Raw genomic sequence first — 144,179 nt, 5'->3', positions numbered from 1 at the left:
GCCGAGCTGCAGAATACGAAGACCACCTGTAGAATGGTGGAAGTGCCCAGCTGGGTATATGGAGACCATCTATAGGATGGTTGAAGTGGCCAAGCTGCAGAATATGGAAACCACCTATAAGACGGTAGAGGTGGCCCAACTGAAGAATGTGGAGACCACCTGTAGGACAGTAGAGATGACCAAGCTGCAGAGTATGGAGAACGCCTAAACGATGTTGGAGGTGACAGCTGTAGAAAATGGGGACCACCTATAGGACAGAGGTAGCCAAGCTGGGATTATGGAGACAATTTATAGGACAGTAGAAGTGGCCAAGCTGCAGAACACGGAGACCACTTGTAGAATGGTAGAAGTGCCCAGCTGGGTATATGGAGACCATCTATGAAATGGTTGGAGTGGCCAAACTGCAGAATATGAAAAACACCTGTAGGACAGTAGAGGTGGCCCAGCTGGAGAATATGGAGACCACCTGTAGGACAGTATAGATGAGAGCTGCAGAGTATGGAGATTGCCTATAAAATGGTAGAGGTGACTGAGCTGGTAATATGGAAACCACCTATAGGACAGTAGGGGTGGCCAAGCTGCGAATATGGAAACCACCTATAGGACAGTAGAGATGACAGAGCTGCGAATATGGAAACCACCTATAGGACAGTAGAGATGAGAGCTGCAGAGTATGGAGATTGCCTATAAAATGGTAGAGGTGACTGAGCTGGTAATATGGAAACCACCTATAGGACAGTAGAGATGACAGAGCTGCGAATATGGAAACCACCTATAGGACAGTAGAGATGACAGAGCTACGAATATGGAAACCACCTATAGGACAGTAGAGGTGACGGAGCTGCAATCTCGTCTGATGAAGATAAGAACACTGCTATGGTAGAAGATGATCACTTACTGCAGACTGCCCTGGACCTTCTGTCATTCCTATCCTCCGGGATCCCTCTATCACATACTGTTCCACCCTTCTCCCTGGAGGGACACAATATAATGTCCCCCTCATATGAAGACTTTCCACCCCTCTCCTGGACCCTCCATGAGCATTGTCATTCATGTTCTCCCTGGAGGGACAATATAATGTCCCTCTCCTAGACTCATATGAAGATTGTTCCACCCATCTCCTCCCTTGAGAAACAATATAATGTCCCTCTCCTGGACCCACCATCATATGAAGCTTGTCCCTTCCTCTTCTCCCTGGAGATACAATATAGTGTACCTCTCCTGGACCTTCTGTCATTCATCTCCTCCAGGACCCTCTGTCACATGACACTACCACCACTAAATGTCCCTCTCATATGAAGACTTTCCACCCCTCTCTTGGACCCACCTTGAACCTTCAGTCATTCCTCTTCTCCCTGGAGAGACAATATAATGTCCTTCTCCTGGATCTTCTGTTCATCTCCTCTGTGGTGGGACATCATAATGGACTTTGTTCTCTCTACAGGACTTCTGAGGATCTCCCCGGGTGCAGAAGCCGCATGTTGCCTACAGGAGGATGGAGTCTTTGGGGACGTCACCTCTTCATGGGGTACATCGGGAAGGAGGAGGTGACCAGAGACATGATGGATGAAGATGGCTGGTTCATCAATGAGGACCAGGAGGATGAGGGATCCCAACGTGGAGGTGAGAAGGTTGTGTACAACACTGCAGTATATGTCAGCGATATACTGTAAAAGTGCGTGACCATACTGTGAGCTCCTCTGATATGATTGGCTGTTGTGTACAGCGCTGTGGTATGTGTCAGAGCTATATACTGCAATTTTACTAGTGTGTGTGACCGTGGAGGGACATTAGAGTGTAAGCTCCTCTGATCTGATTGGCTTAGTGTCTTGTACTGCACTATGGTATATGTGGTTGTATATTAACGATTGGTATTTGTCTCCTCAGGCTGTGGTGCCAGACGGGGGACGGTGCGGAGGAGGGGGGACGATGACCTTTATATGGAGCTGTGATCTCTGCGGTTTAGGGCGGAGCTGTGCAGATGAGGGTGGAGCTATGCATCTCCTGGTCCATGTTATGTCATGGATCGGTTCGGTTCGTCTTTTTATCAATTGAAGTATTTTTGTATTGGTTCCTCTTGTCTGAGGCACATTGTGATGTATCTGGGGGGGTGTTGGTGATATTTGGGGATTGGTGCTCCCTGGAAGGAGCATCACTGTACATTATCCCCTCCCCCTCTGTACATTATCCCCTCCCCCTCTGTACATTATCCCCTCCCCCTCTCAGTGATTAAATTGGGTTTAAAAAAAAAAACAACTCATCTTTGCTTCCCCCAGTGTTGGTGCTGCAGATAATGGTCATCTGTCATGCATTCTTCTTCCAGCAGATGGCAGCATTGTACCAGAGATTTGTTCAGTGGAGGTGAAGACTGCGCTATGTAAGGGGATCACAGTGATCTGTCACGTCTGTCCCTCTGCTTCTCTATCATTCTGTGTAATCTCTGCGGGGGGGGGCTGGGAGATCATTGAGCTCATTGTATTGTCATAACTGGAGGTGAAGTCTCTACCAATAAATATTTATTTATAATAGGAATTTGTCTTTCATTGATGGTGATGGGACATATACTGTGTGTGTAATTTTTTTTCGATCATAAAACTGAAAGGACGACTTTGTAATCAGTCCAGCATCGAGTCCCTGAACCTCCTGGGATATGGATCTGGTCAGGGAAGTCGCAGAGGGTCTGGTCAGGGAAGTCGCAGAGGGTCTGGTCAGGGAAGTCGCAGAGGGTCTGGTCAGGGAAGTCGCAGAGGGTCTGGTCAGGGAAGTCGCAGAGGGTCTGGTCAGGGAAGTCGCAGAGGGTCTGGTCAGGGAAGTCGCAGAGGGTGTTCATGAAATTAACAGGGGAACTAGATGGGCAACAATAAGACAACCCCCAAAACAGGAAGGGTTATTCAGGCGGAGGCCACTGACATTGTTTCCCTCCTCATTTTTCTGTTTTTCTCTAGTTTTGCATTTGGCTCGGGTCAGTGTCACTCCTGGTGTCATGAGGCCATACCTGGACCCTACAGAGGTTGTACAGGCAGTCCAACTCCTCCAGGATGGCCCATCAATACGTACCATTGCCAGGTTTGCTGTGTCTCCCAGCAGTCTGAGTCCTACAAAAGACCTCCAGCAGGCCACTGGTGTGAATGTCTCTGACCAAACAATCAGAAACAGACTTCATGAGGGTGGCCTGAGGGCCCGACGTCCTCTAGGGGGCCCTGTGCTCACTGCCCGGTACCATAGAGCTGGATTGGCATTGGCCATTGAACCCCAGAATTGGCAGGTCCACCACTGGCACCCTGTGCTTTCCACAGATGAGAGCAGGTTCCCCCTGAGCACATGTGACAGACGTGAACAGGGGCGGACTGACAACTCATGGGGCCCCCTGTGTCCTCACCCACACTCAAACCACACCCAAAAAAGCCTATGAAAAGGTACCAGGGGCATCTCATGAAGCCCCCTACTGATCCTGGGCCCTTGGGCAGTGCCCGAGTGCCCAAATGGTCAGTCCGCCCCTGGACGTGAAAGGGTCTGGAGAAGCCGTGGACAATGTTCTGCTGCCTGTAACATGGTTCAGCATGACTGTGGTGGTGGTCTGGGGCAGGGGTGGACTGACCATTTGGGAACTTGGGAACTTTCCGAGGGACCGGGGTCAGTAGGGGGCCCCCATGAGATGCCTCTGATACCTTTCATAGGCTTTTTTGGGTGTGGTTTGTGTGGGTGAGGACACAGGGGCCCCATGATCCCCTATTGCCCAGGGGCCCCATGAGTTGTCAGTCCGCCCCTGGACTGGGGAGCATATCCATGGAGGGACACACAGACCTCTACAGGCTAGACAATGGCACCCTGACTGCATTAGGTATGGGGATGAAATCCATGGACCCATTGTCAGACCCTACACTGGTGCAGGGGGTCCTGGGTTCCTCCTGGTGCAGGGGGTCCTGGGTTCCTCCTGGTGCGGTGGGTCCTGGGTTCCTCCTGGTACATGACAATGCCCGGCCTCATGTGGGGAGAGTATGCAGACAGTTCCTGGAGGATGAAGGAATTGATACCATTGAATGGCCCCCACGCTCCCCTGACCTAAATCCAATAGAACCCCTCTGGGATGTCATGTTTCGGTCCATCCGATGCCTCCAGGTTGCACCTCAGACTGTCCAGGAGCTCAGTGATGTCCTGGTCCAGATCTGGGAGGGAATCCCCCAGGACACCATCCGTGGTCTCATTAGGCCCCTCCCCCGACGTTGTCAGGCATGCATACAAGAACATGGGGGCCACACAGACTACTGAGGGCCATTCTGAGTTGCTGCAATGACATTTCACCAACATGGACTCGCCTGCTGCATCATTTCTTAACTCTGATTTTCGGGGTGTCTGTGAATTCAGTCCTCTGTAGGTCGATCATTTCCATCCAATCATGGGGCGTCCTTACGTTCCTCACCCATCCCCCGTCCATGTCACTATAGAGATCCAGCAGGAGATTCCTCCCCATTGGGATCTGATGGGTTCTCAGAGTCTTCCTCTCATTGGTGGAGCCGTGTATATATATATATATATATTTTGGGTGGAGGGGTGAGGAGCCCCCGTTGGGAGGTCTGTGCCCCCCTGGGGAAGGTTCCCCCCCTCTTATGGTAGAGGTGACACCGCTCTCAGATTTTCTCTCACTTCCTGTTGTGTCCCCAAGATGGGAAGTGAAGGGGAATCCAGACTCTGAAGGTTGCTCTATGTACAGGTTTCCTGTGAGGCTCATGTGCTCCGTCATGCGTGGTGAAGGGGTTCCTCCCAGCTGTAGGTATCGTATTGTGGAGCACTTTGAGGCGTTAGAACCCACCGCACAAATCTGCGCCACGTCAGTGATTGTATCTGTGGCCCCAGCGCAGCGCTGGAAGTACCAGGTCAGGTGATGTGAATGAGCCCCCAGATCCGGGAAGGACACAGCGCCCGCCCGAAGCTGGTTTTATGACACCTTGTTGGGTTGAATTATATAGGTGACCGGTCCTCTTGGAACATGGAATTGTACGCCTGTGGACAGAACATTGGATGCACATCCGCCATCTCAGAATCCACAGCCCCTGGCAGGAGGATCGTACTGTGTGTGGGGTGGGGTGGGGTGGAGGGGGGGTTGTCTGTGGACAGGACATTGGATGCACATCCGCCGTCTCAGAATCCACAGCCCCCGGCAGGAGGATCGTACTGTGTGTGTGTGTGGGGGGGGGGGGGGTTGTCTGTGGACAGAGCATTGGACACACATCCGCCGTCTCAGAATCCACAGCCCCCGGCAGGAGGATTGTACTGTGTGTGTGTGTGTGTGTGTGTGTGTGTGTGTGTGTGTGGGGGGGGGGGGGGGGGGGTTTCTGTGGACAGAACATTGGACGCACATCCGCCATCTCAGAATCCACAGCCCCCGGCAGGAGGATTGTACTGTGTGTGTGTGGGGGGGGTTGTCTGTGGACAGAACATTGGACACACATCCGCCGTCTCAGAATCCACAGCCCCCGGCAGGAGGATTGTACTGTGTGTGTGTGTGTGTGTGGGGGGGGGGGGGGGGGTTGTCTGTGGACAGAACATTGGACACACATCCGTCGTCTCAGAATCCACAGCCCCCGGCAGGAGGATTGTACTGTGTGTGTGTGTGTGTGTGGGGGGGGGGGGGGTTGTCTGTGGACAGAACATTGGACACACATCCGCCGTCTCAGAATCCACAGCCCCCGGCAGGAGGATTGTACTGTGTGTGTGTGGGGGGGGGGGGGGGTTGTCTGTGGACAGAACATTGGACGCACATCTGCCATCTCAGAATTCCACAGCCCCCGGCAGGAGGATCGTACTGTGTGTGTGTGTGGGGGGGGGGTTGTCTGTGGACAGAACATTGGACGCACATCTGCCATCTCAGAATCCACAGCCCCCGGCAGGAGGATTGTACTGTGTGTGTGTGTGGGGGGGGGGGGGGGGGGGGGTTGTCTGTGGACAGAACATTGGACGCACATCTGCCATCTCAGAATCCACAGCCCCCGGCAGGAGGATTGTACTGTGTGTGTGTGGGGGGGGGGGGGTTGTCTGTGGACAGAACATTGGACACACATCCGCCGTCTCAGAATCCACAGCCCCCGGCAGGAGGATTGTACTGTGTGTGTGTGTGTGGGGGGGGGGGGGGGGGTTGTCTGTGGACAGAACATTCGACGCACATCCGCCATCTCAGAATCCACAGCCCCCGGCAGGAGGATTGTACTGTGTGTGTGTGGGGGGGGTTGTCTGTGGACAGAACATTGGACACACATCCGCCGTCTCAGAATCCACAGCCCCCGGCAGGAGGATTGTACTGTGTGTGTGTGTGGGGGGGGGGGTTGTCTGTGGACAGAACATTGGACGCACATCTGCCATCTCAGAATCCACAGCCCCCGGCAGGAGGATTGTACTGTGTGTGTGTGGGGGGGGTTGTCTGTGGACAGAACATTGGACACACATCCGCCGTCTCAGAATCCACAGCCCCCGGCAGGAGGATTGTACTGTGTGTGTGTGGGGGGGGGGGGGTTGTCTGTGGACAGAACATTGGACGCACATCTGCCATCTCAGAATCCACAGCCCCCCGGCAGGAGGATTGTACTGTGTGTGTGTGTGTGTGGGGGGGGGGGGGGGGTTGTCTGTGGACAGAACATTGGACGCACATCTGCCATCTCAGAATCCACAGCCCCCGGCAGGAGGATTGTACTGTGTGTGTGTGTGGGGGGGGGGGGTTGTCTGTGGACAGAACATTGGACACACATCCGCCGTCTCAGAATCCACAGCCCCCGGCAGGAGGATTGTACTGTGTGTGTGTGTGTGTGTGGGGGGGGGGTTGTCTGTGGACAGAACATTGGACGCACATCCGCCATCTCAGAATCCACAGCCCCCGGCAGGAGGATTGTACTGTGTGTGTGTGGGGGGGGTTGTCTGTGGACAGAACATTGGACACACATCCGCCGTCTCAGAATCCACAGCCCCCGGCAGGAGGATTGTAACTGTGTGTGTGTGTGGGGGGGGGTTGTCTGTGGACAGAACATTGGACGCACATCTGCCATCTCAGAATCCACAGCCCCCGGCAGGAGGATTGTACTGTGTGTGTGTGGGGGGGGTTGTCTGTGGACAGAACATTGGACACACATCCGCCGTCTCAGAATCCACAGCCCCCGGCAGGAGGATTGTACTGTGTGTGTGTGGGGGGGGGGGGTTGTCTGTGGACAGAACATTGGACGCACATCTGCCATCTCAGAATCCACAGCCCCCGGCAGGAGGATTGTACTGTGTGTGTGTGGGGGGGGTTGTCTGTGGACAGAACATTGGACACACATCCGCCGTCTCAGAATCCACAGCCCCCGGCAGGAGGATTGTACTGTGTGTGTGTGTGGGGGGGGGGGGTGGGGTTGTCTGTGGACAGAACATTGGACGCACATCCGCCGTCTCAGAATCCACAGCCCCCGGCAGGAGGATTGTACTATGTGTGTGTGTGTGTGGGGGGGGGGGGGGGTCAGACCATGGAATCAGGTGAACAGTTGGTTCCCATGGGTGGGGGGGGGTCTGACCATAGAATACCTGTTTCTCAGGGTGGGGGGAGGGGAGGGGGTGTGGTCATCTCGGGGGGGGGGGGGGTGAGGAATTTGGCAGACAGTTGTGACATTGTTGCAGATTGTTGTGTCTGAGGATGTGAGAGGAGTCATTGTCCTCCTATATCACCAACCTATACCGAGTCCATGTACAAGGCAGAGTGCGGACACTGCGGATTAGGATGATGGGGGGTGCTCTGCGGATTAGGATGATGGGGGGTGCTCTGCGGATTAGGATGATGGGGTAATGCTCTGCGGATTAGGATGATGGGGTAATGCTCTGCGGATTAGGATGATGGGGGGTGCTCTGCGGATTAGGATGATGGGGGGTGCTCTGCGGATTAGGATGATGGGGGTGCTCTGCGAATTAGGATGATGGGGGGCGCTCTGCGGATTAGGATGATGGGGTAATGCTCTGCGGATTAGGATGATGGGGTAATGCTCTGCGGATTAGGATGATGGGGGGGTGCTCTGCGGATTAGGATGATGGGGTAATGCTCTGCGGATTAAGATGATGGGGGGGTGCTCTGCGGATTAGGATGATGGGGGGATGCTCTGCGGATTAGGATGATGGGTAATGCTCTGCGGATTAGGATGATGGGGGGGCGCTCTGCGGATTAGGGTGATGGGGTAATGCTCTGCGGATTAGGATGATGGGGTAATGCTCTGCGGATTAGGATGATGGTGGGATCATGTAGAAGGTGGGGGAGGGGGGATGCTGAGCGCACAGATGGGATACAGATGTGTTATATATACATCCCCTGAGAGGGCGGAGCTCACCATTAACCCCTCCCCTGCCATACAGACGTGTTATATATACATCCCCTGAGAGGGCGGAGCTCACCATTAACCCCTCCCCTGCCATACAGACGTGTTATATATACATCCCCTGAGAGGGCGGAGCTCACCATTAACCCCTCCCCTGCCATACAGATGACCTCACCACTGAGAATGGACCATCTGATGTCATATTAACCCCCTCAGTGCCGCCCTCTGTGATGTCATCTGAGAGTGGGCTCCTCCCACCCCGCACTGTCATGGTTCTGGTTTTTTAATCCCCATTACTGGGACCTCGGGGGAGGAATCAGGACTTAGCACCTCCCTGTGTCCTCACCCCGCCAGGAGAACTCTTCTCTGATTGGTCATAGAACAGACTGCTCCAGAGTGACTGCTTGACAGGTCCTCTTTATATTGAACTCAGCACAGGGATGGTGGGAACCCCTCATAATGGGCACAGCGGGTGTACAGACCTGGGACTCGGCACAGGGATGGTGGGAATCCCTCATAATAAACACAGTGAGGGTACAGACCCGGGAACTCGGTAGAGGGATGGTGGGAACCCCTCATAATGGGCACAGCAGGTGTACAGACCTGGGAATTCAGCACAGGGATGGTGGGAACCCCTCATAATGGGAAGAGATATGCCCTCTGGTATAGGATCTGGGCACAGTGGCCCTCTCTGGTCTATGCTCTGGGTGTAGTGGCCCTCTCTGGAGTAGGATCTGGGCGGAGTGGCCCTCTCTGGTGTAGGATCTGGGCGGAGTGGCCCTCTCTGGTGTAGGATCTGGGCAGAGTGGCCCTCTCTGGTGTAGGATCTGGGCAGAGTGGCCCTCTCTGGTGTAGGATCTGGGCAGAGTGGCCCTCTCTGGTCTATGATCTGGGCGGAGTGGCCCTCTCTGGTCTACGCTCTGGGCGGAGTGGCCCTCTCTGGTCTACGATCTGGGTGTAGTGGCCCTCTCTGGTCTACGCTCTGGGCGGAGTGGCCCTCTATGGTCTACGCTCTGGGCGGAGTGGCCCTCTATGGTCTAAGCTCTGGGTGTAGTGGCCCTCTCTGGTCTACGATCTGGGCGGAGTGGCCCTCTCTGGTCTGCGCTCTGGGCGGAGTGGCCCTCTCTGGTGTAGGATCTGGGTGTAGTGGCCCTCTCTGGTCTGCGGTCTGGGCAGAGTGGCCCTCTCTGGTGTAGGATCTGGGCGGAGGGGCCCTCTCTGGTGTAGGATCTGGGCGGAGTGGCCCTCTCTGGTGTAGGATCTGGGCGGAGGGGCCCTCTCTGGTGTAGGATCTGGGCGGAGGGGCCCTCTCTGGTGTAGGATCTGGGCAGAGTGGCCCTCTCTGGTGTAGGATCTGGGCGGAGGGGCCCTCTCTGGTGTAGGATCTGGGCGGAGGGGCCCTCTGGTCTAAGCTCTGGGTGTAGTGGCCCTCTCTGGTGTAGGATCTGGGCGGAGTGGCCCTCTCTGGTGTAGGATCTGGGCGGAGGGGCCCTCTCTGGTGTAGGATCTGGGCGGAGGGGCCCTCTCTAGTGTAGGATCTGGGCGGAGGGGCCCTCTCTGGTGTAGGATCTGGGCGGAGGGGCCCTCTCTGGTGTAGGATCTGGGCGGAGGGGCCCTCTCTGGTGTAGGATCTGGGCGGAGGGGCCCTCTCTGGTGTAGGATCTGGGCGGAGGGGCCCTCTCTGTTGTAGGATCTGGGCAGAGTGGCCCTCTCTGGTGTAGGATCTGGGCGGAGTGGCCCTCTCTGGTCTATGATCTGGGCGGAGTGGCCCTCTCTGGTCTATGATCTGGGTGGAGTGGCCCTCTCTGGTCTACGCTCTGGGCGGAGTGGCCCTCTCTGGTGTAGGATCTGGGTGTAGTGGCCCTCTCTGGTGTAGGATCTGGGCAGAGTGGCCCTCTCTGGTGTAGGATCTGGGCGGAGGGGCCCTCTCTGGTGTAGGATCTGGGCGGAGGGGCCCTCTGGTCTAAGGTCTGGGTGTAGTGGCCCTCTCTGGTGTAGGATCTGGGCGGAGTGGCCCTCTCTGGTGTAGGATCTGGGCGGAGGGGCCCTCTCTGGTGTAGGATCTGGGCGGAGGGGCCCTCTCTGGTGTAGGATCTGGGCAGAGTGGCCCTCTCTGGTGTAGGATCTGGGCGGAGGGGCCCTCTCTGGTGTAGGATCTGGGCGGAGGGGCCCTCTGGTCTAAGCTCTGGGTGTAGTGGCCCTCTCTGGTGTAGGATCTGGGCGGAGTGGCCCTCTCTGGTGTAGGATCTGGGCGGAGGGGCCCTCTCTGGTGTAGGATCTGGGCGGAGGGGCCCTCTCTGGTGTAGGATCTGGGCGGAGGGGCCCTCTCTGGTGTAGGATCTGGGCGGAGGGGCCCTCTCTGTTGTAGGATCTGGGCGGAGTGGCCCTCTCTGGTGTAGGATCTGGGCAGAGTGGCCCTCTCTGGTCTATGATCTGGGTGGAGTGGCCCTCTCTGGTCTACGCTCTGGGCGGAGTGGCCCTCTCTGGTCTACGATCTGGGTGTAGTGGCCCTCTCTGGTCTACGCTCTGGGTGGAGTGGCCCTCTCTGGTCTACGCTCTGGGCGGAGTAGCCCTCTATGGTCTAAGCTCTGGGTGTAGTGGCCCTCTCTGGTCTACGATCTGGGCGGAGTGGCCCTCTCTGGTCTGCGGTCTGGGTGGAGTGGCCCTCTCTGCTCTGCGGTCTGGGCGGAGTGGCCCTCTCTGGTCTGCGGTCTGGGCGGAGTGGCCCTCTCTGGTCTGCGGTCTGGGCGGAGTGGCCCTCTCTGGTCTGCGGTCTGGGCGGAGTGGCCCTCTCTGGTCTGCGGTCTGGGCGGAGTGGCCCTCTCTGGTCTGCGGTCTGGGCGGAGTGGCCCTCTCTGGTCTGCGGTCTGGGCGGAGTGGCCCTCTCTGGTCTGCGGTCTGGGCGGAGTGGCCCTCTCTGGTCTACGCTCTGGGCGGAGTGGCCCTCTCTGGTCTACGATCTGGGTGTAGTGGCCCTCTCTGGTCTACGCTCTGGGTGGAGTGGCCCTCTCTGGTCTACGCTCTGGGCGGAGTGGCCCTCTATGGTCTAAGCTCTGGGTGTAGTGGCCCTCTCTGGTCTACGATCTGGGCGGAGTGGCCCTCTCTGGTCTGCGGTCTGGGCGGAGTGGCCCTCTCTGGTCTGCGGTCTGGGCGGAGTGGCCCTCTCTGGTCTGCGGTCTGGGCGGAGTGGCCCTCTCTGGTCTGCGGTCTGGGCGGAGTGGCCCTCTCTGGTCTGCGGTCTGGGCGGAGTGGCCCTCTCTGGTCTGCGGTCTGGGCGGAGTGGCCCTCTCTGGTCTGCGGTCTGGGCGGAGTGGCCCTCTCTGGTCTGCGGTCTGGGCGGAGTGGCCCTCTCTGGTCTACGCTCTAGGCGGAGTGGCCCTCTCTGGTCTACGATCTGGGTGTAGTGGCCCTCTCTGGTCTACGCTCTGGGTGGAGTGGCCCTCTCTGGTCTACGCTCTGGGCGGAGTGGCCCTCTATGGTCTAAGCTCTGGGTGTAGTGGCCCTCTCTGGTCTACGATCTGGGCGGAGTGGCCCTCTCTGGTCTGCGGTCTGGGTGGAGTGGCCCTCTCTGCTCTGCGGTCTGGGCGGAGTGGCCCTCTCTGGTCTGCGGTCTGGGCGGAGTGGCCCTCTCTGGTCTGCGGTCTGGGCGGAGTGGCCCTCTCTGGTCTGCGGTCTGGGCGGAGTGGCCCTCTCTGGTCTGCGGTCTGGGCGGAGTGGCCCTCTCTGGTCTGCGGGATGGGCGGAGTGGCCCTCTCTGGTCTGCGGCATGGGCGGAGTGGCCCTCTCTGGTGTAGGATCTGGGCGGAGGGGCGGAGTGGCGCTCTCTGGTCTACGCTCTGGGCGGAGTGGCCCTCTCTGGTCTACGCTCTGGGCGGAGTGGCCCTCTCTGGTCTACGCTTTGGGCGGAGTGGCGCTCTCTGGTCTACGCTCCGGGCGGAGTGGCCCTCTCTGGTGTAGGATCTGGGCGGAGGGGCGGAGTGGCGCTCTCTGGTCTACGCTCTGGGCGGAGTGGCCCTCTCTGGTGTAGGATCTGGGTGGAGGGGCCCTCTCTGGTGTAGGATCTGGGTGGAGGGGCCCTCTCTGGTCTACGCTCCTTCCTGGAGGTTTGCTCGCTGTCTCCTCAGGCAGGGTTCCAGGAAGCAGTGAGGGATTAATGTCTCGTTGTTTATATTCGGTGTGAATGATGATGGAGGCGGCAGAGAGGAATGTCATTAGCTGCGTTCTTCATCTAAGAAGCTCTTCACATGATGAGGATCCTCCGTCCTGAGAGACGCTTCTAAAAGGAGACGTCTATCCCGAGAGAAGCTACTAGAAGGAGACGTCCGTCCCGAGTACTAGAGACGCTTCTAGAAGGAGACGTCCGTCCCGAGTACTAGAGAAGCTTCTAGAAGGAGACGTCCGTCCCGAGTACTAGAGACGCTTCTAGAAGGAGACGTCCGTCCCGAGTACTAGAGAAGCTAATAGGAGATGTCCGTCCCGAGTACTAGAGAAGCTTCTACAAGGAGACGTCCGTCCCGAGTACTAGAGACGCTTCTAGAAGGAGACGTCCGTCCCGAGTACTAGAGAAGCTTCTAGAAGGAGACGTCCGTCCCGAGTACTAGAGACGCTTCTAGAAGGAGACGTCCGTCCCGAGTACTAGAGACGCTTCTAGAAGGAGACGTCCGTCCCGAGTACTAGAGAAGCTTCTAGAAGGAGACGTCCATCCCGAGTACTAGAGACGCTTCTAGAAGGAGACGTCTATCCCGAGAGAAGCTACTAGAAGGAGATGTCCGTCCCGAGTACTAGAGAAGCTTCTAGAAGGAGACGTCCGTCCCGAGTACTAGAGAAGCTTCTAGAAGGAGACGTCCGTCCCGAGTACTAGAGACGCTTCTAGAAGGAGACGTCCGTCCCGAGTACTAGAGAAGCTTCTAGAAGGAGACGTCCGTCCCGAGTACTAGAGAAGCTTCTAGAAGGAGACGTCCGTCCCGAGTACTAGAGACGCTTCTAGAAGGAGACGTCCGTCCCGAGTACTAGAGACGCTTCTAGAAGGAGACGTCCGTCCCGAGTACTAGAGAAGCTTCTAGAAGGAGACGTCCGTCCCGAGTACTAGAGAAGCTTCTAGAAGGAGACGTCCGTCCCGAGTACTAGAGACGCTTCTAGAAGGAGACGTCCGTCCCGAGTACTAGAGACGCTTCTAAAAGGAGACGTCTATCCCGAGAGAAGCTACTAGAAGGAGACGTCCGTCCCGAGTACTAGAGACGCTTCTAGAAGGAGACGTCCGTCCCGAGTACTAGAGAAGCTTCTAGAAGGAGACGTCCGTCCCGAGTACTAGAGACGCTTCTAGAAGGAGACGTCCGTCCCGAGTACTAGAGAAGCTAATAGGAGATGTCCGTCCCGAGTACTAGAGAAGCTTCTACAAGGAGACGTCCGTCCCGAGTACTAGAGACGCTTCTAGAAGGAGACGTCCGTCCCGAGTACTAGAGAAGCTTCTAGAAGGAGACGTCCGTCCCGAGTACTAGAGACGCTTCTAGAAGGAGACGTCCGTCCCGAGTACTAGAGACGCTTCTAGAAGGAGACGTCCGTCCCGAGTACTAGAGAAGCTTCTAGAAGGAGACGTCCATCCCGAGTACTAGAGACGCTTCTAGAAGGAGACATCTATCCCGAGAGAAGCTACTAGAAGGAGATGTCCGTCCCGAGTACTAGAGAAGCTTCTAGAAGGAGACGTCCGTCCCGAGTACTAGAGAAGCTTCTAGAAGGAGACGTCCGTCCCGAGTACTAGAGACGCTTCTAGAAGGAGACGTCCGTCCCGAGTACTAGAGAAGCTTCTAGAAGGAGACGTCCGTCCCGAGTACTAGAGAAGCTTCTAGAAGGAGACGTCCGTCCCGAGTACTAGAGACGCTTCTAGAAGGAGACGTCCGTCCCGAGTACTAGAGACGCTTCTAGAAGGAGACGTCCGTCCCGAGTACTAGAGAAGCTTCTAGAAGGAGACGTCCGTCCCGAGTACTAGAGAAGCTTCTAGAAGGAGACGTCCGTCCCGAGTACTAGAGACGCTTCTAGAAGGAGACGTCCGTCCCGAGTACTAGAGACGCTTCTAGAAGGAGACGTCCGTCCCGAGTACTAGAGAAGCTTCTAGAAGGAGACGTCCGTCCCGAGAGAAGCTACTAGAAGGAGACGTCCGTCCCGAGTACTAGAGAAGCTTCTAGAAGGAGACGTCGGTCCCGGGTACTAGAGACGCTTCTAGAAGGAGACGTCCGTCCCGAGTACTAGAGAAGCTTCTAGAAGGAGACGTCGGTCCCGGGTACTAGAGACGCTTCTAAAAGGAGACGTCCGTCCCGAGTACTAGAGAAGCTTCTAGAAGGAGACGTCCGTCCCGAGTACTAGAGACGCTTCTAGAAGGAGACGTCCGTCCCGAGTACTAGAGACGCTTCTAGAAGGAGACGTCCGTCCCGAGTACTAGAGAAGCTTCTAGAAGGAGACGTCCGTCCCGAGTACTAGAGAAGCTTCTAGAAGGAGACGTCCGTCCCGAGTACTAGAGAAGCTTCTAGAAGGAGACGTCCGTCCCGAGTACTAGAGACGCTTCTAGAAGGAGACGTCCGTCCCGAGTACTAGAGACGCTTCTAGAAGGAGACGTCCGTCCCGAGTACTAGAGACGCTTCTAGAAGGAGACGTCCGTCCCGAGTACTAGAGACGCTTCTAGAAGGAGACGTCCGTCCCGAGTACTAGAGACGCTTCTAGAAGGAGACGTCCGTCCCGGGTACTAGAGAAGCTTCTAGAAGGAGACGTCGGTCCCGGGTACTAGAGACGCTTCTAGAAGGAGACGTCCGTCCCGAGTACTAGAGACGCTTCTAGAAGGAGACGTCCGTCCCGAGTACTAGAGAAGCTTCTAGAAGGAGACGTCCGTCCCGAGTACTAGAGACGCTTCTAGAAGGAGACGTCCGTCCCGAGTACTAGAGACGCTTCTAGAAGGAGACGTCCGTCCCGAGTACTAGAGACGCTTCTAGAAGGAGACGTCCGTCCCGAGTACTAGAGACGCTTCTAGAAGGAGACGTCCGTCCCGAGTACTAGAGACGCTTCTAGAAGGAGACGTCCGTCCCGAGTACTAGAGACGCTTCTAGAAGGAGACGTCCGTCCCGAGTACTAGAGACGCTTCTAGAAGGAGACGTCCGTCCCGAGTACTAGAGAAGCTTCTAGAAGGAGACGTCGGTCCCGGGTACTAGAGACGCTTCTAGAAGGAGACGTCCGTCCCGAGTACTAGAGAAGCTTCTAGAAGGAGACGTCCGTCCCGAGTACTAGAGACGCTTCTAGAAGGAGACGTCCGTCCGAGTACTAGAGACGCTTCTAGAAGGAGACGTCCGTCCCGAGTACTAGAGACGCTTCTAGAAGGAGACGTCCGTCCCGAGTACTAGAGACGCTTCTAGAAGGAGACGTCCATCCCGAGTACTAGAGACGCTTCTAGAAGGAGACGACTTTGGCTCTCTGTACAGATCGGGGAAAATCGATTCTCCTCTTAAGAGAAAATCGTTCACCACTAAGAAACATCAGACTACCCCCCAATACTCCACCCCCCAATACTCCACCCCCCAATACTCCACCCCCAATACTCCACCTTCCAATACTCCACCCCCCAATACTCCACCTTCCAATACTCCACCCCCCAATACTCCACCTTCCAATACTCCACCCCCCAATACTCCACCCCCCAATACTCCACCCCCCAATACTCCACCCCCAATACTCCACCTTCCAATACTCCACCCCCCAATACTCCACCTTCCAATACTCCACCCCCCAATACTCCACCTTCCAATACTCCACCCCCCAATACTCCACCCCCCAATACTCCACCCCCCAATACTCCACCCCCAATACTCCACCTTCCAATACTCCACCCCCCAATACTCCACCCCCCAATACTCCACCTTCCAATACTCCACCCCCCAATACTCCACCCCCCAATACTCCACCCCTCAATACTCCACCCCCCAATACTCCACCCCCCAATACTCCACCTTCCAATACTCCACCCCCCAATACTCCACCTCCTAATACTCCACCCCCCAATACTCCACCCCCCAATACTCCACCCCCCAATTCTCCACCCCCAATACTCCACCTTCCAATACTCCACCCCCCAATACTCCACCTTCCAATACTCCACCCCCCAATACTCCACCTTCCAATACTCCACCCCCCAATACTCCACCCCCCAATACTCCACCTCCCAATACTCCACCCCCCAATACTCCACCCCCCAATACTCCAACCATCTCCACCCAGAATCCTGGACTCTCCCAGGTGTAGGGTGGACTAACATAAATCTTTATAATCTGGTGAAGTCTGTATCTACCAACAGAGGCCGTCTGACCGAGAACCCCCCCTCCCCCCCCCCCCCATCCAACAAGAACCCCGCCGTCCACTGAGAAGATCATCAGTTTGGATTTTCTCAACTTTCCATTTCTGAAGGAGAAATTTGTCTCTGACCTCGCACCGACTGGAGGCATGGCTCCGACCTCACACCGACTGGAGGCACGACACGGCTCCGACCTCACACCGACTGGAGGCACGACACGGCTCCGACCTCTCACCGACTGGAGGCATGGCTCCGACCTCACACCAACTGGAGGCATGGCTCCGACCTCACACCGACTGGAGGCACGACACCGCTCCGACCTCACACCGACTGGAGGCATGGCTCCGACCTCACACCGACTGGAGGCACGACACGGCTCCGACCTCACACCGACTGGAGGCACGACACGGCTCCGACCTCTCACCGACTGGAGGCACGACACGGCTCCGACCTCACACCAACTGGAGGCATGGCTCCGACCTCACACCGACTGGAGGCACGACACCGCTCCGACCTCACACCGACTGGAGGCACGACACGGCTCCGACCTCACACCAACTGGAGGCATGGCTCCGACCTCACACCGACTGGAGGCACGACACGGCTCCGACCTCACACCGACTGGAGGCACGACACGGCTCCGACCTCTCACCGACTGGAGGCACGACACGGCTCCGACCTCATACCAACTGGAGGCATGGCTCCGACCTCACACCGACTGGAGGCACGACACCGCTCCGACCTCACACCGACTGGAGGCATGGCTCCGACCTCACACCGACTGGAGGCACGACACCGCTCCGACCTCACACCGACTGGAGGCACGGCTCCGACCTCTCACCGACTGGAGGCACGACACGGCTCCGACCTCACACCAACTGGAGGCATGGCTCCGACCTCACACCGACTGGAGGCACGACACCGCTCCGACCTCTCACCGACTGGAGGCACGACACCGCTCCGACCTCACACCGACTGGAGGCATGGCTCCGACCTCACACCGACTGGAGGCACGACACCGCTCCGACCTCACACCGACTGGAGGCATGGCTCCGACCTCACACCGACTGGAGGCACGACACGGCTCCGACCTCTCACCGACTGGAGGCACGACACGGCTCCGACCTCACACCGACTGGAGGCATGGCTCCGACCTCACACCGACTGGAGGCACGACACCGCTCCGACCTCACACCGACTGGAGGCATGGCTCCGACCTCACACCGACTGGAGGCACGACACGGCTCCGACCTCTCACCGACTGGAGGCACGACACGGCTCCGACCTCACACCGACTGGAGGCATGGCTCCGACCTTACACCGACCAAAGACCCAAGCTCCTCTATAGGTCAGGCTTGATGCTCTTCTGCTGCTTTACTGGCCGCTTCCGGAGTGCACATAACAGAAGAGACCAAGACGGAGCTGGAAGACGGTGTGTAAGAAGAGTCCATCCTAGGGTCAGACACCACAAGGGCCCCGCTATGACCTCCATCACCAGAAGAGTCCTTCCTAGGGTCAGACACCACAAGGGCCCCGCTATGACCTCCATCACCAGAAGAGTCCTTCCTAGGGTCAGACACCGCAAGGGCCCCGCAATGACCTCCATCACCAGAAGAGTCCTTCCTAGGATCAGACACCGCAAGGGCCTCGCAATGACCTCCATCACCAGAAGAGTCCTTCCTAGGGTCAGACACCGCAAGGGCCCCGCAATGACCTCCATCACCAGAAGAGTCCTTCCTAGGGTCAGACACCGCAAGGGCCTCGCAATGACCTCCATCACCAGAAGAGTCCTTCCTAGGGTCAGACACCGCAAGGGCCCCGCTATGACCTCCATCACCAGAAGAGTCCTTCCTAGGGTCAGACACCACAAGGGCCCCACTATGACCTCCATCACCAGAAGAGTCCTTCCTAGGGTCAGACACCGCAAGGGCCTCGCAATGACCTCCATCACCAGAAGAGTCCTTCCTAGGGTCAGACACCGCAAGGGCCCCGCAATGACCTCCATCACCAGAAGAGTCCTTCCTAGGATCAGACACCGCAAGGGCCTCGCAATGACCTCCATCACCAGAAGAGTCCTTCCTAGGGTCAGACACCGCAAGGGCCCCGCAATGACCTCCATCACCAGAAGAGTCCTTCCTAGGGTCAGACACCGTAAGGGCCCCGCAATGACCTCCATCACCAGAAGAGTCCTTCCTAGGGTCAGACACCGCAAGGGCCCCGCAATGACCTCCCTCACCAGAAGAGGCCTTCTTAGGGTCCGACACCGCAAGGGCCCCGTTATGACCTCCATCACCAGAACAGTCCTTCCTAGGGTCAGACACCACAAGGGCCCCGCTATGACCTCCATCACCAGAAGAGTCCTTCCTAGGGTCAGACACCGTAAGGGCCCCGCAATGACCTCCCTCACCAGAAGAGTCCTTCCTAGGGTCAGACACCGTAAGGGCCCCGCAATGACCTCCATCACCAGAAGAGCCCTTCCTAGGGTCAGACACCGCAAGGGCCCCGCAATGACCTCCATCACCAGAAGAGTCCTTCCTAGGGTCAGACACCGCAAGGGCCCCGCAATGACCTCCATCACCAGAAGAGTCCTTCCTAGGGTCAGACACCGCAAGGGCCCCGCAATGACCTCCATCACCAGAAGAGTCCTTCCTAGGGTCAGACACCGCAAGGGCCCCGCAATGACCTCCCTCACCAGAAGAGGCCTTCTTAGGGTCCGACACCGCAAGGGCCCCGTTATGACCTCCATCACCAGAACAGTCCTTCCTAGGGTCAGACACCACAAGGGCCCCGCTATGACCTCCATCACCAGAAGAGTCCTTCCTAGGGTCAGACACCGTAAGGGCCCCGCAATGACCTCCCTCACCAGAAGAGTCCTTCCTAGGGTCAGACACCGTAAGGGCCCCGCAATGACCTCCATCACCAGAAGAGCCCTTCCTAGGGTCAGACACCACAAGGGCCCCGCTATGACCTCCATCACCAGAAGAGTCTCCTCCGTGCTCCTCTCTGATCTAGTTTCAGTAGTGGGGTCTAATCCCTGGTGATGTCCTCCTCCTTTTCCTGCAGAGATCTCATGGACCTGAGCACTGCGGAGTCTACCCAGGACTGATCAGCTGTGTCCAGGGGCCCGATGGCTGGGGACCATGGAGGGCCCATTCTGAGTTGTATCCCTGGTTGTGTTATGTGCGGAGTTCAGTGGGCAGCGGGGGGCGCTCTCCCCTCACTCTTCCAGCTCTCCAGCTCATGGAAGGATTTGCTCAGTCCTAATAATAACCTGGCTGAGCTGGGGGCCCCTGGCAGAGCCGGAGCAGCACAAAGAGCGCACACATCCAGGGCTAAAAATACCACCCCCCACCTGGAGCCAGGGACTTAACCCCTTGTCTGCCACCTGCCCTCCACCTGGTGGGGCCCAGACACGGGGCCAAGACTGAACCCTGCCCTGTCCAGGAGCCTTAACCCTTTCAGGGGAGATCCCCCCCCCCAACACAGCTAAAGTGTCACCCAACACCCCACTGACACCATCCAGGCCCAAAAAATACCACCCCCCACCTGGAGCCAGGGACTTAACCCCTTGTCTGCCACCTGCCCTCCACCTGGTGGGGCCCAGACACGGGGCCAAGACTGAACCCTGCCCTGTCCAGGAGCCTTAACCCTTTCAGGGGAGATCCCCCCCCCAACACAGCTAAAGTGTCACCCAACACCCCACTGACACCATCCAGGGCTAAAAAATACCACCCCCCACCTGGAGCCAGGGACTTAACCGCTTGTCTGCCACCTGCCCTCCACCTGGTGGGGCCCAGACACGGGGCCAAGACTGAACCCTGCCCTGTCCAGGAGCCTTAACCCTTTCAGGGGAGATCCCCCCCCCAACACAGCTAAAGTGTCACCCAACACCCCACTGACACCATCCAGGGCTAAAAAATACCACCCCCCACCTGGAGCCAGGGACTTAACCCCTTGTCTGCCACCTGCCCTCCACCTGGTGGGGCCCAGACACGGGGCCAAGACTGAACCCTGCCCAGGAATCTTAATCCTTTCAGGGGAGATCCCCCCCAACACAGCGCAGGCGTCACCCAACACCCCACTGACACCCCACTGACACAGAGGGGGGGGATTAACTCTACGTGTCCTGAGCAAAACAACCCCTTCAGGGCCAGTGGGGCCCCACTAATACATACATGGGGGCGCATTCACCCTTCGCAGCCCAGACACGGGCAACTAGAGCCATTAACCCTTCCTGGCACACACCCCAAGGATGAAGAGTTAACCCTACACACCCCGAATATGAAGAGTTAACCCTACACACCCCGAATACGAAGAGTTAACCCTACACACCCCGAATATGAAGAGTTAACCCTACACACCCCAAGGATGAAGAGTTAACCCTACACACCCCGAATATGAAGAGTTAACCCTACACACCCCGAATAGAAAGAGTTAACCCTACACACCCCGAATATGAAGAGTTAACCCTACACACCCCGAATATGAAGAGTTAACCCTACACACCCCGAATACGAGGAATTAACCCTACACACCCCGAATATGAAGAGTTAACCCTACACACCCCAAATACGAAGAGTTAACCCTACACACCCCGAATATGAAGAGTTAACCCTACACACCCCGAATATGAAGAGTTAACCCTACACACCCCAAATACGAAGAGTTAACCCTACACACCCCGCATACGAAGAGTTAACCCTACACACCCCGAATATGAAGAGTTAACCCTACACACCCCAAATACGAAGAGTTAACCCTACACACCCCAAATACGAAGAGTTAACCCTACACACCCCAAATATGAAGAGTTAACCCTACACACCCCGAATATGAAGAGTTAACCCTACACACCCCGAATATGAAGTTAACCCTACACACCCCGAATATGAAGAGTTAACCCTACACACCCCGAATATGAAGAGTTAACCCTACACACCCCGAATATGAAGAGTTAACCCTACACACCCCAAATATGAAGAGTTAACCCTACACACCCCGAATACGAAGAGTTAACCCTACACACCCCGAATACGAAGAGTTAACCCTACACACCCCGAATACGAAGAGTTAACCCTACACACCCCGAATATGAAGAGTTAACCCTACACACCCCAAATACGAAGAGTTAACCCTACACACCCCAAATATGAAGAGTTAACCCTACACACCCCGAATACGAAGAGTTAACCCTACACACCCCGAATACGAAGAGTTAACCCTACACACCCCGAATAGAAAGAGTTAACCCTACACACCCCGAATATGAAGAGTTAACCCTACACACCCCGCATACGAAGAGTTAACCCTACACACCCCAAATACGAAGAGTTAACCCTACACACCCCGAATATGAAGAGTTAACCCTACACACCCCGAATATGAAGAGTTAACCCTACACACCCCAAGGATGAAGAGTTAACCCTACACACCCTGAATACGAAGAGTTACCCTACACACCCCGATTACGAATAGTTAACCCTACACACCCCGAATATGAAGAGTTAACCCTACACACCCTGAATACGAAGAGTTAACCCTACACACCCCGCATACGAAGAGTTAACCCTACACACCCCGAATATGAAGAGTTAACACTACACACCCCGAATACGAAGAGTTAACCCTACACACCCCAAATATGAAGAATTAACCCTACACACCCTGAATATGAAGAGTTAACCCTACACACCCTGAATATGAAGAGTTAACCCTACACACCCTGAATATGAAGAGTTAACCCTACACACCCCAAATATGAAGAGTTAACCCTACACACCCCGAATAATGAAGAGTTAACCCTACACACCCCGAATATGAAGAGTTAACCCTACACACCCTGAATATGAAGAGTTAACCCTACACACCCCGAATATGAAGAGTTAACCCTACACACCCCAAATATGAAGAGTTAACCCTACACACCCCGAATAATGAAGAGTTAACCCTACACACCCCGAATATGAAGAGTTAACCCTACACACCCCAAATATGAAGAGTTAACTCTACACACCCCAAATACGAAGAGTTAACCCTACACACCCCGAATACGAAGAGTTAACCCTACACACCCCGAATATGAAGAGTTAACCCTACACACCCCGAATACAAAGAGCTAACCCTACACACCCCGAATACGAAGAGTTAACCCTACACACCCCGAATATGAGGAAATTGTACTTGGTCAGCTTTAAGGTCTTTATTGCCAGTGACGTCCCCCCCTCCCCCCCCCCCCCAGCACTGTATTAGGAGAGTCTGCTGGACATTGCAGTCACAGGAGGTAAGGGGTTAATCCGCAGGCTATGAAGACAATGGAATCTCCTGTGTCTTTGGGGCCATAGATGGTAGATGTCCCTCCATGGACGATGGTCGGCTCACATCTGTCATGGCGTCAGGGTTAATCATGACACTGGCACACACTGACGGAAAATTTCTGCCCTGGATAACGAGTCCTTCCTACGTCAGAAGTGATCCTGGCATCTTCCCAGGAGGGGTCCCTACAGGAGATGATCCTCAGCGTGGGGATCTCATGGACACCTATATGAGGATGGAGCATTAACCCTTCCTAGACTGGAAACACATGGGGGGAGGGGGGCAGGTTCTTCAGACACTTCAGACAGATTGGTGAGTCTTACCAAAGTATAGAGCAATATTCTTCTGTTACCTTTCCTCCAGTGATAAGGGAAGAGGGACCTACCGAGAACAAGGACTCTGGAAGGACAAGACACTGGAAACCAGGAGACCTGGCCTGGGGAAGGGAAGAGGAACCTACCGCGAATGAGGACTCTGGACCTCTGGAAGGACAGGACACAGGAAACCTGACATGGGGAAGGGAAGAGGAACCTACTGGGAATGAGGACTCTGGACCTCTGGAAGGACAGGACACCTGACCTGGGGAAGGGAAGAGGAACCTACCGGGAATGAGGACCGCAAACCTCTGTAAAGACAGAACACTGGAAACCAGGACACCTGGCCTGGGGAAGGGAAGAAGAACCTACTGGGAATGAGGACTCTGGAACTCTGGAAGGACAGGACACTGCACTCCAGGGTACCTGGCCTGGGGAAGGGAAGAGGAACCTACTGGGAATGAGGACTCTGGACCTCTGGAAGGACAGGACACTGGACACCTGACCTGGGGAAGGGAAGAGGAACCTCCTGGGAATGAGGACTCTGGACCTATGGAAGGGCAAGACACTGGACACCAAGACACCTGACCTGGGGAAGGGAAGAGGAACTTACTGGGAATGAGGACTCTAGACCTCTGGAAGGACAGAACACTGGAGACCTGACCTAGGTAAAAGAGGAACCTACTGGGAATGAGGACTCTGGACCTCTGGAAGGAAAGGACACCTGACCTGGGGAAGGGAAGAGGAACTTACTGGGAATGAGGACTCTAGACCTCTGGAAGGACAGAACACTGGAGACCTGACCTAGGTAAAAGAGGAACCTACTGGGAATGAGGACTCTGGACCTCTGGAAGGAAAGGACACCTGACCTGGGGAAGGGAAGAGGAACCTACTGGGAATGAGGACTCTAGACCTCTGGAAGGACAGAACACTGGAGACCTGACCTAGGTAAAAGAGGAACCTACTGGGAATGAGGACTCTGGAAGGACAGGACACCAGGACACCTGACCTGGGGAAGGACCACAGTGACTCTGTATGGGTACCATGGTGTCAGTGTGCCTACATGTTCCTAGTGAGGACAGTATGATAACCTCTCACCCTGAGATATGGGACCCTCTACTGACCCCCCAGACCAGCCATGGGCTCCGATCTCCCCGCATGGTACTCATCAGGGAAGGTCCCGGTGTGCTGGACTTCACATTACGCCCGGTCCCCGAGTCCTACCTACCGACTTCTCACTGTGACATCACAGGTCTCTGTATACAGTGTATGACGTGTGGAGGGAGCTCAGATGATACGTATTTCAGGACATCAGAGGGGGAGGGGCTGAGCGCGGTGACATCACAGGTCTCTGTATACAGTGTATGACGTGTGGAGGGAGCTCAGATGATACGTATTTCAGGACATCAGAGGGGGAGGGGCTGAGCGCGGTGACATCACAGGTCTCTGTATACAGTGTATGACGTGTGGAGGGAGCTCAGATGATACGTATTTCAGGACATCAGAGGGGGAGGGGCTGAGCGCGGTGACATCACAGGTCTCTGTATACAGTGTATGACGTGTGGAGGGAGCTCAGATGATACGTATATCAGGATGATGTCAGAGGGGGAGGGGCTGAGCACGGTGACATCACAGGTCTCGATATATGATGTGTGGATGGAGCTCAGTCCATATTTCAGGGTGACATCAGAGGGGGAGGGGCTGAGCACGGTGACATCACAGGTTTCTATGATGTGTGGAGGGAGCTCAGACGGTCCGTATTTCAGGATGACATCAGAGGGGGAGGGGCAGAGCGCGGTGACATCACAGGTCTCTATGATGCGTTGAGGGAGCTCAGTCCATATTTCAGGATGACATCAGAGGGGGAGGGGTAGAGCATGGTGACATCACAGGTCTCTATGATGCGTGGAGGGAGCTCAGTCCATATTTCAGGGTGACGTCAGAGGGGGAGGGGCTGAGCGCGGTGACATCACAGGTCTCCGTATACAGTGTATGACATGTGGAGGGAGCTCAGATGATACGTATTTCAGGATGATGTCAGAGGGGGAGGGGCAGAGCGCGGTGACATCACAAGTCTCTATGATGGGTGGAGGGAGCTGACTGCCCATATTTCAGGATGACGTCAGAGTGGGAGGGGCAGAGCATGGTGACATCACAGGTCTCTATGATTTGTGGAGGGAGCTGACTGCCCATATTTCAGGATGACGTCAGAGGGGGAGGATATATGAGGTGAGTATAGATCAGCATGCTCCCAGTGTTGGTGTGAGTACACAGTGTAGTAGTGGCGGTGACGTCACCTAGTCTCCTCCCCCTCCTCCGCTCTCCGGCACCCTGCGGGGGTCATGTGATTCCAGGTATGGTGGTTGGGGGCGGTGATTGGCTGTAGAGGAAGCCCCGCCCCCGGTCGCTGTGGTGATGTGTATGTCGGTCTCCATGGAGATCTCCCGGTGAGTGCGGAGACCGGAGGAGGAGGTCGGTGATGGGGGAAGGGGTTCGGTGCAGGGGCGGACTGACAACTCATGGGGCCCCCGGGCAATAGGGGATCATGGGGCCCCTGTGTCCTCGCCCACACCCAAAAAAAACTATGAAAACGTACCAAGGGGCATCTCATGGGGCCCCCTACTGACGCCGGGCCCTCGGGCAGTGCCGAGTTCCCAAATGGTCAGTCCGCCCCTGGTTCGGTGTTCTCATTGTTTGCAGGGGGGGGGTATGCTGACACGACAGCTCAGAATCCCCCCCTCGGCACGGCAGCCAATCAGCTTCTAGTTTCTTCTTGTTCCATGAAGTTTTCACAATAAATCCTGGACGCTGATTGGTTCCCGTGAGGAGGTGGGCCGGACGGTGCCCCGTGCAGTATTAGAGCTGTCCTTTCCTGGCACTTCCTGTTCTGGTGACAACTGTGTCAGACATAGGTGAATGTCCTCACACAGGGTGACAGCCGATGTTTATGTCCCTCTCCAGGTGAAGTATGGAGCGCACAGAGGCGGTGGAGGAGCGCAGAGAGGCGGTGGAGGAGCGCAGAGAGGCGGTGGAGGAGCGCAGAGAGGCGGTGGAGGAGCGCACAGCCATCTCTCGGAGTCCTTGTCTCCTCAGTAACTGGGTGGAGGAGGTAAGTGTCCCCAATGGAGGAAGTCCCCATTTGTGTATTGGTGTCCCCACTTACTAAGTGATTGGAAATCTTTTCTTTAACAGCTGATTGGACACCTGCTGCGGTGACAACTGAGAGGGGATTTCCCTGGACCCTGACCTTTGACCTTGACCCTCACAGTTCCTTACTCTCCAAACCTAGTTACCTTTGGTAGTGATTGGCGCCAGTCAAGGCTACAAATGGCGCCATTTAGTTGCAGCACTTAAATGACTATCTCCGTAGAAGGATGAGGAGATCACCCGGGTAACACCACCCAACAGAGGAGATGTCCTGAGGACTTGAGACGCATCTTCATGTTTGGTCACATGGGTAGTCCTGTCCAATAGAAAAGAAGGTCTCATGAGGACCTGTATAGAGTCTGCATATTTGGTCACGAGAGTAGCCCCGTCCAATAGGGAAGAAGGTCTCCTGAGGACCAGGGTGGAGTCTTCATATTTTAGTCAAATTTTTTGGTGGAAGTTGAAGGTCCTCGGTGACATGCGATCAGGAAGTAGGACCTGGTGGAATGTTCATATTTGGTCACATGGGTAGCACCTTCCATTGGGGAGGAGGGTTTCCTGAGGACCTGGTGGAATGTTCATATTTGGTCACATGGGTAGCACCTTCCATTGGGGAGGAGGGTTTCCTGAGGACCTGGTGGAATGTTCATATTTGGTCACATGGGTAGCACCTTCCATTGGGGAGGAGGGTTTCCTGAGGACCTTGTGGAATGTTCATGTTTGGTCACATGGGTAGCACCTTCCATTGGGGAGGAGGGTTTCCTGAGGACCTGGTGGAATGTTCATGTTTGGTCACATGGGTAGCACCTTCCATTGGGGAGGAGGGTTTCTTGAGGACCTGGTGGAATGTTCATGTTTGGTCACATGGGTAGCACCTTCCATTGGGGAGGAGGGTTTCCTGAGGACCTGGTGGAATGTTCAGATTTGGTCACATGGGTAGCACCTTCCATTGGGGAGGAGGGTTTCTTGAGGACCTGGTGGAATGTTCATGTTTGGTCACATGGGTAGCACCTTCCATTGGGGAGGAGGGTTTCCTGAGGACCTGGTGGAATGTTCATGTTTGGTCACATGGGTAGCACCTTCCATTGGGGAGGAGGGTTTCCTGAGGACCTGGTGGAATGTTCATATTTGGTCACATGGGTAGCACCTTCCATTGGGGAGGAGGGTTTCCTGAGGACCTGGTGGAATGTTCATATTTGGTCACATGGGTAACCCTATCCAATAGGGAAGTAGGTCTTCTGAGGACCTGCATAGAATCTTCTTACTTAGTCACATAGCGAGGAGGGTCTCCTGAAGATCAGGGTGGAGTCTTCATATTTGGTCACATGGGTAACCCCATCCAATAGGGAAGTAGGGCTTCTGAGGACCTGCGTAGAATCTTCATCTTTGGTCACATGGGTAGTCCTGTCCAATAGGGAAGGTCTGCTCAGGATCTGTGAAGAGTCCTCATATGTGGTCACATGGGTAGTCCTGTCCAATAGGGAAGGTCTGCTCAGGATCTGTGAAGAGTCCTCATATGTGGTCACATGGGTAGCCTGTCCAATAGGGAAGAGGATCTCCTAAGAACCTGTGTAGAGTCTTTATATTTGGTCACATGGGTGGCCCTGTCCAGTAGGGAAGAGGATCTCCTGAGAACCTGTGTAGAGTCTTTATATTTGGTCACATGGGTAGTCCTGTCTAATAGGGCAGAAGGTCTCCTGAGGACCAGGTTTTCATATTTGGTCACATGGGTAGTCCTGTCTAATAGGGCAGAAGGTCTCCTGAGGACCAGGTTTTCATATTTGGTCACATGGGTAGTCCTGTCTAATAGGGCAGAAGGTCTCCTGAGGACCAGGTTTTCATATTTGGTCACATGGGTAGTCCTGTCTAATAGGGCAGAAGGTCTCCTGAGGACCAGGTTTTCATATTTGGTCACATGGGTAGTCCTGTCTAATAGGGCAGAAGGTCTCCTGAGGACCAGGTTTTCATATTTGGTCACATGGGTAGTCCTGTCTAATAGGGCAGAAGGTCTCCTGAGGACCAGGTTTTCATATTTGGTCACATGGGTAGCCCCATCCAAAAGGAAAGGTATTTGAGGACCTGAGTAGAATCTTCATCCTTGGTCACATGGGTTGCCCCGTCCAGTAGGGAAGAAGGTCTCCCGAGGACTAGTGTACAGTCTTCAAATTTGATCACATGGGTAGCCTGTCCAATAGGAAGAAGGCCTCCTGAGGACCAGAGTGGAGTCTTCATATTTGGTCACATGGGTAACACTGTCCAATAGGGAAGAAGAAGACCTCCTGAGGACCAGAGTGGAGTCTTGATGTCATGTTTTTAGTGAAAATGGAAGGTCCCCTGTAACATGTGATGAGGAAGTCCCATGGGTAGCACCTTTCAATGGAGAGGAGGGTTTTCTGAGGACACGTGTAGAGTCTTATGAATCGGATACATACATGTGAATGGTCATACAATACCTGGGCACACGGACCAGGGTACATATGTTTATGAACAGCGATAAGGTACATGGACATATGGACCCGGGTACATATACAGTGCAGGAAATGTGTATTTGCTCCCCTGCTGATGGTGAACGTTCGCCCCTCACACAGAAACGATCGGTCTAACAATGGAATGTTCGCCCCTCGCACAGAAACGATCGGTCTAACAATGGAATGTTCGCCCCTCGCACAGAAACGATCGGTCTAACAATGGAATGTTCGCCCCTCGCACAGAAATGATCGGTCTAACAATGGAATGTTGGCCCCTCACACAGAAATGATCGGTCTAACAATGGAATGTTCGCCCCTCACATAGAAATGATCGGTCTAACAATGGAATGTTCGCCCCTCACATAGAAATGATCGGTCTAACAATGGACTGTTCGCCCCTCACACAGACACGATCGGTCTAACAATGGAATGTTCGCCCCTCACACAGAAACGATCGGTCTAACAATGGAATGTTCACCCCTCACACAGAAATGATCGGTCTAACAATGGAATGTTCCCCATCACACAGAAATGATCGGTCTAACAATGGAACGTTCGCCCCTCACACAGAAATGATCGGTCTAACAATGGAATGTTCGCCCCTCACACAGAAATGATCGGTCTAACAATGGAATGTTCGCCCCTCACACAGAAACGATCGGTCTAACAATGGAATGTTCCCCCTCACACAGAAATGATCGGTCTAACAATGGAATGTTCGCCCCTCACACAGAAACGATCGGTCTAACAATGCAATGTTGGCCCCTCACACAGAAACTATCGGTCTAACAATGGAATGTTCGCCCCTCACACAGAAACGATCGGTCTAACAATGGAATGTTCGCCCCTCACACAGAAATGATCGGTCTAACAATGGAATGTTCCCCCTCACACAGAAACGATCGGTCTAACAATGGAATGTTCGCCCCTCACACAGAAACGATCGGTCTAACAATGGAATGTTCGCCCCTCACACAGAAATGATCGGTCTAACAATGGAATGTTCGCCCCTCACACAGAAACGATCGGTCTAACAATGCAATGTTGGCCCCTCACACAGAAACTATCGGTCTAACAATGGAATGTTCGCCCCTCACACAGAAACGATCGGTCTAACAATGGAATGTTCGCCCCTCACACAGAAATGATCGGTCTAACAATGGAATGTTCCCCCTCACACAGAAACGATCGGTCTAACAATGGAATGTTCGCCCCTCACACAGAAATGATCGGTCTAACAATGGAATGTCCGCCCCTCACACAGAAACGATCGGTCTAACAATGGAATGTTCGCCCCTCACACAGAAATGATCGGTCTAACAATGGAATGTTCGCCCCTCACACAGAAATGATCGGTCTAACAATGGAATGTTCGCCCCTCACACAGAAACGATCGGTCTAACAATGGAATGTTCGGTGTAACACTGAGAGACAGAATACAACAACAAATTCAGCAGAAATGCGTCTAACAAATGATGACGGATCTGCATGTTCATGAGGGAAAGAAGGATTTGATCCCCCTATCATTCAGCAGGATTTCTGGCTCCCAGGTGTCTTTCATACAGGTAACAAGCTGAGATTAGAAGCAGTCTCTTAAAGGGAGTGCTGCTAATCTCATTGTGTTACCTGTATAACAGACACCTGTCCACAGGAGCCATCAAACCATCAGATTCCAAACTCTCCACCATGGCAAAGACCAAAGAGCTGTCCAAGGATGTCAGGGACAAGATGGTAGACCTACACAAGGCTGGACTGGGCTACCAAACGGAAAGAAAATCCTCTTTTGGAGCTTCTGATTTCAGTAAATTTGCTGCAAACACAACAAATGACAATTTTCAGTTCTTTACAACCTAGAAAGTGTTTGGAAACTTCCTGAGCGGAATAATCCGGAACACAAATCCTGTTATCATTAGGAGGTTCGTGCAATAAATGTGAATTGTCCTCTTCTGGTTGTCACCTGAGAATTCTGCCGACTTATTTACATCAATTATTGGGGGAAATGAGGAAATATCATCTGCAGAATCTTCTGGAACGCGGTGTAGATGGGCGGGGTCTGGTGTAGGTGGGCGGGGTCTGGTGTAGATGGGCGGGGTCTGGTGTAGATGGGCGGGGTCTGGTGTAGGTGGGCGGGGTCTGGTGTAGGTGGGCGGGGTCTGGTGCCCGGACCATGGAGAGGGAGATATATATATATATATGGTGATGGCGGGATCCAGGTACCACAGACGGCCGTATTGGGGGAGGGACATCATCATCACCAATTTATCATCATTTCTTCTTTAATTCTAGAGGGCCACCGCAGTCCTGGACAGGGACCCCCCCTCTGTGCTCCTCACTGGAGATGGACACGCCCATCGCCATGGACACCGCGGGATCCTGACCACACAACTGCTGGAGCAGATCACCGATTCCACTACTCACCAAGATTCCTACCGCAAGCCGATCCCTGATCCCACCCGCCAGACAGGTGAGCAGGAACCGACCGCACACGGATCGCACACGGACCGCACACGGATCGCACACGGACCGCACACGGACCGCACACAGGGGACTGTACACTATATCTGCACACAGACTGCACACGGACCGCACACAGACCGCACACAGGGGACTGTACACTATATCTGCACACAGACCGCACACAGGCCGCACACAGACCGCACACAGACCGCACACAGACCGCACACAGACCGCACACAGGGGACTGTACACTATATCTGCACACAGACCGCACACAGGCCGCACACAGACCGCACACAGACCGCACACAGACCGCACACGGACCGCACACAGGACTGTACACTACATCTACACACAGACCGCACACAGGCCGCACACGGACCGCACATGGACCACACACAGGGGACCGTACACTATATCTGCACACAGACCGCACACAGGGGACTGTACACTATATCTGCACACAGACCGCACACAGGGGACTGTACACTATATCTGCACACAGACCGCACACAGGGGACCGCACACTATATCTGCACACAGACCGCACACAGGGGACCGTACACTATATCTGCACACAGACCGCACATAGGGGACCGCACACTATATCTGCACACAGACCGCACACAGACCGCACACTATATCTGCACACAGACCGCACACAGGGGACCGCACACTATATCTGCACACAGACCGCACACAGACCGCACACAGGGGACCGCACACTATATCTGCACACAGACCGCACATAGGGGACCGTACACTATATCTGCACACAGACCGCACATAGGGGACCGCACACTATATCTGCACACAGACCGCACACAGACCGCACACTATATCTGCACACAGACCGCACACAGGGGACCGCACACTATATCTGCACACAGACCGCACACAGACCGCACACAGGGGACCGCACACTATATCTGCACACAGACCGCACACAGGGGACCGCACACTATATCTGCACACAGACCGCACACAGGGGACCGCACACTATATCTGCACACAGACCGCACACAGGGGACTGTACACTATATCTGCACACAGACCGCACACGGACCGCACACAGGGGACTGTACACTATATCTGCACACAGACCGCACACAGACCGCACACAGGGGACCGCACACTATATCTGCACACAGACCGCACACAGGGGACCGTACACTATATCTGCATACAGACCGCACACAGACCGCACACAGGGGACCGCACACTATATCTGCACACAGACCGCACACAGGGGACCGTACACTATATCTGCACACAGACCGCACACAGGGGACCGCACACTATATCTGCACACAGACCGCACACAGACCGCACACAGGGGACCGCACACTATATCTGCACACAGACCGCACACAGGGGACTGTACACTATATCTGCACACAGACCGCACACAGGGGACCGCACACTATATCTGCACACAGACCGCACACAGGGGACCGCACACTATATCTGCACACAGACCGCACACAGGGGACTGTACACTATATCTGCACACAGACCGCACACAGACCGCACACAGGGGACCGTACACTATATCTGCACACAGACCGCACACAGGGGACCGCACACTATATCTGCACACAGACCGCACACAGGGGACCGTACACTATATCTGCACACAGACCGCACACAGGGGACCGCACACTATATCTGCACACAGACCGCACACAGGGGACCGCACACTATATCTGCACACAGACCGCACACAGGGGACCGTACACTATATCTGCACACAGACCGCACACAGGGGACCGCACACTATATCTGCACACAGACCGCACACAGACCGCACACAGGGGACCGCACACTATATCTGCACACAGACCGCACACAGGGGACCGCACACTATATCTGCACACAGACCGCACACAGGGGACCGTACACTATATCTGCACACAGACCGCACACAGACCGCACACAGACCGCACACAGACCGCACACAGACCGCACACAGACCGCACACAGGGGACCGCACACTATATCTGCACACAGACCGCACACAGGGGACCGTACACTATATCTGCACACAGACCGCACACAGGGGACTGTACACTATATCTGCACACAGACCGCACACAGGGGACTGTACACTATATCTGCACACAGACCGCACACAGGGGACCGCACACTATATCTGCACACAGACCGCACACAGGGGACCGTACACTATATCTGCACACAGACCGCACACAGGGGACTGTACACTATATCTGCACACAGACCGCACACAGGGGACCGCACACTATATCTACACACAGACCGCACACAGGGGACTGTACACTATATCTGCACACAGACCGCACACAGACCGCACACTATATCTGCACACAGACCGCACACAGGGGACTGTACACTATATCTGCACACAGACCGCACACAGGGGACTGTACACTATATCTGCACACAGACCGCACACAGGGGACCGCACACTATATCTGCACACAGACCGCACACAGGGGACTGTACACTATATCTGCACACAGACCGCACACAGGGGACCGCACACTATATCTGCACACAGACCGCACACAGGGGACCGTACACTATATCTGCACACAGACCGCACACAGGGGACTGTACACTATATCTGCACACAGACCGCACACAGGGGACCGCACACTATATCTACACACAGACCGCACACAGGGGACCGTACACTATATCTACACACAGACCGCACACAGACCGCACACTATATCTGCACACAGACCGCACTCTTGTTGATCTCTCTTGGTGGCGTCTCTCGGCAGGTCGGAGGGAGGAGATGATCCGGCAGTTCCTCTACAGCAAGTTCAGGTATGGGCGGTCCCCGTATGCTTCTCTGCCTTCTGATTGGCTGTCTCTTTACCTGACCACATACATATATCTGGTAATACACACTGCCCTGGCTTGGCTGAGTCCCCCAAATATCTGTGCCGGTCCCTCTATATAGGGGGGGGGGTTCCCCAACAGGATTTACACTTTGGGGGGGAATTTAATATAGAATACTTGAAGTAAAATCCTCTTGTTGGAGTCCATTGAGGGCCACAGGAATTCAGAGACTGATGGATTATACTGCCCCCTACAGGAGGATATGAACCCCTCCTCTACCCACCCAGCCTCAGGTCTGATGGAAAACAGTAACAAAGGGACTAGCAGAGGGGAGGGACTAGCAGAGGGGAGGGACTAGCAGAGGGGAGGGACTAGCAGAGAGGAGGGACTTGTGCCCCTCAATGGACTCCAAGAAAAGGATTTACGCACAGAAATGCCATTTTGTTTCTGGTCCATTGGTGGACGCAGGAATTCCAAGACTGGGATCTTCATAAATCCTCCAGCTGAGGGGTGACAACACACCGACAACCACTAATGGGCCCAAAGCAGACCTGGGGACCGGCTGTAACCGAGGGACACCTGAGGGCTCAACACTCGAATCAGTCCCCGACCAGACAGAAGAGCCTTCCAACCTGACCAGAGGGAGGACATGGAGAATCAATCTGAGGTTCCAGGCCAAGAAAGAAAAGGTTGTTGCCAAGGAAGGGGATGACTCCGCCAAGGAAGGGGATGACTCCGCCAAGGAAGGGGATGACTCCGCCAAGGAGGGGGATGACTCCGCCAAGGAAGGGGATGACTCCGCCAAGGAAGGGGATGACTCCGCCAAGGAAGGGGATGACTCCGCCAAGGAAGGGGATGACTCCGCCAAGGAAGGGGATGATTCCGCCAAGGAAGGGGATGACTCCGCCAAGGAAGGGGATGACTCCGCCAAGGAAGGGGATGACTCCGCCAAGGAAGGGGATGACTCCGCCAAGGAAGGGGATGACTCCGCCAAGGAAGGGGATGACTCCGCCAAGGAAGGGGATGACTCCGCCAAGGAAGGGGATGACTCCACACAGGAACACCGACCTAAATCAGTGAATTTCAATCAACTTGAATCAATTCGATCCACCAGAACCCAATAAAAATGGAACATGATTTTCCAAATTGCTGAGGAAGTGATCTACAATCTGACCAGGTCAACAAGGTGAGCAGTCAAGTCCCTTAGAGGAACAGGTCCCAAGGGGAACCTAAACAAAAAAAATAGGTCCTAGTGAAGACTGTCCAGTCTGAAGGAAAGGCCCAAAGAGGTACAGCCCGGACCCCAAGGGTCACTGAATGAGGACTCCATGTCAAGAGATTGTCTGGCCAGACAACCAAGCGGACTAAATGAGACTTATCAGGGAAACTCCAGGAACAGAACTCAACAGCATTCAGGGAGCGTGACGCGACTCCTCGAGGAACTCAAGAATTTGATTACACGACTGAAGGGTAGTGTGCTTTGGAAGAACCCCCACAAGGTGGACAGGAGATGGGATTGAGACCCAAGCCTCAGACTGGTGAGATGGAAACCATCGGGTAGAACCAACGATGAAGATGATGCATCCTCTCTGTAGGTACCACTGAAATTACTGCTGAGGAATCGGGAAAAAGACCAATCCTGCCTATCCCTGACCTCCAGCCATAGATCCAGGAATTTTCCCAGATTTCATGAAGGATCAGCATGCTTGGAGTGAGGAATGGGATCCTTGGCAGTACAGCAGGAAAAGTCACCTGGTTGAAGGAAAAACGGGAAAGCACCTGAAGGATGTTTCTCAAAACGTGGATCAGCCCAGGAAGAGGACCTACACTACAGTGGTCCCTAAAGTCATAGAGACATTTCCTGTTCCGGTCTGAGGATCTCTTCAGGGGCAGAGGACCCGTGTTCTGTCCGCTGACAGCTCCGTGATATGCTGACCTTCCTCAAACAACCTGCACTGCAGGGCCAAATGTTCACCAGAGGGCATGGACTTCTCCTTCCTGACCAGAGGTTACCAGCAGAGAGGACCCCATTCTCAGAAAACCGTGTGAGACTCTTGGTGTCATCCAGCACAGAAGACGTAGGAAGGAGTCCCTGGGGAAGGCACAGCAGTATCAAACCGGTGTCCAGTGGAGTCCAACCCAGGACACCTACCCCAGAGTGGACTCTCACTGTGCCGAAGGAAACACCTGTTGTGGGGGACCAGACAGCAACCAGATATGAAGAACCCCCACTGAAGAAGAGAAGACCCCTTACTAACCAACTGATGGACAGCCTGAGAAAACACACCAGGGACCACCCTGACGTCAACTGGAAAGAGATGGGAGAAAGGGAGACCCCTCTGAGGGAAGGTTCCCACCCACACCCCATGCAACTACATAGAGATAGAGGACAACCCTCTGTATGATAATGAGGGGTGCAACGTCCGAGACCTGACCCCCATAGACATCAGATCACCCCTCCCCTGTATGACCCCCCTGACTGTGTCTGTGTGACCCCCATAGACATCAGATCACCCCTCCCCTATATGACCCCCCTGACTGTGTCTGTGTGACCCCCATAGACTTCAGATCACCCCTCCCCTATATGACCCCCCCTGACTGTGTCTGTGTGACCCCCATAGACATCAGATCACCCCTCCCCTGTATGACCCCCCCTGACTGTGTCTGTGTGACCCCCATAGACATCAGATCACCCCTCCCCTATATGACCCCCCCTGACTGTGTCTGTGTGACCCCATAGACGTCAGATCCCCCCTCCCCTATATGACCCCCCCTGACTGTGTCTGTGTGACCCCCATAGACATCAGATCACCCCTCCCCTATATAACCCCCCTGACTGTGTCTGTGTGACCCCCATAGACTTCAGATCACCCCTCCCCTATATGACCCCCCCTGACTGTGTGTGACCCCCATAGACGTCAGATCACCCCTCCCCTATATGACCCCCCCTGACTGTGTCTGTGTGACCCCCATAGACGTCAGATCACCCCTCCCCTATATGACCCCCCCTGACTGTGTGTGACCCCCATAGACATCAGATCACCCCTCCCCTATATGACCCCCCCTGACTGTGTCTGTGTGACCCCATAGACGTCAGATCCCCCCTCCCCTATATGACCCCCCCTGACTGTGTCTGTGTGACCCCCATAGACATCAGATCACCCCTCCCCTATATGACCCCCCCTGACTGTGTCTGTGTGACCCCCATAGACATCAGATCACCCCTCCCCTATATGACCCCCCCTGACTGTGTGTGACCCCCATAGACATCAGATCACCCCTCCCCTATATGACCCCCCCTGACTGTGTCTGTGTGACCCCATAGACGTCAGATCCCCCCTCCCCTATATGACCCCCCCTGACTGTGTCTGTGTGACCCCCATAGACATCAGATCACCCCTCCCCTATATGACCCCCCCTGACTGTGTCTGTGTGACCCCCATAGACATCAGATCACCCCTCCCCTATATGACCCCCCCTGACTGTGTCTGTGTGACCCCCATAGACATCAGATCACCCCTCCCCTATATGACCCCCCCTGACTGTGTCTGTGTGACCCCCATAGACTTCAGATCACCCCTCCCCTATATGACCCCCCCTGACTGTGTCTGTGTGACCCCCATAGACTTCAGATCACCCCTCCCCTATATGACCCCCCCTGACTGTGTCTGTGTGACCCCCATAGACGTCAGATCACCCCTCCCCTATATGACCCCCCCTGACTGTGTGTGACCCCCATAGACATCAGATCACCCCTCCCCTATATGACCCCCCCTGACTGTGTCTGTGTGACCCCCATAGACTTCAGATCACCCCTCCCCTATATGACCCCCCCTGACTGTGTCTGTGTGACCCCCATAGACTTCAGATCACCCCTCACCTATATGACCCCCCCTGACTGTGTCTGTGTGACCCCCATAGACGTCAGATCACCCCTCCCCTATATGACCCCCCCTGACTGTGTCTGTGTGACCCCCCATAGACGTCAGATCACCCCTCCCCTATATGACCCCCCCTGACTGTGTCTGTGTGACCCCCATAGACGTCAGATCACCCCTCCCCTATATGACCCCCCCTGACTGTGTCTGTGTGACCCCCATAGACTTCAGATCACCCCTCCCCTATATGACCCCCCCTGACTGTGTCTGTGTGACCCCCATAGACGTCAGATCACCCCTCCCCTATATGACCCCCCCTGACTGTGTCTGTGTGACCCCCATAGACTTCAGATCACCCCTCCCCTATATGACCCCCCCTGACTGTGTCTGTGTGACCCCCATAGACGTCAGATCACCCCTCCCCTATATGACCCCCCCTGACTGTGTCTGTGTGACCCCCATAGACGTCAGATCACCCCTCCCCTATATGACCCCCCCTGACTGTGTGTGACCCCCATAGACGTCAGATCACCCCTCCCCTATATGACCCCCCCTGACTGTGTGTGACCCCCATAGACATCAGATCACCCCTCCCCTATATGACCCCCCCTGACTGTGTGTGACCCCCATAGACGTCAGATCACCCCTCCCCTATATGACCCCCCCTGACTGTGTCTGTGTGACCCCCATAGACGTCAGATCACCCCTCCCCTATATGACCCCCCCTGACTGTGTGTGACCCCCATAGACGTCAGATCACCCCTCCCCTATATGACCCCCCCTGACTGTGTGTGACCCCCATAGACATCAGATCACCCCTCCCCTATATGACCCCCCCTGACTGTGTCTGTGTGACCCCCATAGACTTCAGATCACCCCTCCCCTATATGACCCCCCCTGACTGTGTCTGTGTGACCCCCATAGACGTCAGATCACCCCTCCCCTATATGACCCCCCCTGACTGTGTCTGTGTGACCCCCATAGACTTCAGATCACCCCTCCCCTATATGACCCCCCCTGACTGTGTCTGTGTGACCCCCATAGACGTCAGATCACCCCTCCCCTATATGACCCCCCCTGACTGTGTCTGTGTGACCCCCATAGACGTCAGATCACCCCTCCCCTATATGACCCCCCCTGACTGTGTGTGACCCCCATAGACGTCAGATCACCCCTCCCCTATATGACCCCCCCTGACTGTGTGTGACCCCCATAGACATCAGATCACCCCTCCCCTATATGACCCCCCCTGACTGTGTGTGACCCCCATAGACGTCAGATCACCCCTCCCCTATATGACCCCCCCTGACTGTGTCTGTGTGACCCCCATAGACGTCAGATCACCCCTCCCCTATATGACCCCCCCTGACTGTGTGTGACCCCCATAGACGTCAGATCACCCCTCCCCTATATGACCCCCCCTGACTGTGTGTGACCCCCATAGACATCAGATCACCCCTCCCCTATATGACCCCCCCTGACTGTGTCTGTGTGACCCCCATAGACTTCAGATCACCCCTCCCCTATATGACCCCCCCTGACTGTCTGTGTGACCCCCATAGACGTCAGATCACCCCTCCCCTATATGACCCCCCCTGACTGTGTCTGTGTGACCCCCATAGACGTCAGATCACCCCTCCCCTATATGACCCCCCCTGACTGTGTCTGTGTGACCCCCATAGACGTCAGATCACCCCTCCCCTATATGACCCCCCCTGACTGTGTCTGTGTGACCCCCCATAGACGTCAGATCACCCCTCCCCTATATGACCCCCCCTGACTGTGTCTGTGTGACCCCCATAGACGTCAGATCACCCCTCCCCTATATGACCCCCCCTGACTGTGTGTGACCCCCATAGACATCAGATCACCCCTCCCCTATATGACCCCCCCCCCGACTGTGTCTGTGTGACCCCCATAGACTTCAGATCACCCCTCCCCTATATGACCCCCCCTGACTGTGTCTGTGTGACCCCCATAGACGTCAGATCACCCCTCCCCTATATGACCCCCCCTGACTGTGTGACCCCCATAGACGTCAGATCACCCCTCCCCTATATGACCCCCCCTGACTGTGTGACCCCCATAGACGTCAGATCACCCCTCCCCTATATGACCCCCCCTGACTGTCGGACCCCCATAGATGTCAGATCACTGCAGTCATTCCGGGGTTCCTGTTGATTGGTCGGTGGTTATCTGCTCTTCTGTGGTCTCTGATTCATGGTGGAATTTTTCCGTCCTTGGCCCGTTGTTCCCCCAGTGAGAGGACTAGCCCTGTGGGTGGTGGCTGGGCGGTCAATGGTGGTTGCAGACACTCCGTGGACTGGATGGTCCCTGGTCTGGGGGGCCGTATTGCAGAGGGGGGTCCTCTTTGTCACACAGAGAAGGGTTGATAGGTCTCCATGTCTATGTGACAGACCACACTGTGCACAGCTCATCCCCAGCCGGGCTTGTGGAAAGTGCAGCACCCCCCTCTTCCGGGAACGTCTGAGCGGAGCCTGCAGGTCTGCTTCCCATTAACTGGCCAGGACTGGGACAATCGGCTCTTTGTATGTGCGGGTCAGAGGAGACGGGGCGCCCCCCCCCCAGACTGCTCCACATCTGGGCCACATTGTTACCTCCCCCCGAAGATGGGGAGCCGGTGTACCCACATTGTATTGTATACTCGGCCCAGACTGTCTTCCTGACCCCCATAGACGGCAAATCTGTATACTGTATACAAGGTATATACTCCATCACACTGTATACAAGGTATATACTCCATCACACTGTATACAAGGTATATACTCCATCACACTGTATACAAGGTATATACTCCATCACACACTGTATACAAGGTATATACTCCATCACACACTGTATACAAGGTATATACTCCATCACACACACTGTATACGAGGTATATACTCCATCACACTGTATACAAGGTATATACTCCATCACACTGTATACAAGGTATATACTCCATCACACTGTATACAAGGTATATACTCCATCACACTGTATACGAGGTATATACTCCATCACACTGTATACAAGGTATATACTCCATCACACTGTATACAAGGTATATACTCCATCACACTGTATACAAGGTATATACTCCATCACACTGTATACAAGGTATATACTCCATCACACTGTATACAAGGTATATACTCCATCACACTGTATACAAGGTATATACTCCATCACACACACTGTATACAAGGTATATACTCCATCACACTGTATACAAGGTATATACTCCATCACACACACTGTATACAAGGTATATACTCCATCACACTGTATACAAGGTATATACTCCATCACACACACTGTATACAAGGTATATACTCCATCACACACTGTATACGAGGTATATACTCCATCACACACACTGTATACGAGGTATATACTCCATCACACACACTGTATACAAGGTATATACTCCATCACACACACTGTATACAAGGTATATACTCCATCACACTGTATACAAGGTATATACTCCATCACACTGTATACAAGGTATATACTCCATCACACACTGTATACGAGGTATATACTCCATCACACACTGTATACAAGGTATATACTCCATCACACTGTATACAAGGTATATACTCCATCACACACTGTATACAAGGTATATACTCCATCACACTGTATACAAGGTATATACTCCATCACACTGTATACGAGGTATATACTCCATCACACTGTATACAAGGTATATACTCCATCACACTGTATACAAGGTATATACTCCATCACACTGTATACAAGGTATATACTCCATCACACACTGTATACAAGGTATATACTCCATCACACTGTATACAAGGTATATACTCCATCACACTGTATACGAGGTATATACTCCATCACACTGTATACAAGGTATATACTCCATCACACACTGTATACAAGGTATATACTCCATCACACTGTATACGAGGTATATACTCCATCACACTGTATACAAGGTATATACTCCATCACACTGTATACAAGGTATATACTCCATCACACACACTGTATACAAGGTATATACTCCATCACACTGTATACAAGGTATATACTCCATCACACACTGTATACGAGGTATATACTCCATCACACACACTGTATACGAGGTATATACTCCATCACACACACTGTATACAAGGTATATACTCCATCACACACACTGTATACAAGGTATATACTCCATCACACACACTGTATACAAGGTATATACTCCATCACACACTGTATACGAGGTATATACTCCATCACACTGTATACAAGGTATATACTCCATCACACACTGTATACAAGGTATATACTCCATCACACTGTATACAAGGTATATACTCCATCACACTGTATACGAGGTATATACTCCATCACACTGTATACAAGGTATATACTCCATCACACTGTATACAAGGTATATACTCCATCACACTGTATACAAGGTATATACTCCATCACACACTGTATACAAGGTATATACTCCATCACACTGTATACAAGGTATATACTCCATCACACTGTATACAAGGTATATACTCCATCACACACTGTATACGAGGTATATACTCCATCACTCTGTATACAAGGTATATACTCCATCACACACTGTATACAAGGTATATACTCCATCACACTGTATACAAGGTATATACTCCATCACACTGTATACAAGGTATATACTCCATCACACTGTATACAAGGTATATACTCCATCACACTGTATACAAGGTATATACTCCATCACACTGTATACAAGGTATATACTCCATCACACTGTATACAAGGTATATACTCCATCACACACACTGTATACAAGGTATATACTCCATCACACTGTATACAAGGTATATACTCCATCACACTGTATACAAGGTATATACTCCATCACACACTGTATACGAGGTATATACTCCATCACACACTGTATACAAGGTATATACTCCATCACACTGTATACAAGGTATATACTCCATCACACTGTATACAAGGTATATACTCCATCACACTGTATACAAGGTATATACTCCATCACACTGTATACAAGGTATATACTCCATCACACACTGTATACAAGGTATATACTCCATCACACTGTATACAAGGTATATACTCCATCACACACTGTATACAAGGTATATACTCCATCACACTGTATACAAGGTATATACTCCATCACACTGTATACAAGGTATATACTCCATCACACACTGTATACGAGGTATATACTCCATCACTCTGTATACAAGGTATATACTCCATCACACACTGTATACAAGGTATATACTCCATCACACTGTATACAAGGTATATACTCCATCACACTGTATACAAGGTATATACTCCATCACACTGTATACAAGGTATATACTCCATCACACTGTATACAAGGTATATACTCCATCACACTGTATACAAGGTATATACTCCATCACACACTGTATACGAGGTATATACTCCATCACACTGTATACAAGGTATATACTCCATCACACTGTATACAAGGTATATACTCCATCACACTGTATACAAGGTATATACTCCATCACACACACTGTATACAAGGTATATACTCCATCACACTGTATACAAGGTATATACTCCATCACACTGTATACAAGGTATATACTCCATCACACACTGTATACGAGGTATATACTCCATCACACACTGTATACAAGGTATATACTCCATCACACACTGTATACAAGGTATATACTCCATCACACTGTATACAAGGTATATACTCCATCACACTGTATACAAGGTATATACTCCATCACACTGTATACAAGGTATATACTCCATCACACACACTGTATACAAGGTATATACTCCATCACACTGTATACGAGGTATATACTCCATCACACTGTATACGAGGTATATACTCCATCACACACACTGTATACAAGGTATATACTCCATCACACACACTGTATACAAGGTATATACTCCATCACACACACTGTATACAAGGTATATACTCCATCACACACACTGTATACAAGGTATATACTCCATCACACACACTGTATACAAGGTATATACTCCATCACACTGTATACAAGGTATATACTCCATCACACTGTATACAAGGTATATACTCCATCACACTGTATACAAGGTATATACTCCATCACACTGTATACAAGGTATATACTCCATCACACTGTATACGAGGTATATACTCCATCACACACTGTATACAAGGTATATACTCCATCACACTGTATACAAGGTATATACTCCATCACACACACTGTATACGAGGTATATACTCCATCACACGCTGTATACAAGGTATATACTCCATCACACACTGTATACAAGGTATATACTCCATCACACACTGTATACAAGGTATATACTCCATCACACACTGTATACAAGGTATATACTCCATCACACTGTATACAAGGTATATACTCCATCACACTGTATACAAGGTATATACTCCATCACACTGTATACGAGGTATATACTCCATCACACACTGTATACAAGGTATATACTCCATCACACACTGTATACAAGGTATATACTCCATCACACACTGTATACAAGGTATATACTCCATCACACGCTGTATACGAGGTATATACTCCATCACACTGTATACAAGGTATATACTCCATCACACTGTATACAAGGTATATACTCCATCACACTGTATACGAGGTATATACTCCATCACACTGTATACAAGGTATATACTCCATCACACACTGTATACAAGGTATATACTCCATCACACTGTATACGAGGTATATACTCCATCACACTGTATACAAGGTATATACTCCATCACACACTGTATATAGGACTGTTGGGGGTTTTCTTTGTGTTCTCAGCCAGGACGTTTCTGAAGCTCCGAGATCTTCAGTGGAGGAAGTCGGGGGAATGGAGTCCACCACTAAGAGAGATTTCCACATTGGTGGCTTTGTACCACGGACACCACTCCCCACCAAGGTACCACCCAAGGATGAGATATGGGATGGGATGGCAATGGTGGATGGGATTGCATTGGATGGGGGATGGCAATGGTGGATAGGATGGAGGATGGGATGGGATGGCAATGGTGGATAGGATGGAGGATGGGATGGGATGGCAATGGTGGATAGGATGGAGGATGGGATGGCAATGGTGGATAGGATGGAGGGTGGGATGGCATTGGACGGGATGGCAATGGTGGATAGGATGGGGGATGGGATGGGATGGCAATGGTGGATAGGATGGAGGATGGGATGGGATGGCAATGGTGGATAGGATGGAGGATGGGATGGCAATGGTGGATAGGATGGAGGATGGGATGGCAATGGTGGATAGGATGGAGGATGGGATGGCAATGGTGGATAGGATGGAGGGTGGGATGGCATTGGATGGGATGGCAATGGTGGATAGGATGGGGGATGGGATGGGATGGCAATGGTGGATAGGATGGAGGATGGGATGGGATGGCAATGGTGGATAGGATGGAGGATGGGATGGCAATGGTGGATAGGATGGAGGGTGGGATGGCATTGGACGGGATGGCAATGGTGGATAGGATGGGGGATGGGATGGGATGGCAATGGTGGATAGGATGGAGGATGGGATGGCAATGGTGGATAGGATGGAGGGTGGGATGGCATTGGACGGGATGGCAATGGTGGATAGGATGGGGGATGGGATGGGATGGCAATGGTGGATAGAATGGGAAATGGGATGGCATTGGATGAGATGGGATAGTGGATAGGATGGGGGATGGCATTGGATGAGATGGGATGGTAATGGTGGATAGGATGGGGAATGGGATGGCATTGGATGAGATGGGATGGCAATGGTGGATAGGATGGGGGATGGGATGGCATGGGATGGGATGGCAATAGTGGATAGGATGGGGAATGGGATGGCATTGGATAAGATGGGATGGTGGATAGGATGGGGGATGGCATTGGATGGGATGGGATGGCAACAGTGGATAGGATGCGATGGCATTGGATAGGAAGGTGGATGGGATGGGGGATGGCAATGGTGGATAGGATGGGGGATGGGATGGGATGGCATTGGATGGGATGGCAGTGGTGGATAGGATGGGGAATGGGATGGCATTGGATGGGATGGGATAGTGGATAGGATGGGGGATGGCATTGGATGGGATGGGGGATAGGACGGGATGGCAACAGTGGATAGGATGCGATGGGATGAGGGATAGGATGGGATGGGGGATGGCATTGGATGGGATGAGGGATAGGATGGGATGGGAATGGTGGATAGGATGTGATGGGATGAGGGATAGGATGGGATGGGATGAGGGATAGGATGGGATGGGGGATGGCAATGGTGGATAGGATGCGATGGGATGAGGGATAGGATGGGATGGGATGAGGGATAGGATGGGATGGGGGATGGCATTGGATGGGATGGGGGATGGCAATGGTGGATAGGATGCGATGGGATGAGGGATAGGATGGGGAATGGCATTGGATGGGATGGTATGGGGGATAGGATGGGGGATGGCAATGGTGGATAGGATGCGATGGGATGGCAACGGAGGATAGGATGGGGGATGGGATGGCAGATAGGATAGAATGTGGATGGGATGGGAAGGGATGGTGGATAGCATGGTGGATGGGATGGAATGGTGGATGGGAAGGGATGGTGGATGGAATGGTGGATGGGAAGGGATGGTGGATAGGGTGGGATGGCAGATAGCATGGTGGATGGGATGGAATGGTGGATGGGAAGGGATGGTGGATAGGATGGGGTGGCAGATGGGAATTGATGGAGGTTGGGATGTGAATTGGGTGGGATGGCAGATTGGATGGGATTGTATGGGGGATGGGATGAGATGAGATGTGAATTGGGTGGGATGGTGGATGGGAAGGAATTGAATGGGGGATGGGGTCTCTGAAAATGTTGACCTCAGCTGACTATCTGATATATTTCAGAGTCACGATTATTGTACGGATCAGGCCGTCACCTTCTGGACAGAGAACCTGCGTGGTGTCACGGTAAGATTTTATTCATGACATTGGTGTCATGTGACCGGTTGATGGCAGCGTCTGTATGGGGAGACCCCCCCCCCCTCCCCTTCCCCCAGTAACATCAGGATCCTCCACTCAACCAACTGGACTTGATGATGTAATTGACACTTTTGGGTGGATGAGATGGGAACAGTGAGCCTCTCTATTGCCCCGTTGTCACCATGACAGGAAGTGAGGGGGAAATCCACATTTTTGTTCTGTCATCATAACAGGCATAGAGGGAAAATCCTCCAATGGGGACACCTGACCAGGTGAGGAATGTCTGAGGATTTCCCTATTAATATCCCTCTCCACCCAAAACTAAACACACAACTTTCTTTGCTTTTGGATGTAATTTAATGTAGCAGACAGGCTGGGGGTGTCGCTGACGAGTCCCATCCAGACAGTCATGTCCTGTTTTCTCATATGTAGGGGGTATCTGACATCCGGAGCCGGGACACTCCCTTCAAAAAGAGTTCCGCTTTCTCTACACCGATATCCCAGTATCTGGACCAACCTGTTCCCTACAGCCTGGAGAATTATCCCAACATGTGAGCCTCATCTTCATCCGCTCCTCGGGCATCATCCTCATCTGCATGTCACACCACCGGACATCATCATCACACATCACCCCCAGACATTGCACCCTGGACATTGTACATGGCATCCCCGGACACTTATCTGCATGTCCCACCATCTCTCAGCCCCCAGGACCCACCATCTCTCAGCCCGCAGGACCCACCATCTCTCAGCCCCCAGGACCCACCATCTCTCAGCCCCCAGGACCCACCATATCTCACTCTCAGCCCCCAGGTCCCACCATCTCTCACTCTCAGACCCCAGGTTCCACCATCTCTCACTCTCAGCCCCCAGGACCCACCATCTCTCACTTTCAGCCCCCAGGTCCCACCATCTCTCAGCCCCCAGGTTCCGCCATCTCTCACTCTCAGCCCCCAGGTCCCACCATCTCTCACTCCCAGCCGCCAGGTCCCACCATCTCTCACTTTCAGCCCCCAGGTCCCACCATCTCTCACTTTCAGCCCCCAGGTCCCACCATCTCTCAGCCCCCAGGTTCCGCCATCTCTCACTCTCAGCCCCCAGGTCCCACCATCTCTCACTCCCAGCCGCCAGGTCCCACCATCTCTCACTTTCAGCCCCCAGGTCCCACCATCTCTCACTCCCAGCCCCCAGGTCCCACCATCTCTCACTCCCAGCCCCCAGGACCCACCATCTCTCACTCCCAGCCCCCAGGTACCAACATCTCTCACTCTAAGCCCCGAGGACCCACCATCTCTCACTCCCAGCCCCCAGGTACCAACATCTCTCACTCTAAGCCCCCAGGACCCACCATCTCTCAGCCCCCAGGTCCCACCATCTCTCACTCTCACCCCCCAGGTCCCACCGTCTCTCAGACTCTCACCCCCCAGGTCCCACCGTCTCTCAGACTCTCACCCCCCAGGTCCCACCGTCTCTCAGACTCTCACCCCCCAGGTCCCACCGTCTCTCAGACTCTCACCCCCCAGGTCCCACCGTCTCTCAGACTCTTATCCCCCAGGTCTCACCATCTCTGAGTCTCATCCCCTAGGTCCCATTGTCTCTTTGGTGCTCACCTTCTCCCCTGGTTCCGCCATCTCTGAGCCTTGTTAGACCCAAATGTGTCCCTTCCAAGACTGCATAACAATGTTGTCCCTTTGGATCCCTGCCTGTGGTATCTCTCTGACTACCAAAGACCCCCCAGCATGAAGACCATCAGTAAAGATCCCAGTCAGAAGAGGACAAAACATGGAAATAAAATGTTTATTTTTGCTGTTTGGATGATTTGTCTCTTGTGATGGAGTCATAAATCTGCAGTAACGATGTGTGTGTAGGGGGCACTCGGGGTGATCTGTGTCGGTGGATGGTGCCACATACTGGCATTCACTCGTCCTTAGCTTGGCACTTATGAAGCCACCATAGCTGGTCACTTGCCGACAATAGACGTTTGGTGTGGTGAGAGCACGATGTATGGGCTTCATGACTGCACACTGTACACGCCAACTTGTATATGTACCATGACCCTGGAGTCACTCTGACCTATATATATGCCATTGGCCAGTCAGTGGGCAGGCCTCCAGGTATTCTTCCAGTCCTTTACATGTTCCCCACACCCCCTCACTGGCATTCAGTTCTGGTTCACATTAAATACCATCTCCGACCAAATATTACCTGGGGGTGCTCCTAGTATCACTATGGATGTGGAACCCCACTGTGAGGACAGGCACTAGACTTGAATTTTTCTGTAGAAGTTCCCATGGGCTAAGCCTTTTGGCCAAGACCGGGGCAATGTTTGTTACCAGCCTGCGAGGCCCACCATTGTATCTACAGTGGTACCTTTGTTAGTTATTTGCTCTCCATGGGTTCCTCCCTGCACTCTGTGTGGTTTCTCACCACCAACAGATGGTAGAGTGTGGTTCTTTGGGCCTGCCCTGAGGTCTAAAGGATGAATGTGGCCCTTAGGGTATCCCCCCCCCTCCCCCGCTTGGGGGTCTCTTCTGGAGAGCCTGCCACTCAGTACTGATCAATTGTCTTCGGCTGATCATGAGGAGTGGTGTCCAGTGGGGCTTATGTCTAGGCAGACCTAGGTGTGCCTTACCCCCAGTCAAGAGTCTTTTGTCCTGGGGGTTCAGAGAAGGGTTCTTTTTTTTTTTTTCTGTTTCTGCGGAAAAGTGTAAGCTCAATTAAGTGTACAAAAAAGGTGCAAACGTGAAAATACCAACACAAAAAAGTGCAATTAGGGGTGTGCTTTTAGTCCACCCCCTGAAGGGGCAGGACCTATACATTGATTCCCTGGGTCACAAGGCTCCTGACCTGGTCCACCTAGCCAAAAGGCCTGACGGACCCCTTTCCTTGTGATCAGCCGAAGTCAACCATCAAGTCCTTGATCAAGGGATTCTCCCAAAGAGAGAACCCCCCCCCAAAGGGATCGGGGGAGGAAGGAACCTAAGAGCCATATATCCTTCCTCTAGACCAGTGGTTCTCAACCTTACTAATGGCGCAACCCTTTAATACAGTTCCTCATGTTGCTTTCTACACAGTAGCTGCTCTTTACACATCGGAAATGTGTTTTCCGATGGTCTTAGGCGACCCCTGTGAAAGGGTCACTTGACCCCCAAAGGGGTCGCGACCCACAGGTTGAGAATCACTGCTCTAGACGTCAGGTCAGGCCTGAGGACCCACATCCTCCAGTGAGGGAAAAAACACACACACAGGGGACCATATGGCACACCCTAGTGGACTTTTTTGGCTTACTTTAGTGTTGTGTTTCTTCCACACCGCACCACCAACTCTTGGGGGGGGATATTTAGGGCTTTTTTTCTGTCAGTGATCAGTTGGTTAAGGGGCATCCTGGACATCAGCCTTAAAGGACAAGTCGGCATTTATTTAAACCTACGCTGAACCATCCATCCCCTGTGTGGGCCTACTTGCCTCCTCCAAAGTGAGCAGCATTGTCTACACCGCAGCCGGGGATGGGTGAATGGTTTGGATTAGTGTATTTATGGAGGGAGGTTGGGGGGGGGGGGGTTATAGATAAATTCTGAACCTGTGGTATTTCACACATTGTTGCATTTATTTTGGATGGGATGCCAACACGGGGTAACAGGAGAAGGACCAGACCTAAAGGACCAGATCTGAAGGACCAGACCTAAAGGACCAGATCTGAAGGACCAGACCTAAAGGACCAGATCTGAAGGACCAGACCTAAAGGACCAGATCTGAAGGACCAGACCTAAATGACCAGATCTGAAGGACCAGACCTAAATGACCAGATCTGAAGGACCAGACCTAAAGGACCAGATCTGAAGGACCAGACCTAAAGGACCAGATCTGAAGGACCAGACCTAAAGGACCAGATCTGAAGGACCAGACCTAAAGGACCAGATCTGAAGGACCAGACCTAAAGGACCAGACCTAAAGGACCAGATCTGAAGGACCAGACCTAAAGGACCAGATCTGAAGGACCAGACCTAAATGACCAGATCTGAAGGACCAGACCTAAAGGACCAGATCTGAAGGACCAGACCTAAAGGACCAGATCTGAAGGACCAGACCTAAAGGACCAGATCTGAAGGACCAGACCTAAATGACCAGATCTGAAGGACCAGACCTAAAGGACCAGACCTAAAGGACCAGACCTGAAGGACCAGATCTGAAGGACCAGATCTGAAGGACCAGATCTGAAGGACCAGATCTGAAGAACAAGACGTGGCCTGTGCAGGTCTGTCACCTGTTGATGGAACCACGTTATACAGGGCCATGCACTTTTTACTGCAACGTATAGGTGTGAGGCCAGCCTGGGGTCTAACAAAGGACTGCCACTGAATGGACTGTGGGTGGACATAACTTCCAGGTTAAGGGTCACCTCCACCCCTGAGGAAAGGATTATTCTGGAGGTATTTTGTGTACTGAGGCAAACCTGTATAAATGACACCTCTTCAGTGAAGGACATGCAGCAGCCGGCCACGTGGGGGCCCAGGCTCTCCATGTTCCTCCTTCTCTTACAGCCACATAAGCTACACTGTATTTTTTCTGAAACACAAAAAGCTTTATTGGGTCAGACAGACATTCTCCTCCCACCAGGTGTGATGTTGATGCATTTCACTCAATAGGCTTAGTCCCCCCCCACATGATTAAGCCCATTGGCTGAAATGTGTCACATCTGACGAGAGAGAATGTCTGTTGGACCTTCTATGACACCAGTAAAGCTTGTTGTGACAACCCATTTCTGAGCTGTTGGAGGACCTCCCGTATTGTCATTGGAAGCCCTGCCATGGAGGTGGTGTACCCATACGGTGTCCCAGCAGCCACATGTTGGGATGTACAAGCTGTGCTATTGGCTGATTTCTGCCGTCCAATGGTGGACATGCATAAACCATGAGATAAAGCCGGCTTTAGGATGTCATTTTCTTTATTTAAGGCTGAATGTGCCACGGACTCAGTACAACTGCCATTATTCACATAATATACACCTTGCCGATGGCGGGGAGACGCTCCACTCTTCGTGAGGGTTCCAGGTTTATCCGGGTCTCCATCCTGAAATGTGTTGTTCATTATAATGAAGAGATATTTCTTCCACATAAATCTTCACTGTGCCACGTCACCTGCACTATGGGGGGGGGAGCAGTCCTCATCACTGATTGGTGGACAGTCCTGGTGCAATTTCCGGCTGTCCCTTGTGGTGGGATTTGGAAGGGATTCATAGATCAGCGCAGGAGAAGATGGTGATAAGAACTGGTATGGAAGGTGGAGATCTTTGCAGCATCCACAGAAAAGACTGACCTACCCACCGGTGAAGTGGTGGGAAATCATCGCATGGTAGCTAGGATCCATTTCTACTCAAACTGCCATTTTCATCATGAGGTTCATCAAGCCGAAGGTCTAAAATTAGAGCGACCCTTCGTCTTCGTAGCCTGGCCCTGCATCGCCTCCTGCAAATGTTGGTGGCCTTACAAGCCCTCTTTGGCTGCAGGTCATATCTGATTGGGGCCATCTGACCACATGGTAGGTCAGGTATTGGCCAATTAGCTGGTGCGTAATGACTCGTTCCCAGAGAAAAGAGAAGTAAGGGTCGGTGCTTGGTGCTCCAACCAGGGAGGCATCTGGAATCGATGTACTCCGGGCGGAGCGGCTAGGAATGGGTTCAAGTGAAAGCTCATTCCCCATATTAGTCTATTGAGCAGCTCAGGACTCAGCTGGCCTGATCCAGAACAAGAGTCTCAGATAATGTCGTCTTCTGTGATCTCCCCCAGAAGCCAGAAGGTCCTCATCTTCCCTTTACCCTGGAAGACAGCAAGAGGGACACCAGCTGAGAAAGACACGAGAGACACGGCATAACCTACGTGACCTACCACACACGGCATAACCTACGTGACCTACCACACACAGCATAACCTACGTGACCTACCCCAAACGGAATAACCTACGTGACCTACCGCACACGGAATAACCTACGTGACCTACTGCACACGGAATAACCTACGTGACCTGCCCCACACGGAATAACCTACGTGACCTACCACACACGGAATAACCTACGTGACCTACCCCAAACGGAATAACCTACGTGACCTACCGCATACGGCATGTCCTACATGACCTACCACACACGGCATAACCTACGTGACCTACCACACACGGAATAACCTACGTGACCTACCACACACGGCATAACCTACGTGACCTACCACACACGGAATAACCTACGTGACCTACCACACACGGCATAACCTACGTGACCTACCACACACGGAATAACCTACGTGACCTACCACACGTGGCATAACCTACGTGACCTACCCCACACGGCATAAACTATGTGACCTACCCCACATGGCATAACCTACACGACCTGCCCCACACGGCATAACCTACGTGACCTACCTCACACGGCCTAACCTACGTCACCTACCACACACGGCATAACCTACGTGACCTACCCCAAACGGAATAACCTACGTGACCTACCACACACGGAATAACCTACGTGACTTACCCCACACAGCATGCCCTACGTGACCTACCTCACACGGCATAACCTACGTGACCTAACACACACGACATAACCTACGTGACCTACCACACACGGAATAACCTACGTGACCTACCCCACACGGCATAACCTACGTGACCTACCACACACGGAATAACCTACGTGACTTACCCCACACGGCATGCCCTACGTAACCTACCCCACGCGGCATGCCCTACGTAACCTACCCCACGCGGCATAACCTATGTGACTTACCCCACACGGCATGCCCTACGTAACCTACCCTACGTGGCATAACCTACCCCACACGGCATAACCTATGTGACTTACCCCACACGGCATGCCCTACGTAACCTACCCCACACGGCATAACCTACGTGACCTACCACACACAGAATAACCTACGTGACCTACCCCACACGGCATAACCTATGTGACTTACCCCACATGGCATGCCCTACGTAACCTACCCCACGCGGCATAACCTACATGACTTACCCCACACGGCATAACCTACGTGACCTACCACACACAGAATAACCTACGTGACCTACCCCACACAGCATAACCTACATGACCTACCACACACGGAATAACCTACGTGACCTACCCCACACGGCATAACCTACGTGACCTACCCCACACGGCATAACCTACGTGACCTACCCCAAATGGAATAACCTATGTGACCTACCGCACACGGCATAACCTACATGACCTACCGCACATGGAATAATCTTCGTGACGTACCCCAAATGGAATAACCTATGTGACCTACCACACACGGCATAACCTACCTGACCTACCACACACAGCATAACCTACGTGACCTACCCCACACGGCATAACCTACGTGACCTACCCCACACGGCATAACCTACGTGACCTACCACACACGGCATAACCTACGTGACCTACCCTCCACACAGCCTACCTCACACGGCATAATCTACCCCACAGCATAACCTACGTGACCTACCCCCACACAGCCCACCTCACACGGCATAATCTACCCCACAGCATAACCTACGTGACCTACCCCACACGGCATAACCTACGTAACCTACCCCAAATGGAATAACCTATGTGACCTACCGCACATGGAATAACCTTCGTGACGTACCCCAAATGGAATAACCTATGTGACCTACCACACACGGCATAACCTACCTGACCTACCACACACAGCATAACCTACGTGACCTACCCCACATGGCATAACCTACGTGACCTACCACGCACGGCATAACCTACGTGACCTACCCCCCACACAGCCTACCTCACACGGCATAATCTACCCCACAGCATAACCTACGTGACCTACCCCACACGGCATAACCTATGTAACCTACCCCACACAGCATACCCTATGTGGCCTACCTCACAAGGCATAACCTACGTAACCTACCCCACGCAGCGTAACCTACCCCACACAGCATACCCTACGTGACCTACCGCACACTGCATAACCTACACAACCTACCCCCCCCACAGCCTACCTCACACGGCATAACCTACCCCACACAGTGTAACCTACCCCCCACAGCATAACCTACGTGACCTACCCCCCCCAGCATAACCTATGTAACCTACCTCACACAGCATAACCTACGTGACCTACCCCCCCCAGCATAACCTATGTAACCTACCTCACACAGCATAACCTACGTGACCTACCCCACACAGCATATCTCACACGGCATAACCTACCCCCCATGGCATAATCTACGTAACCTACACCACACAGGATAATTTACGTAACCTACCCCACACAGCATAACCAACGTAACCTACCCCACACAGCATAACCTACGTGACCTACCCCACACAGCCTACCTCACAAGGCATATCCTACATAACTTACCCCACACGGCATAACCTTTGTGACCTACCCCACACGGCATACCCTATGTGACCTACCCCACACGGCATACCCTATGTGACCTACCCTACACGGCATACCCTATGTGACCTACCCTACACGGCATACCCTATGTGACCTACCCTACAAAGCCTACCTCACAAGGCATAACCTACGTGACCTACCCAACACAGCCTACCCCACACAGCCTACCCTCTCGACCTGCATTTGACCAGCAGTTGACTGCCTTCTGACCTGTAGATGATCTCCTTCTGTCCTGAATTTGATCTGCAGTTGACCTTCCGATGTGTAGATAATCTTCTTCTGACCTGAATTTGACCTGCAGTTGACCTTTTTCTGATCTGCAGTTTACCACTCGACCTGCATTTGACCAGCAGTTGACTGCCTTCTAACTTGTAGATGATTTCCTTCTGACCTGAATTTGACATGCTGTAAGCAGGTCTTGCAGTCCCCTAGACTTACATGGGGGTAAAAACCCTTAAAACCCAAGCCATAATACTGATCCTTGGCTTGGTCACAATGTAGAGGAAGGGAGCAGATGTGACCTTAGCCACCAGCAATAATCCTAATCTAGAACTGTCAACATGAATGACAACAAAGTCCCTTCCATCAACTGTCCTTCAATCCCAAGTATTCCACACCCCGAAGCAGGAGAGAGCCAAATTCATGGCCGGCCCCAGCTCCGCCTTATCTCTGGAGGAAGGAAGGACAGGAGGACAGTCTCAGCTCTATATTATTTCAGATAAGAACCATCAGGACAAGTATTCCTCTAAAACTGTCCAGATTAGGAGATGGTCCAATGGCTGTGCGGCACTGAAAGGTTGGGTTACTTCTAGTGTTATCTGTGATTATTACCCAAAGATGCAACGCATCGCAACGCATCGAGACATCTGAAGTACTTGTTTTCTTCATGTTCCTCAAAGTTACTTTTATCTGAACTTCTCTATAATGGAAACAGTGACCACACACCACTTCTGACCTTCCCTCCACCCTCATCACCTCCACTTAACTCTTCCAACCAACCTCATCATCTCTACTTTCCTCTTCCCTCCATCCTCTTCATCTCTACTTTCCTGCTCCCTCCACCCTCATGATCCCCACTTTCCTCTTCCCTCCATCCTCATCGTCTCCACTTTCCTACTCCCTCCACCCTCATGATCCCCACTTTCCTCTTCCCTCCACCCTCATGATCCCCACTTTCTTCTTCCCTCCATCCTCATGATCCCCACTTTCCTCTTCCCTCCATCCTCATCACCTCCACTTACCTCTTCCCTCCATCCTCATCTCTACTTTCCTCTTCCCTCCATCCTCATCTCTACTTTCCTCTTCCCTCCATCCTCATCTCTACTTTCCTCTTCCCTCCATCCTCTTCATCTCCACTTTCCTGCTCCCTCCACCCTCATGATCCCCACTTTCCTCTTCCCTCCATCCTCTTCGTCTCCACTTTCCTGCTCCCTCCACACTCATGATCCCCACTTTCCTCTTCCCTCCATCCTCATCGTCTCCACTTTCCTACTCCCTCCACCTTCATGATCCCCACTTTCCTCTTCCCTCCATCCTCATCGTCTCCACTTTCCTACTCCCTCCACCCTCATGATCCCCACTTTCCTCTTCCCTCCATCCTCATCACCTCCACTTACCTCTTTCCTCCATCCTCATCATCTCTACTTTCCTCTTCCCTGCACCCTCATGATCCCCACTTTCCTCTTTCCTCCATCCTCATCGTCTCCACTTTCCTGCTCCCTCCACCCTCATGATCCCCACTTTCCTCTTCCCTCCATCCTCATCACCTCCACTTACCTCTTCCCTCCATCCTCATCATCTCTACTTTCCTCTTCCCTGCACCCTCATGATCCCCACTTTCCTCCATCCTCATCGTCTCCACTTTCCTGCTCCCTCCACCCTCATGATCCCCACTTTCCTCTTCCCTCCATCCTCATCAACTCTGCTTTCCTCCTCCCCCCACCCTCATCATCTCCAGTTTGTCTTTCCTCCACCAGCCTCTTCTCTTCACTGCTATCATCTCCACTTTCCTCCTCCCCCCAGCCTCATCAACACCACCTTAGTCTTTCCTCCACCACCCTCTTCCCTCCACCACCACCATCTCCACTTTTCTTTTCCCTTTTCCCTCATCATCTCTGCTCTCCTCTTCCCTCATCATATCCGCTCTTCTCTTCCCTCCACCCTCACCACTTCCACTTTCCTCTCCTCCACCCTCATCACCTCCACTTATCTCTTCCCTTCTCCCTCATCATCTCCACTTTCCTCCTCCCCCCAGCCTCATCAACACCACCTTAGTCTTTCCTCCACCACCCTTTTCCCTCCACCACCACCATCTCCACTTTTCTTTTCCCCTTTCCCTCATCATCTCTGCTCTCCTCTTCCCTCATCATATCCGCTCTTCTCTTCCCTCCACCCTCACCACTTCCACTTTCCTCTCCTCCACCCTCATCACCTCCACTTATCTCTTCCCTTCTCCCTCATCATCTCCACTTTCCTCCTCCCCCCAGCCTCATCAACACCACCTTAGTCTTTCCTCCACCACCCTTTTCCCTCCACCACCACCATCTCCACTTTTCTTTTCCCCTTTCCCTCATCATCTCTGCTCTCCTCTTCCCTCATCATATCCGCTCTTCTCTTCCCTCCACCCTCACCACTTCCACTTTCCTCTCCTCCACCCTCATCACCTCCACTTATCTCTTCCCTTCTCCCTCATCATCTCCACTTTCCTCCTCCCCCCACCCTCATCACCTCCACTTATCTCTTCCCTTCTCCCTCATCATCTCCACTTTTCTCCTCCCCCCACCCTCCTCATCTCCACTTTCCTCCTCCCCCCACCCTCCTCACCTCCACTTTCCTCCTCCCCCCACCTTCATCACCTCCACTTTCCTGAGCACTATCCCTGTCTCTCTCCTGGATTTACCTTCATTTCTATATCTCCTCGGAGTTCCAGTTGAAAGCAACTAAATTCATCTAAGACTTCTTTGGTGGCCGAAGAAATATGGATCTTGAGAGCTGCGAGAAGAAAATAAGAGATGAGTGAAAGATGGTGGGAACCTCCAGAGACAGCCAAGTGTTACAACAATCACACAGATACTAATGAGTGTCCGCACAGTGGGGTGGATGTACTAAAGGCAAATAAAGTTGTGGTGAAAAGTCTCCCTCCTCTGGCAGAAATGGTGACATTTTGGCATTGATATAGAAGATCCGACTGATCTGCCAAACAACCGTCTTTTATTGGAGGATAGCGATGACATGACGCCATTTATGATCACATCGGTGTTTGGCTCCTTTTTAAATCCTAATGATAACAGAAATCCCTCAAATGGCCTGGATCAGAAGTCTCCGCCCCCCAGATCAGAAGTCTCCACCCCTGGAATGTTCAGCCTTGGTACAGACACACAAGGTGACACACACACAGGTTACCATGGCAATTAAAGGTTCATTTCCCACATCTGTGGCTTTTTACATTGCAATTAGTGTCTGTGTATAAAAAGTCGGTGAGTTTGCTTGCTCTCATGTGGAGCAGGCTAGATACTGAGCCATGGGGAGCAGAAAAGAACTGTAAAAGACCTGCATAACAAGGCAATGGGACATTATAAAGATGGAAAAGGATATAAAAAGATATCCTTGAATATGTCAGTTAGTACTGTCCAATCACTTATTATGCAGTGGAAAATTCGGGGATCTCTTGATACCAAGCCGAGGTCAGGTAGACCAAGAAAGGTTGAAGCCACCACTGCCAGGAGAATTGTTTTGGATACAAAGAAAACCCTACAGGTAACCTCGGGAGAAATCCAGGCTGCTCTGGAGAAAGACTGTGGTTGTGTCAAGGAACACAATATGATGATACTTGAACAAGAATGAGCTGCATGGTGGAGTTCCCAGAAAGAAGCCTTTACTGCTCCAATGCCTCAAAGAAGCTTGGTGAGTCGTGTCAAAGTGTTGTCGGGGAAATTGTAGCTGGGCTTATTTTGGCATTGGTGTAATGAAGGCGTCTTTCTGCTAACTCCACCATGCAGCTAATTTTTGTTCAAGTATCTTTGTATTGTGTGTGAAGAGCAAAAAATTAAATATAGAGACGAAAAAGAGGAAAAGATGTGAAAGGAGAATGAAGAGGCCAAACTGTCAGTGAGAAGAGGAGAATGTGAGAAATGTAAGACACAGAGGAACGGCATAAAGGAGAGGAATAAAGATGTCCGGTCACAGGATACACCTTATATATTATGTTGGCTGTATTTGCCTCCCGACTGTCCTACATTATAATACAGCTCTGTCCCCCTGTTCCAGCCCTGGGGGGAGGGGGGTACAGCTTCATCCCCCTGTTCTGGCCCTGGGAGGAGGGGGTACAGCTTCATCCCCTGTTCTGGCCCTGGGGGGAGGGGGGTACAGCTTCATCCCCCTGTTCTGGCCCTGGGGGAGGGGGTACAGCTCCATCCCCCTGTTCCGGCCTGGGGGGAAGGGGGTAAAGCTCTGTCCCCCTGTTCCGACCCTGGGGGTACAGCTCCACCCCCCTGTTGTGACCCTGGTGGGAGGGGGTATAGCTCCGTCCTCCTGTTCCAACCCTGGGGGGAGGGGGGTACATCTGTCCCCCTGTTGTGGCCCTGGGGGGAGGGGGGTACAGCTCTGCCCCCTGTTGTGGCCCTGGGGGGAGGGGGGTACAGCTCCTTCCCCGTCGTGGCCCTGGAGAGGGGGTACAGCACTGTGGCCCTGGGGAAGGAAGTACAGCTCTGTCCCCCTGTTGTGGCCCTGGGGGGAGGGGGGTACAGCTCTGTCCCCCTGTTGTGGCCCTGGGGGGAGGGCGGTACAGCTCCGTCCCCCTGTTCCGGCCTGGGGGGAAGGGGTACAGCTCCGTCCCCCTGTTCTGGCCCTGGGGGTACAGCTCCACCCCCCTGTTGTGGCCCTGGGGGGAGATGGTACAGCTCTGTCCTCCTGTTCCAACCCTGGGGGGAGGGGGGTACAGCTCTTTCCCCCTGTCGTGGCCCTGGAGGGAGGAGGGATACAGCGCCGTCCCCCTGTTGGGGGGAGGGGGGTATATCTCTGTCCGCCTGTTGTGGCCCTGGGGGGAGGGGGGTACAGCTCCATCCCCCTGTCGTGGCCCTGGGGGAGGGGCAGTGGGGGTCTAGAGTGTAATATATATGGGGGATGGTGTACAATGTGGGGGACGTTCACCTTCTCCGTTGGACTCCATCCGTGACGCCGTATTCACCGTATCTCCGAACAGACAATAGCGTGGCATCTTCAGGCCGACCACGCCCGCACACACCGGACCTATCAGAGAAAAGATGAACACCGTCAGCTCACCAGCAGCATTCTGGGGGGAAATATGAACTGTCTGTGTTGCCTCCGCTCTGTTCAGCCAGTCCTGGGGGACCAACCACCCCCCACAGCACAGATCGCCAGTCCAGGACACACCCCCTGCCTGCTGATTGGACAGTAAAGGAGGTCATCACATATGCAGTACAGCCCAGCCTGATTGGTCAAGAGTGCTGTCCATCCCCCTCGCCAAAGTGCTTTCTCTGGGTGGATGGATGGAGACATGGATGGATACATGGATGAATGGAGACGTGGAGGGATGAATGGATGGATCAAGACATAGATGGATGGATGAATGGATGGATCAATACATGGATGGATTGATGGTAGAAGACATGGATGGATGAATAGATGGAGACATGGATGGATGGATGGATGAAAGGAGACATGAGTGGATGGATGGAGACATGGATGGAGGGATGGTGACATGGATGGATGGAGACAAGGATGGATGGATGGAGATGTGGATGGATGGAGAGCTGGATGGAAAAATGGATGGATGAATTGATGGAGACATGGATGGATGGAAGGATGGAGATATGGATGAATGGATGGATCAATACATGGATGGATGGAAACATGGATGGATTGATGGTAGAAGACATGGATGGATGAATAGATGGAGACATGGATGGATGGAGACAGGGATGGAGACAGGGATGGATGGAGAGCTGGAAGGAAAATTGGATGGATGAATTGATGGAAGGAGACATGGATGGATGAATAGATGGAAGGAGACATGGATGGATGGAGAAATAGATGGATGGAGACATGGATGGATGGATGGAGACATGGATGGATGGAGAAATAGATGGATGGAGACATGGATGGATGGATGGAGACATGGATGGATGGAGAAATAGATGGATGGAGACATGGATGGAAGGATGTAGACATGGATGGATGGATCAATACGTGGATGAATGGAAGGATTGATGGATGGAGACATGGATGGATGGAGACATGGATTGATGGTTGGATGGATGAAAGGAGACATGGATGGATTGATGGTCGAAGACATGGGTGGATGAATAGATGGAGACATGGATGGATGGAGACATGGATGGATGGAGAGCTGGAAGGAAAATTGGATGGATGAATTGATGGAAGGAGACATGGATGGATGAATGGATGTAGACATGGATGGATGGAGAAATAGATGGAAGGATGTAGACATGGATGGAGACATGGATGGATGGATCAATATGTGGATGAATGGATGTAGACATGGATGGATGGAGAAACAGATGGATGGAGACATGGATGGAAGGATGTAGACATGGATGGATGTAGACATGGATGGATGGAGACATGGATGGATGGATGGATGGATCAATATGTGGATGAATGGATGGATTGATGGTAGGAGGCATGGATGGAAGGATGTAGACATGGATGGATTGATGGATCAATATGTGGATGGATTGATGGTAGGAGGCATGGATGGATGGAGACATGGATTGATGGATGGAGACATGGATTGATGGATGGTTGGATGGAGACATGGATTGATGGTTGGATGGAGACATGGATTGATGGATGGATGGATGGTTGGATGGAGACATGGATTGATGGATGGTTGGATGGAGACATGGATTGATGGTTGGATGGATGAAAGGAGACATGGATGGATTGATGGTAGAAGACATGGGTGAATGAATAGATGAAGACATGGAGGGAAGGATGGAGAGATGGATGGATGAATTGCTGGATGGAGAGATGGATGAATGGATGGAGACGTGGATGGATGGAGAGATGGATAGAAAAATGGATGGATGAATTGATGGAAGGAGACATGGGTAGATGAATGGATGGAGAAATAGATGGAAGGATCAATACGTGGATGAATGGAAGGACTGATGGTAGGAGACATGGATGGATGGAGACATGATGGATGGAAAAAGACATGGATGGAGGAATGGAGACATGGATAAATGGATGGATCAATACATGGATGGATTGATGGTAGAAGATATGGATGGATGAATAGATGGAGACATGGATGGATGGAAGGAGACATGGGTGTTTGGATAGATGGAGACATGGATGGATAGATTGACAGATGGATAGATGGAAGGAGACATGGAAGGATGGAGACACAGATGGATGGACTGATGGATGCAAGGAGACATGGATGGATAGAGGGATGAATGGAAGGAGACATGGATGGATGGATGCAAGGAGACATGGATGCATGGAGACATAAATGGATGGATGAAGACATGGATGGATAGAGGGATGAATGGAAGGAGACATGGATGGAAGGAAACACGGAGGGATGGAAGCAGACATGGGTGGATGCATGGATGGATGGAGACATGGATCGTGGGTTTTCGGCCAGGAGGTGGGTTTTCAGACAGAAGGTGAGTTTTCAGCCAGGAGGTGAGTTTTTCGGCCAGGAGGTGGGTTTTCAGCCAGGAGGTGAGTTTTCAGCCAGGAGGTGGGTTTTCGGTGGTCTGGAGATGTCTTTGTGAAATGCCTCTGTGACATGGCCACCAGGTAGGAGGACAATGGTCCCTTCTGTTCTGTTGTCCCTCTGTCTGCCCCTCCTTTCCAGCTGGCTATAAATCTGGAAGGCTGGGGGGGCTCCCTCTGGCCTTCTCCACATCAAGGAGGAAATACTTGTCCAGACAAGAGGAGGATTCCCAGCAGGAGCTCCAATCACACCCAGCTCTGGACTGTCAGTGACCCCTCTGAGTGCCCCCAGCATGGTGTCATGTTCCCGGTCTGGGGGGGGGGGGGAGTGCTCCCCTCCACTCTGCAGAGAGATCTGACAATGGCATGACCCAATTCCTGTAGGTACAAGTCACACCTTCAGTATAAAAATTCATCTTCAGTATGAAAGTCCCTCCATCTTGTCAGGAAAGGAGAACTTTTCACCCCGAGATCTGACCTGACCAGCAGAGGCCACACCCCCTCCACATGCACAGAGCACTTTAATGTCAATAGACAATGCAAAAATAGATCAACCCCTCACACCTCCAGGGGGAGCACCTTCCAGATCTCACACCTCTGGGGGGGGCACCTTCCAGATCTCACACCTCTGGGGGGGGCACCTTCCAGATCTCACACCTCTGGGGGGGGGGGGCACCTCCCAGATCTCACACCTTCAAGGGGAGCACCTTCCAGATCTCACACCTTTAGGGGGGAGCACCTTCCAGATCTCACACCTCCGGGGGGGGCACCTTCCAGATCTCACATCTTGGGGGAGAATCTTTTAGATCTCACACCTTCGGGGAGATGTCACATGTATGTGGTGTGTGCTTCCCTGGGGTGTCACATGTATGTGGTGTGTGCTCCTCCAGATGTTACATGTATGTGGTGTGTGCTCCCCCGGGATGTCACATGTATGTGGTGTGTGTTCCCCGGGGATGTCACATCTATGTGGTGTGTGCCCCCCTGGGATGTCACATGTATGCGGTGTGTGCTCCCCTGGGATGTCACATGTATGCGGTGTGTGCTCCCCCGAGATTTCTCATGTATGTGTTGAGTGCTCCTCCGGATGTCACATGTATGCGGTCTGTGCTCCCCCCGGGATGTGGCATGCATGTAGTGGGTGCTCCTTGTTCCTCCTGAGTGATGGATCTCCAGACCTCTGTGTGGAGGCGGCTGGAGAATCTTCTCTCCTTTTTAGGAATCGGTTTTGTTGGATGTTTCTTTCTGTTTAACAGTAAAATAGATTTAACTCTCTTCAGGCTGGAGGACTACAAACTCCACCACCGTTGGGAGAGATGGATGAGTCAGAGAGAAAGGAAGCCTCAGGGGCCCATTATACCACCCAACATTCCAGCATCTGCCGCCCATATACTGGTTTATAATCCTTAGATCAGGGGGGGGGGGGGAGGGGCCCCGACTGACCCATAAAGAGAAGAATGCTGGAAACTCATTTATCTCCACAAACAAAACTCTCCACCAAACCAACTCCAAACACGGCGCCATTCCTCTCCAAACTTCTCTGATCATCAGGTATTCCTCAGAAACTTCTCCTATCATCAGATATTTCTGCTCCTCCTATCATCAGATATTCCTCCAACACCACTCCTCCTACCATTGGATATTCCTCCCCAAACCACTCCTTTTATCATTAGATATTCCTCCAAAACCACTCCTATTGTTAGATATTCCTCCAAAACCACTCCTCCTATCATCAGATACTCCCCCGAAACCACTTCTCCTATCATTAGATATTCCTCCCAAAACTTCTCATCTTTTCATTAGATATTCCCCCCCCCAAACCACTCCTTATTAGATATTCTTCCCGAAACCACTCCTCCTATCATTAGATATTCCCTTCAAACCACTCCTCATTAGATATTCCTCCCAAAAGCATTCCTCCGATCATTAGATATTCCTTCAAACCACTCCTCATTAGATATTCCTCCCAAAAGCATTCCTCCTATCATCAGATATTCCTCCAAAACCACTCCTCCTATCATCAGATATTCCCCCGAAACCACGCCTCCTATCATTAGACATTTCTCCCAAAACCACTCCTCCTATCATCAGATATTCCTCCGAAACCACTCCTATCATTAGATATTCCTCCAAAACTGCTCCTCCGATCATCAGATATTCCTCAGAAACCACTCCTTCTATCATCAGCAATTCCTCCAAAACCACTCTAATCATTAGATATTCCTCCCAAAACTTCTCTTTTCATTAGATATTCCCCCCCAAACCACTCCTTCTTATTAGATATTCTTCCCGAAACCACTCCTCCTATCATTAGATGTTCCCTTAAACAACTCAAAACCACTGCTCATTAAATATTCCTCCCAAAACCACTCCTCCTATCATCAGATATTCCTCAGAAACCACTCCTCTCATCATTAGATATTTATCAGAAATCACTCCTCCTATCATCAGATATTCCTCCCCAAACCACTCCTCCTATCATTAGATATTCCTCCCCAAACCACTCCTCCTATCATTAGATATTCCTCCCCAAACCACTCCTCCTATCATTACATATTCCTCCGAAACCACTCCTGCTATCATCAGACATTCCTCAGAAACCACTCCTCCCATCATCAGATATTCCTATGAAACCACTCCTCCTATCATCAGATATTCCTATGAAACCACTCCTCCTATCGTTAGATATTCCTCAGAAACCACTCCTCCCATCATCAGATATTCCTATGAAACCACTCCTCCCATCATCAGATATTCCTATGAAACCACTCCTCCCATCATCAGATATTCCTATGAAACCACTCCTCCCATCATCAGATATTCCTCCAAAACCACTCCTATCATCAGATATTCCTCAGAAACCACGCCTCCTATCATCAGATATTCCTCAGAAACCACTCCTCCTATCATCAGATATTCCTCAGAAACCACTCCTCCTATCATCAGATATTCCTTCAAAACCACTCCTCCTATCATCAGATATTCCTCAGAAACCACTCCTCCTATCATCAGATATTCCTCAGAAACCACTCCTCCTATCATCAGATATTCCTCTGAAACCACGCCTCCTATCATCAGATATTCCTCAGAAACCACTCCTCCTATCATCAGATATTCCTATGAAACCACTCCTCCTATCGTTAGATATTCCTCCGAAACCACTCCTCCTATCATCAGATATTCCTCAGAAACCACTCCTCCTATCATCAGATATTCCTTCGAAACCACTCCTCCTATCATCAGATATTCCTCTGAAACCACGCCTCCTATCATCAGATATTCCTCAGAAACCACTCCTCCTATCATCAGATATTCCTCAGAAACCACTCCTCCTATCATCAGATATTCCTCTGAAACCACGCCTCCTATCATCAGATATTCCTCAGAAACCACTCCTCCTATCATCAGATATTCCTCAGAAACCACTCCTCCTATCATCAGATATTCCTTCGAAACCACTCCTCCTATCAACAGATATTCCTCTGAAACCACGCCTCCTATCATCAGATATTCCTCAGAAACCACTCCTCCTATCATCAGATATTCCTCAGAAACCACTCCTCCTATCATCAGATATTCCTATGAAACCACTCCTCCTATCATCAGATATTCCTCAGAAATCACTCCTCATATCATCAGATATTCCTCAGAAACCACTCCTCCTATCGTTAGATATTCCTCAGAAATCACTCCTCATATCATCAGATATTCCTCAGAAACCACTCCTCCTATCATCAGATATTCCTCAGAAACCACTCCTCCTATCATCAGATATTCCTCAGAAACCACTCCTCCTATCATCAGATATTTCTCAGAAACCACTCCTCCTATCATTAGATATTCCTATGAAACCACTCCTACTGTTAGATATTCCTCAGAAACCACTCCTCATATCATCAGATATTCCTCTGAAACTACTCTTCCTATCATCAGATATTCCTCTGAAACCACTCCTCTGATCATCAGATATTCCTCTCGAAACCACTCCTATCAATAGATATTACTCAAAAAAAGACTCCTCCTATCATTAGATATTCCTGCCGAAACTTCTCATCTTTTCATTAGATATTCCCCCCAAACCACTCCTCCTCATTAAATATTCTTCCCGAAACCACTCCTCATTACACATTCCTCCCAAAACCAATCCTATCATTAGTTATTCCTCAGAAACCACTCCTCCTATCACTAGATAACTTGCCAAAGCCTCCCGTACCTAGCCGGTTGTAGGAGACAATAATGGGTTGGGTGCTCCCGTACCTAGCCGGTTGTAGGAGACAATAATGGGTTGGGTGCTCCCGTACCTAGCTGGTTGTAGGCGATAATAATGGGTTGGTTGCTCCCGTACCTAGCTGGTTGTAGGACATAATAATGGGTTGGGTGCTCCTGTACCTAGCCGGTTGTAGGACATAATAATGAGTTGGGTGCTCCTGTACTTAGCTGGTTGTAGGACATAATGATGGGTTGGGTGCTCCCGTCCCTAGCTGGTTGTAGGACATAATATTGGGTTGGGTGCTCCCGTACCTAGCTGGTTGTAGGACATAATAATGGGTTGGGTGCTCCCGTACTTAGCTGGTTGTAGGACATAATAATGGGTTGGGTGCTCCCGTACCTAGCTGGTTGTAGGACATAATAATGGGTTGGGTGCTCCCGTACCTAGTCGGTTGTAGGACATAATAATGGGTTGGGTGCTCCCGTACCTAGTCGGTTGTAGGACATAATAATGGGTTGGGTGCTCCCGTACCTAGCCGGCTGTAGGACATAATGATGGGCTGGGTGCTCCTGTACCTAGCTGGTTGTAGGAGACAATAATGGGTTGGGTGCTCCCGTACCTAGCTGGTTGTAGGAGACAATAATGGGTATGGTGCTCCCGTACCTAGCTGGTTGTAGGAGACAATAATGGGTTGGGTGCTCCCGTACCTAGTCGGTTGTAGGACATAATAATGGGTTGGGTGCTCCCGTACCTAGCCGGTTGTAGGACATAATAATGGGTTGGGTGCTCCCGTACCTAGCCGGCTGTAGGACATAATGATGGGCTGGGTGCTCCCGTACCTAGCTGGTTGTAGGAGACAATAATGGGTTGGGTGCTCCCGTACCTAGCTGGTTGTAGGAGACAATAATGGGTATGGTGTTCCCGTACCTAGCCGGTTGTAGGACATAATAATGGGTTGGGTGCTCCCGTACCTAGCTGGTTGTAGGAGACAATAATGGGTTGGGTGCTCCCGTACCTAGCCGGTTGTAGGACATAATAATGGGTTGGGTGCTCCCGTACCTAGCCGGTTGTAGGACATAATAATGGGTTGGGTGCTCCCGTACCTAGCCGGTTGTAGGACATAATAATGGGTTGGGTGCCCCCGTACCTAGCCGGTTGTAGGACATAACAATGGGTTGGGTGCTCCCGTACCTAGCCGGTTGTAGGACGTAACAATGGGTTGGGTGCTCCCGTACCTAGCTGGTTGTAGAACACAATAATGGGTTGGGTGCTCCCGTACCTAGCTGGTTGTAGGACATAATAATGGGTTGGGTGCTCCCGTACCTAGCCGGTTGTAGGACATAATAATGGGTTGAGTGCTCCCGTACCTAGCCGGTTGTAGGACATAATAATGGGTTGGTTGCTCCCGTACCTAGCCGGTTGTAGGACATAATAATGGGTTGGGTGCTCCCGTACCTAGCCGGTTGTAGGACATAATAATGGGTTGGGTGCTCCCGTACCTAGCTGGTTGTAGGACATAATAATGGGTTGGGTGCTCCCGTACCTAGCTGGTTGTAGGACATAATAATGGGTTGGGTGCTCCCGTACCTAGCTGGTTGTAGAACATAATAATGGGTTGGGTGCTCCTGTACCTAGCTGGTTGTAGGACATAATGATGGGTTGGGTGCTCCCGTACCTAGCTGGTTGTAGGACATAATAATGGGTTGGGTGCTCCCGTACCTAGCCGGTTGTAGGACATAATGATGGGTTGGGTGCTCCCATACCTAGCTGGTTGTAGGACATAATGATGGGTTGGGTGCTCCCGTACCTAGCTGGGTGTAGGACATAATGATGGGTTGGGTGCTCCTGTACCTAGCTGGTTGTAGGAGACAATGATGGGTTGGGTGCTCCCGTACCTAGCTGGTTGTAGAACACAATAATGGGTTGGGTGCTCCCGTACCTAGCCGGTTGTAGGACATAATAATGGGTTGGGTGCTCCCGTACCTAGCCGGTTGTAGGACATAATAATGGGTTGGGTGCTCCCGTACCTAGCCGGTTGTAGGACATAATGATGGATTGGGTGCTCCCGTACCTAGCCAGTTGTAGGACTTAATAATGGGTTGGGTGCTCCCGTACCTAGCCGGTTGTAGGACATAATAATGGGTTTGGTGCTCCCATACCTAGCTGGTTGTAGGACATAATAATGGGTTGGGTGCTCCCGTACCTAGCCGGTTGTAGGACATAATAATGGGTTGGGTGCTCCCGTACCTAGCCGGTTGTAGGACATAATAATGGGTTGGGTGCTCCCGTACCTAGCCGGTTGTAGGACATAATAATGGGTTGGGTGCTCCCGTACCTAGCCGATTGTAGGACATAATAATGGGTTGGGTGCTCCCGTACCTAGCTGGTTGTAGGACATAATAATGGGTTGGGTGCTCCCGTACCTAGCCGGTTGTAGGAGATAATAATGGGTTGGGTGCTCCCGTACCTAGCTGGTTGTAGGACATAATGATGGGTTGGGTGCTCCCGTACCTAGCTGGTTGTAGGACATAATATTGGGTTGGGTGCTCCCGTACCTAGCTGGGTGTAGGAGATAATAATGGGTTGGGTGCTCCCGTACCTAGCTGGTTGTAGGACATAATAATGGGTTGGGTGCTCCCGTACCTAGCTGGTTGTAGGACATAATAATGGGTTGGGTGCTCCCGTACCTAGCTGGTTGTAGGACATAATATTGGGTTGGGTGCTCCCGTACCTAGCTGGGTGTAGGAGATAATAATGGGTTGGGTGCTCCCGTACCTAGCTGGTTGTAGGACATAATATTGGGTTGGGTGCTCCCGTACCTAGCTGGGTGTAGGACATAATATTGGGTTGGGTGCTCCCGTACCTAGCTGGGTGTAGGACATAATATTGGGTTGGGTGCTCCCGTACCTAGCTGGGTGTAGGACATAATATTGGGTTGGGTGCTCCCGTACCTAGCTGGGTGTAGGACATAATATTGGGTTGGGTGCTCCCGTACCTAGCTGGTTGTAGGACATAATGATGGGTTGGGTGCTCCCGTACCTAGCTGGGTGTAGGACATAATAGCTCTATTTCTCCGTGTAGGAATGTGTGGAATATCTGTGTCAGGCTCATTCATACTCCTCATGTCAGCAGAGCCGGGTGTGTTGTCTGTAAATCTCCTCATAAGGAGTGACACCAGACACAGCCGGGACTCCCAAAAAAGGAGTTTTATGTACAAGAAAATCTGATCAGAGAAGATTCCCCTCCGAGACACAAAGACCAAATCCTGTACTGACCCCGACCCCCATCTCTGGAGGTTCTGCCTGGTGACAACGAGGACATGGGAGGAATACGTATACCTGTATACTACACCTGTACCAATCTCTGTATACCTGTACTGATCCTGTATAATACACCTGTACTGATCCTGTATAATACACCTGTACTGATCCTGTATAATACACCTGTACTGATCCCTGTATAATACACCTGTACTGATCCTGTATAATACACCTGTACTGATCCCTGTATAATACACCTGTACTGATCCTGTATAATACACCTGTACTGATCCTGTATAATACACCTGTACTGATCCCTGTATAATACACCTGTACTGATCCTGTATAATACACCTGTACTGATCCCTGTATAATACACCTGTACTGATCCTGTATAATACACCTGTACTGATCTCTGTATAATACACCTGTACTGATCCCTGTATAATACACCTGTACTGATCCTGTATAATACACCTGTACTGATCCTGTATAATACACCTGTACTGATCTCTGTATAATACACCTGTACTGATCCCTGTATAATACACCTGTACTGATCCCTGTATAATACACCTGTACTGATCCTGTATAATACACCTGTACTGATCCTGTATAATACACCTGTACTGATCCCTGTATAATACACCTGTACTAATCCCTGTATAATACACCTGTACTGATCCCTGTATAATACACCTGTACTGATCCTGTATAATACACCTGTACTGATCCTGTATATTACACCTGTACTGATCCCTGTATAATACACCTGTACTGATCCTGTATAATACACCTGTACTGATCCCTGTATAATACACCTGTACTGATCCTGTATAATACACCTGTACTGATCCTGTATAATACACCTGTACTGATCCCTGTATAATACACCTGTACTGATCCTGTATAATACACCTGTACTGATCCCTGTATAATACACCTGTACTGATCCTGTATAATACACCTGTACTGATCCCTGTATAATACACCTGTACTGATCCCTGTATAATACACCTGTACTGATCCTGTATAATACACCTGTACTGATCCCTGTATAATACACCTGTACTGATCCCTGTATAATACACCTGTACTGATCCTGTATAATACACCTGTACTGATCCCTGTATAATACACCTGTACTGATCCTGTATATTACACCTGTACTGACCCTGTATAATACCCCTGTACTGATCCCTGTATAATACACCTGTACTGATCCCTGTATAATACACCTGTACTGATCCCTGTATAATACACCTGTACTGATCCTGTATAATACACCTGTACTGATCCCTGTATAATACACCTGCACTGATCCCTGTATAATACACCTGTACTGATCCCTGTATAATACACCTGTACTGATCCTTGTATAATACACCTGTACTGATCCCTGTATACCTGTATATTACACCTGTACTGATCCCTGTATACCTGTATATTACACCTGTACTGATCCTGTATAATACACCTGTACTGATCCTGTATAATACACCTGTACTGATCCTTGTATAATACACGTGTACTGATCCCTGTATACCTGTATATTACACCTGTACTGATCCCTGTATACCTGTATATTACACCTGTACTGATCCTGTATAATACACCTGTACTGATCCTGTATAATACACCTGTACTGATCCTGTATAATACACCTGTACTGATCCCTGTATAATACACCTGTACTGATCCCTGTATAATACACCTGTACTGATCCTGTATAATACACCTGTACTGATCCCTGTATAATACACCTGTACTGATCCTGTATAATACACCTGTACTGATCCCTGTATAATACACCTGTACTGACCCTGTATAATACACCTGTACTGATCCTGTATAATACACCTGTACTGATCCTGTATAATACACCTGTACTGATCCCTGTATAATACACCTGTACTGATCCTGTATAATACACCTGTACTGGTCCTGTATAATACACCTGTACTGATCTCTGTATAATACACCTGTACTGATCCCTGTATAATACACCTGTACTGATCTCTGTATAATACACCTGTACTGATCCTGTATAATACACCTGTACTGATCCCTGTATATTACACCTGTACTGATCCCTATATACCTGTACTGATCCCTGTATAATATACCTGTACTGATCCCTGTATAATACACCTGTACTGATCCCTGTATAATACACCTGTACTGATCCCTGTATAATACACCTGTACTGATCCTGTATAATACACCTGTACTGATCCCTGTATAATACACCTGTACTGACCCTGTATAATACACCTGTACTGATCCTGTATAATATACCTGTACTGATCCTGTATAATATACCTGTACTGATCCTGTATAATACACCTGTACTGATCCCTGTATAATACACCTGTACTGATCCTGTATAATACACCTGTACTGATCCTGTATAATACACCTGTACTGATCCCTGTATAATACACCTATACTGATCCCTGTATAATACACCTGTACTGATCCTGTATAATACACCTGTACTGATCCCTGTATACTACACCTGTACTGATCCTGTATATTACACCTGTACTGATCCTGTTTATTACACCTGTACTGGTCCCTGTATAATACACCTGTACTGATCTCTGTATAATACACCTGTACTGATCCTGTATAATACACCTGTACTGATCTCTGTATAATACACCTGTACTGATCCTGTATAATACACCTGTACTGATCCCTGTATAATACACCTGTACTGGTCCTGTATAATACACCTGTACTGATCCTGTATAATACACCTGTACTGATCCCTGTATAATACACCTGTACTGATCTCTGTATAATACACCTGTACTGATCCTGTATAATACACCTGTACTGATCCTGTATAATACACCTGTAATGATCCTGTATAATACACCTGTACTGATCCTGTATAATACACCTGTACTGATCCCTGTATAATACACCTGTACTGATCCTGTATAATACACCTGTACTGATCCTGTATAATACACCTGTACTGATCCCTGTATAATACACCTGTACTGATCCTGTATAATACACCTGTACTGATCTCTGTATAATACACCTGTACTGATCCTGTATAATACACCTGTACTGATCCCTGTATAATACACCTGTACTGATCCTGTATAATACACCTGTACTGATCCCTGTATAATACACCTGTACTGATCCCTGTATAATACACCTGTACTGATCCTGTATAATACACCTGTACTGATCCCTGTATAATACACCTGTACTGATCCTGTATAATACACCTGTACTGATCCCTGTATAATACACCTGTACTGATCCTGTATAATACACCTGTACTGATCTCTGTATAATACACCTGTACTGATCCTGTATAATACACCTGTACTGATCCCTGTATAATACACCTGTACTGATCCTGTTTACTACACCTGTACTGATCCTGTATAATACACCTGTACTGATCCCTGTATAATACACCTATACTGATCCCTGTATAATACACCTGTACTGATCCTGTATAATACACCTGTACTGATCCTGTATAATACACCTGTACTGATCCCTGTATAATACACCTGTACTGACCCTGTATAATACACCTGTACTGATCCCTGTATAATACACCTGTACTGATCCTGTATACTACACCTGTATTGACCCTGTATAATACACCTGTACTGATCCCTGTATAATACACCTGTACTGATCCCTGTATAATACACCTGTACTGATCCTGTATAATACACCTGTACTGATCCTGTATAATACACCTGTACTGATCCCTGTATAATACACCTGTACTGGTCCTGTATAATACACCTGTACTGGTCCTGTATAATACACCTGTACTGATCCCTGTATAATACACCTGTACTGATCCTGTATAATACACCTATACTGATCCCTGTATAATACACCTATTCTGATCCCTGTATACTACACCTGTACTGATCCCTGTATAATACACCTGTACTGATCCCTGTATAATACACCTGTACTGACTCCTGTATATTACACCTGTACTGATCCTGTATAATACACCTGTACTGATCCTGTATAATACACCTGTACTGATCCCTGTATAATACACCTGTACTGATCCTGTATAATACACCTGTACTGATCTCTGTATAATACACCTGTACTGATCCTGTATAATACACCTGTACTGATCCTGTATAATACACCTGTACTGACTCCTGTATTATACACCTGTACTGATCCCTGTATAATACACCTGTACTGATCCTGTATAATACACCTGTACTGATCCTGTATAATACACCTGTACTGATCCTGTATAATACACCTGTACTGATCCTGTATAATACACCTGTACTGATCCTGTATAATACACCTGTACTGATCCTGTATAATACACCTGTACTGACTCCTGTATAATACACCTGTACTGATCCTGTATAATACACCTGTACTGATCCCTGTATAATACACCTGTACTGATCCTGTATAATACACCTGTACTGATCCAGCATAATACACCTGTACTGATCCCTGTATAATACACCTGTACTGATCTCTCTATATTACACCTGTACTGATCCTGTATAATACACCTGTACTGATCCTGTATAATACACCTGTACTGATCCTGTATAATACACCTGTACTGATCCTGTATATTACACCTGTACTGATCCTGTATAATACACCTGTACTGATCCCTGTATAATACACCTGTACTGATCCCTGTATAATACACCTGTACTGATCCTGTATAATACACCTGTACTGATCCCTGTATAATACACCTGTACTGATCTCTCTATATTACACCTGTACTGATCCTGTGTAATACACCTGTACTGATCCTGTATAATACACCTGTACTGATCCTGTATATTACACCTGTACTGATCCTGTATAATACACCTGTACTGATCCTGTATAATACACCTGTACTGATCCCTGTATAATACACCTGTACTGATCCCTGTATAATACACCTGTACTGATCCCTGTATAATACACCTGTACTGATCTCTCTATATTACACCTGTACTGATCTCTCTATATTACACCTGTACTGATCTCTCTATATTACCCCCATCTGATCTATTTGTATCACTTGCCGAGCAGAGAAGAAGAATGTACAACAAGCAATCAATGGACACGGGGGGGAGGGGGTACCTGTGTGTATTCCTATCCGGAGGCGGAGCTGTGTGCTCGGTCTGTGTCGGATTTTGAATGTTCTTACGGCGTCCAGAAGCGCCAGCGACATTCTAGCAATCTCTCGTGCGTGCAACTTCCCGTTCCGTACCGGTAACCCCGATACCACCATATAGGCGTCTCCGATGGTCTCCACCTGTAGAGAGAGAAGACACCTGACTTAGGGTGACCACCCCATCCCTCTACACCCAACACGTGATGAATACGCAGGTTCCGGGGTGATCCCTGTATACCTGTATAATACACCTGTACTGACCCCTGTATATTACACCTGTACTGATCCCTGTATAATACACCTGTACTGATCCTGTATAATACACCTGTACTGACCCTGTATAATACACCTGTACTGATCCTGTATATTACACCTATACTGATCCCTGTATAATACACCTGTACTGATCCTGTATATTACACCTGTACTGATCCTGTATAATACACCTGTACTGATCCCTGTATAATACACCTGTACTGATCCTGTATAATACACCTGTACTGATCCTGTATATTACACCTATACTGATCCCTGTATAATACACCTGTACTGATCCTGTATATTACACCTGTACTGATCCCTGTATAATACACCTGTACTGATCCCTGTATAATACACCTGTACTGACCCTGTATAATACACCTGTACTGATCCTGTATATTACACCTATACTGATCCCTGTATAATACACCTGTACTGATCCTGTATATTACACCTGTACTGATCCCTGTATAATACACCTGTACTGATCCCTGTATAATACACCTGTACTGATCCCTGTATAATACACCTGTACTGATCCCTGTATAATACACCTGTACTGATCCTGTATAATACACCTGTACAAATCCTGTATAATACACCTGTACTGATCCCTGTATAATACACCTGTACTGATCCCTGTATATTACACCTGTACTGACCCCTGTATAATACACCTGTACTGATCCTGTATAATACACCTGTACTGATCCCTGTATAATACACCTGTACTGATCCTGTATAATACACCTGTACTGATCCCTGTATAATACACCTGTACTGATCTCTGTATAATACACCTGTACTGATCCCTGTATAATACACCTGTACTGATCCTGTATAATACACCTGTACTGATCCCTGTATACTACACCTGTACTGATCCTGTATAATACACCTGTACTGATCCTGTATAATACACCTGTACTGATCCTGTATAATACACCTGTACTGATCTCTGTATACTACACCTGTACTGATCCCTGTATACTACACCTGTACTGATCCTGTATATTACACCTGTACTGATCCTGTATAATACACCTGTACTGATCCCTGTATACTACACCTGTACTGATCCTGTATATTACACCTGTACTGATCCTGTATAATACACCTGTACTGATCCCTGTATAATACACCTGTACTGATCTCTGTATACTACACCTGTACTGATCCTGTATAATACACCTGTACTGATCCCTGTATAATACACCTGTACTGATCTCTGTATAATACACCTGTACTGATCCCTGTATAATACACCTGTACTGATCTCTGTATACTACACCTGTACTGATCCTGTATAATACACCTGTACTGATCCCTGTATAATACACCTGTACTGATCCCTGTATAATACACCTGTACTGATCCTGTATAATACACCTGTACTGATCCCTGTATAATACACCTGTACTGATCCTGTATAATACACCTGTACTGATCCTGTATAATACACCTGTACTGATCCCTGTATAATACACCTGTACTGATCCCTGTATAATACACCTGTACTGATCCCTGTATAATACACCTGTACTGATCCTGTATAATACACCTGTACTGATCCTGTATAATACACCTGTACTGATCCTGTATAATACACCTGTACTGATCCCTGTATAATACACCTGTACTGATCCTGTATAATACACCTGTACTGATCCCTGTATAATACACCTGTACTGATCCTGTATATTACACCTGTACTGATCCCTGTATAATACACCTGTACTGATCCTGTATATTACACCTGTACTGATCCCTGTATAATACACCTGTACTGATCCTGTATAATACACCTGTACTGACCCTGTATAATACACCTGTACTGATCCCTGTATAATACACCTGTACTGATCCCTGTATAATACACCTGTACTGATCCTGTATATTACACCTGTACTGATCCTGTATAATACACCTGTACTGATCCTGTATAATACACCTGTACTGATCCCTGTATAATACACCTGTACTGATCCCTGTATAATACACCTGTACTGATCCTGTATAATACACCTGTACTGATCCCTGTATAATACACCTGTACTGATCCCTGTATACTACACCTGTACTGACCCTGTATAATACACCTGTACTGATCTCTGTATACTACACCTGTACTGATCCTGTATAATACACCTGTACTGATCCTGTATAATACACCTGTACTGATCCTGTATAATACACCTGTACTGATCCTGTATAATACACCTGTACTGATCCCTGTATAATACACCTGTCCTGATCCTGTATAATACACCTGTACTGATCCTGTATAATACACCTGTACTGATCCTGTATAATACACCTGTACTGACCCTGTATAATACACCTGTACTGATCCTGTATAATACACCTGTACTGACCCTGTATAATACACCTGTACTGATCCTGTATAATACACCTGTACTGATCCTGTATAATACACCTGTACTGACCCTGTATAATACACCTGTACTGATCCCTGTATAATACACCTGTACTGATCCTGTATATTACACCTGTACTGACCCCTGTATAATACACCTGTACTGATCCCTGTATAATACACCTGTACTGACCCTGTATAATACACCTGTACTGATCCTGTATAATACACCTGTACTGACCCTGTATAATACACCTGTACTGATCCCTGTATAATACACCTGTACTGATCCCTGTATAATACACCTGTACTGATCCTGTATATTACACCTGTACTGATCCTGTATAATACACCTGCACTGATCCCTGTATAATACACCTGTACTGATCTCTGTATAATACACCTGTACTGATCCCTGTATAATACACCTGTACTGATCCTGTATAATACACCTGTACTGATCCCTGTATAATACACCTGTACTGATCTCTGTATAATACACCTGTACTGACCCTGTATAATACACCTGTACTGATCCTGTATAATACACCTGTACTGATCCTGTATAATACACCTGTACTGATCCCTGTATAATACACCTGTACTGATCCCTGTATAATACACCTGTACTGACCCTGTATAATACACCTGTACTGATCCTGTATAATACACCTGTACTGATCCTGTATAATACACCTGTACTGATCCTGTATAATACACCTGTACTGATCCCTGTATAATACACCTGTACTGATCCCTGTATAATACACCTGTACTGATCCCTGTATAATACACCTGTACTGATCCTGTATAATACACCTGTACTGATCCCTGTATAATACACCTGTACTGATCCTGTATATTACACCTGTACTGACCCCTGTATAATACACCTGTACTGATCCTGTATAATACACCTGTACTGATCCCTGTATAATACACCTGTACTGATCCTGTATATTACACCTGTACTGACCCCTGTATAATACACCTGTACTGATCCTGTATAATACACCTGTACTGATCCCTGTATAATACACCTGTACTGATCCTGTATAATACACCTGTACTGATCCTGTATAATACACCTGTACTGATCCTGTATAATACACCTGTACTGATCCCTGTATAATACACCTGTACTGATCCCTGTATAATACACCTGTACTGATCCTGTATAATACACCTGTACTGATCCTGTATATTACACCTGTACTGATCCCTGTATAATACACCTGTACTGATCCCTGTATAATACACCTGTACTGATCCCTGTATAATACACCTGTACTGATCCTTTATAATACACCTGTACTGATCCTGTATATTACACCTGTACTGATCCCTGTATAATACACCTGTACTGATCCCTGTATACTACACCTGTACTGATCCTGTATAATACACCTGTACTGACCCTGTATAATACACCTGTACTGATCCTGTATAATACACCTGTACTGATCCCTGTATAATACACCTGTACTGACCCTGTATAATACACCTGTACTGACCCTGTATAATACACCTGTACTGATCCTGTATAATACACCTGTACTGATCCTGTATATTACACCTGTACTGATCCCTGTATAATACACCTGTACTGATCCCTGTATACTACACCTGTACTGATCCTGTATAATACACCTGTACTGACCCTGTATAATACACCTGTACTGATCCTGTATAATACACCTGTACTGATCCCTGTATAATACACCTTTACTGATCTCTGTATATTACACCTGTACTGATCCTGTATAATACACCTGTACTGATCCTGTATAATACACCTGTACTGATCCTGTATAATACACCTGTACTGATCCCTGTATAATACACCTGTACTGATCCTGTATAATACACCTGTACTGATCCCTGTATAATACACCTGTACTGATCTCTGTATATTACACCTGTACTGATCCTGTATAATACACCTGTACTGATCCTGTATAATACACCTGTACTGATCCTGTATAATACACCTGTACTGATCCCTGTATAATACACCTGTACTGATCCCTGTATAATACACCTGTACTGATCCTGTATAATACACCTGTACTGATCCCTGTATAATACACCTGTACTGATCCTGTATATTACACCTGTACTGACCCCTGTATAATACACCTGTACTGATCCTGTATAATACACCTGTACTGATCCCTGTATAATACACCTGTACTGTTCCTGTATATTACACCTGTACTGACCCCTGTATAATACACCTGTACTGATCCCTGTATAATACACCTGTACTGACCCTGTATAATACACCTGTACTGATCCTGTATAATACACCTGTACTGATCCCTGTATAATACACCTGTACTGATCCCTGTATAATACACCTGTACTGATCACTGTATAATACACCTGTACTGATCCCTGTATACTACACCTGTACTGATCCTGTATAATACACCTGTACTGATCCTGTATAATACACCTGTACTGATCCTGTATAATACACCTGTACTGATCCCTGTATAATACACCTGTACTGATCCCTGTATAATACACCTGTACTGATCCTGTATATTACACCTGTACTGACCCCTGTATAATACACCTGTACTGATCCCTGTATAATACACCTGTACTGACCCTGTATAATACACCTGTACTGATCCCTGTATAATACACCTGTACTGATCCTGTATAATACACCTGTACTGATCCCTGTATAATACACCTGCACTGATCCCTGTATAATACACCTGCACTGATCCCTGTATAATACACCTGTACTGATCCCTGTATAATACACCTGTACTGATCCTGTATAATACACCTGTACTGATCCTTGTATAATACACGTGTACTGATCCCTGTATACCTGTATATTACACCTGTACTGATCCTGTATAATACACCTGTACTGATCCCTGTATAATATACCTGTACTGATCCTGTATAATACACCTGTACTGATCTCTGTATAATACCCCTGTACTGATCCCTGTATAATACACCTGTACTGATCTCTGTATAATACACCTGTACTGATCCTGTATAATACACCTGTACTGATCCCTGTATATTACACCTGTACTGATCCCTATATACCTGTACTGATCCTGTATAATACACCTGTACTGATCCCTGTATAATACACCTGTACTGACCCTGTATAATACACCTGTACTGATCCTGTATAATATACCTGTACTGATCCCTGTATAATACACCTGTACTGATCCCTGTATAATACACCTGTACTGATCCTGTATAATACACCTGTACTGATCCCTGTATAATACACCTGTACTGATCCCTGTATAATACACCTGTACTGATCCTGTATAATACACCTGTACTGATCCTTGTATAATACACCTGTACTGATCCTGTATAATACACCTGTACTGATCCCTGTATAATACACCTATACTGATCCCTGTATAATACACCTGTACTGATCCCTGTATAATACACCTGTACTGATCCCTGTATACTACACCTGTACTGATCCTGTATAATACACCTGTACTGATCCCTGTATAATACACCTGTACTGATCCCTGTATACTACACCTGTACTGATCCTGTATAATACACCTGTACTGATCCTGTATATTACACCTGTACTGATCCTGTTTATTACACCTGTACTGATCCTGTATAATACACCTGTACTGGTCCCTGTATAATACACCTGTACTGATCCTGTATAATACACCTGTACTGATCCCTGTATAATACACCTGTACTGATCCTGTATAATACACCTGTACTGATCCTGTATAATACACCTGTACTGATCCCTGTATACTACACCTGTACTGATCTCTGTATACTACACCTGTACTGATCCTGTATATTACACCTGTACTGATCCTGTATATTACACCTGTACTGATCCTGTATATTACACCTGTACTGATCCCTGTATAATACACCTGTACTGATCCTGTATATTACACCTGTACTGATCCCTGTATAATACACCTGCACTGATCCTGTATATTACACCTGTACTGATCCCTGTATAATACACCTGTACTGATCCTGTATATTACACCTGTACTGATCCCTGTATAATACACCTGTACTGATCCCTGTATACCTGTATAATACACCTGTACTGATCCTGTATATTACACCTGTCCTTATCCCTGAAGTAGGAATGTGTGGAGGGTGGACTCCAGGGGCTGCTCTGTGTACACTGCCCTCCCCTCTCCTGCCTCATTGGATTAGATGGGAGAGTGCCGGACTGGACAGACGGCCGGGCCGGGCCCGCTCTGCACATGCTCTGTAGGAGTCTCTTACCTTGTAAACATCAAAGTTGTCTATTATGGCGTCGAAGCAGGTATAGAGGTCATTGAGTAACGTCACCACCTGTGGGGACAAAGGGCGGAATTAGGACTTTGGGGAGATGGAACATCCCTGTGTACCCCCCTTAATTCCTGGGGTCACACGGGGTCCTCCAACCTCACAAGTGCATTTCTTTTCACTTTCGTATCCGGACCCCGGACATAATAATAGGGGGAGCAAAACTGGACAATTTCACTGTACCAACATTTTGGCTCATTTTGCTGCAAAACATTACAAATGCGGTCCATGCCGGGCGGGATGCTGACTGGAGGAGTATGGAGGGTTGTATTTCTTTAGGATCTTCTAATCACTTGCCACATTAAATGTGATAAAGTTCTCCCAGCTCATGTCTTCCCCCGGGGGGGGGGGTTACTCCTTGGGTGGGTTTATAGAACAGGCGGGGATTTCAGATACATGGTCACAGGCGGGATGCTATCAGGAGGTTGGATGGTCGGCCTTGACCCCTGATCCCCCCCCCAGATTCTATCCGGCTCGCCCTTTAGATGGATATCTGTGACGGGGCTACATGAAGTACCTACCTGCATTGGGGTGCTCTCTGCAGACATGGATGTGAACCCCACAATGTCACTGAAATAAATGGTGACGCTATCGAAGGCCTCGGCCTGGACCGTCTCTCCTCTCTTCAACTGCTCCGCCACCGAGCTGAGTACAGAAGAACAGACCATGACGTGTGTGGGATGTACATGGACCATCGCCTGAGCCCCCTGGACATAGTCCCTAGGATGTATGTTCACTGACCCCTCCCCCATACAACTGTCATACTGACCCCGCCCCATACAACTGTCATACTGACCCCGCCCCCATACAGCTGTCATACTGACCCCTCCCTCATACAACTGTCATACTGACCCCGCCCCCATACAACTGTCATACTGACCCCTCCCTCATACAACTGTCATACTGACCCCTCCCTCATACAACTGTCATACTGACCCCTCCCTCATACAACTGTCATACTGACCCCGCCCCCATACAACTGTCATACTGACCCCGCCCCCATACAACTGTCATACTGACCCCTCCCTCATACAACTGTCATACTGACCCCTCCCTCATACAACTGTCATACTGACCCCGCCCCCAAACAACTGTCATACTGACCCCGCCCCCATACAAATGTCATACAAACCCCTCCCCCACACATATGCCATACTAACCCCTCCCACACACATCTGCCATACTGACCCCTCCCCCCACACATATGCCATACTTACCCCTCCCCCATACAACGGCCATTCTAACACCTCACCCCCATACATCTGTCATACTGACTCCCCATACCCCTGCCATACTGACCCCTCTACTGATTCAACTGACATACTGACCCTCCCCCATACATCTTCCATACTGACCCCTCCCCCCATACATCTTCCATACTGACCCCTCCCCCCATTCATCTTCCATACTGACCCCTCCCCCCATACATCTTCCATACTGACCCCTCCCCCCATACAACTGACATTCTGACACCTCCCCCATAGATCTTTCTTACTGACCCCTCCCCCGTACATCTTCCATACTGACCCCTTCCCCATTCATCTTTCATACTGACACCTCCCCCCATACAGCTGTCATTCTGACCTCTCACCCCCATCCATCTGCCATACTAACCCCCCCCCCATATATTTGCCATACTGACTCCCCTCAATTCAACTGCCCTACTGACCCCTCCCACTGATACAACTGCGATACAGTATTTGCATTGTGTGGTGTAGTATTTGTCGGTGGGGTATTGATGCTCACTGTGGTAGGATCTGGTAGAGCAGGTTTTCGGCTTTTCGCTTCTCCTCCAGGTAGGCCTGAGTCCGCTCCTCCACCAACTTCTCCAGATTGTTGGCGTATTGCTCCATACGGGACAGTAAGTTATCTAGGATGCTGGTTGTCCCCTCCCTGGAAAACACACAACATCAGACATTCCCCCTCCCCTCCATATAACATACCCCCCTCTTACCAGGATTCCTCCTCCTCTGGATGTAGACATCCCCTCCCTGGATATAAAATATCCCCCCCCCCCCATTCCTGGGAGTAAGGATATCCCCTCCTCTGGATGTAGACATCCCCTCCCTGGATATAAGATATCCCCCTCTTACCAGGATTCCCCCATTCCTGGGAGTAAGGATATCCCCTCCTCCTCTGGATGTAGACATCTGATCCCCTGGATATAAGATATCCCCTTCACACCAGGGTGTAAGATACCCCCCCCCCCCCATTCCTGGGAGTAAGGATATCCCCTCCTCCTCTGGATGTAGACATCCCCTCCCTGGATATAAGATATCCCCCTCTTACCAGGATTCCCCCATTCCTGGGAGTAAGGATATCCCCTCCTCCTCTGGATGTAGACATCTGATCCCCTGGATATAAGATATCCCCTTCACACCAGGGTGTAAGATACCCCCCCCCCATTCCTGGGAGTAAGGATATCCCCTCCTCCTCTGGATGTAGACATCCCCTCCCCTGGATATAAGATATCCCCCTCTTACCAGGATTCCCCCATTCCTGGGAGTAAGGATATCCCCTCCTCCTCTGGATGTAGACATCTGATCCCCTGGATATAAGATATCCCCTTCACACCAGGGTGTAAGATACCCCCCCCCCATTCCTGGGAGTAAGGATATCCCCTCCTCCTCTGGATGTAGACATCCCCTCCCCTGGATATAAGATATCCCCCTCTTACCAGGATTCCCCCATTCCTGGGAGTAAGGATATCCCCTCCTCCTCTGGATGTAGACATCCTCTCCCTGGATATAAGATATCCCCTTCACACCAGGGTGTAAGATACCCCCCATTCCTGGGAGTAAGAATATCACCTCCTCTGGGTGAAGACATCCCCCTCCTCTGGATGAAGACATCCCCTCCTCCCTGGGATGTAGGTTACCCTCTGCCACCTGAGCATGTAGCATACCCCACCACCCTTGATATCACCCCCTCCATCAAGATGTAGGATATTGTCTCCTCCCCATGATGTAGGACATCACACCCCTTCACCATGCAGGATATCTTCCTTCCCTTCTACAATCACTCACTTGTTGAACTTGCAGATGTACATCTTAATCTGGCTAAAGTCTGGACGGTCCAGCGGCTCCTCCGCCCAACATCGGTCCATGAGGATACCCAACTCCTCGCTGTGACAGCTGGTGTCCACAGTGGGCCGAAAGAATGGACGCTGGCCATTCCGGACCTTCTGGACAATCTCTGGAGGGAGGACATGGACGACAGATTATATGAAGCCCACATATTCCAACAGCTTAAAATAATGAGAGGAACCAAAAGATCTTTTCATATTTCAGGACTTTGTCAGAGTGATGTGATCTGTGGGAGGGAGAGCCAGGGGCCACAGGACAACAAAAATCAGCAGACACCCAGCCCACACCGATATTATATACTGGTTCCCCATACATCATTGTGAAATGCATTGGAGGACCTTAGGGTTCTTCAAGTAAGACTCCCAAATATTGTGAATTGCATTGGAGGATTGCAAGGTTCTTGTATGGAATCCCCAAACATTATTGGGAAATATGTTGAAGCGCCTTGAGATTCTTGTTTTGAACCCTCAAACATAACTTTGCAACGTGTTGGCAGGCCTCAAGGTTCTTGGTTGGGACCCCCAAAGATCATTGCTAAACATGTTGGAGAACCTTGAGAAGCCTTGTTTGGAACAATTCATTTCCATTTAGTAAAGCATTGGAGATCACAAATCTGAGTTACTCCTTGCTGCCCATCACTGCTGGAAATGGTTTGGACTGGTGCCCACCTTACACTTCTGGCTTCCCACTACTTTGTGTGCTTTACTGCAATAAAGCTTCACACTCAGCTCCACCAAGAACTGACAATTTATTCCCCATGGTGGGGGGGGTCACTTGTCCCCTTCCCCTGCACCTCCACCTCAGACAACCGCTACTGAGGACCCCAGGAACAGCAGAGAACAGGACCAATTCCTCCACCATCCATGATATGATCAGGAGCCTTGCAGAGCCGCTAAGAAGTAACAGCTTCTTCTTCTTTTTTTTTTTTTTGGATGGAGTGGACAAAGTTTAGAAGCTCTGTAATGATTTATGCCCTTACAAGGATTCCCCTCAAATATCCCAGTGGCACCAGGCACTCAGAAAGTAGGAGTGTGTGTGTGTGGGGGGGGGGGGGTTAAATCCTGATATCTGCTCCACCCTACACACACCCTCCATCCATCAGTAAATTAACTCAGCAGTGGTTACCTTTGGGGCTGAGGTCCATGCCCTGGATGTAGAAGGCCCCATTCCTCAGGGCAATCTCCTGCAGTATGATCCCGAAGCTGTAGACATCACCTTTCTGTGTGCCCTGAGGCGGGGGTCTGGCCATCCGCAGGAGCTCCGGGGCCGTCCACAGCTTCTCTGTACAGGAAGAAGAACCGCTATCAGCTACTATGTCATACAAGGCCATCATTGCTCAATATGTCTCCCATGGACACGGTATATTATTATTGTTATACAGGATTTATAAAGCGCCAACAGGTCGCTCAGCGCTGTACATTATAGTGGGGGACATTGGAATAAAGGGGCCATTTATAAGAGGTGACAGTGACACCCCAATGAGTTTATTGGGAACTTCAGACCCAGGCTGTCTATATGCTGGACACCATCCCGGAGGAGCAACCAGACCCCCATCACAATCTATATACTGGACACTATCCCCCTGGACCCCCATTAGTCTATATACTGGATGCTTTCCTGGGTGCAGTGAGACTCCCATCACAATTCATAGGCTGGACACTATCCTGGGGGATTGAGACTCCCATCACAATCTATATGCTGGACACTATCCCAGGGGCCAATGAGACCCTCATCAGTCTATATACTGGACACTATCCCCCTGGACCCCCATTAGTCTATATACTGGCCGCTTTCCCGGGTGCAGTGAGATTCCCATCACAATTCATAGGCTGGACACTATCCTGGGGGATTGAGACTCCCATCACAATCTATATGCTGGACACTATCCCAGGGGGCAATGAGACTCCCATCAGTCTATATACTGGACACTATCCCCCTGGACCCCCATTAGTCTATATACTGGACACTTTTCCGGGTGCAGTGAGACTCCCATCACAATTCATATGCTGGACACTATCCCAAGGGGCAGTGAGACCCCCATCAGTCTATATAATGAACACTATCTCCCCTGGACCCCCGTCAGTCTATATAGAGGACACTGTCTCCAGAGGCAATGAGACCCCCATCACAATCTATATGCTGGACATTATCCTGGGGGACAATCAGACCCCCATCACAATCTATATGATGGACTCTATCCCAGAGGGCACTGAGACCCCCCATCACAATCTATATGCTGGACACTATCCCTGGGATAATGAGACCCCACCCCCATTATAATCTATATGCTGGACACTATCCCGGGATACAATGGGACCCCCATACCAATCTATATGCTGGACACTATCCTGGGGGATTGAGACTCCCATCACAATCTATATGCTGGACACTATCCCAGGGGCCAATGAGACCCTCATCAGTCTATATACTGGACACTATCCCCCTGGACCCCCATTAGTCTATATACTGGCCGCTTTCCCGGGTGCATTGAGATTCCCATCACAATTCATAGGCTGGACACTATCCTGGGGGATTGAGACTCCCATCACAATCTATATGCTGGACACTATCCCAGGGGGCAATGAGACCCCCATCAGTCTATATACTGGACACTATCCCCCTGGACCCCCATTAGTCTATATACTGGACACTTTTCCGGGTGCAGTGAGACTCCCATCACAATTCATATGCTGGACACTATCCCAAGGGGCAATGAGACCCCCATCAGTCTATATACTGAACACTATCTCCCCTGGACCCCCATCAGTCTATATAGAGGACACTGTCTCCAGAGGCAATGAGACCCCCATCACAATCTATATGCTGGACATTATCCTGGGGGACAATCAGACCCCCATCACAATCTATATGATGGACTCTATCCCAGAGGGCACTGAGACCCCCCATCACAATCTATATGCTGGACACTATCCCTGGGATAATGAGACCCCACCCCCATTATAATCTATATGCTGGACACTATCCCGGGATACAATGGGACCCCCATACCAATCTATATGCTGGATACTATCCTGGGGCAATGGGATCCCCATCACAATCTATATTTTGGACACTATCCAGGGGTACAGTGAGACCCCCATCACAATCTATATTCTGGACACTATCCAGGGGGACAGTGCGACTCCCATCACAATCTATATTCTGGACACTATCCTGGGGTACAGTGAGACCCCCATCACAATCTATATTCTGGACACTATCCTGAGGGACAATGAGACCTCCATTGCAATCTATATACTGAACACTCTTCCATGGTGGGGGGTGAGATCCCTATTACAATCTATAGGAGACATACTATACTACTACACCCATCTGGTGTCCTGCACAGATCCCTGAGCTCAACCCTAGTGAACACCTTTGGGTTAAATTGGAATGCCAATGGTGAGCCTGGTCTTCTCATCTAAAATCAGTATCTGACCTTACAAATGGGCACAAATTCCCACCGACAACCAATCTTGTAAAAAGTCTTCCCAGAAAGTGAAGGATGGTTTAGCCAGAAAGGAGACAACTCTATATTAATGGCCATGGGAGAAAGGAGGGGTAACTCTATAACAATGTCAAGACTTTGAAATGGGATGTCCAACAAGATCATATAGGTGTGATGGTAAGTTGCCCTCAGACTGTTGGCTATGTATATGTACATTCATATACAGGGGTCATAAATATATCGATCTTTATACAGAGCCATTTATAAGCTGAAGAGGGCCCAGGGAAGGTTCAGCCTGAAATTGGGTGAATATGAGGCAATTGTGGACATTCACACCCACTGGCATACAAGGCATAGACATCTTCTGCATCGCAGCTGGAGCGGAAGCTGGCCAATCCATAGTCGGTGATCTTTAGTACGAATCGGCTGTCCACTACACAGTTGGAGGACTTGAGGTTCCCATGGGTGCCGATGATGCTGCGGTGCAAGAAACACATTCCCTGAGGAGACAGCAGGAGGAACATTACCAACAGACACATCTGATGAAAGGTGAAGGCCTTTGAGGGCCCTGCAGGTCACACATAACAAGGATACAATGGGAAAGGGAATGGGGTCTAGTAAGAGAACCTGTCTAAACTTGTGTCAATAATACAATAGATTAGCAGATCCCTATTGCTGTCAACTTCTTGTTTTTAATGAAACACGACCCAAAAAATTACAGCTCGTGACAAGATTGGACTGTACATTTCATATTTATCGTACATCCATCAAATTCATTGACAATTCAATAATGATACTAGCGATTTTTTGTGATAGTGCTAAGGCAAGGAAAGCTGGTACAACATTCAGGTTTGTAAGAAGGGGTCCATAGTGACTTATTCATTTTACAGTTCGAATGGTGATACAAAGAAAAGGAAGGGGCAGTTTGTGGGGTGGAAAGACTGAGGGGGACTTGGAAGGGTTTAATAAGGAAAGGTTAGGGTCTCAGACTTGTAATCCGGTGGAGGTTGGTTGTCTACCTTCAGGTAGGTAAGTATTCTGCAGATGATGTACAGTGTTAATGCTATAGTAGGAAAAACAGACGTAAATTTCCATTTATAGAGCGTTAACCATCTGGAAGGTTCTTCTCCTGTAGCTGATCCAATGTCCAAGTATATATTAGACAGAATCATCTAGGAAGCTTTTTTTGGGTGGTCACAGGGGGCCTATAAAAGGAGTAGGGTGACAGAGAAAGAAGGGGAGTTATTGTCAGAGGATGGACGGGTGGAAGAGTAAAAAGGAGGGGTGGGTAAAGAGGGGAAGTGGGAATCTGAGAATAAGAGGGTGTGGGAGGTCGGAAGAGGGTTGGGTGAAGAGGCCAGGTGGAGGTCAGGGAATCAGAGTGGAGGAGGTTGAAAAAGGGGTAGTTGAAGGTTTTTAGGAGCTCTGTAATGATGGCCAGCCCAAGGGGCTTCCATGTCAGATGGAGGGGTAGAAGGATAAAAAGGAGGGGTGGCTAAAGAGAGGAAGTTGGGGTTCAGGAAATAGAGGGTTCGGGAGGTTGGAAGAGGGGTGGGTGAAGAGGCCAGGTGGAGGTCAGGGAATTAGAGAGTGGAGGAAATTGAAAGAGGGGTGGGTGAAGGTTGGAGGAGCTCTGTATTGATGGCCAGCCCAAGGGGCTTCCATGTCAGATGAAGGGGTGGAAGAGTAAAAAGGAGGGGTGGATAAATAGGGGAGGTGAGGGTCTGGGAATTAGAGGGTGTGGGAGGTCGGAAGAGGGATGAGTGAAGCCAGGTGGAGGTCAGGGAATCAGAAAATGAAGGAGGTTGAAAGAAGGGTAGGTGAAGGTTGAAGGAGCTCTGTAATGATGGCCAGCCCAAGGGGCTTCCATGTAAGATGGAGGGGTGGGTAAATAGGGGAGGTGGGGATCCGGGAATTAGAGGGTGTGGTAGGTCGGAAGAGGGGTGGGTGAAGAGGCGAGGTGGAGGTCAGGGAATTCAAGAGTAGAGGAAGATGAAAGAGGGGTTGGTGAAGGTTGGAGGAGCTCTGTAATGATTGCCAGCCCAAGGGGCTTCTATGTCCCCCCCCCCATGTCTCTGTGGGGGAGGGGGGGTCTGGATTCCCACTAGGGAAGGGTTGACCTATAATTGAGATCATCACTGCGTAACGAAGAAGTGAAATGTCTGTCAAATGAAGGCGGTTTTGTGGTTTTATAAGTGGAGGTGAATGTGAACAGGTGCCATCTTGCCCGGGTATGTAGACAGTGAGTCATATTGTTTTGTATGGATTAACTCTTCCATGTTGGCCATTGGACGGTTGGGGTGACTTCCAGTGTCTTGGGATTGTGTTTTTCGCTGCATTTAGTGGTTGTAGAAGGAGAATGCATTTTGTTTTCCAAAGAAGTTAAGAAGGGATGGCACTGGTTGGAATTCTAGGGTGCAGTCAGTTATGAAGGATTGTACCTCCTTCCAGAGGGTAGACTTTGGGGGAAGGACCATTATCCCCCAAATGTAACATCAAAGCATCCTCAACATTAGTCAGGGCAGTATTGAGAAAAGATCATAAGGAAAATGGTGAGGAAATAGGATGAATGTAGAGAGAAGAAGTACAAAGCAAGAGAGTATTACATTACATTACATGGAGTTTATATAGCGCCAAAGGGTTTGCTCAGCGCTGTACAATAGAGGGGGGGGACAATACATAAAACAGAACAGCAACTACAAACAGCACACGAGGGGTTAGAGGGCCCTACTCTTTCGAGCTTACAATCTAGGAGGGAGGGGGTAGTGGTACAGGAGGAAGTGGCTGTGGGGGATGGAGTGGTGGGAGGAATGAAGGGGAACGGCTGCTAGGTGAGGGTAGGGTAGGCTTCCCTGAAGAGGTGGGTTTTGAGGGAGCGCCTGAAGGTGAGGAGGGAAGATGACAGTCTGATGGATTGGGGTAGTGAGTTCCAGAGGATGGGGGAGGACCTGGAGAAGTCTTGCAGTCGTGCGTGGGAGGAGGAGACCAGGGAGCAAGATAGAAGGAGGTCCTGTGAAGAGCGAAGGGTACGGGTAGGGTGGTATTTGGGAATCAGGTTGGTAAGGTAGTTGGGGGCAGTATTGTGAATGGCTTTATAGGTCAGAGTTAGTAGTTTAAATTTGATGAGTTGGGCAACTGGGAGCCAGTGGAGGGATAGGCAGAGGGGGGAGGCAGATGTGGAGCAGTTGGAAAGGTTTGAGTCCAGAATGACACCAAGGACTTTGGCTTGCGGGGTGGGATTGATGGTGGTGTTGTTGGTAGTGATGGAAAGGGTGGGAGGGGGTGCGGGAAGTGGGAAAGACGAGGAGCTCAGTTTTGGAGAGGTTTAACTTGAGGAAATGGAGTGACATCCAGTCTGAGATGTCGTTTAGGAGGTGAGTGATGCAGGCGGAGACTGTGGGGGTGAGGTGAGGGGTGGAGATGGTAAACTTGAGTGTCATCAGCGTAGAGATGGTAGTTGAAGCCGTGGGAGTGTATGAGTTTGCCAAGGGAGGTGGTGTAGATGGAGAAGAGAAGGGGTCCAAGGACAGAGCCTTGGGGGACCCCAACAGGCAGGGGAGGTGGCACCGTTGTAGGAAACGCTGAAGGAGCGTTGGGAAAGATAGGAGGAGAACCAGGAGAGAGCGGAGTCTCTGATGCCAAGGGAGAGTAGTTTATTAAGGAGGAGGGGGTGGTCAACTATGTCGAAGGCCGCGGAGAGGTCCAGGAGAAGGACAGAGTAGTCGCCTTTGGCTTTGGCGGTTAGTAGGTCGTTAGTGATTTTGAGGAGGGTGGTTTCAGTGGAGTGTAGGGGACTTGGAATTGGATGAATGAGATGTATACGGGTGTCAGGTGTTAATAAGCATTAACAAATCAAGTGAAGGGGGGGGGGGGGTGATGAGAGAAGAAACAATCATAGTTTTATAGACTGGGACTAGGAAAGGGGGTAGGGGGGGAAATAGAGCAGAAATATAAATTGAGAGTGTAAGGGGAGAGGATAAAAAGTAGATGTAATAATTGAAGTAGTTCAGAGACTGAAGATAGTGGTGAAAGATGATTGAAGTGCTGTGTAGGTTGGAGTAGAGGAAAATACTAGGAGACGGAGATGTTGTCCAGGGACCTAAGGGGAGTAAGGAGAGATGGTAAAAAGAGAGAGCAAAGGGAGAGAGGACTAGAGATAGAGACTAGAGAGAATAGAGGGAAGCCATCGGGCGCGGTTCCGCCTAGGGTAAAGTGGAATGAAGGATATGTCAGACTCCAGTTGCCTGATGTATGTCTCTGAGGCCTAGTGAGAACCTTGTATATGTACGAACCTAAAGTAGAAGGTGAAACATAGGGTCAAAATAAAGATGAGGAAGAAGGTAAAGAAATATGCAGAAAAATGGAGAGAAAGCCGGTACGATAAAGAGAGTTCCATATAGTGGCATAGTTATCAAACCCACAAATAAGCGCTCAATAGTCACATGGTCCCGAGAGCTCGGAACTCGTGGAAGATCACAATGGACTGCTCAAGATGCTGGAGTTCTGGAGAAAAAAAAGACTGCTCTGGTGTGAGCATGGATCCTGTGATGTAGGATTTCCATTTACAAAAATAAAGAGACTCCTTTGAAGATGTCGGGGGAATGATCAAATCGAGTGTCAAGACGTAGAAGAGAGTTAAGCTCTTGTTTGATGTCGGATAGAGTCGGAGGGGAGTTGGAGATCCATTTACGAAGAATAGCCCATCTTGCTATTAATAGGTACGTGGACATCCAGGGTTTGTTATTTCTGAAAGAGGATGTTTGGGAAGAGAAGAGACCGATAACTGGTTGATCCATGTATCCAAAGAGAAGAGGTAGCGGGTGGATGGGAAGTTGAAAAGATGTGATACGTGATATGAAGTTGACCACTTGCTTCCAGAGTGTGGAAATCATAGGACAGAGCCATAGTCTATGGTGTAGAGAACGTTTTTGCTGACCACACAGAGGGCAAGTAGAACCACCATCCTTTTGACACCCCCAGCATGTATCAGGTCAATCTGGGGAAATATGGTACAGTGTTAATGGGGTATGATACCATCTCCAGGATATCTTGCCATTTGTTTCTTTGATAATTATGTTGACTGAGACTCTAATCATGAGAATATTCCTATGTTCTCATTGTTCTGCAGAAAACAATTGACCGAGGTCAGTTTCCCAAGACTGAGAAGACAGAAGATCCTTCAAAGGAAAGGAGCAAAATAAAAAAAAGAAAAGATTTCCGCAATGAAATGAGAGAGTGGTCTTCTAGAGGCATCAGTCCACAAATGGGGTAAGTGGTCGTCTGAAAAGCTTTCTATTTTTAGCTGAATTTAGGAAGTGACGGATCTGGAAGTACATCCAGTAGGGCAATTTGTGGTCAGTGTTTGTGGCATTGAGGTCACTGAGTTCTTGGAAGAATCCTTGTGTGAAGAATGAGTGTGCGGTAAGCTTATGATCTAAAATTTTAATGAACCCTCCCCCCCCCTCATGTGGGACAGAAAGAGTTCATGTAGAATATTTGTTCAGCCTGTGGTGCTGAATATCAGACAACAAAGTAAAGAACAAATATCTGGAATTCTGGAAGAGCTCCACATACCTCCTGGAACCTCTCTGAGAATCTGACCCTCCCATCTCTAAAAATGTCAGGGGGGGTTCTTATTTACTTACAAGAGCACCTGTCACTGCTAATAATACCGTCACCATTCCACATGGTGGTGATCTGGAGGCATTGACTGATTATGGAGCATAATGGTGGATAATATGGGGTAATTTGGGGTATATGTGACAGTGAGGGATTATAAAATGACGTTATCCCAGGAAGGAGGCTCCTGCCAGGTTTGCTACTATTGAAGTCAGTCTGCTGTTCTGAAACATGTTGGTGTCCCTGAAGGATGAGAGACTGATTAGGGACCCCACAGACTTGGGAGACTTAGTTCTCCATACAGGATGATTGAAGACATATGGGTCCTGCTTTTCTCCGGGGACTCATGAAGTTGGGTTTTGTAAACACGAATGCCCACCAGGTGTCATGAATGGGGTTGTCACATATGGTTGGGAATCATGGACCCTCCATGCAGCCTGCCTGGATGGCAATGTAGTCAGAGAGCACAGCCATGAAGGTTACAATTGACCAAAGAGCATGGAATACTGGATTAATGCGCAGCACTGGGGTACTGTTCTTATAGGCAGGCAGGGCACAGAATACTAGTAAGAGAGACCTACAGCACTGGGGTGCTGGGCTCATAGGGAGACAGGAGTACAGGAGTCTCCTATAGCAGTTAAGCATACAGTAATACAGGGGTAAGAGTATGTATGAGGAACACAGAGGTGCACAGGGGTCCCAGAAAATGCAGGTACACAGGATACAGTTGGGGTGCATGAGAAGTCTAGTCTAGGATAGTGAGGATACCTATTGGAACTGATGGAGAGGAACCCAGACCACCCAAAAATATAGTGAAGGTGTGGGCCCTTGGAGAGGTTGAGATGCAGGTTCTAAGGAACCACCTCCAGAGCTCCTGAGGGTGAAGAAGGATTGGACTGCAGATGATTCCCAGGTTGCAACCCCTTGTTTCACCCGCTACTGGGAAATAAAGGCTGCTAATCAGGTAGAATTCCTTTAGGCGCTGAGGCACAGGGATCACAGGACAGTAGGGAGTACAGCCCAAGCTGGCAGAAGTGCACAAAAACACACAGACACCAGGAAACAAGTGAACAGACATACTCAGGAGAACTTGTAATTAATAGCAATGCAAAGAGACTCTCTAGGTAGAAGGTCACAGGAACACAGACTGGAAAACAGGCTAGAAATACACTGGAAGGCACTGAACAGACTGCAGACACAGGTACTGATAATGAAAGGCCGGCTGAAACTCACAGGGAAGGGGGGTCACAGAGGTGCAGGGAGGCTGAAAGCTGGTAGAGGAAAACAAGGGGCACAAAGGGACAAGGACATTGGAATACTCAGAGGACACAACAGGTACAAGGATACCGAAGGTCACAGGCAGGAACACATTGAGAGTCACTGGGGACAGACTGCAAGACACTGGGGGCACTGGAAGGCACTGTGAGACACTTGAAGACAAGGGCGGTTCTGAGTACAGGATCACTAGGAGTCTCTCAGAAAATCAGGAGCACTAGGAGTCTATTGGTGACTTGGAAAGCTTCTCAGGAAACCAAGGATGCAAGTAGGTCCTAGAGGTCACTAGGAATCATCTCCACCGGTAAATACTGGAGACACTAGTAATCATCTCCACTAGGAAACACTGGAGGACACTAGGAATCTTCTCCACTAGGAAATACTGGGGACACTAGGAATCTTCTCCACTAGGAAATACTGGAGACACTAGGAATCTTCTCCACTAGGAAATACTGGGGACACTAGGAATCTTCTCCACTGGAAACACAGGGGGACACTAGGTATCTTCTCCACTAGGAAATACTGGAGGACACTAGTAATCATCTCCACTAGGAAACACTGGAGGACACTAGGAATCTTCTCTACTAGGAAATACTGGGGACACTAGGAATCTTCTTCACTAGGAAACACTGGGGACACTAGGAATCTTCTCCACTAGGAAATACTGGAGGACACTAGGAATCTTCTCCACTAGGAAACACTGGGGACACTAGGAATCTTCTCCACTAGGAAATACTGGAGGACACTAGGAATCTTCTTTACTAGGAAATACTGGAGGACACTAGGAATCTTCTCCACTAGGAAATACTGGGGACACTAGAAATCTTCTTTACTAGGAAATACTGGAGGACACAAGGAATCTTCTCCATTGGGAAATACTGGAGGACACTAGGAATCTTCTCTACTAGGAAATACTGGGGACCCTAGGAATCTTCTCCACTAGGAAATACTGGAGGACACTAGGAATCTTCTCCACTAGAAACACAGGGGGACACTAGGTATCTTCTCCACTAGGAAATACTGGAGGACACAAGGAATCTTCTCCACTAGGAAATACTGGAGGACACTAGGAATCTTCTCTACTAGGAAATACTGGGGACACTAGGAATCTTCTTCACTAGAAACACTGGGGGACACTAGGAATCTTCTCCAGTAGGAAATACTGGAGGACACTAGGAATCTTCTCCACTAGGAAATACTGGGGACACTAGGAATCTTCTCCACTGGAAACACGGGGGGACACTAGGAATCTCCTCCACTAGGAAATACTGGAGGACACTAGTAATCATCTCCACTAGGAAATACTGGGGACACTAGGAATCTTCTCCACTAGGAAATACTGGGGACACTAGAAATCTTCTCCACTGGAAACACAGGGGGACACTAGGTATCTTCTCCACTAGGAAATACTGGAGGACACAAGGAATCTTCTCCACTAGGAAATACTGGAGGACACTAGGAATCTTCTCTACTAGGAAATACTGGGGACACTAGGAATCTTCTTCACTAGAAACACAGGGGGACACTAGGAATCTTCTCCACTAGGAAATACTGGAGGACACTAGGAATCTTCTCCACTAGGAAATACTGGAGGACACTAAAAATCTTCTCCACTAGGAAACACTGGGGGGCACTAGGAGTCTTCTCCACTAAGAAACACTGCAGGACACTAGGTATCTTCTCCACTAGGAAACACACGGGGACACTAGAAATCTTCTTTACTAGGAAATACTGGAGGACACTAGGAATCTTCTCCACTTGGGGACACTAGGAATCTTCTCCACTTGGGGACACTAGGAATTTTTACCACTAGGTAAACACTGGGGGACACAACCAGTCTTGAACACAAAATAACCAGTCTTGAGGAATAGCTGGTACCAGCAGAACATTGCAAGACCATGTAGGCTTCCATCAGTACATAGTAGTGTAAAATAATTCTTACTGGCCTGTTGGGAGGTGCAGCATGGTGCGGTGGCAATGAATGAGTCCAGTTGTGAGAAAACTCAAAGTTTGATTTACAAACAGCCCGGCTGGATGGAACTCGACCGGAAACACTCACAGGATGTAACGGCAATGGAGAATGGAGCAGGTCTTGAGCATGCTGACAACATCTATCTAGAGGGCAAAATGTGGCCTGGCCAGTCTGCACCCAAGTGGGAGGATTCCAGGAAGAATTTTGTGTCCCTATCCTGTCCCTACTCATCTGTAACCTTTCCTTACCACTATTCACTTTTCCTGACAGACGGGTGACTTGTCCCCACACTACCCACTTGTAAAATACACACCAAACCCGGGAACCAGGATCTTAAATAAACTCTGCCTGGCCCATAATGGCCACCAGAGTCACATGGGGTGGCAGCATCCAACCGGATAACTTCCCCAGTTACCCAGGAAGCCATAGAAGAGCATTGTTCTTGGATGACTCCAGGATAATGGTCAGTACGTTTACATTGTGGGGGAACTCTACTCACCTTTACAATGTCATTAATCAGCGAATTCCGGAACATCCAGTCCAGGTTGATGCTGTCATTCTCCAGTATGTCCTACAAAGAGGAGAACAGAGATCACACCTCCACATTCCTCCCGTCATTCAATGGTGTAACAGGAACAAAAAAGTGTAAGCTCCTGACTGATGTGACTGCAAGGGATCATTAGAGTGTAAGCTCCTCTGGTACAGAGACTGATGGGACTGTGGGGGAGGGGATCATTAGAGTGTAACCTCCTCTGGTACAGAGACTGATGTGACTGCGGGGGAGGGGACATTAGAGTGTAAGCTCCTCTGTACAGAGACTGATGTGACTGTGGGGGAGGGGATCATTAGAGTGTAAGCTCCTCTGGTACAGAGACTGATGGGACTGCGGGGGAGGGGACATTAGAGTGTAAGTTCTTCTAGTACAGAGACTGATGTGACTGCGGGGGAGGGGATCATTAGAGTGTAAGTTCCTCTGGTACAGAGACTGATGTGACTGTGGGGGAGGGGACATTAGAGTGTAAGCTCCTCTGGTACAGAGACTGATGTGACTGCGGGGGAGGGGACATTAGAGTGTAAGCTCCTCTGTACAGAGACTGATGTGACTGTGGGGGAGGGGACATTAGTGTGTAAGCTCCTCTGGTACAGAGACTGATGTGACTGCGGGGGAGGGGACATTACAGTGTAAGTTCCTCTGGTACAGAGACTGATGTGACTGCGGGGGAGGGGACATTAGAGTGTAAGCTCCTCTGTACAGAGACTGATGTGACTGCGGGGGAGGGGACATTAGAGTGTAAGCTCCTCTGGTACAGAGACTGATGTGACTGCGGGGGAGGGGACATTAGTGTGTAAGCTCCTCTGGTACAGAGACTGATGTGACTGCGGGGGAGGGGACATTACAGTGTAAGTTCCTCTGGTGCAGAGACTGTTGTGACTGTGGGGGAGGGGACATTAGAGTGTAAGCTCCTCTGGTACACAGACTGATGTGACTGTGGGGGAGGGGACATTAGCGTGTAAGCTCCTCTAATGCACAGACTGATGTGACTGTGGGGGGACATTAGAGTGTAAGCTCCTCTGGTACAGAGACTGATGTGACTGTGGGGGGACATTAGAGTGTAAGCTCCTCTGGTACAGAGACTGATGTGACTGTGAGGGGACATTAGAGTGTAAGCTCCTCTGGTACAGAGACTGATGTGACTGTGGGGGGAGGGGACATTAGAGTGTAAGCTCCTCTGTACAGAGACTGATGTGACTGTGGGGGAGGGGACATTAGTGTGTAAGCTCCTCTGGTACAGAGACTGATGTGACTGCGGGGGAGGGGACATTACAGTGTAAGTTCCTCTGGTACAGAGACTGATGTGACTGCGGGGGAGGGGACATTAGAGTGTAAGCTCCTCTGTACAGAGACTGATGTGACTGCGGGGGAGGGGACATTAGAGTGTAAGCTCCTCTGGTACAGAGACTGATGTGACTGCGGGGGAGGGGACATTAGTGTGTAAGCTCCTCTGGTACAGAGACTGATGTGACTGCGGGGGAGGGGACATTACAGTGTAAGTTCCTCTGGTGCAGAGACTGTTGTGACTGTGGGGGAGGGGACATTAGAGTGTAAGCTCCTCTGGTACACAGACTGATGTGACTGTGGGGGAGGGGACATTAGCGTGTAAGCTCCTCTAATGCACAGACTGATGTGACTGTGGGGGGACATTAGAGTGTAAGCTCCTCTGGTACAGAGACTGATGTGACTGTGGGGGGACATTAGAGTGTAAGCTCCTCTGGTACAGAGACTGATGTGACTGTGAGGGGACATTAGAGTGTAAGCTCCTCTGGTACAGAGACTGATGTGACTGTGGGGGGAGGGGACATTAGAGTGTAAGCTCCTCTGGTACAGGGACTGATGTGACTGGCTCGGAGTCCTCTTATTACACCCCCATATATAGTACTGTATACATATGCAGCAAGATTTTACCTGTAGGCTGCCCCTGGGACAATACTCTGTGACAATACAAATGTTTGGAGGGTCTATACAAGCCCCCAGGAATCGGGTTAGGTGATTGAACTGGACATCCCTCATCTGAAGGAGAAGAATAGAAGATTAGATGGTCACAGTTTCAGTTCTAGAATATGAAGTTATCAGCCTGAAAAGGCAAACCGGTACACCTGTATTTCTATATGGTGACCGCACCTACTTCTGGTAGACCTGTATAGGATGACCACACCCACTTCTTGTAGACCTGTATAGGGTGACCACACCCACATCTGGTAGACCTGTATAGGGTGACCACACCCACATCTGGTAGACCTGTATAGGATGACCACACCCACATCTGGTAGACCTGTATAGGGTGACCACACCCACATCTGGTAGACCTGTATAGGGTGACCACACCCACATCTGGTAGACCAGTCTTTGTATAGGGTGACCATCCCTACCTATGGTAGACCTGTATTTCTATACTGACCACACTGACAACTGATAGACTAGTATCTCTATATGGTGTCCACACCTGTTACTGGTACACATGTATTTATGTAATGTGATGTCATCTGCTTCTTTAGCAGTCCTTAGACCTTATTAGACTAAATTACTGTTATACACCCAACAATACTTGTCAGGGTCCTGTCCACGGCAGAAGTTCTGGAAGATCTGGCATTTCTGCTAGTACCCTGCATGGCCGCAGAAGCACACATCAGCCTCAGTTTGGTGCCAGACGGCCTTTATAAGGAGGTTCATCACTTCCCCGTGCCCTGTTCCTGTGACCTGTGACTTCCTGATACCGACTCGGCTTGCTCTTGGACCTGTCTACTCTACTTAACCCCTGATCTGACCTTGGCTTGGCTAAAGGATACTCTCTCACTCCTCTGTGTATGACCTCGGCTATCCCATCTGACTACATCTGCTCTGATTCCCACCTGGTACCTGACCTTGGCTTGAACCGATTACCCAGTAAATCTCCAAATCCCACAAGGGCTTGCATACCACGCACAGGCGCCTCCTGTCTGTAGACCTATCTCTGTACATCAGCTGTGCTTCTGGGTGGACCACCAACCAGCACTCCTACAGGCGACCTGTGCCACCTGGGCCTGACTCCCGCTGTCCCACTAAACCAAACACGATTTCTTCTGCGCTCTAGGACCCAGGCGGGTGGCAAATAGGTGGAACCAGAACTGGAAAACAGCGACCACCAGTGCATCAAAGGTTGTGCGGCTCCAAACAAGGCTGGGGAAACCCGACCAACACTACAAGCGAAATAAAAACGAGAAGCGCACAAACCTTGCGCATTACCTCAGTAAACAAAAATTTATTAATAAGAAAGGTACTCACAAACAGCGAATAAAATCAGGCATGTAAGTCCTCACAGGGACTTCAGAGATAGAGAGCCAGCACGAGTCCCATCGTGGGGGTAAACACTCAGTTCCACTGACGCGTTTCGAAGGCCAAACCTTCTTCTTCTGGAGCTTCTTCTCCAGTTCTGATGAAGAAGGTTTGGCCTTCGAAATGCGTCAGCTGAACTGAGTGTTTACCCCCACGATGGGACTCGCGCTGGCTCTCTATCTCTGAAGTCCCTGTGAGGACTTACATGCCTGATTTTATTCGCTGTTTGTGAGTACCTTTCTTATTAATAAATTTTTGTTTGCTGAGGTAATGCGCAAGGTTTGTGCGCTTCTCGTTTTTATTTCGCTTGTCCCACTGTCCCACTCTCAGGGGAGTCTGGAACGTAGCCGCAAGGGAAGCCCTCTCTTCATTGGCCTCCATCACCAGGTACGTGATAATACTAAAAGACCTTGCTGATCTCTAAGACCGAGAACCCAAACACCAGTTTAATCAGTGCTTAGACTCCAGGGAGAAAAGTGCTATAGAAACAATATTATTATTATTACTTCTATAGGAAGACCAGACCCCCCTCCCCCTCTTAGTAGAAGTTTAAAAACTACCATGTCAAATGAGAGGGCACACCTGACATAGGAAAATGTTCCACAAGAAGACCTCATCGGTTATTGGAAAACCACCAACTCTACAAGGAGACCAAACATCCAACTAAATCTAGCTATACTAGGTAACATGAAGACCAACAATTCTAGAGGACGTTGCACCTGGTAGACCACCATGTCTGAGGAAGACCATGAGAATTCTCATCTTCCAAATGGAACATTACAGCTTCAGCTCATAGATCTCCATCAAAAACCAGATTTGCTTTTTTTCCCACCTCCATCTACTGCTTTTAGGTAAAATATGATCTGTTTCAGAAGACTTTACCTCATAGAACACAATCTGTTTAACTATCATTATCATTATTTCCACTTGAAAACTGCTTGGTGCAATATTCTCAGGAAGTTCTTATCTACAGCAGCATTCCAAACCTCACAGGTTATTTGTACAGAAAAATCACAGCCAACATTAATAAACCACCATCTCTACAGGAAACATATACAGTAATATTGGAACCCTGCCTGATATTAGCAGAAGAACACACGTGATAGACTACAATCAACACCAGAAGATGGCAGCTGGAAAATTTCCAACCATAGAAGAAGACCTTGTGAGCTCATGGCAAAATAGGGAATGTGATCAGAGGCTGCGTTGGGTAGTAGACCACCATCATTACAAGGCCCAATCCTTCCAAATGTGCTGCAGGAAATTAGTGTGTGACATCATACTTACATGTTTAAGCTCAAACAGAACTTGTCTGGTCAGCTCAATACGCTTCTTATTGACGTGTTTAATGGCCACCACGTTGCCCTGCAAAGATGGAAAGGGATGGTGAGACAGTGCTGTGGTGGAGTACAGAAGGTGAAAAGAGGTGCTTGGAAGACTTATTACTCCACCTTGAAGTGTCCGGTGTTGGCGAAGATTTGATATTTCCCATGAGCGGTCATCAGAGAACCATAACTGGAGCCTCTCTAGGACAGAGCGAGACTGTCACACACAGAGCGAGACTGTCACACACAGAACTATGAGCTATTACAGAGCAAACAGACATGGAAGGATGTCTTCCACCTCCAGCTGACGTTATACATACAGGGACAAAATTAGAGAAGGAGGTGTCCTGGGCAGAAAAGATGGAAGGTTAAGAACCTTCCAGTAAGGGGTCCAGTTAGCTTGTTTACACCTAGATATTCGAATGCCAGAGGGTGTTTGGCCATGCGGAATTCCCCTTAATCCTCAGACTATGGACAAAATGTCCACTTGGTCCACCACCTGATGACATATAGCACACCCCTATAAATGAATCTACAATTTAACTTGATGATATGCAGAATGGGGCTGGGGGAATCATTGGCATGTGTAGGTGGAGGATGAGGAACACTGTAGCCAAAAAATGTCATGTAGAGGATGAAGATGGAGAACACCATAGCCAACAAATGTCACATGGAAGATGGAGAACACTGCACTTAATAAAAGTCATGTGGAGGTAGAGGATGGAGGACGATAGAGGCAATAAATGTCTTGTGGAGGATGGAGGACAACATAGCCAAACATGTAATGTAAAAGTGGAAGATGAAGGACACCATAGCCAACAAATGTCATATAGAAGATAGAGAACACCACACCTTATAAAAGTCATGTAGAGGTGGAGGATGGAGGACAACATAGGTAATAAATGTCATGAGGAGGTGGAAGATGAAGGACAACATAGCCAGCAAAAGACATTTAAAGGTGAAAGATGGAGGTCATTGCAGCCAATAACTGTCATATGGAGGATGGAGAACACTGCTCCTAATAAATGTCATGTGGAGGTAGAGGACAGAAGACACCGCAGCCAATAAAAATCAAAAGGAGATAGAGAGCGGAGGAAACCAAAGCCAATAAATATCATGTGGAGGTGGAGGATGGAGGACACTGCAGCCAATAAATGTCATGTGGAGATGGAGGAATCCTTCAAGTCTTGTTATATCACAATATGTGTATATGAAAAGTGTAAACATTTCATTCCTGTACCCACCAAGGTAACCAAAGAAGCATCATGGAAAGGAAAGACATGAGTAATGAACATTATGAATTAAATACTTAGGGAGGAATGGGAGAAGAAAGGGAATGGCTTAGGAGCACTAAAGTGGAGGACTAATGTGGAGGACTAGAAGGACAGCAGGTGAGCATCACAGATAAAACGGAAAACCTGAGAAAACAAATAGGAGAAGCCACAAAGAAGACATGGGAAGACCAATGAAGGACATGAGAGGAGCTATGGAGAGAAATAAAAAGACCAGCAAGGGAGATGGGAGGAGCTATGGAGAGGAATAAGAAGATCAACGAGTGAGATGAGAAGAGCTATGGAGAAAAAAAAAGATGAACAGCATGGGAGATGAGAGGAGCTATGAAGAGAAATAGGAAGACCAACGAGGGAGATGGGAAAAGCTATGGAGAAGAACAAGACAACCAACATTGGAGATGAGAGGAGCTATGAAGAGAAATAGGAAGACCAATGAGGGAGATAGTAAGAGCTATAGAGAAGAATAAGACAACCAACATAGAAGATGAGAGGAGCTATTGAGAGGAATATGAAGACCAACGAGGGAAATGGGAGGAGCTATGGAGAACAAGACAACCAACATGGAAGATGAGAGGGGCCATGAAGAGAAATAAGACCAAGGAGGGAGATGAGAAGAGCTATGGAGAGGAATAAGACCAATGAGGAAGAGGGGCACAGCTTTAGTGAGGAAGAGGAAGACCAATGAGGGAGATGAGGGGAGTTCTAGAGCAGAAGTGGAAGACCAATGAGGTAAACAGGAGGAGCTATAGCCAGGAAAGGGAAGATGAATGCGGGAGATAGAAGAAGCTATAGATAGGAATGGGAAGATTAATGAGGGGAGATGACTTGAGCTATAGAAAGGAATGAGAAGACCAATGAGGGAGATGGAAGGAACTATAGACAATAATAGGAAAATCAGCAGGGGAAATGGGAAGGGCTGTAGAAAGGAATGGGGAGACCAATGAGGGTGATGGGAGGAGCTATAGAGAAAATGGGGAAGACCAATGAGAGAGATGAAAGGAGCTGTAGAAAAGAATGGGAGAATCAACAGGGGGAATTGGAAGGGATATAAAAGGGCATTAGAAGACCAAAGAAGATGGGAGAAGCTATAGAAAGGAATAGGAAAATCTTTAACAAAAATGACTGGAGATCCTATGAATGGAAGACTGATGTGGAAGATGAGAGAATCTTTAGAGATGAATGAAAAAACCTATCAGAAGAGAGAGGCTATAGAGAAGAAGCAGCAGACCAATGGGGAGAGATGGGAGGAGTCACAGTGAGGAATGAGAAGGCCTTTGGGGAGAGATTATGGGAGCTAAAGAGAATAAGTGGCACACCTACAAGTTGAGTTATCAGGAATTATGCAGCTGAAAGAGTCCACCTACGAGGAGAGATGGGAGGAGCTACAGAGAGGAGAGGAAATACCAATGGAGAGAAATGGGAGAAGCTATAGAGAGGAAAGATAAGAACAATAGAAAGAGATGGGAGGGGCTATAGACAGGAAGGGGAAGGCCTATGAGGTGAAATTATAATGAGGAAAGGGAGGATTGATGAGGAGAACACAGAAGAATGAAATGTAAGACAGAGATGATGATATCAGTTAGATGAGAGTACATGGAGATCATAGGTCATGTATGATGGAAGAGGACAGTACAGGAGATCATAGATCAGGTATGATGGAAGAGGACAGTACATGGAGATCAGGTATGATGGAAGAGGACAGTACAGGGAGATCATAGATCAGGTATGATGGAAGAGGACAGTACATGGAGATCAGGTATGATGGAAGAGGACAGTACAGGGAGATCATAGATCAGGTATGATGGAAGAGGACAGTACAGGGAGATCATAGATCAGGTATGATGGAAAAGGACAGTACAGGGAGATCATAGATCAGGTATGATGGAAGAGGACAGTACATGGAGATCATAGATCAGGTATGATGGAAGAGGACAGTACAGGGAGATCATAGATCAGGTATGATGGAAGAGGACAGTACAGGGAGATCATAGATCAGGTATGATGGAAGAGGACACTACATGGAGATCATAGATCAGGTATGATGGAAGAGGACACTACATGGAGATCATAGATCAGGTATGATGGCAGAGGACACTACATGGAGATCATAGATCAGGTATGATGGAAGAGGACAGTACAGGGAGATCATAGATCAGGTATGATGGAAGAGGACACTACATGGAGATCATAGATCAGGTATGATGGAAGAGGACAGTACAGGGAGATCATAGATCAGGTATGATGGAAGAGGACAGTACATGGAGATCATAGATCAGGTATGATGGAAGAGGACAGTACATGGAGATCATAGATCAGGTATGATGGAAGAGGACAGTACAGGGAGATCATAGATCAGGTATGATGGAAGAGGACACTACATGGAGATCATAGATCAGGTATGATGGAAGAGGACAGTACAGGGAGATCATAGATCAGGTATGATGGAAGAGGACAGTACATGGAGATCATAGATCAGGTATGATGGAAGAGGACAGTACATGGAGATCATAGATCAGGTATGATGGAAGAGGACAGTACAGGGAGATCATAGATCAGGTATGATGGAAGAGGACAGTACATGGAGATCATAGATCAGGTATGATGGAAGAGGACAGTACAGGGAGATCATAGATCAGGTATGATGGAAGAGGACAGTACATGGAGATCATAGATCAGGTATGATGGAAGAAGACAGTACGGGGAGATCACACAGTGCATTCAGAAAGTTTTCCCAGAGCTTAACGTTTGCCACATTTTGTTATGTTAAAAATAAAAAACAAAAAAAAAACCCCATGTACAGAAGTATTCCCAGCCCCCCCCCCCCCCCCGTACAGAAGTATTCCCAGCCCCCCCCCCCCGTACAGAAGTATTCCCAGCCTTTGCCATGACACTCAGAATTGAGCTCTGGTGCATCCTGTTCCCACTGATCATCCTTGAGATGTTTCCACAACTTGATTGGAGTCCACCTGTGGGACATTCAGTGGATTGGAGTCCACCTGTGGGATGTTCAGTGGATTGGAGTCCACCTGTGGGATGTTCAGTGGATTGGACATGATTAGGAAAGGCATAAACCTGTCTATAGAAGGTCCCACAGGTCACATGTCAGAGCACAAACCAAGCCATGAAGTCCAAGGAATTGTCTGTAGACCCCCAAGATAGGATTGTATGAAGGTACAGATCGGGGGAAGGGTACAGAAACATTTCTGCAGCATTGAAGGTCCCAGTGAGCACAGTGGCCTCCACCATCTGTAAACGGAAGAAGTTTGGAACCACCAGGAAAAAGGGCCTTAGCCAGGGAGGTAACCAAGTACCTGATGGTCACTCTGAAAGAGCTCCAGCATTTCTCTGTGGAGAGATGAGAACCTTCCAGAACAACCATCTCTGCAGCACTCCTCCAATCAGGACTGTATGGTAGAGTGGCCAGACGGAAGCCACTCCTTAGTAAAAGGCAAATGGCAGCTTACCTGGAGTTTGCCAAAAGGCACCTGAGGGACTCTCAGACCATGAGAAAAAAAACTCTCTGGTCTGATGAAACAAAGTTTGATCTCTTTGGCCTGAATGCCGAGCGTCATGTCTGGAGGAAACCAGGCACCGCTCACCACCTGGCCAATACCATCCCTACTGTAAAGCATGGTGGTGGCAGCATCATGCTGTGGGGATGGAACAGGGAGACTAGTCAGGATGGAAGGAAAGATGAATGCAGAAATGTACAGAGACATCCTTGATGAGAACCTGTTCCAGAGTGCTCTGGATTTTAGACTGGAGCGATGGTTCATCATTCAACAGCACAACGACCCTCAGCACACAGCCAACATAACAAAGGAGTGGCTACGGGCCGACTCTGGGAATGTCCTGGAGTGGCCCAGCCAGAGCCCAGACTTGAACCCGATTGAACATCTCTGGAGAGATCTGAAAATGGCTGTGCACCGATGCTCCCCATCCAACCTGATGCAGCTTGAGAGGTCCTGCAAAGAAGAACGGGAGAAATCGCCCCAAAATAGGTGTCCAGGCTTGTAGCATCATCCTCCAAATGACTCGAGGCCGGAATGGGGGCTAAAGGGGCTTCAACCAAGGATGGGGCGGGGGCTGGGAATACTTATGTACATGTTTTTTTTATTTTTAATAACTTGCAAAGATTTCAAAACAAACTTCTTTCACGTTGTCACTATGGGGGATTGTATGTAGAATGTGGAGGGAATAAAGCTGTAACATAACAAAATGTGGGAAAAGGTAAGAGCTGGGAATACTTTCTGGATGCACTGTAGATCAGGTATGATGGAAGAGGACAGTACATGGAGATCATAGATCAGGTATGATGGAAGAGGACAGTACATGGAGATCATAGATCAGGTATGATGGAAGAGGACAGTACATGGAGATCATAGATCAGGTATGATGGAAGAGGACAGTACATGGAGATCATAGATCAGGTATGATGGAAGAGGACAGTACATGGAGATCATAGATCAGGTATGATGGAAGAGGACAGTACAGGGAGATCATAGATCAGGTATGATGGAAGAGGACAGTACAGGGAGATCATAGATCAGGTATGATGGAAGAGGACAGTACATGGAGATCATAGATCAGGTATGATGGAAGAGGACAGTACAGGGAGATCATAGATCAGGTATGATGGAAGAGGACAGTACAGGGAGATCATAGATCAGGTATGATGGAAGAGGACACTACATGGAGATCATAGATCAGGTATGATGGAAGAGGACAGTATAGGGAGATCATAGATCAGGTATGATGGAAGAGGACAGTATAGGGAGATCATAGATCAGGTATGATGGAAGAGGACAGTACAGGGAGATCATAGATCAGGTATGATGGAAGAGGACAGTATAGGGAGATCATAGATCAGGTATGATGGAAGAGGACAGTACAGGGAGATCATAGATCAGGTATGATGGAAGAGGACAGTACATGGAGATCATAGATCAGGTATGATGGAAGAGGACAGTATAGGGAGATCATAGATCAGGTATGATGGAAGAGGACAGTACAGGGAGATCATAGATCAGGTATGATGGAAGAGGACAGTATAGGGAGATCATAGATCAGGTATGATGGAAGAGGACAGTACAGGGAGATCATAGATCAGGTATGATGGAAGAGGACAGTACATGGAGATCATAGATCAGGTATGATGGAAGAGGACAGTACATGGAGATCATAGATCAGGTATGATGGAAGAGGACACTACATGGAGATCATAGATCAGGTATGATGGAAGAGGACAGTACAGGGAGATCATAGATCAGGTATGATGGAAGAGGACAGTACAGGGAGATCATAGATCAGGTATGATGGAAGAGGACAGTACATGGAGATCATAGATCAGGTATGATGGAAGAGGACAGTACAGGGAGATCATAGATCAGGTATGATGGAAGAGGACAGTACAGGGAGATCATAGATCAGGTATGATGGAAGAGGACAGTACAGGGAGATCATAGATCAGGTATGATGGAAGAGGACAGTACGGGGAGATCATAGATCAGGAATGATGGAAGAGGACACTACATGGAGATCATAGATCAGGTATGATGGAAGAGGACACTACATGGAGATCATAGATGAAGTATGATGGAAGAGGACACTACATGGAGATCATAGATCAGGTATGATGGAAGAGGACAGTACAGGGAGATCATAGATCAGGTATGATGGAAGAGGACACTACATGGAGATCATAGATGAAGTATGATGGAAGAGGACACTACATGGAGATCATAGATCAGGTATGATGGAAGAGGACACTACATGGAGATCATAGATGAAGTATGATGGAAGAGGACACTACATGGAGATCATAGATCAGGTATGATGGAAGAGGACACTACATGGAGATCATAGATGAAGTATGATGGAAGAGGACACTACATGGAGATCATAGATCAGGTATGATGGAAGAGGACAGTACATGGAGATCATAGATCATGTATGATGGAAGAGGACAGTACATGGAGATCATAGATCCGGTATGATGGAAGAGGACAGTACATGGAGATCATAGATCAGGTATGATGGAAGAGGACAGTATAGGGAGATCATAGATCAGGTATGATGGAAGAGGACAGTACATGGAGATCATAGATCAGGTATGATGGAAGAGGACACTACATGGAGATCATAGATCAGGTATGATGGAAGAGGACAGTATAGGGAGATCATAGATCAGGTATGATGGAAGAGGACAGTACAGGGAGATCATAGATCAGGTATGATGGAAGAGGACAGTACAGGGAGATCATAGATCAGGTATGATGGAAGAGGACAGTACATGGAGATCATAGATCAGGTATGATGGAAGAGGACAGTACATGGAGATCATAGATCAGGTATGATGGAAGAGGACAGTACATGGAGATCATAGATCAGGTATGATGGAAGAGGACAGTACAGGGAGATCATAGATCAGGTATGATGGAAGAGGACAGTACATGGAGATCATAGATCAGGTATGATGGAAGAGGACAGTACATGGAGATCATAGATCAGGTATGATGGAAGAGGACAGTACAGGGAGATCATAGATCAGGTATGATGGAAGAGGACACTACATGGAGATCATAGATGAAGTATGATGGAAGAGGACACTACATGGAGATCATAGATCAGGTATGATGGAAGAGGACAGTACAGGGAGATCATAGATCAGGTATGATGGAAGAGGACAGTACATGGAGATCATAGATCAGGTATGATGGAAGAGGACAGTACATGGAGATCATAGATCAGGTATGATGGAAGAGGACAGTACAGGGAGATCATAGATCAGGTATGATGGAAGAGGACAGTACATGGAGATCATAGATCAGGTATGATGGAAGAGGACAGTATAGGGAGATCATAGATCAGGTATGATGGAAGAGGACAGTATAGGGAGATCATAGATCAGGTATGATGGAAGAGGACACTACATGGAGATCATAGATGAAGTATGATGGAAGAGGACACTACATGGAGATCATAGATCAGGTATGATGGAAGAGGACACTACATGGAGATCATAGATGAAGTATGATGGAAGAGGACACTACATGGAGATCATAGATCAGGTATGATGGAAGAGGACAGTACATGGAGATCATAGATCATGTATGATGGAAGAGGACAGTACATGGAGATCATAGATCCGGTATGATGGAAGAGGACAGTACATGGAGATCATAGATCAGGTATGATGGAAGAGGACAGTATAGGGAGATCATAGATCAGGTATGATGGAAGAGGACAGTATAGGGAGATCATAGATCAGGTATGATGGAAGAGGACAGTACAGGGAGATCATAGATCAGGTATGATGGAAGAGGACAGTACAGGGAGATCATAGATCAGGTATGATGGAAGAGGACAGTACATGGAGATCATAGATCAGGTATGATGGAAGAGGACAGTACATGGAGATCATAGATCAGGTATGATGGAAGAGGACAGTACATGGAGATCATAGATCAGGTATGATGGAAGAGGACAGTACAGGGAGATCATAGATCAGGTATGATGGAAGAGGACAGTACATGGAGATCATAGATCAGGTATGATGGAAGAGGACAGTACATGGAGATCATAGATCAGGTATGATGGAAGAGGACAGTACAGGGAGATCATAGATCAGGTATGATGGAAGAGGACACTACATGGAGATCATAGATGAAGTATGATGGAAGAGGACACTACATGGAGATCATAGATCAGGTATGATGGAAGAGGACACTACGTGGAGATCATAGATGAAGTATGATGGAAGAGGACACTACATGGAGATCATAGATCAGGTATGATGGAAGAGGACAGTACATGGAGATCATAGATCATGTATGATGGAAGAGGACAGTACATGGAGATCATAGATCAGGTATGATGGAAGAGGACAGTATAGGGAGATCATAGATCAGGTATGATGGAAGAGGACAGTACAGGGAGATCATAGATCAGGTATGATGGAAGAGGACAGTATAGGGAGATCATAGATCAGGTATGATGGAAGAGGACAGTACAGGGAGATCATATATCAGGTATGATGGAAGAGGACACTACATGGAGATCATAGATCAGGTATGATGGAAGAGGACAGTACAGGGAGATCATAGATCAGGTATGATGGAAGAGGACAGTACATGGAGATCATAGATCAGGTATGATGGAAGAGGACAGTACATGGAGATCATAGATCAGGTATGATGGAAGAGGACAGTACAGGGAGATCATAGATCAGGTATGATGGAAGAGGACAGTACAGGGAGATCATAGATCAGGTATGATGGAAGAGGACAGTACGGGGAGATCATAGATCAGGAATGATGGAAGAGGACACTACATGGAGATCATAGATCAGGTATGATGGAAGAGGACACTACATGGAGATCATAGATGAAGTATGATGGAAGAGGACACTACATGGAGATCATAGATCAGGTATGATGGAAGAGGACACTACATGGAGATCATAGATGAAGTATGATGGAAGAGGACACTACATGGAGATCATAGATCAGGTATGATGGAAGAGGACAGTACATGGAGATCATAGATCATGTATGATGGAAGAGGACAGTACATGGAGATCATAGATCCGGTATGATGGAAGAGGACACTACATGGAGATCATAGATCAGGTATGATGGAAGAGGACAGTACATGGAGATCATAGATCAGGTATGATGGAAGAGGACACTACATGGAGATCATAGATCAGGTATGATGGAAGAGGACAGTACATGGAGATCATAGATCATGTATGATGGAAGAGGACAGTACATGGAGATCATAGATCCGGTATGATGGAAGAGGACACTACATGGAGATCATAGATCAGGTATGATGGAAGAGGACAGTACAGGGAGATCATAGATCAGGTATGATGGAAGAGGACACTACATGGAGATCATAGATCAGGTATGATGGAAGAGGACACTACATGGAGATCATAGATCCGGTATGATGGAAGAGGACACTACATGGAGATCATAGATCAGGTATGATGGAAGAGGACAGTACATGGAGATCATAGATCAGGTATGATGGAAGAGGACACTACATGGAGATCATAGATCAGGTATGATGGAAGAGGACACTACATGGAGATCATAGATGAAGTATGATATGAGGACTCTCACTAATGATAGAGTCAGGCGGCTCCCAGCACATTTGTGGTATCGCTCAGAATTTCCGAACTGCAGCTCCTCCCATCTGATCCTCCACAGCATGCTGGCCAGTTCCTTCTCCAACATCAGCTTCCTGTGGACAGACAGACACCATGACAGACAGGACACCAAATTCTACACTACCAGCAGGTTACACATTACCCTGATCAATACTATCCCCTCTCCCAGTATAATCCCCTCACCTCCCAGTATGATCCCCTCACCTCCCAGTATGATCCCCTCACCTCCCAGCGCAATCCCCTCACCTCCCAGTATAATCCCCTCACCTCCCAGCGCAATCCCCTCACCTCCCAGTATAATCCCCTCACCTCCCAGTATAATCCCCTCACCTCCCAGTATAATCTCCTCACCTCCCAGTATGATCCCCTCACCTCCCAGCGCAATCCCCTCACCTCCCAGTATAATCCCCTCACCTCCCAGTATAATCCCCTCACCTCCCAGTATGATCCCCTCACCTCCCAGTATGTTCCCCTCACCTCCCAGCGCAATCCCCTCACCTCCCAGTATAATCCCCTCACCTCCCAGTATAATCTCCTCACCTCCCAGTATAATCCCCTCACCTCCCAGCGCAATCCCCTCACCTCCCAGTATAATCCCCTCACCTCCCAGTATAATCTCCTCACCTCCCAGTATGATCCCCTCACCTCCCAGTATGATCCCCTCACCTCCCAGTATAATCCCCTCACCTCCCAGTATAATCCCCTCACCTCCCAGCGCAATCCCCTCACCTCCCAGTATAATCCCCTCACCTCCCAGTATAATCTCCTCACCTCCCAGTATGATCCCCTCACCTCCCAGTATAATCCCCTCACCTCCCAGTATGATCCCCTCACCTCCCAGTATAATCCCCTCACCTCCCAGTATAATCCCCTCACCTCCCAGTATGATCCCCTCACCTCCCAGTATGATCCCCTCACCTCCCAGCGCAATCCCCTCACCTCCCAGTATAATCCCCTCACCTCCCAGTATAATCCGCTCACCTCCCAGTATAATCCCCTCACCTCCCAGCGCAATCCCCTCACCTCCCAGTATAATCCCATCACCTCCCAGTATAATCTCCTCACCTCCCAGTATAATCCCCTCACCTCCCAGTATGATCCCCTCACCTCCCAGTATAATCCCCTCACCTCCCAGCGCAATCCCCTCACCTCCCAGTATAATCCCCTCACCTCCCAGCGCAATCCCCTCACCTCCCAGTATAATCCCCTCACCTCCCAGTATGATCCCCTCACCTCCCAGTATGATCCCCTCACCTCCCAGCGCAATCCCCTCACCTCCCAGTATAATCCCCTCACCTCCCAGTATAATCCCCTCACCTCCCAGTATAATCCCCTCACCTCCCAGTATGATCCCCTCACCTCCCAGCGCAATCCCCTCACCTCCCAGTATAATCCCCTCACCTCCCAGTATAATCCCCTCACCTCCCAGTATGATCCCCTCACCTCCCAGTATGATCCCCTCACCTCCCAGTATAATCCCCTCACCTCCCAGTATAATCCCCTCACCTCCCAGTATAATCCCCTCACCTCCCAGTATAATCCCCTCACCTCCCAGTATGATCCCCTCACCTCCCAGCGCAATCCCCTCACCTCCCAGTATAATCCCCTCACCTCCCAGTATAATCCCCTCACCTCCCAGTATAATCCCCTCACCTCCCAGTATAATCCCCTCACCTCCCAGCGCAATCCCCTCACCTCCCAGTATAATCCCCTCACCTCCCAGTATAATCTCCTCACCTCCCAGTATGATCCCCTCACCTCCCAGTATAATCCCCTCACCTCCCAGTATAATCCCCTCACCTCCCAGTATAATCCCCTCACCTCCCAGTATGATCCCCTCACCTCCCAGTATGATCCCCTCACCTCCCAGCGCAATCCCCTCACCTCCCAGTATAATCCCCTCACCTCCCAGTATAATCTCCTCACCTCCCAGTATAATCCCCTCACCTCCCAGCGCAATCCCCTCACCTCCCAGTATAATCCCCTCACCTCCCAGTATAATCCCCTCACCTCCCAGCGCAATCCCCTCACCTCCCAGTATAATCCCCTCACCTCCCAGTATAATCTCCTCACCTCCCAGTATGATCCCCTCACCTCCCAGTATAATCCCCTCACCTCCCAGTATAATCCCCTCACCTCCCAGTATAATCCCCTCACCTCCCAGCGCAATCCCCTCACCTCCCAGTATAATCCCCTCACCTCCCAGTATAATCCCCTCACCTCCCAGTATAATCTCCTCTCCCAGTATGATCCCCTCACCTCCCAGTATAATCCCCTCACCTCCCAGTATGATCACCTCCCAGTATAATCCCCTCACCTCCCAGTATGATCCCCTCACCTCCCAGTATAATCCCCTCACCTCCCAGTATGATCCCCTCACCTCCCAGTATAATCCCCTCACCTCCCAGTATGATCCCCTCACCTCCCAGTATAATCCCCTCACCTCCCAGTATGATCCCCTCACCTCCCAGTATGATCCCCTCACCTCCCAGTATAATCCCCTCACCTCCCAGTATGATCCCCTCACCTCCCAGTATAATCCCCTCACCTCCCAGTATGATCCCCTCACCTCCCAGCGCAATCCCCTCACCTCCCAGTATAATCCCCTCACCTCCCAGTATAAATCCTTCACTAACAATATAATCCCCTCACCTCCCAGTATAATCCCCTCACCTCCCAGTATAAATCATTCACTACCAGTATAATCCCTTCACCTCCCAGTATAATCTCTCACCTCCCAGCGCAATCCCCTCACCTCCCAGTATAATCCCCTAACCTCCCAGTATAATCCCCTCACCTCCCAGTATAATCCCCTCACCTCCCAGTATAATCCCCTCACCTCCCAGTATAATCCCCTCACCTCCCAGTATAATCCCCTCACCTCCCAGTATAATCCTCTAACCTCCCAGTATAATCCCCTCACCTCCCAGTATAATCCCCTAACCTCCCAGTATAATCCCCTCACCTCCCAGTATAATCCCCTCACCTCCCAGTATAAATCCTTCACTACCGGTATAATCCCCTCACCTCCCAGTATAATCTCTCGCCTCCCAGTATAATCTCTCGCCTCCCAGCGCAATCCTCTCACCTCCCAGTATAATCTCTCACCTCCCAGTATAATCCCCCCACCTCCCAGTATAATCCCCTCACCTCCCAGTATAATCCCCTCACCTCCCAGTATAAATCCTTCACTACCAGTCTAATCTCTCACCTCCCAGTGCAATCCCCTCACCTCCCAGTATAATCCCCTCACCTCCCAGTATAAATCCTTCACTACCAGTATAATCCCCTCACCTCCCAGTATAAATCCTTCACTACCAGTATAATCCCCTCACCTCCCAGTATAATCCCCTCACCTCCCAGTATAATCCCCTCACCTCCCAGTATAATCTCTCACCTCCCAGCGCAATCCCCTCACCTCCCAGTATAATCCCCTCACCTCCCAGTATAATCTCTCACCTCCCAGTATAATCCCCTCACTTCCCAGTATAAATCCTTCACTACCAGTATAATACCCTCACCTCCCAGTATAATCCCCTCACCTCCCAGTATAACCCCCTCACCTCCCAATATAACCCCCTCACCTCCCAGTATAATCCCCTCACCTCCCAGTGAAATCCCCTCACCTCCCAGTGCAATCCCCTCACCTCCCAGTGCAATCCCCTCACCTCCCAGTGAAATCCCCTCACCTCCCAGTATAATCCCCTCACTTCCCAGTATAATCCCCTCACCTCCCAGTGCAATCCCTTCACCTCCCAGTGAAATCCCCTCACCTCCCAGTGCAATCCCCTCACCTCCCAGTATAATCCCCTCACCTCCCAGTATAATCCCCTCACCTCCCAGTATAATCCCCTCACCTCCCAGTATAATCCCCTCACCTCCCAGAATAATCCCCTCACCTCCCAGAATAATCCCCTCACCTCCCAGAATAATCCCCTCACCTCCCAGTATAATCCCCTCACCTCCCAGTATAATCCCCTCACCTTCCAGTATAATCCCCTCACCTCCCAGAATAATCCCCTCACCTCCCAGAATAATCCCCTCACCTCCCAGTATAATCCCCTCACCTCCCAGTATAATCCCCTCACCTCCCAGTATGATCCCCTCACCTCCCAGTATAATCCCCTCACCTCCCAGTATAATCCCCTCACCTCCCAGTATAATCCCCTCACCTCCCAGTATGATCCCCTCACCTCCCAGCGCAATCCCCTCACCTCCCAGTATAATCCCCTCACCTCCCAGCGCAATCCCCTCACCTCCCAGTATAATCCCCTCACCTCCCAGTATGATCCCCTCACCTCCCAGAATAATCCCCTCACCTCCCAGTATAATCCCCTCACCTCCCAGTATGATCCCCTCACCTCCCAGTATAATCCCCTCACCTCCCAGTATAATCCCCTCACCTCCCAGTATAATCCCCTCACCTCCCAGTATAATCCCCTCACCTCCCAGTATGATCCCCTCACCTCCCAGTATAGATGTGTATTGGGTGGGTGTATGGGGAGTACAGTGTAGGGGGATGGGATGGATGTGTATTGGGTGGGTGTATGGGGAGTACAGCGTGGGGGTGGTGGGATGGATGTGTATTGGGTGGGTGTATGGGGGGGGTATAGTGGAGGGGTGGCGTGAATGTGTATGGGATGGATATGTATTGGGCGGGTGTATGGGGGAGTACAGTGGGGGTGGGATGGATGTGTATTGGGTGGGTGTATGGGGGAGTACAGTGGGGGTGGGATGGATGTGTATTGGGTGGGTGTATGGGGGAGTACAGTGGGGGTGGGATGGATGTGTATTGGGAGGGTGTATGGGGGAGTACAGTGGGGGTTGGGATGGATGTGTATTGGGAGGGTGTATGGGGGGTACAGTGGAGGGGTGAGGTGGATGTGTATTGGGTGGGTGTATGGGGGGTACAGTGGGGGGGAGTGGGATGGATATGTATTGGTTTGGTGTATGGGGGGGTACAGTGGGGGGTGGGATGGATGTGTATTGTGGGTACAGTGGGGGGTGGGATGGATGTGTATTGGGTGGGTGTATTGGGGTACAGTGGGGTTGAGATGGATGTGTATTGGGCGGGTGTATGGGGGGGGGGGGGTATAGTGGAGGGGTGGGGTGGATGTGTATTGGGTGAGTGTATGGGGGGTACAGTGTGGGGGTTTGGGATTGATATGTATTGGGTGGGTGTATGGGAAGTACAGTAGTGGGGGGTGGGATGGATGTGTATTGGGAGTACAGTGGGGGGTGGGATGGATGTGTATTGGGAGTACAGTGGGGGGTGGGATGGATGTGTATTGGGGGTACAGTGGGGAATGGGATGGATGTGTATTGGGGGGTACAGTGGGGGGTGGGATGGATGTGTATTGGGAGTACAGTGGGGGGTGGGATGGATGTGTATTGGGAGTACAGTGGGGGGTGGGATGAATGTGTATTGGGGGTACAGTGGGGGGTGGGATGGATGTGTATTGGGGGTACAGTTGGGGATGGGATGGATGTGTATTGGGGGGTACAGTTGGGGGGTGGGATGGATGTGTATTGGGGGGTACAGTTGGGGGGTGGGATGGATGTGTATTGGGGGGTACAGTTGGGGATGGGATGGATGTGTATTGGGGGGTACAGTTGGGGGGTGGGATGGATGTGTATTGGGGGGTACAGTTGGGGGGTGGGATGGATGTGTATTGGGGGGTACAGTTGGGGATGGGATGGATGTGTATTGGGGGGTACAGTTGGGGATGGGATGGATGTGTATTGGGGGTACAGTGGGGGGTGGGATGGATGTGTATTGGGGGTACAGTTGGGGGGTGGGATGGATGTGTATTGGGGGGTACAGTTGGGGATGGGATGGATGTGTATTGGGGAGTACAGTGGGGGGTGGGATGAATGTGTATTGGGGGTACAGTGGGGGGTGGGATGGATGTGTATTGGGGGTACAGTGGGGGTGGGATGGATGTGTATGGGGAGTACAGTGGGGGATGGGATGGATGTGTATTGGGTGTACAGTGGGGGGTGGGATGAATGTGCATTGGGGGTACAGTGGGGGTGGGATGGATGTGTATTGGGGGTACAGTGGGGGGTGGGATGGATGTGTATTGGGAGTACAGTGGGGGGGGTGGGATGGATGTGTATTGGGGGTACAGTGGGGGATGGGATGGATGTGTATTGGGAGTACAGTGGGGGGTGGGATGGATGTGTATTGGGGGTACAGTGGGGGGTGGGATGGATGTGTATTGGGGGTACAGTTGGGGGGTGGGATGGATGTGTATTGGGGGTACAGTGGGGGATGGGATGGATGTGTATTGGGAGTACAGTGGGGGGTGGGATAGATGTGTATTGGGGGGTACAGTGGGGGGTGGGATGGATGTGTATGGGGAGTACAGTTTGGGGGTGGGATGGATGTGTATTGGGGGTACAGTGGGGGGTGGGATGGATGTGTATTGGGAGTACAGTGGGGGATGGGATGAATGTGTATTGGGAGTACAGTGGGGGATGGGATGGATGTGTATTGGGGGTACAGTTGGGGGATGGGATGGCTGTGTATTGGGGGTACAGTGGGGGGTGGGATGGCTCTGTATTGGGTGTACAGTGGGGGATGGGATGGATGTGTATTGGGGGAACAGTGGGGGTGGGATGGATGTGTATTGGGGGAACAGTGGGGGTGGGATGGATGTGTATTGGGTGGGGGGGATTCGGGTATGACCCCCCCCGGCACACACAGTGGGTTGGAGGGTCCAATCACTGACCTCATTACAATGATGCTGGCCATCCCAAAGATGAGCAGGGTGAGTCCGGCGCCCAGCGCCACCATGGCCAAGGTGGAGAGCGGAGCTGGAATAGACAGAACAGACAGCAGTGACAATGGAGGACAATGTGAGCAGAGAGCACAGAGCGCGGGGTGTCACTTACTCTTCACACAGCTCGGGTCATCTGTATCAAATACACAGGGTGGGCTGTCCAGTGGTGGGGCCCCCTTCAGCCACAGGATGGGGGTCCCGGTCCAGTTAATCTGTTTTGTTATCCCATCATAATGACCAACGATCTGTGAGAAGATGGAGAGAACTAGGTCAATGGATGGCGCTCATACTGGAGGCCTGACACCCACTGACACCCACTGACAACCACTGACACCCACTGACACCCACTGAGAACCACTGACAACCACTGACACCCACTGATACTCACTGACAACCACTGACACCCACTGACAACCACTGACAACCACTGATACCTACTGAGAACCACTGACACCCACTGAGAACCACTGACAACCACTGACACCCACTGATACTCACTGACAACCACTGACACCCACTGACAACCACTGACACCCACTGATACCTACTGAGAACCACTGACAACCACTGATACCTACTGACAACCACTGACACCCACTGATACCTACTGACAACCACTGACAACCACTGATACCTACTGACAACCACTGACAACCACTGATACCTACTGAGAACCACTGACAACCACTGATACTCACTGACAACCACTGACACCCACTGACAACCACTGATACCTACTGAGAACCACTGACAACCACTGACAACCACTGATACCTACTGACAACCACTGATACCTACTGACAACCACTGACAACCACTGATACCTACTGAGAACCACTGACAACCACTGATACTCACTGACAACCACTGACACCCACTGACAACCACTGATACCTACTGAGAACCACTGACAACCACTGACAACCACTGATACCTACTGACAACCACTGATACCTACTGACAACCACTGACAACCACTGATACCTACTGACAACCACTGGCAACCACTGACACCTACTGATACTCACTGAGAAACACTGATTATTATTATACAGTATTTATATAGCGCCAAAGGGTTTGCTCAGCGCTGATACTCACTGAGAACCACTGACACCCACTGAGAACCACTGAGAACCACTGATACTCACTGAGAACCACTGACACCCACTGATACTCACTGAGAACCACTGACAAGCACTGACGCCCACTGACACTTACTGAGAACCACTGACACCCACTGAGAACCACTGACACAAACTGATATTCACTGAGAACCACTGGCACCCACTGACACTTACTGAGAACCACTGACACCCACTGAGAACCACTGACACCCACTGACACAAACTGATACTCATTGACAACCACTGACGCCCACTGATATTCACTGACACCCACTGATACTCACTGAGAACCACTGACACCCACTGATACTCACTGACACCCACTGAGAACCACTGACACAAACTGATACTCACTGACACCCACTGAGAACCACTGACACAAACTGATACTCACTGACACCCACTGAGAACCACTGACACAAACTGATACTCACTGACACCCACTGAGAACCACTGACACAAACTGATACTCACTGACACCCACTGAGAACCACTGACACCCACTGATACTCACTGACACCCACTGAGAACCACTGACACAAACTGATACTCACTGACACCCACTGAGAACCACTGACACAAACTGATACTCACTGACACCCACTGAGAACCACTGACACAAACTGATACTCACTGACACCCACTGAGAACCACTGACACCCACTGACACCCACTGATACTGACACCAACTGACACTGCTCTTTGGGTGCAGAGACTGATGGGACTGTGGGGGAGGGGACATTAGAGTGTCAGCTCCTCTGGTACAGAGACTGATGGGACTGTGGGGGAGGGGACATTAGAGTGTAAGCTCCTCTGGTACAGAGACTGATGTGACTGTGGGGGAGGGGACATTAGAGTGTAAGCTCCTCTGTACAGAGACCGATGGGACTGGGGGGAGGGGACATTAGAGTGTAAGCTCCTCTGGTACAGAGACTGATGTGACTGTGGGGGAGGGGACATTAGAGTGTCAGCTCCTCTGGTACAGAGACTGATGTGACTGTGGGGGAGGGGACATTAGAGCGTAAGCTCCTCTGGTACAGAGACTGATGTGACTGCAGGGGAGGGGACATTAGAGTGTCAGCTCCTCTGTACAGAGACTGATGGGACTGTGGGGGAGGGGACATTAGAGTGTCAGCTCCTCTGTACAGAGACTGATGTGACTGTGGGGGAGGGGACATTAGAGTGTAAGCTCCTCTGTACAGAGACTGATGTGACTGTGGGGGAGGGGACATTAGAGTGTCAGCTCCTCTGTACAGAGACTGATGTGACTGTGGGGGAGGGGACATTAGAGTGTAAGCTCCTCTGGTACAGAGACTGATGGGACTGTGGGGGAGGGGACATTAGAGTGTAAGCTCCTCTGTACAGAGACTGATGGGACTGTGGGGGAGGGGACATTAGAGTGTAAGCTCCTCTGGTACAGAGACTGATGGGACTGTGGGGGAGGGGACATTAGAGTTTAAGCTCCTCTGTACAGAGACTGATGGGACTGTGGGGGGAGGGGACATTAGAGTGTAAGCTCCTCTGTACAGAGACTGATGTGACTGCGGGGGAGGGGACATTAGAGTGTCAGCTCCTCTGTACAGAGACTGATGTGACTGCGGGGGAGGGGACATTAGAGTGTAAGCTCCTCTGTACAGAGACTGATGGGACTGTGGGGGAGGGGACATTAGAGTGTCAGCTCCTCTGTACAGACGGCTCTGTGATATATCGGATACAATGACATATAATAATGATTGTGTTGGGTGGTCTCTTGCAGTACATCCATACTGGGGGCCCTCTGAGGTGTGGCAGCACACATTGGCCCCCAGTAGTGGAAGTGGCGGAGGGCCCCGGGGGTGTCAGTATACATAGGCTGGGTGTGCTGTCCCTGGAAGAGGCTGTTATATGAGAAGCAGCAGCTGGAGGGTCTGTGGAGAGGAGGGGGATGGGGGGGCTCTTATCACTGGAATGGAATGGGCAGAATACCAGTAACATTAACCCTTCGCTGGTCACAGCCGTCCTTCACTGACTACATGCTCACAGGAGGGTGTATCCCTGTATATAATGTATATACCGTACCTACTGTATACCCTGCCTATATACAGAACTTCCCGCTATATACTGTATCCATAGATCCCCCCTCTGTATACTCATCACCCCGCTATATACTGTATCCATAGATCCCCCCCTCTGTATACTCATCACCCCGCTATATACTGTATCCATAGATCCCCCCCTCTGTATACTGATCACCCTGCTATATACTGTATCCATAGATCCCCCCTGTATACTGATCACCCTGCTATATACTGTATCCATAGATCCCCCCTCTGTATACTCATCATCCTGCTATATACTGTATCCATAGATCCCCCCTGTATACTCATCATCCTGCTATATACTGTATCCATAGATCCCCCCTCTGTATACTCATCATCCTGCTATATACTGTATCCATAGATCCCCCCTCTGTATACTCATCATCCTGCTATATACTGTATCCATAGATCCCCCCTCTGTATACTCATCACCCCGCCATATACTGTATCCATAGATCCCCCCTCTGTATACTCATCACCCCGCTATATACTGTATCCATAGATCCCCCCTCTGTATACTCATCATCCTGCTATATACTGTATCCATAGATCCCCCCTCTGTATACTCATCATCCTGCTATATACTGTATCCATAGATCCCCCCTCTGTATACTCATCATCCTGCTATATACTGTATCCATAGATCCCCCCCTGTATACTCATCATCCTGCTATATACTGTATCCATAGATCCCCCCTCTGTATACTCATCATCCTGCTATATACTGTATCCATAGATCCCCTCTCTGTATACTCATCATCCTGCTATATACTGTATCCATAGATCCCCCCCTCTGTATACTCATCATCCTGCTATATACTGTATCCATAGATCCCCCCTGTATACTCATCATCCTGCTATATACTGTATCCATAGATCCCCCCTCTGTATACTCATCATCCTGCTATATACTGTATCCATAGATCCCCCCTCTGTATACTCATCATCCTGCTATATACTGTATCCATAGATCCCCCTCTGTATACTCATCATCACCCCACTATATACTGTATCCATAGATCCCCCTCTGTATACTCATCATCACCCCACTATATACTGTATCCATAGATCCCCCCTCTGTATACTCATCATCCTGCTATATACTGTATCCATAGATCCCCCCTCTGTATACTCATCACCCTGCTATATACTGTATCCATAGATCCCCCTCTGTATACTCATCATCACCCCACTATATACTGTATCCATAGATCCCCCCTCTGTATACTCATCATCCTGCTATATACTGTATCCATAGATCCCCCCCTCTGTATACTCATCATCCTGCTATATACTGTATCCATAGATCCCCCCTCTGTATACTCATCATCCTGCTATATACTGTATCCATAGATCCCCCCCTCTGTATACTCATCATCCTGCTATATACTGTTTCCATAGATCCCCCCTCTGTATACTCATCATCCTGCTATATACTGTATCCATAGATCCCCCCTCTGTATACTCATCATCCTGCTATATACTGTATCCATAGATCCCCCTCTGTATACTCATCATCACCCCACTATATACTGTATCCATAGATCCCCCCTCTGTATACTCATCATCCTGCTATATACTGTATCCATAGATCCCCCCTCTGTATACTCATCACCCTGCTATATACTGTATCCATAGATCCCCCTCTGTATACTCATCATCACCCCACTATATACTGTATCCATAGATCCCCCCTCTGTATACTCATCATCCTGCTATATACTGTATCCATAGATCCCCCCTCTGTATACTCATCACCCTGCTATATACTGTATCCATAGATCCCCCTCTGTATACTGATCACCCTGCTATATACTGTATCCATAGATCCCCCCTCTGTATACTCATCACCCTGCTATATACTGTATCCATAGATCCCCTCTCTGTATACTCATCATCCTGCTATATACTGTATCCATAGATCCCCCCTCTGTATACTCATCACCCTGCTATATACTGTATCCATAGATCCCCCTCTGTATACTGATCACCCTGCTATATACTGTATCCATAGATCCCCCCTCTGTATACTCATCACCCTGCTATATACTGTATCCATAGATCCCCCTCTGTATACTCATCATCACCCCACTATATACTGTATCCATAGATCCCCCCTCTGTATACTCATCATCCTGCTATATACTGTATCCATAGATCCCCCCTCTGTATACTCATCACCCTGCTATATACTGTATCCATAGATCCCCCTCTGTATACTCATCATCACCCCACTATATACTGTATCCATAGATCCCCCCTCTGTATACTCATCACCCTGCTATATACTGTATCCATAGATCCCCCTCTGTATACTCATCATCACCCCACTATATACTGTATCCATAGATCCCCCCTCTGTATACTCATCATCCTGCTATATACTGTATCCATAGATCCCCCCTCTGTATACTCATCACCCCGCTATATACTGTATCCATAGATCCCCCCTCTGTATACTGATCACCCTGCTATATACTGTATCCATAGATCCCCCCTCTGTATACTCATCACCCTGCTATATACTGTATCCATAGATCCCCCCTCTGTATACTCATCACCCTGCTATATACTGTATCCATAGATCCCCCTGTATACTGATCACCCTGCTATATACTGTATCCATAGATCCCCCCTCTGTATACTGATCACCCTGCTATATACTGTATCCATAGATCCCCCTCTGTATACTCATCATCCTGCTATATACTGTATCCATAGATCCCCCTGTATACTGATCACCCTGCTATATACTGTATCCATAGATCCCCCCTCTGTATACTGATCACCCTGCTATATACTGTATCCATAGATCCCCCCTCTGTATACTCATCATCCTGCTATATACTGTATCCATAGATCCCCCCCTCTGTATACTCATCATCCCGCTATATACTGTATCCATAGATCCCCCCCTCTGTATACTCATCATCCTGCTATATACTGTATCCATAGATCCCCCTCTGTATACTCATCATCCTGCTATATACTGTATCCATAGATCCCCCCTCTGTATACTCATCATCCTGCTATATACTGTATCCATAGATCCCCCCTCTGTATACTCATCATCCTGCTATATACTGTATCCATAGATCTCCCCTCTGTATACTGATCATCCTGCTATATACTGTATCCATAGATCCCCCCTCTGTATACTCATCATCCTGCTATATACTGTATCCATAGATCCCCCCCTCTGTATACTCATCATCACCCCACTATATACTGTATCCATAGATCCCCCCTCTGTATACTCATCATCCTGCTATATACTGTATCCATAGATCCCCCTCTGTATACTCATCATCCTGCTATATACTGTATCCATAGAGCCCCCCTCTGTATACTCATCATCACCCTGCTATATACTGTATCCATAGATCCCCCCTCTGTATACTCATCATCCTTCTATATACTGTATCCATAGATCCCCCCTCTGTATACTCATCATCCTGCTATATACTGTATCCATAGATCCCCCCCTCTGTATACTCATCATCACCCCACTATATACTGTATCCATAGATCCCCCCTCTGTATACTCATCATCCTGCTATATACTGTATCCATAGATCCCCCTCTGTATACTCATCATCCTGCTATATACTGTATCCATAGATCCCCCCTCTGTATACTCATCATCCTGCTATATACTGTATCCATAGATCCCCCTCTGTATACTCATCATCCTGCTATATACTGTATCCATAGATCCCCCCTCTGTATACTCATCATCCTGCTATATACTGTATCCATAGATCCCCCCTCTGTATACTCATCATCCCGCTATATACTGTATCCATAGATCCCCCCCCTCTGTATACTCATCATCCTGCTATATACTGTATCCATAGATCCCCCTCTGTATACTCATCATCCTGCTATATACTGTATCCATAGATCCCCCCTCTGTATACTCATCATCCTGCTATATACTGTATCCATAGATCCCCCCTCTGTATACTCATCATCCTGCTATATACTGTATCCATAGATCCCCCCTCTGTATACTCATCATCCTGCTATATACTGTATCCATAGATCCCCCTCTGTATACTCATCATCCTGCTATATACTGTATCCATAGATCCCCCCCTCTGTATACTCATCATCCCGCTATATACTGTATCCATAGATCCCCCCCTCTGTATACTCATCATCCTGCTATATACTGTATCCATAGATCCCCCTCTGTATACTCATCATCCTGCTATATACTGTATCCATAGATCCCCCCTCTGTATACTCATCATCCTGCTATATACTGTATCCATAGATCCCCCCTCTGTATACTCATCATCCTGCTATATACTGTATCCATAGATCCCCCCTCTGTATACTCATCATCCTGCTATATACTGTATCCATAGATCCCCCCTCTGTATACTCATCATCCTGCTATATACTGTATCCATAGATCCCCCTCTGTATACTCATCATCACCCCACTATATACTGTATCCATAGATCCCCCCTCTGTATACTCATCATCCTGCTATATACTGTATCCATAGATCCCCCCTCTGTATACTCATCACCCTGCTATATACTGTATCCATAGATCCCCCTCTGTATACTCATCATCACCCCACTATATACTGTATCCATAGATCCCCCCTCTGTATACTCATCATCCTGCTATATACTGTATCCATAGATCCCCCCTCTGTATACTCATCACCCTGCTATATACTGTATCCATAGATCCCCCTCTGTATACTCATCATCCTGCTATATACTGTATCCATAGATCCCCCCCTCTGTATACTCATCATCCTGCTATATACTGTATCCATAGATCCCCCCTCTGTATACTCATCACCCTGCTATATACTGTATCCATAGATCCCCCTCTGTATACTCATCATCACCCCACTATATACTGTATCCATAGATCCCCCCTCTGTATACTCATCACCCTGCTATATACTGTATCCATAGATCCCCCCTCTGTATACTCATCATCCTGCTATATACTGTATCCATAGATCCCCCCTCTGTATACTCATCATCCTGCTATATACTGTATCCATAGATCCCCCCTCTGTATACTCATCATCACCACACTATATACTGTATCCATAGATCCCCCCTCTGTATACTCATCATCCTGCTATATACTGTATCCATAGATCCCCCCTCTGTATACTCATCATCCTGCTATATACTGTATCCATAGATCCCCCCTCTGTATACTCATCATCCTGCTATATACTGTATCCATAGATCCCCCTCTGTATACTCATCATCCTGCTATATACTGTATCCATAGATCCCCCCCTCTGTATACTCATCATCCCGCTATATACTGTATCCATAGATCCCCCCCTCTGTATACTCATCATCCTGCTATATACTGTATCCATAGATCCCCCTCTGTATACTCATCATCCTGCTATATACTGTATCCATAGATCCCCCCTCTGTATACTCATCATCCTGCTATATACTGTATCCATAGATCCCCCCTCTGTATACTCATCATCCTGCTATATACTGTATCCATAGATCCCCCCTCTGTATACTCATCATCCTGCTATATACTGTATCCATAGATCCCCCCCTCTGTATACTCATCATCACCCCACTATATACTGTATCCATAGATCCCCCCTCTGTATACTCATCATCCTGCTATATACTGTATCCATAGATCCCCCTCTGTATACTCATCATCCTGCTATATACTGTATCCATAGATCCCCCTCTGTATACTCATCATCCTGCTATATACTGTATCCATAGATCCCCCTCTGTATACTCATCACCCTGCTATATACTGTATCCATAGATCCCCCTCTGTATACTCATCATCCTGCTATATACTGTATCCATAGATCCCCCCTCTGTATACTCATCATCCTGCTATATACTGTATCCATAGATCCCCCCTCTGTATACTCATCATCCTGCTATATACTGTATCCATAGATCCCCCCTCTGTATACTCATCATCCTGCTATATACTGTATCCATAGATCCCCCTCTGTATACTCATCATCACCCCACTATATACTGTATCCATAGATCCCCCCTCTGTATACTCATCATCCTGCTATATACTGTATCCATAGATCCCCCCTCTGTATACTCATCACCCTGCTATATACTGTATCCATAGATCCCCCCTCTGTATACTCATCACCCTGCTATATACTGTATCCATAGATCCCCCCCTCTGTATACTCACCATCCTGCTATATACTGTATCCATAGATCCCCCCCTCTGTATACTCATCATCACCCCACTATATACTGTATCCATAGATCCCCCCTCTGTATACTCATCACCCTGCTATATACTGTATCCATAGATCCCCCTCTGTATACTCATCATCCTGCTATATACTGTATCCATAGATCCCCCCCTCTGTATACTCATCATCCTGCTATATACTGTATCCATAGATCCCCCCTCTGTATACTCATCACCCTGCTATATACTGTATCCATAGATCCCCCTCTGTATACTCATCATCACCCCACTATATACTGTATCCATAGATCCCCCCTCTGTATACTCATCACCCTGCTATATACTGTATCCATAGATCCCCCCTCTGTATACTCATCATCCTGCTATATACTGTATCCATAGATCCCCCCTCTGTATACTCATCATCCTGCTATATACTGTATCCATAGATCCCCCCTCTGTATACTGATCATCCTGCTATATACTGTATCCATAGATCCCCCCTGTATACTCATCATCCTGCTATATACTGTATCCATAGATCCCCCCTCTGTATACTCATCATCCTGCTATATACTGTATCCATAGATCCCCCCTCTGTATACTCATCATCCTGCTATATACTGTATCCATAGATCCCCCCTCTGTATACTGATCATCCTGCTATATACTGTATCCATAGATCCCCCCTGTATACTCATCATCCTGCTATATACTGTATCCATAGATCCCCCCTCTGTATACTCATCATCCTGCTATATACTGTATCCATAGATCCCCCCTCTGTATACTCATCATCACCACACTATATACTCTATATACACTGTATACATAACTATAGTTAGATCCCCCCCCCCCCCCCGCTGTATACTCCGAGTCACCCCGCTGTATACTGTATATACAAGTTTCTATTGTATATCGTCATTACATTTACTGTATACACAAGTCCCCACCATGTATACTCCTCACTGTATACAGCGTATACCACCCCCCTATATACAGACATATGACATGCTGTATACACTGCCATTGTCCCCAGATATTCTCCTCACCTGTCAGTGGTCATACATATGGCCGATCGATCGGTGTATACGCCACTCCTACTATATACTATATACTACTCTCTGCCTCCCCAGTATATATATTGTATACACTCCCTATATACAGTATTCTGTATTCTTATGGAACCCCGGAATCCCTTACAGTATATACCTGACCCTCCCTATATACAGTATTCTGTATACCTGACCCTCGCTATATACAGTATTCTGTATACCTGACCCTCCCTATATACAGTATTCTGTATACCTGACCCTCGCTATATACAGTATTCTGTATACCTGACCCTCCCTATATACAGTATTCTGTATACCTGACCCTCGCTATATACAGTATTCTGTATGCCTGACCCTCGCTATATACAGTATTCTGTATACCTGACCCTCCCTATATACAGTATTCTGTATGCCTGACCCTCGCTATATACAGTATTCTGTATACCTGACCCTCCCTATATACAGTATTCTGTATACCTGACCCTCGCTATATATCTTATATAACCCACCCCCCACGTCTGCACAAAGCTGAGCTCACGGGGTCTTTCCTGCTGACCAACAAGACATCGAGTGCTGCTCAGTCAGGAGTACAGACATGGGGGCTCCTCAGTCAGGAGTACAGACATGGGGGCTCCTCAGTCAGGAGTACAGACATGGGGGCTCCTCAGTCAGGAGTACAGACATGGGGGCTCCTCAGTCAAGAGTACAGACATGGGGGCTCCTCAGTCAGGAGTACAGACATGGGGGCTCCTCAGTCAGGAGTACAGACATGGGGGCTCCTCAGTCAGGAGTACAGACATGGGGGCTCCTCAGTCAGGAGTACAGACATGGGGGCTCCTCAGTCAAGAGTACAGACATGGGGGCTCCTCAGTCAGGAGTGCAGACATGGGGGATCCTCAGTCAGGAGTACAGACATGGGGGATCCTCAGTCAGGAGTAGACACTGGGGGCTCCTCAGTCAGGAGAAGACACTGGGGGCTCCTCAGTCAGGAGTACAGACATGGGGGCTCCTCAGTCAGGAGTAGACACTGGGGGCTCCTCAGTCAGGAGTACAGACATGGGGGCTCCTCAGTCAGGAGTACAGACATGGGGGCTCCTCAGTCAGGAGTACAGACATGGGGGCTCCTCAGTCAGGAGTACAGACATGGGGGATCCTCAGTCAGGAGTACAGACATGGGGGATCCTCAGTCAGGAGTACAGACATGGGGGTTCCTCAGTCAGGAGTACAGACATGGGGGCTCCTCAGTCAGGAGTACAGACATGGGGGCTCCTCAGTCAAGAGTACAGACATGGGGGCTCCTCAGTCAGGAGTGCAGACATGGGGGATCCTCAGTCAGGAGTACAGACATGGGGGATCCTCAGTCAGGAGTAGACACTGGGGGCTCCTCAGTCAGGAGAAGACACTGGGGGCTCCTCAGTCAGGAGTACAGACATGGGGGCTCCTCAGTCAGGAGTAGACACTGGGGGCTCCTCAGTCAGGAGTACAGACATGGGGGCTCCTCAGTCAGGAGTACAGACATGGGGGATCCTCAGTCAGGAGTACAGACATGGGGGATCCTCAGTCAGGAGTACAGACATGGGGGTTCCTCAGTCAGGAGTACAGACACGGGGGTTCCTCAGTCAGGAGTACAGACATGGGGGCTCCTCAGTCAGGAGTACAGACATAGGGGCTCCTCAGTCAGGAGTACAGACATAGGGGCTTCTCAGTCAGAAGTAGACACTTGGGGCTCCTCAGTCAGAAGTAGACACTTGGGGCTCCTCAGTCAGGAGTACAGACATGGGGGATCCTCAGTCAGGAGTACAGACATGGGGGATCCTCAGTCAGGAGTACAGACATGGGGGATCCTCAGTCAGGAGTACAGACATGGGGGTTCCTCAGTCAGGAGTACAGACATGGGGGTTCCTCAGTCAGGAGTACAAACATAGGGGCTCCTCAGTCAGAAGTAGACACTTGGGGCTCCTCAGTCAGGAGCACAGACATGGGGGCTCCTCAGTCAAGAGTACAGAGATGGGGGCTCCTCAGTCAGGAGTAGACACTGGGGGCTCCTCAGTCAGGAGAAGACACTGGGGGCTCCTCAGTCAGGAGTACAGACATGGGGGCTCCACAGTCAGGACTAAAGGCATGGGGGCTCCTCAGTCAGGAGTAGACACTGGGGGCTCCTCAGTCAGGATAAGACACTGGGGGCTCCTCGGTCAGGAGTACAGACATGGGGGCTCCTCAGTCAGGAGTACAGACATGGGGGCTCCTCAGTCAGGAGTACAGACATGGGGGTTCCTCAGGAGTACAGACATAGGGGTTCCTCAGTCAGGAGTACAGACATAGGGGCTCCTCAGTCAGAAGTAGACACATGGGGCTCCTCAGTCAGAAGTAGACACTTGGGGCTCCTCAGTCAGAAGTAGACACTTGGGGCTCCTCAGTCAGGAGCACAGACATGGGGGCTCCTCAGTCAGGAGTACAGAGATGGGGGCTCCTCAGTCAGGAGTACAGAGATGGGGGCTCCTCAGTCAGGAGTACAGAGATGGGGGCTCCTCAGTCAGGAGTACAGACATTGGGGGCTCCTCCTGTCCTCTATTAGATGTAATGATCGGGACCCTCATACCTCCTGTCCTCCATTAGATGTTATGATCGGGACCCTCATACCTCCTGTCCTCCATTAGATGTAATGATCGGGACCCTCATACCTCCTGTCCTCTATTAGATGTAATGATCGGGACCCCCATACCTCCTGTCCTCCATTAGATGTAATGATCGAGACCCTCATACCTCCTGTCCTCCATTAGATGTAATGATCGGGACCCTCATACCTCCTGTCCTCCATTAGATGTAATGATCGGGACCCTCATACCTCCTGTCCTCTATTAGATGTAATGATCGGGACCCTCATACCTCCTGTCCTCCATTAGATGTAATGATCGGGACCCCCATACCTGCTGTCCTCCATTAGATGTAATGATCGGGACCCTCATACCTCCTGTCCTCTATTAGATGTAATGATCGGGACCCCCATACCTCCTGTCCTCTATTAGATGTAATGATCGGGACCCCCATACCTCCTGTCCTCCATTAGATGTAATGATCGGGACCCTCATACCTCCTGTCCTCCATTAGATGTAATGATCGGGACCCTCATACCTCCTGTCCTCTATTAGATGTAATGATCGGGACCCCCATACCTCCTGTCCTCCATTAGATGTTATGATCGGGACCCCCATACCTCCTGTCCTCCATTAGATGTTATGATCGGGACCCTCACACCTCCTGTCCTCCATTAGATGTTATGATCGGGACCCTCACACCTCCTGTCCTCTATTAGATGTTATGATCGGGACCCTCACACCTCCTGTCCTCCATTAGATGTTATGATCGGGACCCTCACACCTCCTGTCCTCCATTAGATATTATGATCGGGACCCTCATACCTCCTGTCCTCCATTAGATGTTATGATCGGGACCCTCATACCTCCTGTCCTCCATTAGATGTTATGATCGGGACCCTCATACCTCCTGTCCTCTATTAGATGTAATGATCGGGACCCTCATACCTCCTGTCCTCTATTAGATGTTATGATCGGGACCCTCATACCTCATATTTTGTTCTTCATTACCAGCACTGTGGAATAGGTGGGCGCTCTATAAATAGGTAACACCAATGACCAATCAATGACTGATGCAGTTGCTCCAAACTCACCTGAAAATGGCCGCTGTCATGGTCAGCCATCGCCCAGAGGTCAAAGTCCGTGTTGCGGTCATTGGTCTTGTCCATGCTGACCGTGCCAGTGATACCTGTGGGGGGAAAACATGAGAATCTCCCAGAATCAGAAGTGTGACCAGTGGGATGGTCTCTCAGAATCCTTGGTGTTACCACTGGGGTGATCTCCCAGCACTGGCAGAGCTTCAGGGGTTGCAGGGGTCGCAATGGCAACCCTACCCATGCTCCATGGGGCCCGTGTGGCTTCCCTGTCACATTAGGTTTTACAGGGGAGGGTGCAACTTTAGGATCCGATCGCCTGTACAGCTTGGCCTGCAGCAGCTGGGCTCTACCCCAAGGATTCATCTACAGAGAACACACTGAGTTCTGCCATCGAAGAACCATCTATAGAGACTGACCACACTGAGCTCTGCCCCCCAGGAACCATCTACAGAGATAGAGCACACTGTGCTCTGCCCACCAGGAACCATCTACAGAGACAGACCACACTGAGCTCTGCCCCCCAGGAACCATCTACAGAGACAGACCACACTGAGCTCTGCCCCCCAGGAACCATCTACAGAGACAGACCACACTGAGCCCTGCCCCTCAGGAACCATCTACAGAGACAGACCACACTGAGCCCTGCCTGCCAGGAACCATCTATAGAGACAGACCACACTGAGCTCTGCCCCCCAGGAACCATCTACAGAGACAGAACACACTGAGCCCTGCCCCTCAGGAACCATCAACAGAGACAGACCACACTGAGCCCTGCCTGCCAGGAACCATCTATAGAGACAGACCACACTGAGCTCTGCCCCCCAGGAACCATCTACAGAGACAGACCACACTGAGCTCTGCTCCATGAAACTATCTACAGAGATAGAACACACTAGGCTCTGCCCCTGAGGAACCATCTACAGAGACAGACCACACTGAGCTCTGCCCCCCAGGAACCATCTACAGAGACAGACCACACTGAGCTCTGCCCCCCAGGAACCATCTACAGAGACAGACCACACTGAGCTCTGCCCCCCAGGAACCATCTACAGAGACAGAACACACTGAGCTCTGCCCGCCAGGAACCATCTACAGAGACAGACCACACTGAGCTCTGCCCCCCAGGAACCATCTACAGAGACAGACCACACTGAGCTCTGCCCCCCAGGAACCATCTACAGAGACAGACCACACTGAGCTCTGCCCCCCAGGAACCATCTACAGAGACAGACCACACTGAGCTCTGCCTGCCAGGAACCATCTACAGAGACAGACCACACTGAGCTCTGCATACCAGGAACCATCTACAGAGACAGACCACACTGAGCTCTGCCCGCCAGGAACCATCTATAGAGACAGACCACACTGAGCTCTGCCCCCCAGGAACCATCTACAGAGACAGACCACACTGAGCTCTGCCCGCCAGGAACCATCTACAAAGACAGACCACACTGAGCTCTGCCCCCCAGAAACTATCTATAGAGACAGACCACACTGAGCTCTGCCCCCCAGGAACCATCTACAGAGACAGACCACACTGAGCTCTGCCCCCCAGGAACCATCTACAGAGACAGAACACACTGAGCTCTGCCCCCCAGGAACCATCTACAGAGACAGACCACACTGAGCTCTGCCTGCCAGGAACCATCTATAGAGACAGACCACACTGAGCTCTGCCCCCCAGGAACCATCTACAGAGACAGACCACACTGAGCTCTGCTCCATGAAACTATCTACAGAGATAGAACACACTAGGCTCTGCCCCCCAGGAACCATCTACAGAGACAGACCACACTGAGCTCTGCCCCCCAGGAACCATCTACAGAGACAGAACACACTGAGCTCTGCCCCCCAGGAACCATCTACAGAGACAGACCACACTGAGCTCTGCCTGCCAGGAACCATCTATAGAGACAGACCACACTGAGCTCTGCCCCCCAGGAACCATCTACAGAGACAGACCACACTGAGCTCTGCCCCCCAGGAACCATCTACAGAGACAGAACACACTGAGCTCTGCCCGCCAGGAACCATCTACAGAGACAGACCACACTGAGCTCTGCCCCCCAGGAACCATCTACAGAGACAGACCACACTGAGCTCTGCCCCCCAGGAACCATCTACAGAGACAGAACACACTGAGCTCTGCCCGCCAGGAACCATCTACAGAGACAGACCACACTGAGCTCTGCCCCCCAGGAACCATCTACAGAGACAGACCACACTGAGCTCTGCCTGCCAGGAACCATCTACAAAGACAGACCACACTGAGCTCTGCCCCCCAGGAACCATCTACAGAGATAGAACACACTAGGCTCTGCCCCTGAGGAACCATCTACAGAGACAGACCACACTGAGCTCTGCCCCCCAGGAACCATCTACAGAGACAGACCACACTGAGCTCTGCCCCCCAGGAACCATCTACAGAGACAGACCACACTGAGCTCTGCCCCCCAGGAACCATCTACAGAGACAGACCACACTGAGCTCTGCCTGCCAGGAACCATCTACAGAGACAGACCACACTGAGCTCTGCATACCAGGAACCATCTACAGAGACAGACCACACTGAGCTCTGCCCTCCAGGAACCATCTATAGAGACAGACCACACTGAGCTCTGCCCCCCAGGAACCATCTACAGAGACAGACCACACTGAGCTCTGCCCGCCAGGAACCATCTACAAAGACAGACCACACTGAGCTCTGCCCCCCAGAAACTATCTATAGGGACAGACCACACTGAGCTCTGCCCGCCAGGAACCATCTACAGAGACAGACCACGCTGAGCTCTGCCCCCCAGGAACCATCTACAGAGACAGAACACACTGAGCTCTGCCCCCCAGGAACCATCTACAGAGACAGACCACACTGAGCTCTGCCCCCCAGGAACCATCTACAGAGACAGACCACACTGAGCTCTGCCCCCCAGGAACCATCTACAGAGACAGACCACACTGAGCTCTGCCCACCAAGAACCATCTACAGAGACAAACCACACTGAGCTCTGCCCCCCAGGAACCATCTATAGAGACAGACCACACTGAGCTCTGCCCCCCAGGAACCATCTATAGAGACAGACCACACTGAGCTCTGCCCCCCAGGAACCATCTACAGAGACAGAACACACTGAGCCCTGCCCGCCAGGAACCATCTACAGAGACAGACCACACTGAGCTCTGCCCCCCAGGAACCATCTACAGAGACAGACCACACTGAGCTCTGCCCCCCAGGAACCATCTACAGAGACAGACCACACTGAGCTCTGCCCGCCAGGAACCATCTACAAAGACAGACCACACTGAGCTCTGCCCCCCAGAAACTATCTATAGGGACAGACCACACTGAGCTCTGCCCGCCAGGAACCATCTACAGAGACAGACCACACTGAGCTCTGCCCCCCAGGAACCATCTACAGAGACAGAACACACTGAGCTCTGCCCCCCAGGAACCATCTACAGAGACAGACCACACTGAGCTCTGCCCACCAAGAACCATCTACAGAGACAAACCACACTGAGCTCTGCCCCCCAGGAACCATCTATAGAGACAGACCACACTGAGCTCTGCCCCCCAGGAACCATCTATAGAGACAGACCACACTGAGCTCTGCCCCCCAGGAACCATCTACAGAGACAGAACACACTGAGCCCTGCCCGCCAGGAACCATCTACAGAGACAGACCACACTGAGCTCTGCCCCCCAGGAACCATCTACAGAGACAGACCACACTGAGCTCTACCCCCCAGGAACCATCTACAGAGACAGACCACACTGAGCCCTGCCCCCCAGGAACCATCTACAGAGACAGACCACACTGAGCTCTGCCCGCCAGGAACCATCTACAGAGACAGACCACACTGAGCTCTGCCCCCCAGGAACCATCTACAGAGACAGACCACACTGAGCTCTGCCCCCCAGGAACCATCTACAGAGACAGACCACACTGAGCTCTGCTCCATGAAACTATCTACAGAGATAGACCACACTGAGCTCTGCCTGCCAGGAATCATCTACAGTGACAGACCACACTGAGCTCTGCCCCCTAGGAGACATCTACAGAGACAGACCACACTGAGCTCTGCCCCCTAGGAACTATCTACAGTGACAGACCACACTGAGCTCTGCCCCCCAGGAACCATCTACAGAGACAGACCACACTGAGCTCTGCCTCCCAGGAACCATCTACAGAGACAGACCACACTGAGCTCTGCCCCCCAGGAACCATCTACAGAGACAGACCACACTGAGCTCTGCATGCCAGGAACCATCTACAGAGACAGACCACACTGAGCTCTGCATACCAGGAACCATCTACAGAGACAGACCACACTGAGCTCTGCATACCAGGAACCATCTACAGAGACAGACCGCACTGAGCTCTGCCCCCCAGGAACCATCTACAGAGACAGACCACACTGAGCTCTGCCCCCCAGGAACCATCTACAGAGACAGACCACACTGAGCTCTGCCCACCAGGAACCATCTACAGAGACAGACCACACTGAGCTCTGCCCCCCAGGAACCATCTACAGAGACAGACCACACTGAGCTCTGCCCCCCAGGAACCATCTACAGAGACAGACCACACTGAGCTCTGCCCCCCAGGAACCATCTACAGAGACAGACCACACTGAGCTCTGCCCCCCAGGAACCATCTACAGAGACAGACCACACTGAGCTCTGCCCCCCAGGAACCATCTACAGAGACAGACCACACTGAGCTCTGCCCGCCAGGAACCATCTACAAAGACAGACCACACTGAGCTCTGCCCGCCAGGAACCATCTACAGAGACAGAACACACTGAGCTCTGCCCCCCAGGAACCATCTACAGAGACAGAACACACTGAGCCCTGCCTGCCAGGAACCATCTATAGAGACAGACCACACTGAGCTCTGCCCCCCAGGAACCATCTACAGAGACAGAACACACTGAGCTCTGCTCCATGAAACTATCTACAGAGATAGAACACACTAGGCTCTGCCCCTGAGGAACCATCTACAGAGACAGACCACACTGAGCTCTGCCCCCCAGGAACCATCTACAGAGACAGACCACACTGAGCTCTGCCCCCCAGGAACCATCTACAGAGACAGAACACACTGAGCTCTGCTCCAAGAAACTATCTACAGAGATAGAACACACTGAGCTCTGCCCCCCAGGAACCATCTACAGAGACAGAACACACTGAGCTCTGCTCCAAGAAACTATCTACAGAGATAGAACACACTAGGCTCTGCCCCTGAGGAACCATCTACAGAGATAGAACACAATGTGCTCTGGTCCCTATGAGCCATCTACAGTGACAAAACAATCTGACCTCTGCCCCCAAGGAACCACCCACTCTGCCTTTGAGGAACCATCTACAGAGACAGAACACACTGAACTTTGCCCTTGAGGAATCTAAAGAGATAGAACATACTGAGCAGATGAGGTGAAGGAATGATCAGTACAATGAGAGAATGTTCCTCACCCTGCATGGTGCGATCCTGGATCTTCTGTACTATCCGAATCCCGTCTTTTTGCGATCCACCTTCCTGCAGTGTCTCATTCAAAGCATGGGCATACAGCAGGACTCCATCATAGAAACATCCTGCAATCAGGTTCTTCTGTGAAGACAAAGAGAGTTCAGATTATTCCTGACCCACCCAAGTCCTCACAGGATATTCTATTCTATTCCACAAACCCGGATATCTGCAAATATATAGAGAAATCTGACAGCAAGATCCATCTGATCCCTTCGAGTCGCATAGACCAATCACCTCTACAATATACAGTATGTATGTGCAATGTACAGTTCTCCTTCTCTTGTCCTGTTTAATGGATGTGATTCTTGGTATCGGTTCTTATTCTGTATGGATAGTTACAGGACTGATGTGGTGGGGCGTTTTGGATGGGTGCCCATGTGCGGGTGGGTCACTTACCAGAGAATAGTTGAGGGTTACCCCGAACTCCTCCTTGCTGCGTTGGATGAGATTCTTCTGGAAGTTGCGATATTCAGGATTCTGTGGTTCATGGTAAGAGATCACCAGCACTGTCTACAGGAAGAACACATAGTTAGATAGTAGGATGGACTAGCAGATAGGGGGTGGGATTTCTTGTCCCATTTGGGGCCCGGATCATACTAGGAACCCTCATCATTCATGGAAGTCACTTTTTTCTCTGTAAGATCGCTTGTGAGGTTTTTGGACATTTTAGAGGAAGTACCTCACGTTCTCCTGTGAGGGTGTGGGACATTTTGGGGGAAATACCTCGCCTACTGGGGGTATACAGTTCTATATCTCATATCCTCATTATGAGGATCTCATAAACAGACAATGATCTGTATGAGTTGGGGTCTCCCAGGTTCTCTGCACAGAGTTTTGGCTCCTATATTTGACACTAGGCTGTAAAATGTCCCCAGTAAGAAACCCTCTGCTGTCTGAACCGCGACCATTAGGGAAGACCCTAAATATTGATTATAAGGAACAGTGTGAGTCTGACTTCACAGCCCCAACAATAAACCCCTCCTCCTGGCAGCCATGCCAAATCCTCTACCTCTGAGCTGTCAGTCCTCAGGACTCATCATCTATCAGGTGTGAAAGAAAATTGAGCTCTGCCCTTCAGGATCCATCTACAGGGACATAGCGCACTGAGGTCTGTCCCCCAAGGAACCATCTACAGAAAATATTGAGCTTCGTCCTTGAAAAACCATCTACAGATACTGAACAAACTGAGCTCTTCCCTTGAGGAACCATCTACAGATATAAAACATATTAAGTAACTGTCTACAGAAAACACTGAGTTCTGTCCCTGAAGAACCATCTACAAAGACTGAATACACTGAGCTCTTCCCTTGAGGACTTTTCTACAGAAATAGAACATACTGAGCTCTGCCCCTGAGGAACCATCTACAGAGACTGAACACACTAAGCTCTTCATTTGAGGAACCATCTACAGAGACTGAACACACTAAGCTCTTCATTTGAGGAACCATCTACAGAGACTGAACACACTAAGCTCTTCATTTGAGGAACCATCTACAGAGACTGAACACACTAAGCTCTTCATTTGAGGAACCATCTACAGAGACTGAACACACTAAGATCTTCATTTGAGGAACCATCTACAGAGACTGAACACACTAAGATCTTCATTTGAGGAACCATCTACAGAGACTGAACACACTAAGATCTTCATTTGAGGAACCATCTACAGAGACTGAACACACTAAGATCTTCATTTGAGGAACCATCTACAGGGACTGAACACACTAAGATCTTCATTTGAGGAACCATCTACAGGGACTGAACACACTAAGATCTTCGTTTGAGGAACCATCTACAGATATAGAACATATTGAGTTCTGCCTAAGAGGAACCATTTACAGAACGCACTGAGCTCTTCCCTAGATGAGCCATCTACAGAAACACAGCATACTTATCTCTTTCCTCAAGGAACTCTGCCACCAAGCAACCATCAGTGAACATACTGAGCTCTGCCCCTGAAGAACCATCTACAGAGACTGAACACACTGAGCTCTTCCCTTGAGGAACCATCTACAGATATAGAACATATTGAGTAACTGTCTGCAGAAAACATTGAGTTCTGTCCCTGAAGAACCATCTACAAAGACTGAATACACTGAGCTCTTCCCTTGAGGACTTATCTACAGAAATAGAACATACTGAGCTCTGCCCCTGAGGAACCATCTACAGAGACTGAACACACTAAGCTCTTCATTTGAGGAACCATCTACAGAGACTGAACACACTAAGATCTTCATTTGAGGAACCATCTACAGGGACTGAACACACTAAGATCTTCATTTGAGGAACCATCTACAGAGACTGAACACACTAAGATCTTCGTTTGAGGAACCATCTACAGGGACTGAACACACTAAGATCTTCGTTTGAGGAACCATCTACAGATATAGAACATATTGAGTTCTGCCTAATAGGAACCATTTACAGAACGCACTGAGCTCTTCCCTAGATGAGCCATCTACAGAAACATAGCATACTTATCTCTTTCCTCAAGGAACTCTGCCACCAAGGAACCATCAGTGAACATACTGAGCTCTGCCCCTGAAGAACCATCTACAGAGACTGAACACACTGAGCTCTTCCCTTGAGGAACCATTTACAGACACAGGACATACTGAGGTCTGCTCTTGAGGAAAAATACAGAGAACATGCTGACCTCTGCCCCAAGGGAAAATTACACAGAGACAGAACACACTAAACTCTGCCACCCAGAAACCATCTACAGAACAGGCTAAGCACTGCCCCTGAGGATCCATCTACTGAGACAGAACACACTGAGCTCTGTCCCTGAGGAACAATGTATGAAGGCAGAACACTTTGAACTCTTCCAGTGAGGAGATAGCTACAGAACACTATTAGCTCTGCCCCTGAGGAATCATCTAGAAACACACTGAGCTCTGCCCCCAATGAACCATCTACAGAACACCTACCTTTTTGGAAGCCCACCTGTGCCATATACTGGTCTGCCTATAGAATGCAGAGGACAGTCACTGATGTGGTCTGACCTGTTCCTACCATTCCTCCAAAAAGCCAGAGTTTTTCTCTGCCCTCTCCCTTCTCCATGGACACACCACCAGCGAAGCTGTACTCATTGCAGTCAATCTTATCAAGGATTGATGAAGGTTTTATAACCTGCCAATAAATAGTTCACCTGACCAGGTGTAATAGGTTGGTTGGAAATGTTTGGCTGATAGACCATTGATCTCCAGTCTGCATCCAATCAAAGACGACACAAATCTTATGCAATATGAAGCTTAGTTGGTGGCTTGATTGCCGTGGACATTCTTGACTCTAAGACTACGTTCACACTAGCCTTGTGTGCAGGCGGCAGAGAGGCGTTTGGGAAGCGTTTTTACCGCTTCCCAAACGCCTCTGCCAATTATGCACATTACAGCACATGGTGCTGTTCTAACGGGAGCGTTTGCATCGCGTTGCGTCGCGGCAAAACGGACGCCTCTGGACGAGTCAGGAGGCTTTGAAGCCTCCTATTCTTGTCTATGGTGCCGCTCCGCAAACGCCCGGCCGGCGTTTGCGGTGCGGTTGCGACGCGGTTGCGGGGCGTTTGCGGAGCGGTAACACCACTCAAACTGCATTATAGGCGTTTATGGGGCGTTATTAACGCTCGGCAAACGCCTAGCAACCGCCGCTAAACCGCGCATGCGGCGTTTGCGGAGCGTTTGCCGAGCGTTAAAAAACGCTCCGCAAACGCCGGACCAACGCTTGCCAAACGCTATAGGGGCGTTTGGCAAGCGTTGGCAAAACAGCCTAGTGTGAACGAGCCCTAAGCCCTGGCCGGGGTCACAGCAGAGGAGGTCATACATGGTCAGAGTTTATCTCAGAT

At 49.7% G+C, this 144,179-nt stretch overlaps 4 protein-coding genes across 6 annotated transcripts in view; 3 read left to right on the top strand and 1 right to left on the bottom strand.

Moving 5' to 3' along the window:
* LOC149431475 (long-chain-fatty-acid--CoA ligase ACSBG2-like) overlaps positions 1-2,532 on the top strand; it is a gene marked incomplete at its 5' end in the record, with an annotated part of 8,053 nt that extends 5,521 nt beyond the window's left edge. The window contains 2 exons of the mRNA XM_089665572.1: positions 1,445-1,623; positions 1,888-2,532. Coding sequence (XP_089521698.1) covers positions 1,445-1,623; positions 1,888-1,952 — 244 coding nt within the window. The remainder of the gene's footprint in view (positions 1-1,444; positions 1,624-1,887) is intronic.
* Positions 2,533-25,598: 23,066 nt separating this feature from the next.
* Positions 25,599-47,637, top strand: SPAG8 (sperm associated antigen 8). 3 transcript variants are annotated; one of them, XM_089665568.1, is made up of 7 exons: positions 25,599-25,726; positions 26,241-26,388; positions 31,181-31,358; positions 34,120-34,165; positions 44,913-45,030; positions 46,992-47,054; positions 47,499-47,637. In XM_089665568.1, exons 2-7 carry the CDS (start codon positions 26,248-26,250, stop codon positions 47,619-47,621), a joined length of 669 nt encoding a protein of 222 aa, XP_089521694.1. In that variant the 5' UTR covers positions 25,599-25,726; positions 26,241-26,247; the 3' UTR covers positions 47,622-47,637. The 3 variants fall into 3 exon arrangements, with proteins under 3 accessions (XP_089521694.1, XP_089521696.1, XP_089521695.1); XM_089665570.1 differs by lacking the exon at positions 25,599-25,726 and adding an exon at positions 25,731-25,751; XM_089665569.1 differs by lacking the exon at positions 25,599-25,726 and adding an exon at positions 25,805-25,940.
* An 89-nt stretch (positions 47,638-47,726) lies between these two features.
* Positions 47,727-48,881, top strand: LOC149431473 (uncharacterized). The gene has a single exon (XM_089665567.1). It carries the CDS (start codon positions 47,727-47,729, stop codon positions 48,711-48,713), a length of 987 nt encoding a protein of 328 aa, XP_089521693.1. The 3' UTR covers positions 48,714-48,881.
* Positions 48,882-51,993: 3,112 nt separating this feature from the next.
* On the bottom strand, positions 51,994-140,848 carry NPR2 (natriuretic peptide receptor 2; the record flags this gene model as incomplete). The annotated part of the gene is made up of 20 exons (XM_089665571.1): positions 51,994-52,882; positions 58,398-58,489; positions 60,647-60,745; positions 75,797-75,971; positions 82,750-82,818; positions 83,334-83,457; positions 84,559-84,705; positions 85,839-86,007; positions 87,024-87,179; positions 89,687-89,846; positions 98,712-98,783; positions 100,677-100,781; positions 103,371-103,448; positions 103,535-103,609; positions 113,832-113,952; positions 120,613-120,697; positions 120,776-120,908; positions 134,807-134,901; positions 140,284-140,419; positions 140,735-140,848. Coding segments are annotated over 20 exons (2,268 nt in total), but the record flags the coding sequence as incomplete, so codon positions are not given.
* Positions 140,849-144,179: the final 3,331 nt, after the last annotated feature.

This window comes from Staurois parvus, unplaced genomic scaffold (assembly GCF_062004578.1).
Source record: "Staurois parvus isolate SC_StPar_1 unplaced genomic scaffold, SC_StPar_1.0 ptg002244l, whole genome shotgun sequence".
NCBI classification, from domain to species: domain Eukaryota; kingdom Metazoa; phylum Chordata; class Amphibia; order Anura; family Ranidae; genus Staurois; species Staurois parvus.
The sequence above is the reverse complement of the archived record's forward strand: the minus strand, read 5'-3'. Positions and strand labels throughout refer to the sequence as shown.

What these genes read in the sequence shown, in the direction of transcription:
- SPAG8 (XM_089665568.1), top strand. Translation starts at nt 26,248, where the DNA reads ATGGAGCGCACAGAGGCGGTGGAGGAGCGCAGAGAGGCGGTGGAGGAG. An exon ending in TTCCTCTACAGCAAGTTCAG is followed by an intron (nt 34,166 to 44,912) that starts GTATGGGCGGTC and finishes TTGTGTTCTCAG; the next exon opens with CCAGGACGTTTCTGAAGCTC. An exon ending in AGAACCTGCGTGGTGTCACG is followed by an intron (nt 47,055 to 47,498) that starts GTAAGATTTTAT and finishes TCTCATATGTAG; the next exon opens with GGGGTATCTGACATCCGGAG.
- LOC149431473 (XM_089665567.1), top strand. Translation starts at nt 47,727, where the DNA reads ATGGCATCCCCGGACACTTATCTGCATGTCCCACCATCTCTCAGCCCC.